This window comes from Eptesicus fuscus, chromosome 1 (assembly GCF_027574615.1).
Source record: "Eptesicus fuscus isolate TK198812 chromosome 1, DD_ASM_mEF_20220401, whole genome shotgun sequence".
NCBI classification, from domain to species: domain Eukaryota; kingdom Metazoa; phylum Chordata; class Mammalia; order Chiroptera; family Vespertilionidae; genus Eptesicus; species Eptesicus fuscus.
Genome location: NC_072473.1, coordinates 128,330,902 through 128,474,116, shown reverse-complemented (window position 1 = coordinate 128,474,116; position 143,215 = coordinate 128,330,902). Strand labels below are relative to the sequence as shown.

The following is a 143,215-nucleotide window of genomic DNA, read 5'->3' as shown; positions in this document are numbered from 1 at the left end:
CCGAGAGCCGACCATGGGCCACGCAGAGCGGCATGTGCACAGGAAACGAGCCATTTCATTTTGCATCTTTAATGTGACACCGATACCAAAAACACGACAGCACGACAACAGCACACAGTGAAAGCAGGAGGGCAAAGAGAGCTTCGTTTTGCATGCCATCTTCGATGGGCAGGCAGAGGCTGCCTAGAGTGCTATGTGAACACGGGGTCTGAGGAGTGAACACGGGGTCTGAGGAGGCACTCTGGCTGGGTGGTTGCTGCAGGTCATCAGCGTTGCCTGTGAACACAGCACACAAAAACGACAAGAGAAGTAGACATGCAGGTGAAACAGGGACGGGTGTACGGGACAAAGCAAGGTTCTGTCTGCACTCCCGTGGTTCCCCCCCCCCCCCGCCCCACGCCAGGCCTCCCGCTGACTCCCCACGGCCCCTCCTCGGCCTGCCCACCCTCGGCGTCTCCTTTCTCGTCCGAAAACCTTACTGGATCCAGGAGAAGAAGTTGGCAGTGGTTCTGGCGGCATTTCTGCTCCGGATGGTGGAGCTGGTGCTAGGGCCATCTATGAGGCTGGCGTTGGCCGCACCAATGTTGCCACTGCTGACGCCAGCTCTCCAAGTGGTTCTCCTGTTGGCACGGTTGCTATTCAGAATGTACTGATGGTATCTGGCCCAGAAAGCAAAGGGGATCCTGGCCCAGGCGTCGCCAAAATCTCCGTCCTCATCCCAGGTCAGGAGCTCCACCTGTACGTCGTCCCAGCTCCACCGTCCAATCAGAGCTTCATCCCCGATGTTCATGCGGGCCCTCATCTGGGCCCTGGCATGCTCCTCGGCCATATCCGCGTCCATGGTCTTGAAGGCGTCATCCACAGCCTCCAGGAAGTGAGCCTTCCAGTCCCGGGGGTCTCGGTTCTGATACTGCGGTGGGTGGAAAAACAGCAGCCATCCTAACCGCGCGCGCGCGACCCCATGCTCACTGAGCGCCTGCTTCCCGCCCGCCCTTCACTCACGCCCCTGGGCACTGTTGGTCATCACGGTGACCACAAAGACCACGGGAGTCGGGCCGCCCGATTCTGGACCGGACCTGGGATTTCGCCCCACCCCTCGCACGTCGTACTACGTCTGCAAACCTGGGCAAGGCGCCTAGGAACCTTCCTGAGCCTCAGTGCCCGCAGTGGACAGACAGACCGCACAAGGAGCCCGTGACCCAGAATCAGACGAGGTGTGGCAAGGGCCGGGCCCCGCGCCTGGCCCCCCAGCAGAGGCTCTCCGTCCGTTACCTGGGCGATGAATCTCAGCACCCTCATCTTGCTGGTCTCGTAGCGGGCCCGCAGGCCCCAGAAGAACTCATACTCGGGTGGGCTGCTATTGGGGACCTTCTTGTATTCCAGGTACCTCAGTGGAGAGGACAATAATCACCTTTTGCCTCCAGCCAGCCAGGCAGGTGGGCTGTTGCCCTAATGGCTCCCAGGTGGCCCCTTCCCAGCCCCGAGGCTGCAGCTCAGAGTCCGTGATTGCCCTGGCCCTCCAACTGGCACCCCACTGCCGAGCTCACTGCCAGGGTTTCTGCCTCCAACACCGATGCCTTCAAAGCCCTGGGCTGTGTGTGGCTCCTGCCCGGCAACCACGGGGAGGTGTGTGGGCGGGGGAGGGGGACACATGTAGGGTGCTTGTGCATAGGGAGGCCACACGTTTTGTGCCCCTTGTCACAGTGACCCCAGTTCCTGTTGGGTGTGTTGTAAACAGAGGAGCCATTTCTTCAGGCACCCTGCTCTGAGCACACCCCGCCACAGCAGCGTGTCGTCCGTGGCTCGGCTGAGCCTTGGGACAGTCCACCACAGAAAAGGACTGTGAGGGGCAGAAACAAACAGTCCAGCAAGAGCAGCGTACTCCGTACGCACTCCGGACCCCGTGTACGCGCGCCCGTGTGCTAGTGCACCTGTGTGAGTGCACACGTGTTTCCCCAGCTCCGACTTCCACTCTGCAGCCCCGGGTTGCTGGGATGGAAAGCAGGGGCTGTCGCCCCACAGCCTGTGAGGGCAGGTGCTGAGCGGTGTGGTGGCTGGAACACACCCCGCACCGTGTCCTCAGGCCACATGTGCCCCCTTTCCCCAAGAACGCCCCGGAATTCTAAACCACCCCCCTCGGGCACTCACATACCCCCACCACACTCGCCCCAGAGACCCCATCCCTCTAGAGTGAATAGCCAGGACGGGGGGGAGTGGCTTCCTCAGCCAGACTCGCACACCAGGAAGGCGCCAGTGTGAGACAGATTAACTCGGTCAGTACTTACTTCTGCCTCACAAAGTCGTTTGTAATGAGCTTCTTCAGATCGCCGAGGAATGGGTGCCTCACCCTGAGGGCAAGGAGAGAGTCCATGACTCGAGCCGGTGGCAGTGCCCGATGTGGGCAGGAGCACTCCCTACCAGGACTGAGAGCTTCCTGGCCCGTGAGGCCTGGGCATGCAGGGGTCTGACGGCCACTTGTCTTGCAGCAATGGCCTACATAGGGGTTTGCAGGAGCCCCGGATTCTGGTGCTTGGTCTTAGATGCCCTCTGGGGGACAGAGGGGGTACATGGAGCAGAGAGGGGGCCCAAGAGTTTAGGACCATTTCGCCATGCACCCTGGTGAGAGACCCTGTGCGCTCTGCCTGGTCGAGGACGCCCACTCCCCTGCACCAGACCATTGGGCTGGTGGGATCCTGGGGCTTCCTGGGCCCAAGGACAACGCTGAGGGGCAGCGAGAGCCCAGGGAGTCCAATCATACCCAGGGCGCAGTCCCATCTTGCGTAGTGCCTCCCAGAGGACAGCTGCCAGGGCAGATGAGGTACAAGAATTTAGAACACGAAGGTGAGACAGGGGGCAGCCCCCCAGCTGCGGGTCCGGCAACTCACCCTCGCTGACACGGTTGCCATTCATGAAGATGACTCCCAGAATCACCAAGAGGAGACTCAGCCTGGGAGTGTCCTTGGTCCTAAAGGCGTAGAAAGAGGGATCCCGTCCAGCAGCCATTGGCCCAAGAGACTACACACCCAGCTCACCCAAGCAGCCTCTCCCAGGTTGCTCCACGACAGGGCAGTTAGTTCCTCCCACTCTGCCCACTGCTTGCTACCTGATCCAGACAACTCATCCCTCCGCTTGAGGCCGCATCGCTCCATCCATCCCATGTGGATGCTAACACCCCCTCCCGGGATCCGGCCAAGGACGGGGCTAGGCAGGGGGAGCAAATGCTTTGCCAGAGGTGTCCAGAGGCTCATCCACACCTTCCCTGCCCTATGCCCAGGGGACCTGCACCGCACAGGAAAACTCCCCCAGGACCAATCGCTCCGCCAAGCCCAGGCCAGGCACTTAGCATGAAGCGGGAAGCTGTGAGAAGCCTGCTTTCTTGGAGCAAGGGGAAGGGGGGCGTGGGTGGAGGGGAAACCTGAATGCAGCAAGGCTTTGCCCAGCTGGCAATCGCTTGGTACCACGCCCTGTGGGTGGGCAGTGTGCTAGGCCCTCTGGCCCTGTCTTTCCAGTTTCTCTGAGAGGAGGGGGAGGCCCACAACCCTCCTGCCCATTCTCACTTTCCCAGGAGGCGAGCTGAAGAATCCCGCGTGCAGGTGAGAATGTACAGATGTTCTTCCTTGTCGATCTCCTTCAGGTGGATCCCGAACTTCTGCACGGGGAGAACACAAGAATGTGAGGTCAGAAACCCATGCCAGGTGTCCTGCAGGCAGTCTCTCCATTCCTAGGCAGGGAACATCTCCTAGGCAGGGAACCCAAAGTCCTGGGGGAGGACGCAGAGACACTGGCCTGTGGGGAGCTCTGGCACTGGCCGAGGCAACGGGACTCACTTCAGGAGACAAGAGAACCCCCCCCCCCCGAGAGCAAGTATGTGGTGGGAGCTCCCAGGTGGAGAAGACAGGCAAGGCTTGCGGAACAAGCAGGACTGACACTGGGCCTCCAAAGGCTACGGGGTGCAAGGCTTCCCTGCCTCTCTTGTCCCACAGAGCTGTCCCCCACCCCCACCCCGCCCACCTTTTCCAGGGTGTATGTTGCCCGCTCAATGATCTCAGGAAAGTGCTCGTCATATTCTCGGATGACGTCCTTCATCATGTCTGCAGGAGGGGAGGGGGAAGGAAAGCATCGGGGCTGAGCAGACGGCCACAGAGCTGCAGCCCCTCGGTCAGCCCTGCTGAGGGGGGCGCGGTCAGGACCCATCGGCCAAGGCCTGATAATTGGGAGCATCTGATGGGGGGTGGGTGGGGCACCGGGGAGGACTGGGAGAGGAGGGAGGGCAGAGCTCAGGGATGGGGCACAGCTGTCCACCTGAGCGCTTGATGGGGATCTTCTTGTAGTCCTTGATCATCAGATATTTCACCAACTTATTTGCCTGGAGAAGGAGAGGTGAAGGCACGGGTGAGCTCAAGGAGCTGGCCAGCAAGGCAGGGGGAGGGGGAGGGGGAGGGGAGGGGGGAAGGGCAGACTCCTTACCCTATCTTGCAGAAGGGCCACGTTGCGGGGTGGCAAGCTCAGTACGTGCCTCGAGGGCACCTGGGGCCTCTGGGCCATCGGGGGCCGAGGGCCCATCTGAGCCCGTGGGGCCATCTGAGCCCGCACTGTCAATGGGGGCTGCGATGCTCTCCAGGTCGGTGGGACCACAGGAGGCTCTCTCTCCTCCTCGCTGCTCTCATACTCATCATCCAGGTGCTTGGACTGTAGCATTGGGGAGAAGAGAGGCCCGGGGCTACCAAGCTTACTGTGCCCAAGCCCCTGGCAGCATCTTCTCCAGGGCAGGTACTTGGATATAAGAGTAGTAGGAACAGCGGGTGACATGTGCAGAGGGCTCACAAGTGCCAGGCACCGAGCCAACCTCTTCTACCTCCAGGCCAGAGGGTAGGGACTACGTGGAGTAAAGACATGCTAGCACACTTGTGTTATAGAAACTCGGACACGTTGAGAGAAGAAGAGGGCAGGGGAAGGCAGGGGAGGGGAGAGCAGGGAAGGGGAGGGGAGGCGATGGGAGGACAGAGCAGGGGAGAGCAGGGGAGGGCAGGGGAGGGGAGGGGAGGCTAGGGAAGGGGATGGGAGGACAGAGCAGGGGAGAGCAGGGGAGGGGACCATTGGGGCTTGGAGAGGGCAGGGAGATCTCACCTTCTTTGTTCTCTTGCCTCCCATCCTGGCCCAGGGCTCATCGCGGTTCTTCTGAGCAGTGGCAGCTGCACCCTCAGGCTCTGGGGCGCTTGTGGCCATCTTGGCCTTGGCAGCAGCTGCTGCCACAACATTCTGAGGCTCCACCCACCGAGTCTTAGCGAGAGCCTTCCCAGACTTGGCGGTCTTGGGCCTGGTGGCTGCCCCCTCCCCAGCCGATGCTGCCTGAGCACTGGGGCCCTCTGGGGCGGGCTCTGGGGCCGGGGCGGGTCTCTTGGGGCGGGGGAAGGCTATGCCACTGACACCTGCCGGCTGGGTGAAATCAAAGCCATCATTCTGACCCAGAAAGGCTTTCTTGGGCTGGGTGGCATCCACCTCACTGGCACATGGAGCCCGAGAGGAAGCAGCCTCGCGGGCCTGGGAGGCCGGCTGGGGCTGCGAGGAGGTTGCTGGCGCCCCCGAGGCAGCCATCTCACTGTTGCCTGGCATCTGGGAGCTGTGCGGGGAAGATGCCGTGGGCTGGGTATCTTCTCTGGAGGCCTGATCTGTGGTCATCGGGCGGCTAGTGACCACCTGATTGTAGAGGGCACGGGCGGCGGCAGCAGCAGCCCGGGCAGCAGCCCGGGCAGCCGTCCGAGCAGCACGGTTGGAGTCACCTCGGCCTGCATTGCCAGACTGGTCCTCCTCCTCGTTGGGAGCTGGTTCTGGATCCGCTCGGAACGCATCCACCAGAGTCCGGGCCAGCATAGGGTGGTCCAGTTCCCAGGGCTCATTCTGCAAGGCCAGAGCGAGGGGTAGGGGAAGGCAGACCACTTTGCACACTTGCGCATCGTGCTTCCCTGTGCTGGCCAGCCTCCTCCAGGCAGCGAGCCAGGCAGCCAGCCAGGTAGCCCCCACCCCCCCCCCCCCCCAGGACCCCCACCCCCACCCCACCCCCTTTCTCCCAGCAGGAAAGGGAAGGTTTCCTTCGGGGTGCTAGGTAGTCCTTCCCCATCAACCCTCCCCTCCACCCACTCCCCTCTGCATACAACCCCCCTCCCAGTCTAGCAGGCTAGCAGGTGGCCAAGAAGGGGCCTCACCGCCAAGACACGAAGGCTTGTTCCCAAGCTCCCAAAGGCTCGGAGGAGATGAATGTCAAAGCTGGTGAAGGTGCCATAGCCTCCGAAAGCACCAAATTCTTCATACTCATTTCCGTCAAACATCTCGTACTCCCTCACTTCCTCAAGACCGTCTTCCATGTCTTCAACGTTGCAGCATTCTGATTCCATGGGGGAGCTTCCCTCAGCCATGCTGGGTCCCAAGAAGAGAGCTCAGCCTGAGAGGGAGGGGGAGGCCTCTTCAGAGGGAGGAGGAGGGACCCAGCGGAGGCGGGGTTTCTCAGGAGGCGGGATTTCTCAGGAGGTGGGATTTCTCAGGAGGTGGGGGGAGGGGGACGGGCAGCCATCATCCCCTTACTGGGCAGAAGGGGTGGGGGTGAAATCTGTTGGGGTCCATTCTGTCAGAGACAGAGCCCTAAGAGAGGGATAGAGGAGGTCCAAGGAGATCTCCTCCTCCCCCCCCCCACCCCTCCCACCCGCCACACACACCCCTCCGCATTAAAAAGGGGAGTTGAGGTCCAGACAGCCTCCCCATCCCGGTGGCTAGATTTGAATGGAGGGGTGGACCAGCGGGCTTTGGTCTGAAGAAAACCCCAAAGGGGATGATGGATGCACTGATAGAAGGAGAAACAAAGGGCCTGAATTTCAGGGCTGGAGCAGGGAGCCAGGATGAAGGGGAAGGCGAAGAGGTGGGAGGGCTCGGATACCTGGGGACCACGGAAAGCTCTGAATCCCAGGGACCCTTTGGCAAGGTCCGGGTGGGAGGGGGAGTGGTGGGAGGGATTCGAGGGATTCTGGTCAGGTCAGGTAGGGCTCCCACGGGAACGCTAGGGGCAGATGGGGGATGGGGGCGGGGGGGGCGGGGGCGGGGAGGGCGGCTAGGACTAGGTGAGGTTCCAATGAGAAGCTGGGGGTCTCCAAATGCAGGATTGCAGCGCCAGGGAAGGGAGTGATCTGGAGTGGCTGGGTGGGGATGGGGCCTGTTTCTAACGCAGCTCAGCCTGAACACAACGGGTCCAATCGTGGGATCCGGTGTCACCGGGGCTCGGATCCCCGGAGCTCGGGTCCGAAGATGGGGAGGATGGGGCTCCTATCTAAACCACGGGTCTAACGTGGTGGTTCTGGTTCGGGTTTTGAGTGCTTGGGTTCTGCTCAGCTCCGGGAGGGGGGGCGGGGGGAGCGTTGCAGGGGGGTGGGGTGCGTTGTCCCGGGAGGAGTGGCGCAGCATGCAGGGGTCCACTCGCCCTCTCCAGGTCCTGTCTCGGGCTGGATCCTTACCTTCCCTGGGGCTCCAATGGCGTCGCTCCTCAGCACCAGGAACCCCGCAGCCGCGCCCTCGCCTGCTGCTGCCAGCACAGCAGCTCCGACCACCCCGCCCCTTTTCTCTGCACACCCCCCGCGGCTGGGCAGCCTGCGCATGCGCCGACCCCTTCAGCCCGCCCGCTCTCCCAACAAAAGCCCTGTCCACCAGGTCCCCAGTGCGCATGCGATTCCGCGGGTGTGCGGGCTGCAGGGCGTGGGGGTGGGGAGGGGGGTGGGGGCGTTTTCTCCTTCCCGCCAGATTCCCCTTTCCACCCCTGCCTCGGGCTGCGGGAGCGCGCGCTCAAACCCACCCAGCCAGCTACCCTCAGTAGCCCCCACCTTTGCAGCTCTGCCCTCCCCCTTTTGACTCAGCTCCCCCAGGGTGGTCTGGAACCCACTGTGCCCTGGTTCCGCAGCGTGACCCCTAGGTCACAAATACAGAGGTCTCTAGCCACAAGGGAAATGTAAATGGCCAGAGCATGCCAGTTCCCTTTGTGTTCCCCTCCACTATCCATCTCTGTGGCCTCCAGGCACACTGGGAACATCTGCTTCCTCCAGCACTCTTTATGCAGCTTGTGCATCACAGCCAGATCTGTGCCTGGGCTTGCCTTCCTCTCAAGGCTGCGCTGGGAGGTGGAAGTCAGCATCCCCATTTTACAGATAAGAAAGCCGAGGCACAGGCACGCTGCAGGAACCGATTACAGGAGGCTCAAGAGCCAGGAAGCAGAAATGCAGAATTTGGGCCCCACGACCCCCTAGTGCTGGCCAGGGGGACCCAGGCGTCCTCCCCCTCTTCGGTTTCTGCCCTAGCTCCACCACCCACCTGCCCTGCCCTGTCAACATCTGTCCCAAACAAGCAAGGTTTGCCTTCCCTGGGACCGAAGCTCCTGCTCTGCACCCGGGAGGACACAGGTAGAGGGCCCCAGCCCCACCCCTGCCCACTCTATGTGGACCCGTCCAGGTGTGGGAATTGCTCGCCGGGGTCCACTCCCCACTCCCACTGTCAGGCCTTTCCCTGCGTGGCACAAACACGCTGCCCCCGAGGCCTTCCTGGTGCCCACTTCAGCGGCCAGGACAATCAGGCACTTGTGTGTCTGAGCCATGGCAAGCCCCGATTCAGAGTAAATGTTTGTCCTGGTTCCTTCCAGGGCTGGGGCCTGGGGCAGCTGGGGTCTTGCAGGGAGAAGCTGCGCTGGGCTTCAGAATTCCAGGGATGGAGTGCCTGGCCAGTCTGTCCCTAGCTGTGTGAGCCCGCTCAGGTCACTGGACATCTCTGAGCCCAGTTTCTTCTCAATATGCAAAGTGGGAAGCACACGGACTGGAGAGACTGCTTTGGAGGCAGGAAATGCTATGTTCTCATCTCAAATGGAAACTGCACGTTTTACACAGACCTTACTCACTTTTATGTGCGGGGTGTGTGTGTGTGTGTGTGTGTGTGTGTGTTTTAATTGATTTCAGAGAGGAAAGGAGAGGGAGAGATAGAAACATCAATGATGAGAGAGAATCATTGATCGGCTGCCTCCTGCACGCCTCCCACTGAGGAGCCCGCAACCCGGGCATGTGCCCTTGACTGGAATCGAACCGAGGACCTTGCAGTCCACCAGGCTGTCGCTCTGTCCTCTGAGCCAAACCAGCCAGGGCTATGTGCGTTTTTTTATATCAGCCTCTCCAGGACTCCTGTGCATGAATAGAAACCATTGCTAGGACCACAGCTTTTACTCTCCAGTGACCAATATCAATTCTGCCTGGCTGAATGGCTTTCCTCTGCTGTTGCATAGCAACCGCCCTTGTCAGCTGCCTGCGTCTCTCCAGCCCTTCCTGGGTAACACGTTTCTGTGGGAGGTGAGCAGACCCTAGATGCGAAAGCCTTGACAAACCGCCATATGTTGATAGAAAATGCTGTGTTCCCGTCTCAAATCTACCTGTGCTTTTTAACAAAAGCCGTAGTGGACTTTCATATTCGTTTTGCTTTCCATTTTATTTTTAATTTTTATTGAAACCTGATCGACATATTACATTATATTAGTTTCAGGTGCACGACACAATGACTCGACATTCGTATACGTATATTGTGAAATGATCATCACAGCAAGTCTAGGGCCCAGCCGGCGTGGCTCAGAGGTGGAGCATGGAGCTATGTACCAGGAGGTCACGGTTCAATTCCCCGTCAGGGCACATGCCCAGGTCAGGGCACATGCCCAGGTCAGGGCACATGCCCAGGTTGTGGGCTCGATCCCCAGAGTGGGCCATGCAGGAGGCAGCCGATCCATGATTCTCTCTCATCACTGACATTTCTAACTCTCTCTCCCTCTCCCTTCTTCTCTGGAATCAATAAAAATATATTTAAAACAACATAACAAAACAAAAACAAACAAACAAAAAAAACCCACAGTAAGTCTAGGTAACATCCATCACCACACATAGTTACAAATTTTTCTCATGTTCCCAACTTTGATCACATTCCCTTTTGTATCCGCCTCTCTGTATGCTATATGTTATGTAACCATATATGCTACTATGCTAATAACTCCAAAATCTATATCCCCAGTTTGACCTTCACCTTTGGGATACAGATCCATATAGTCACTCTCCTACATGACACCTCCACTTGGATGTCTCAAGGGATCCTCATAGAAGTCTGTCTAGAGCCAGTATTACCCACCCCTTCCACACACTCACCCCCCCCCCCCCCCCCCCACCATCCCTCTTGTTTTCAAAACGCCCATCTTCACAATCTCAGTAAATGGCAACATTTTCCACACAACTGCTCACTGCGGGGTATGGAAGGCGACCACCACCACTCCCTCTCTCTCACACACTGCACCCAGACAGGAAACCTCTGCGGCTCTCCAGAGCCAACTCTCTCCCCTCCATCACTCCCAGCACATTGGCCTCCCGGAATTCTCAGCTCTGTGTCCTTCGCTCACATTATCCACTGGGCTCTGTTTGTGTTCAGTCTCCCTGTGCTACAGCCTGTAAACGCTATCCAGGCAAGAAGCTGGGAGAACTGGGCTCACCCATCTGAGGGCTCACCTTGTGTTAGTTTCCCTTCCCTAGGGAATCAGTGTCCAAAAACCATATTTAAGTGATGCCATGACCTAAAGCTTTATGATTTTTTGGGGGGTGGGAGGGCGGGGTTTATAGATATTCAGGTGGGAGAGCCAATTGGCTCCTAGGTAATTCATCAAGTATACTAGTACGTGTGCATCCTGGTTTTAATTGTTTCACTGATTCTTTTGCTTTTCAGATGCTATCAAGTTGTTACATACAGCTAAATCATGATGTGCATACATGACAGTTTTCTATTTTGTGCCCCCAACTAGTTACCCTATCTTCTAAGCAGCAAATCAGAAAATATATATATATATATATATATATATATAACAAATGAAACAAAAAATACGGAATATTTTAGAGGACAAGTGATAAGAATTACAGGACATTTCTCATCAGAAGCAATGCAAGTCAGAAGAAAATGGCATGCCATCTTTAAAACTGTGAAATAATAACTTTCAATTCAGAATTTTATACTCAAGGGATATTTTTTTAAATGAAGCTAAAATTGAAGTTTTTCATACATACCAAATTTGAAATAATTCATCATCCGTTGATACGCACTACAAGAAATGTTAAGGCATAAGAACGTGTTCTGGCATAAGAAAAATAAAAGTAAATGGTAATATGGCCCACCTAAATGAGTAATCAATGCTGTTAATCGCAGATACGAGAATAGATATAAAATACTTGCCTTCTTACGTTTAAATTTTTATGTGTAATTGATGGTGTGAAGCAAAAATTCGTAGCATGCATTATGTAGTTTTAAGTTATGTAAAATTAATTTCCTGGGCAAAATAGCCCACGCAATGGGGAAAATATAAATATACTGTTGTGAGATTCTAAATTTACATATGAAGCTGTATAATATTACCTAAAGGTAGATTGTGCTAAGTTACAGAAGCATCAAATATAAACCCCAATGTACCTATCCAAATAATCATGGCTAATAAGCCTACATGGGAGATAAATGGAACCATGAAATGCTCACTTAACTTAAAATAGGCCTTTAAAAAAGAAAAATATAAGACAAACAGATGAGCAAATAGAAAACAACTATGATGATAGGTTTAATTCTAACCATATTAATAACCATATTAAATACAAATTATCTAAGTGCACCAATTAAAAGGCAGAAATGGACAAACTGGGTTCCTTTTTATTTTAAATATCTTTTGGGTTTTTAGAGCAGTTTTAGGTTCACAGCAAAACTGAGCAGAAAGTACAGAGCAATCGCATATACTACTGCTCCCCCAGAGACATAACTTTCCCCAGTATCAAAACCATGCACCTGACTGGTATACTTGCAATCAATGAGCCTACAGAGACACATCATTATCACTCAGACTCCACAGTTTTCATTAGGGTTCACTGTTGATGTGTATTCTATGCGTTTGGACAAAGATGTAATGACATGAATCCATCATTATAGATCCCTGGGACAGAATAAAGAGCCCAGAAACAAAGGTAGTAAACTATTTGATATGAGACTGAATAATATATTTTTGTGTATGTCCCCTTGAGCAAGAGAAACAAAAGCAGAAATAAACAAATGGGACTTCTTCAAATGCAAAAGCTCCTGTACAGTGAAGGGAACTATCTACAAAACAAAAAGACAACCTATTGAATGGGAGAATATATTAACAAATGATTTATCTGATAAGGTTGTTCATCCCCCAAATATGATAAACCCATACAACTCAATAACAAAAAGTAAGCAATACGATAAGTGGGCAGAAGACATGAAGAGAAATTTCTTGAAAGAAGACATACAGATGCCCAACACCCATATGAAAAGATACTCAACATCATACTCATCAGGATAATGCAAACCAAAGCCACAAGATGCCATCTCACACCAGTCAGAATGGCTATTGGTTATGGGGGTTTGTTGATGGGAAGAAATTAACCAAAGAACATATATGCATAGCCCATGGACACAGACAATAGTGTGGGGAAGGCCTGGCGTGGGGCAAGGGCTAGGTAGAGGGCAGCAAAGGAAGTAAAATGGGGGGCATCTGTAGTACTGTCAACAACAACAAAAGTCAATAAACAAGTGTTGGTGAGGATGTGGAGAAAAGACAACACTTGTATACAGTTGCTGGGACTGAAAATTGGTGCAACCACTATGGAATAATTATGGATATTCCTCTTAAAACTAAAAAGAGATCTACCATACAACCCAGCATCACATGTCATTGAGCAAATTCAAAATAAAACCATGAGATGCCACAACACACCTATTAACATGGCCAAAATCCAGAACCCTGTCAATACCAAATTCTGATGGGGATGTGGAGCAAGAGGAACCCTCCTTTTTGCTGGTGGAAATGCAAAATTGTACAACCACTTCAGAAGACATTTTTGCAGTTTCTTAAAAACTAAACCTACTCTGACTATATGACCCAGCAATTGTGCTCCTTTGTATTTACCCAAATGAGCTGAAAATTTCTGTCTAAACAAAAACCTGCATATGGATGTTTATAACAGCTTACTCATAATTGGCAAAATGTGGAAGCAACCAGCATGCCCTTAATTAGGTGAATCAAGACAATGAAATATTATTCAGCACTAAAAAGATATGAACTATCAAGCAATGAAATGACATGGAGAAACAATAAATGAGTACTCTAACTGAAAGAAGCCAATCTTAAAAGGCTATATTTTGTACGATTCCAACTATATAACATTCCGGAAAAGGCAAAACTATGGAGACTTAAAAAAAAAATCAGTGGTTGCCAGTGGTTAAGAGAGGGAGGTATGAATATGTGGAGCCCAGAGGATTTGGGAAAAGGCTGGTGGAACTATTTTGTAGGACACTATAATGATGGATTCATGTCATTACATATTTGCTCTGTGCTTTCTGCTCAGTTTTGCTGTGAACCTAAAACTGCTCTAAAAACCCAAAAGATATTTAAAATAAAAAGGAACCCAGTTTGTCCATTTCTACCTTTTAATTGGTGCACTTAGATAATTTGTATTTAATATGGTTATTAATATGGTTAGAATTAAACCTATCATCATAGTTGTTTTCTATTTGCTCATCTGTTTGTCTTATATTTTTCTTTTTTAAAGGCCTATTTTAAGTTAAGTGAGCATTTCATGGTTCCATTTATCTCCCATGTAGGCTTATTAGCCATGATTATTTGGATAGGTACATTGGGGTTTATATTTGATGCTTCTGTAACTTAGCACAATCTACCTTTAAGTAATATTATACAGCTTCATATGTAAATTTAGAATCTCACAACAGTATATTTATATTTTCCCCATTGCGTGGGCTATTTTGCCCAGGAAATTAATTTTACATAACTTAAAACTACATAATGCATGCTACGAATTTTTGCTTCACACCATCAATTACACATAAAAATTTAAACGTAAGAAGGCAAGTATTTTATATCTATTCTCGTATCTGCGATTAACAGCATTGATTACTCATTTAGGTGGGCCATATTACCATTTACTTTTATTTTTCTTATGCCAGAACACGTTCTTATGCCTTAACATTTCTTGTAGTGCGTATCAACGGATGATGAATTATTTCAAATTTGGTATGTATGAAAAACTTCAATTTTAGCTTCATTTAAAAAAATATCCCTTGAGTATAAAATTCTGAATTGAAAGTTATTATTTCACAGTTTTAAAGATGGCATGCCATTTTCTTCTGACTTGCATTGCTTCTGATGAGAAATGTCCTGTAATTCTTATCACTTGTCCTCTAAATTATTCCGTATTTTTTGTTTCATTCGTTATATATATATATATTTTCTGATTTGCTGCTTAGAAGATAGGGTAACTAGTTGGGGGCACAAAATAGAAAACTGTCATGTATGCACATCATGATTTAGCTGTATATAACAACTTGATAGCATCTGAAAAGCAAAAGAATCAGTGAAACAATTAAAACCAGGATGCACACGTACTAGTATACTTGATGAATTACCTAGGAGCCAATTGGCTCTCCCACCTGAATATCTATAAACCCCGCCCTCCCACCCCCCAAAAAACCATAAAGCTTTAGGTCATGGCATCACTTAAATATGGCTTTTGGACACTGATTCCCTAGGGAAGGGAAACTAACACAAGGTGAGCCCTCAGATGGGTGAGCCCAGTTCTCCCAGCTTCTTGCCTGGATAGCGTTTACAGGCTGTAGCACAGGGAGACTGAACACAAACAGAGCCCAGTGGATAATGTGAGCGAAGGACACAGAGCTGAGAATTCCGGGAGGCCAATGTGCTGGGAGTGATGGAGGGGAGAGAGTTGGCTCTGGAGAGCCGCAGAGGTTTCCTGTCTGGGTGCAGTGTGTGAGAGAGAGGGAGTGGTGGTGGTCGCCTTCCATACCCCGCAGTGAGCAGTTGTGTGGAAAATGTTGCCATTTACTGAGATTGTGAAGATGGGCGGTTTGAAAACAAGAGGGATGGTGGGGGTGGGGGGGGAGGGCGGTGAGTGTGTGGAAGGGGTGGGTAATACTGGCTCTAGACAGACTTCTATGAGGATCCCTTGAGACATCCAAGTGGAGGTGTCATGTAGGAGAGTGACTATATGGATCTGTATCCCAAAGGTGAAGGTCAAACTGGGGATATAGATTTTGGAGTTATTAGCATAGTAGCATATATGGTTACATAACATATAGCATACAGAGAGGCGGATACAAAAGGGAATGTGATCAAAGTTGGGAACATGAGAAAAATTTGTAACTATGTGTGGTGATGGATGTTACCTAGACTTACTGTGGGTTTTTTTTGTTTGTTTGTTTTTGTTTTGTTATGTTGTTTTAAATATATTTTTATTAATTCCAGAGAAGAAGGGAGAGGGAGAGAGAGTTAGAAACGTCAGTGATGAGAGAGAATCATGGATCGGCTGCCTCCTGCATGGCCCACTCTGGGGATCGAGCCCACAACCTGGGCATGTGCCCTGACCTGGGCATGTGCCCTGACGGGGAATTGAACCGTGACCTCCTGGTACATAGCTCCATGCTCCACCTCTGAGCCACGCCGGCTGGGCCCTAGACTTGCTGTGATGATCATTTCACAATATACGTATACGAATGTCGAGTCATTGTGTCGTGCACCTGAAACTAATATAATGTAATATGTCGATCAGGTTTCAATAAAAATTAAAAATAAAATGGAAAGCAAAACGAATATGAAAGTCCACTACGGCTTTTGTTAAAAAGCACAGGTAGATTTGAGACGGGAACACAGCATTTTCTATCAACATATGGCGGTTTGTCAAGGCTTTCGCATCTAGGGTCTGCTCACCTCCCACAGAAACGTGTTACCCAGGAAGGGCTGGAGAGACGCAGGCAGCTGACAAGGGCGGTTGCTATGCAACAGCAGAGGAAAGCCATTCAGCCAGGCAGAATTGATATTGGTCACTGGAGAGTAAAAGCTGTGGTCCTAGCAATGGTTTCTATTCATGCACAGGAGTCCTGGAGAGGCTGATATAAAAAAACGCACATAGCCCTGGCTGGTTTGGCTCAGAGGACAGAGCGACAGCCTGGTGGACTGCAAGGTCCTCGGTTCGATTCCAGTCAAGGGCACATGCCCGGGTTGCGGGCTCCATCCTCAGTGGGAGGCGTGCAGGAGGCAGCCGATCAATGATTCTCTCTCATCATTGATGTTTCTATCTCTCCCTCTCCTTTCCTCTCTGAAATAAATTAAAACACACACAACACACACACACACACACACACACACACACACACACACACACCCCGCACATAAAAGTGAGTAAGGTCTGTGTAAAACGTGCAGTTTCCATTTGAGATGAGAACATAGCATTTCCTGCCTCCAAAGCAGTCTCTCCAGTCCGTGTGCTTCCCACTTTGCATATTGAGAAGAAACTGGGCTCAGAGATGTCCAGTGACCTGAGCGGGCTCACACAGCTAGGGACAGACTGGCCAGGCACTCCATCCCTGGAATTCTGAAGCCCAGCGCAGCTTCTCCCTGCAAGACCCCAGCTGCCCCAGGCCCCAGCCCTGGAAGGAACCAGGACAAACATTTACTCTGAATCGGGGCTTGCCATGGCTCAGACACACAAGTGCCTGATTGTCCTGGCCGCTGAAGTGGGCACCAGGAAGGCCTCGGGGGCAGCGTGTTTGTGCCACGCAGGGAAAGGCCTGACAGTGGGAGTGGGGAGTGGACCCCGGCGAGCAATTCCCACACCTGGACGGGTCCACATAGAGTGGGCAGGGGTGGGGCTGGGGCCCTCTACCTGCGTCCTCCCGGGTGCAGAGCAGGAGCTTAGGTCCCAGAGAAGGCAAACCTTGCTTGTTTGGGACAGATGTTGACAGGGCAGGGCAGGTGGGTGTTGGAACTAGGGCAGAAACCTAAGAGGGGGAGGATGCCTGGGCCCCCAGGCCAGCACTAGGGGGTCGTGGGGCCCAAATTCTGCATTTCTGCTTCCTGGCTCTTGAGCCTCCTGTAATCGGTTCCTGCAGCGTGCCTGTGCCTCGGCTTTCTTATCTGTAAAATGGGGATGCTGACTTCCACCTCCCAGCGCAGCCTTGAGAGGAAGGCAAGCCCAGGCACAGATCTGGCTGTGATGCACAAGCTGCATAAAGAGTGCTGGAGGAAGCAGATGTTCCCAGTGTGCCTGGAGGCCACAGAGATGGATAGTGGAGGGGAACACAAAGGGAACTGGCATGCTCTGGCCATTTACATTTCCCTTGTGGCTAGAGACCTCTGTATTTGTGACCTAGGGGTCACGCTGCGGAACCAGGGCACAGTGGGTTCCAGACCACCCTGGGGGAGCCCAGGCAAAAGGGGGAGGGCAGAGCTGCAAAGGTGGGGGCTACTGAGGGTAGCTGGCTGGGTGGGTTTGAGCGCGCGCTCCCGCAGCCCGAGGAAGGGGTGGAAAGGGGAATCTGGCGGGAAGGAGAAAACGCCCCCACCCCCCTCCCCACCCCCACGCCCTGCAGCCCGCACACCCGCGGAATCGCATGCGCACTGGGGACCTGGTGGACAGGGCTTTTGTTGGGAGAGCGGGCGGGCTGAAGGGGTCGGCGCATGCGCAGGCTGCCCAGCCGCGGGGGGTGTGCAGAGAAAAGGGGCGGGGTGGTCGGAGCTGCTGTGCTGGCAGCAGCAGGCGAGGGCGCGGCTGCGGGGTTCCTGGTGCTGAGGAGCGACGCCATTGGAGCCCCAGGGAAGGTAAGGATCCAGCCCGAGACAGGACCTGGAGAGGGCGAGTGGACCCCTGCATGCTGCGCCACTCCTCCCGGGACAACGCACCCCACCCCCTCTGCAACGCTCCCCCCGCCCCCCCTCCCGGAGCTGAGCAGAACCCAAGCACTCAAAACCCGAACCAGAACCACCACGTTAGACCCGTGGTTTAGATAGGAGCCCCATCCTCCCCATCTTCGGACCCGAGCTCCGGGGATCCGAGCCCCGGTGACACCGGCTCCCACGATTGGACCCGTTGTGTTCAGGCTGAGCTGCGTTAGAAACAGGCCCCATCCCCACCCAGCCACTCCAGATCACTCCCTTCCCTGGCGCTGCAATCCTGCATTTGGAGACCCCCAGCTTCTCATTGGAACCTCACCTAGTCCTAGCCGCCCTCCCCGCCCCCGCCCCCCCGCCCCCATCCCCCATCTGCCCCTAGCGTTCCCGTGGGAGCCCTACCTGACCTGACCAGAATCCCTCGAATCCCTCCCACCACTCCCCCTCCCACCCGGACCTTGCCAAAGGGTCCCTGGGATTCAGAGCTTTCCGTGGTCCCCAGGTATCCGAGCCCTCCCACCTCTTCGCCTTCCCCTTCATCCTGGCTCCCTGCTCCAGCCCTGAAATTCAGGCCCTTTGTTTCTCCTTCTATCAGTGCATCCATCATCCCCTTTGGGGTTTTCTTCAGACCAAAGCCCGCTGGTCCACCCCTCCATTCAAATCTAGCCACCGGGATGGGGAGGCTGTCTGGACCTCAACTCCCCTTTTTAATGCGGAGGGGTGTGTGTGGCGGGTGGGAGGGGAGGGGGGGAGGAGGAGATCTCCTTGGACCTCCTCTATCCCTCTCTTAGGGCTCTGTCTCTGACAGAATGGACCCCAACAGATTTCACCCCCACCCCTTCTGCCCAGTAAGGGGATGATGGCTGCCCGTCCCCCTCCCCCCACCTCCTGAGAAATCCCACCTCCTGAGAAATCCCGCCTCCTGAGAAACCCCGCCTCCGCTGGGTCCCTCCTCCTCCCTCTGAAGAGGCCTCCCCCTCCCTCTCAGGCTGAGCTCTCTTCTTGGGACCCAGCATGGCTGAGGGAAGCTCCCCCATGGAATCAGAATGCTGCAACGTTGAAGACATGGAAGACGGTCTTGAGGAAGTGAGGGAGTACGAGATGTTTGACGGAAATGAGTATGAAGAATTTGGTGCTTTCGGAGGCTATGGCACCTTCACCAGCTTTGACATTCATCTCCTCCGAGCCTTTGGGAGCTTGGGAACAAGCCTTCGTGTCTTGGCGGTGAGGCCCCTTCTTGGCCACCTGCTAGCCTGCTAGACTGGGAGGGGGGTTGTATGCAGAGGGGAGTGGGTGGAGGGGAGGGTTGATGGGGAAGGACTACCTAGCACCCCGAAGGAAACCTTCCTTCCTGCTGGGAGAAAGGGGGTCGGGGTGGGGGTGGGGGTCTTGGGGGGGTGGGGGGGTGGGGGTGGGGGCTACCTGGCTGGCTGCCTGGCTCGCTGCCTGGAGGAGGCTGGCCAGCACAGGGAAGCACGATGCGCAAGTGTGCAAAGTGGTCTGCCTTCCCCTACCCCTCGCTCTGGCCTTGCAGAATGAGCCCTGGGAACTGGACCACCCTATGCTGGCCCGGACTCTGGTGGATGCGTTCCGAGCGGATCCAGAACCAGCTCCCAACGAGGAGGAGGACCAGTCTGGCAATGCAGGCCGAGGTGACTCCAACCGTGCTGCTCGGACGGCTGCCCGGGCTGCTGCCCGGGCTGCTGCTGCCGCCGCCCGTGCCCTCTACAATCAGGTGGTCACTAGCCGCCCGATGACCACAGATCAGGCCTCCAGAGAAGATACCCAGCCCACGGCATCTTCCCCGCACAGCTCCCAGATGCCAGGCAACAGTGAGATGGCTGCCTCGGGGGCGCCAGCAACCTCCTCGCAGCCCCAGCCGGCCTCCCAGGCCCGCGAGGCTGCTTCCTCTCGGGCTCCATGTGCCAGTGAGGTGGATGCCACCCAGCCCAAGAAAGCCTTTCTGGGTCAGAATGATGGCTTTGATTTCACCCAGCCGGCAGGTGTCAGTGGCATAGCCTTCCCCCGCCCCAAGAGACCCGCCCCGGCCCCAGAGCCCGCCCCAGAGGGCCCCAGTGCTCAGGCAGCATCGGCTGGGGAGGGGGCAGCCACCAGGCCCAAGACCGCCAAGTCTGGGAAGGCTCTCGCTAAGACTCGGTGGGTGGAGCCTCAGAATGTTGTGGCAGCAGCTGCTGCCAAGGCCAAGATGGCCACAAGCGCCCCTGAGCCTGAGGGTGCAGCTGCCACTGCTCAGAAGAACCGCGATGAGCCCTGGGCCAGGATGGGAGGCAAGAGAACAAAGAAGGTGAGATCTCCCTGCCCTCTCCAAGCCCCAATGGTCCCCTCCCCTGCTCTCCCCTGCTCTGTCCTCCCATCGCCTCCCCTCCCCTCCCCTGCCCTCCCCTCCCCTGCCCTCCCCTCCCCTTCCCTGCTCTCCCCTCCCCTGCCTTCCCCTGCCCTCTTCTTCTCTCAACGTGTCAGAGTTTCTATAACACAAGTGTGCTAGCATGTCTTTACTCCACGTAGTCCCTACCCTCCGGCCTGGAGGTAGAAGAGGTTGGCTCGGTGCCTGGCACTTGTGAGCCCTCTGCACATGTCACCCGCTGTTCCTACTACTCTTATATCCAAGTACCTGCCCTGGAGAAGATGTTGCCAGGGGCTTGGGCACAGTAAGCTTGGTAGCCCCGGGCCTCTCTTCTCCCCAATGCTACAGTCCAAGCACCTGGATGATGAGTATGAGAGCAGCGAGGAGGAGAGAGAGCCTCCTGTGGTCCCACCGACCTGGAGAGCATCGCAGCCCCCATTGACAGTGCGGGCTCAGATGGCCCCACGGGCTCAGATGGGCCCTCGGCCCCCGATGGCCCAGAGGCCCCAGGTGCCCTCGAGGCACGTACTGAGCTTGCCACCCCGCAACGTGGCCCTTCTGCAAGATAGGGTAAGGAGTCTGCCCTTCCCCCCTCCCCTCCCCCTCCCCCTGCCTTGCTGGCCAGCTCCTTGAGCTCACCCGTGCCTTCACCTCTCCTTCTCCAGGCAAATAAGTTGGTGAAATATCTGATGATCAAGGACTACAAGAAGATCCCCATCAAGCGCTCAGGTGGACAGCTGTGCCCCATCCCTGAGCTCTGCCCTCCCTCCTCTCCCAGTCCTCCCCGGTGCCCCACCCACCCCCCATCAGATGCTCCCAATTATCAGGTCTTGGCCGATGGGTCCTGACTGCGCCCCCCTCAGCAGGGCTGACCGAGGGGCTGCAGCTCTGTGGCCGTCTGCTCAGCCCCGATGCTTTCCTTCCCCCTCCCCTCCTGCAGACATGATGAAGGACGTCATCCGAGAATATGACGAGCACTTTCCTGAGATCATTGAGCGGGCAACATACACCCTGGAAAAGGTGGGCGGGGTGGGGGGGGGGGACAGCTCTGTGGGACAAGAGAGGCAGGGAAGCCTTGCACCCTGTAGCCTTTGGAGGCCCAGTGTCAGTCCTGCCTGTTCCGCAAGCCTTGCCTGGCTTCTCCACCTGGGAGCTCCCACCACATACTTGCTCTCGGGAGGGGGCGGTCCTCTTGTCTCCTGAAGTGAGTCCCGTTGCCTCGGCCAGTGCCAGAGCTCCCCACAGGCCAGTGTCTCTGCGTCCTCCCCCAGGACTTTGGGTTCCCTGCCTAGGAGATGTTCCCTGCCTAGGAATGGAGAGACCGCCTGCAGGACACCTGGCATGGGTTTCTGACCTCACATTCTTGTGTTCTCCCCGTGCAGAAGTTCGGGATCCACCTGAAGGAGATCGACAAGGAAGAACATCTGTACATTCTCACCTGCACGCGGGATTCTTCAGCTCGCCTCCTGGGAAAGTGAGAATGGGCAGGAGGGTTGTGGCCTTCCCAGGTGGTGCCTCCCCCTCCTCTCAGAGAAACTGGAAAGACAGGGCCAGAGGGCCTAGCACACTGCCCACCCACAGGGCGTGGTACCAAGCGATTGCCAGATGGGCAAAGCCTTGCTGCATTCAGGTTCCCTCCTCCATGCCCCCCTTCCCCTTGGTCCAAGAAAGCAGGCTTCTCACAGCTTCCCGCTTCATGCTAAGTACCTGGCCTGGGCTTGGCGGAGCGATTGGTCCTGGGGGAGTTTTCCTGTGCGGTGCAGGTCCCCTGCGCATAGGGCAGGGAAGGTGTGGATGAGCCTCTGGACACCTCTGGCAAAGCATTTGCTCCCCCTGCCTAGCCCCGTCCTTGGCCGGATCCCGGGAGGGGGTGTTAGCATCCACATGGGATGGATGGAGCGATGCGGCCTCAAGCGGAGGGATGAGTTGTCTGGATCAGGTAGCAAGCTGTGGGCAGAGTGGGAGGAACTAACTGCCCTGTCGTGGAGCAACCTGGGAGAGGCTGCTTGGGTGAGCTGGGTGTGTAGTCTCTTGGGCCAATGGCTGCTGGACAGGATCCCTCTTTCTACGCCTTTAGGACCAAGGACACTCCCAGGCTGAGTCTCCTCTTGGTGATTCTGGGAGTCATCTTCATGAATGGCAACCGTGTCAGCGAGGGTGAGTTGCCGGACCCGCAGCTGGGGGGCTGCCCCCTGTGTCACCTTCGTGTTCTAAATTCTTGTACCTCATCTGCCCTGGCAGCTGTCCTCTGGGAGGCACTACGCAAGATGGGACTGCGCCCTGGGTATGATTGGACTCCCTGGGCTCCCGCTGCCCCTCAGCGTTGTCCTTGGGCCCAGGAAGCCCCAGGATCCCACCAGCCCAATGGTCTGGTGCAGGGGAGTGGGCGTCCTCGACCAGGCAGAGCGCACAGGGTCTCTCACCAGGGTGCATGGCGAAATGGTCCTAAACTCTTGGGCCCCCTCTCTGCTCCATGTACCCCCTCTGTCCCCCAGAGGGCATCTAAGACAGAGCACCAGAATCCGGGGCTCCTGCAAACCCCTATGTAGGCCATTGCTGCAAGACAAGTGGCCGTCAGACCCCTGCATGCCCAGGCCTCACGGGCCAGGAAGCTCTCAGTCCTGGTAGGGAGTGCTCCTGCCCACATCGGGCACTGCCACCGGCTCGAGTCATGGACTCTCTCCTTGCCCTCAGGGTGAGGCACCCATTCCTCGGCGATCTGAAGAAGCTCATTACAAACGACTTTGTGAGGCAGAAGTAAGTACTGACCGAGTTAATCTGTCTCACACTGGCGCCTTCCTGGTGTGCGAGTCTGGCTGAGGAAGCCACTCCCCCCGTCCTGGCTATTCACTCTAGAGGGATGGCGTCTCTGGGGCGAGTGTGGTGGGGGTATGTGAGTGCCCAAGGGGGGTGGTTTAGAATTCCGGGGCGTTCTTGGGGAAAGGGGGCACATGTGGCCTGAGGACACGGTGCGGGGTGTGTTCCAGCCACCACACCGCTCAGCACCTGCCCTCACAGGCTGTGGGGCGACAGCCCCTGCTTTCCATCCCAGCAACCCGGGGCTGCAGAGTGGAAGTCGGAGCTGGGGAAACACGTGTGCACTCACACAGGTGCACTAGCACACGGGCGCGCGTACACGGGGTCCGGAGTGCGTACGGAGTACGCTGCTCTTGCTGGACTGTTTGTTTCTGCCCCTCACAGTCCTTTTCTGTGGTGGACTGTCCCAAGGCTCAGCCGGGCCACGGACGACACGCTGCTGTGGCGGGGTGTGCTCAGAGCAGGGTGCCTGAAGAAATGGCTCCTCTGTTTACAACACACCCAACAGGAACTGGGGTCACTGTGACAAGGGGCACAAAACGTGTGGCCTTCCTATGCACAAGCACCCTACATGTGTCCCCCTCCCCCGCCCACACACCTCCCCGTGGTTGCCGGGCAGGAGCCACACACAGCCCAGGGCTTTGAAGGCATCGGTGTTGGAGGCAGAAACCCTGGCAGTGAGCTCGGGAGTGGGGTGCCAATTGGAGGGCCAGGGCAATCACGGACTCTGAGCTGCAGCCTCGGGGCTGGGAAGGGGCCACCTGGGAGCCATTAGTGCAACAGCCCACCTGCCTGGCTGGCTGGAGGCAAAAGGTGATTATTGTCCTCTCCACTGAGGTACCTGGAATACAAGAAGGTCCCCAATAGCAGCCCACCCGAGTATGAGTTCTTCTGGGGCCTGCGGGCCCGCTACGAGACCAGCAAGATGAGGGTGCTGAGATTCATCGCCCAGGTAACAGACGGATGGAGAGCCTCTGCTGGGGGGCCAGGCGCGGGGCCTGGCCCTTGCCACACCTCGTCTGATTCTGGGTCACGGGCTCCTTGTGCGGTCTGTCTGTCCACTGCGGGCACTGAGGCTCAGGAAGGTTCCTAGGCGCCTTACCCAGGTTTGCAGACGCAGTACGTGCGAGGGGTGGGGCGAAATCCCAGGTCCGGTCCAGAATCGGGCGGCCCGACTCCCGTGGTCTTTGTGGTCACCGTGATGACCAACAGTGCCCAGGGGCGTGAGTGAAGGGCGGGCGGGAAGCAGGCGCTCAGTGAGCATGGGGTCGCGCGCGCGCGGTTAGGATGGCTGCTGTTTTTCCACCCACCGCAGTATCAGAACCGAGACCCCCGGGACTGGAAGGCTCACTTCCTGGAGGCTGTGGATGACGCCTTCAAGACCATGGACGCGGATATGGCCGAGGAGCATGCCAGGGCCCAGATGAGGGCCCGCATGAACATCGGGGATGAAGCTCTGATTGGACGGTGGAGCTGGGACGACGTACAGGTGGAGCTCCTGACCTGGGATGAGGACGGAGATTTTGGCGACGCCTGGGCCAGGATCCCCTTTGCTTTCTGGGCCAGATACCATCAGTACATTCTGAATAGCAACCGTGCCAACAGGAGAACCACTTGGAGAGCTGGCGTCAGCAGTGGCAACATTGGTGCGGCCAACGCCAGCCTCATAGATGGCCCTAGCACCAGCTCCACCATCCGGAGCAGAAATGCCGCCAGAACCACTGCCAACTTCTTCTCCTGGATCCAGTAAGGTTTTCGGACGAGAAAGGAGACGCCGAGGGTGGGCAGGCCGAGGAGGGGCCGTGGGGAGTCAGGCGGGAGGCCTGGCGTGGGGCGGGGGGGGGGGGGGGAACCACGGGAGTGCAGACAGAACCTTGCTTTGTCCCGTACACCCGTCCCTGTTTCACCTGCATGTCTACTTCTCTTGTCGTTTTTGTGTGCTGTGTTCACAGGCAACGCTGATGACCTGCAGCAACCACCCAGCCAGAGTGCCTCCTCAGACCCCGTGTTCACTCCTCAGACCCCGTGTTCACATAGCACTCTAGGCAGCCTCTGCCTGCCCATCGAAGATGGCATGCAAAACGAAGCTCTCTTTGCCCTCCTGCTTTCACTGTGTGCTGTTGTCGTGCTGTCGTGTTTTTGGTATCGGTGTCACATTAAAGATGCAAAATGAAATGGCTCGTTTCCTGTGCACATGCCGCTCTGCGTGGCCCATGGTCGGCTCTCGGGGATGCGGGTGGGGGCGGGCTCCCCTCTGCCTAAGAGGCAAGCAGGGCGCAGGGAGATGCGGAGGAGTCTGTGAGTGCGGAGAACATGAGTTTCCAGAGGCTTTGGTCCACACTTTTTCGGGATCATCTCCCTGGTACAGCGCCAGTTAGTCGCCAAGGGGGGTGGGGGGGGGGGTGCGTGTAGAGCAAGGGAGCAGGGGAAGGGAAGGGGCGAAGGCTATGGGTTGGTGCCACTGTTCCTCTCCCGGAGGGGCAGGGTGCACAGTCACCCAGCAGGACCCACCTCCCGGTCACAGCCTTTGGAGGACTCACCTCTCGGTCCCCACCTCTGGAGGTGCCGGCTCAGAACCCTTCCCTCATCACCCACCCAAGTTCAGGACCTCATCCCTCAGACGCACCCTTCGGGATGACAATCACATAGGCTTCAAGGTGATGTTCTCTCTCTGCCAGCAGGTAGAAGGAGGGCCATTGCTACTGAGGGGAGCTTTAATGAAACAGTTGCCAGCTGCCAGGACAGAGCCCATTGCCTGTGGCCCTTACTTGAGGCTTCTTTGGGGCCCCGGAGCCATTCCATGGGAGCAGGGCTGTGCCAGTGAGGCCAAGGCCAGGCCTAGGTCCTGGTGAATCCAAGGCCTGGGTGATTCCCATGGGGAGGCGTGGCATGGCTGCTTCTGCAGTCCCTCCAGTGGACCACAGTGAGGGCAGAGACACCGAGGGTGGGCAGGGACAGAGACGGAGCTCCCTCAGGTCCACATATTGGCAGGAACAGGACCCCAGGTCAAGTGCAGGGACGGACTAGTGAAAAGGGCCCCTGTCCCCATTGCCTCTTTTCCATGAGAAGAGGGTCTCCTCTTTCTGCCAGGACTGACCTAGCCCCCACTCCAGGATTTCGGGTGGTGGGGGTGAGGGGGCAGTAGAAAATGCCAACATGGGTCCCCTTGCTTAAATATTATTAAGAGTTTCCCCGAGAACATTGAATTTCATGGGGAGCCCTTCTGAGCGCAGGGTCCTATTGCACTGCAGACGTCCCCCCCCCCCCCCCCCAGCTCCGTCCCTCAGGAAACTGGCTCTGTCCGCACCCCTCCCCTAAAGGCAGGCTTCAGGTAGGTTTCTGTGTTGTTGCTCATTGCTGCCATTCCTGCCCCCCTGGCTGCTGGTCCCTGCTTGGCCAAATGGACCCTCTGTGATTCTGTGCCAATAGGAGTCCCCTTCACTTTAGGTTCCCAGGTGCATGGCTGAGGTTTGAGGGTGGGGGTGAAGGATGCCTGGGGTCCCAGCCCTGCTGTGGTGAATGATGCCTGACATTTCTGCACCCTCCACCTGGGAAACGCCCCAGACCCTGTTGTGCACACAGTAGGCTCCTGCCTTTGCACGGATGAATGTGGGGCTCACGACAGCCACAGGTGTGAGCTTGAGCACTGTGTGCAGAGGGCACTTGAGATAAGCCAGCTCATCTGGAAAGGGGGACAAAGCACCTATCAGAGACAGGGTGTTGCGAGGGGGGAGGTCCCCCAGCCTGCAGGTTGACAGCACTCTCCTCTGTCCACAGCCCTTCCTCATGGTCAGCCTCCCCTGGGGCCCACTCCCCCACAGCTACAGGGTAGCCAGCGAGGAAGAGAGCAGAGGGGAGGCAGGAGGGCCCTGGGGAATGCAGTCAGACTGTGGGTCCCCCGGAATGATGGTCAGCCTAGCCCCCTGGAGATGGCCTACCTCCTCACTCACAGGTCTCCAACCCCCTCCCACTTCCCACCCCACCCCTGGCCCCAGTTCTTCCACAGGCTCCCGGCCAGAGGCCCACAGTGCATCTCCTGAAGGGGTTCCTGAGACCCTACTGCACACCAGACCCAGCGATGAGGTGTGTGGGTACCTGGGCAGCCTGCACAGCTTTTCCCCCTCCCAGGTCTGCGCCCTCTGACTCCTCTCACTCTTTGATGGACAAGCATTATTCCCTTGTTTCCAGTTATCGACTATGATGCATAAAGTTCTCTCAATATCCACTTATAATTTCGTGCATGGGCCTAGGTTGTATTTACCAGACAGCCCTGACGTGAGCGGATGATCGGGCCCATTGCACGGATGAGGAATGCGAGAGGCTCTCAGAGCAATGATTAGATGACCCAGGTTACAACCTCCTGCATCCATGGGCAAAGGCAAGGTGCCAGCAGTTTGTTCACCAAGCTGGGAATGAGGCTAGGGGTTGAACTTTTAGGTCGATTTCTCAAGTAAATCCCTATATTGGGTTTGGATTCCCCGGGGTTCCCAAGTCCATAAATCTGCTGGCTCATCCCCTGCAGAGAGTGAGTCTCCTCAAACCCCAGAGGGTTTGGGGAAAGTAATTTGCCCCGCTCCTGGCAGGAGAGGGGGTCCTGTGTGTCTAAATGTTGTTTAACTCTACTTTAGAGCATTCGTGCGACTTGCCCCTAGCACGCAGGGGCACGTGCCACTGCCAATCTCGCAGACAGCTTGAAAGTCTGGCGAGGGGGCACGTTAGTTAAAGATGTTTGCTCTGGGAGGATCCTCACTGCTGGGTTAGGGTTAAGCACTCTTGGGTCAGCTGAGTCATTTGTCTGCCCTCCATCTTCTAATACTTTATTAGTGTGGTCTCCTCAACCATCCTTTTGGTCCCTGTGGGGAGAGGCCTCTAACACAAAGGATCTAGCCAGGAGTGAGGGAGGAGGAAGAGAGGGAAGGAAAAAGAATGAGAACGACCACGTGATAGTTGTCTTAGCACAATACTCTCCAGGTCCCTCCATGCTGTCTCAAAGGATAAGCACTCCTTATTTTTTTTTTACAGCTGCATAGTGCTCCATGGTGTCAATGCACCACAGCTATGTTATCCACTCATCCACTGATGGGCACTTGGGCTGTTTCCAGATCTTGGCTATTGTACATTGTGCTGCTATGAACGTAGGGGTGCTTGTATTCTTTCTGATGGGTGTTTCTGTCCTCTTAGGATATATTCCTAGATGTGGAATCGCTGGGTCAAATGACAGTTCCATGTTTAATTCTTTTGAGGAAACTCCATACTGTTTTCCATAATTGCTGCACCAGTCTGCATTCCCACCAGCACGGTATGGGGGTTCCCTATTCTCCACAACCTGGCCATCACCGGTTGATTTGTTGACGGTGGCCACTCTGACAGATGTGAGGTGGTACCACATTGTCCTTTTAATTTGCATCTCTCTGCTGATCAGTGACTTTGAGAATTTTTTCAGATGCCTCCTGGCATCAGTAGGTCCACGTTGGAGAAGTGTCTATATAGGTCCTTTGCCCAATTTAATTGGATCGTTTGTCTTCCTATTTTTGCGTTTTGTGAATTCCTTACATATTTTGGAAATTAAGCCCTGATCAGGTGATCATTGGCAAATATGTTCTCCCATACATTTTGTTGGTTGTTTCTTCTGCTGTGCAGAAGCTTTTTATTTTGAGGTAGTTCCATTTGTTTCTCTTCCCCTTAGATTCCCTTGCCCTAGGAGATGTATTGGCAAACATATTGCTATGGAAGATGTCTGAGATTTTGCTGCCTGGGGATTCTTATAGGATTTTTTTTTGTTTTAGGACTTACATTCAAATCTTTCATCCATTTTGAGTTTATTCTTGTGTACCGTCTACAATCTTCTGTACTCATGGTGGTCTAGTTTCCTTTTTTTTTTTTTACATCTATCTGTTCAATTTCCCAATCACTCATATGTGGAATCTAACGAACAAAGTAAACTGATGAACAAAATAGATCCAGAGACATAGAATCATGGAACCGACTGAGGAATTGCAGAGGGAAGGTGGGAGTGGGTGCGTGGGGAGAGGTGAACTGGGGCACTTATATGCATATAGGCATAGCCCATGGACACAGACAATATTGTGATGAAGGCCTGGGTGGGGCTGGTGCAGGGTCAATGGGGGAATATAGGCGGAATTCTGTAACCCTTTCAACAATAGAGATAAATGCTGAAAAAGGGAATGAGGAAGACAATGGATGAAGGCCATGATAATGGTGCCCCTGAGAGTCTTGGTAGCAGGAACAAGGGTCCCTGACAGGAGCAGATGACTCCTCACCCCGTTGTGGTCTACTGTTCAGTCAGATGCCAAGGCGTGGGCACCCACTGGGACGCCATGCTCACACCTTGGTCAGTGGAGGACAGAACACCATGGGTGATAGTCGCATCATGCTGCGAACATGGAAGAGGCTGGTTGCCTTCCATGGAAAAGGGAAGACAGTTACCTAAAGAGGCGACAAAAACATGCCGGATGGCAGAAAACCAAATGCCAATGACATCCCCTTCAGTGAGCTCAGTATGGAAATTAGTTCCCTTATTGTACACACTCATGGCTCCTTGTCATTTAATTTCACATCACTTATCGCAATTTGCAATGAAAGAGTGATGTCTGAAATTAATTTTGTGATTGCACGGACCAACGAGGCTGCATGTTCAATATGCATGGCTCATATGAGGACAGTCATAATCGAATGAATTAATTCTCAGCCACTCCATTAATAAACAGGCTAGGGGCTGGGAGGGGGATGAGAGGAAGAACAAAGTAGGAAGGAAAAGAGGGCAGAACGATGGAGGGCCATAATGAAAAAAATAAGGAGGTCCCTCAGGCTTTTGTTAGAGCACGGGTGAACCTGCAGGTTACCGTGCTACGCAAAATAAGCCCATCAGAGAAAGACAATGGCACCTGGCCTCACTACATGAGGAATGTAATGCGCAAAATAAGCTGATGAACAAAATAGAGCCAGGGACATGGATACATGCAATAGTCTGACAGTTGTCAGAGGGGAGGGGCGAGCCCTGGATGGCAGCAGGTGGAGAGCTTAGCCAAAGAACATACATGCATAACCCATAGACACAGACAACAGTGTGGTGATGAGCAGAGGGAGGGGGCAGGGGCTGGGAGGAGGTGGGCAAAGGAGGGTGGGGGAAATTGGGGACATCTGCAATAGTGTCAAAATGAATGAATAAATGAATGAAAACTAAGGAGGGAGCGGAGACATGAGGGACAGGGAAAAACAGAGGGAGGCAAAACTGAGAGACAATGCAGTAGTAGTGAGGGAGGCGGGGAAGGAAAATGGAAAGATGACACAGTGGTGGGATATGTTGACGTGGTCATAGTGCAGCGCGACCCCACAAGAATTCAATGGGCCAAACAGCATGGTGCAGAGAATGAAGCCTGTGTGTGTGTGTGTGTGTGTGTGTGTGTGTGTGTGTGTGTACACACGCACCTTCCTGCTTCGTGTGTAATTATAATCACAAGGATCAACGTACCTGAGGACATTATGCTTTCTTTCAATGGGAGTGTTTTGCGCAAATCTATTCTCCCAGGGGCCTTTATCTCAGAACCACCTCTGCTTTGCTCCCACGCTCTAATGCATCACTTAGCTTCAGTTTCCATGGTAACCAAGGCATCTATTTCCTGTCTTGTCTAGGAGCTAGGGATGAGACACACAGAAAAGGAGAGAAATGTGTGTGCTCTGCCTTCCTCTGAGGCACACAAGCCCGTATTCAGGGACTTGAAAAGCACATTCCACTTAGCTCCCCCTTACCCTGCGCCCACTGCCTGGTGGAGGAGGATAGAAATTGCAGAGCAGCTCAACACAAACCTAGAATTGCTACACCTTTACAACGCACATACATGGTGGGTCGGGAGACTAAGGTTGCTTGTCGCCTAGCCCCCTTCCGACCAACAATTTGTTTTACCTCAAACCATGCCCGGGAATCCAGGATGACTGCTACCAACACACAGCCCCTGTTCTCGCCCGGTGGCCACTATCACGTTCTGGCAGTTTCCAGTTCTCTAGCACAATTTTCTGACACTAACAGTTCCAGCCAGAGAGTAGAAGTGCTGCCCCCAGAAAAGTCCCATGATCCCCTGTTGGGGTGTCACTCAGTGGGGACATTTCTGACCTCTCCCCTTCAGCCTGGGTGACCTCTACCCAGACCATGAGAACAGTTCATTGGTCTCCCACTTCCTGCCCCTCCCCTGTTTACCAGGGTCTGGGGGAGACTCAGGACAGAGGCTCTGCCAGTCTCCTAATTGAAAACCACACCTGCAGGATTAAGAAGACATCTCCTCCCTATAGGCTATGCTAAGTCATCTGCTTCCTCTTTTGCATTCCGCCCACCCCACCCCACTTACCCCCCTTTTGGAGGCCAGACTAGCAAGATGCAGGCAGGACATGAGACCTCCCCGGCTTCGTTTTGTGAGTAAAGGCAGCTGAAACGTTGGGACTGTGTCCCCCATCTACTTTTTCATTCTCATCCCAGTGTCATAAAATTTCTCTTGACGTCACTTCGCCCAGCTTCACTCTCTACCAGCTGCCGACCATTTTCCATGTATTGGAACCTCTCCATCAAAAAACAAGCAAACAAACAAAAAACATAAGCAATCTCATCTCCCCTTCAGCTGAAAAACCCACACTGCACAGAACCTAAAGAGGGCAGGCACATTCTCCTGACCTCAAGGTCTTTTTTAGACAACCAGCCTGTTTTTAGAAAGGGATTTGACGACAGATCCACGGCCAGTAGCCACCTGCCAGCCACTCCTCTGTGTCTCACACCTCTCTCAGGCGATTCCAGATCTGCTTGCATGCTTGCTTCTGTGTGAGTGTCCAGGAGGAGATTCCCTGAGTAAGATCAACAGAAGGAGTAATGTAAGGAAGCTAATGGAGTGTGCCCGGCTCCTCAATCTCCTCAGACACCACTCTTAGACTTTATGGGAGCAGCAGGTTTTCATGACAGGTGAAAGGAAACTGTAGGGAATTATAATACGGCACAAAACTACTAGGAAATGGTGGCTAAATATCAATGCTCCTGGGACCAGGGAAAATCACCCCCCTTCTGCTTCCCACTAAAAATGGTAAGGCCTTTGGGGAGATTCCCATTCTGGGTTGACCCCTCTTCCCAGCTCATCTTCTCAGTCTTGAGGTCTCCCCTTTTCTCTCCTAACCCTGAAAATGAGAAAGTCCTCTCTAGTGATCGGCTTCATCGTAGGCATTTCTTTTTCCTTGACAGTGGGGGTCAATCCATGCCTCCCCCCCCTCTGAACATGCAAACACACACAGACACCATAAGCCATAACCAGTACATTTTCCACATTTTAAGCTGGTCAGTCTAGATGAACCGCCCCTTTGTAGTCTGGCCCTCATGGACTTCAAGCCTCCTTCCCTCATCCTCTGGCCATTGCTGCTTTGCCCATTCCGCAGTCTCAATTCGGCCATCCACGAGGATGTAGGTATCAGCGTGTCTGTAAAGGGACTGTGAAGCGAGGAGCAGGTGGGTCATCAGTTTAACAGAACCAGCATCTCCAGTTGACCTAGTATTTACTCTCACTCTTTAACACCTAACCCTTGCCAATTACCATTCTTTCTCCTGGATCTTCACATTCTCTTGCTCTGGTGGTGATCCCACCAGCAGGCGTCATGCTCCACTACCCTCCCTTTTAAACTAATACCTTCCCTGCCAACCAGTGTTCCATATACCTGCTGCCCTTCACAGCAAAACTTTCATGATAACTTGTCTAAACGGGTTGTCTCCTCTTCTTGACCTCCCCCTCCAATAAGTCCGGCATTCCCTTCTGTCCTCTAAAGGGCCTGTGTTCCTAGTTCTCCTATGACTTGCACGGTGTCAAATCAAAATAGCTTTCCTCTGCCCCTGCTTTAACTTTTTAGCAGCATGGAACATGCTGCCTATTTCCTCTTTCTGACAATCTTCCTGAGTTCCCAAAACCACCCTCGTCTGGTTTTCTGCCGCCCTGTGTGTATTTTATTCTTTGACTCATTTTCTAGGCTCCTCTTCCTTTCAACTTCTCCACAGTTTGACACGTTCTAGGAAATGGCTTTGGTCTCTCTTTTCCTTCTCTTGTGTATCGTCCCTCGTACAAATATTTTAAAAATCAACTTGTATAGAGTACATATGTATAGCTGTGTGTATGCGAATCATGCCTCAACAAAGGGGCCTACTCGTACACCTAGGCCCGGGTGAGGCCACGTGACCCTGGGTCTGGGAGAGGCCAAGCGTCCCTGGGTCCGGGTGAGACCATGTGTCCCTGGATCCGGGTGAGTCCTCGTGCACCTAGGCCCAGGTGAGGCCACGTGCCCCTGGGTCTGGGAGAGGCCAAGCGTCCCTGGGTCCGGGTGAGACCATGTGTCCCTAGATCCGGGTGAGGCCTCATGCACCTAGGCCCGGGTGAGGCCACGTGCCCCTGGGTCTGGGGGAGGCCAAGCGCACCTGGGTCCGGGTGAGACCATGTGTCCCAGGATCCGGGTGAGGCCTCGTGCACCTATATCCAGGTGAGGCCACGTGCCCCTGGGTCTGAGAGAGGCCACGCACCCCTGGGTCCGGGCGAGACCATGTGTCCCTGGATCAGGGTGAGGCCTCGTGCACCTAGCCCCGGATGAGGCCACGTGCCCCTGGGGCTGGGAGAGGCCAAGCGTCCCTGGGTCCGGGTGAGACCATGTGTCCCTGGATCCGGGTGAGTCCTCGTGCACCTAGGCCCGGGTGAGGCCACGTGCCCCTGGGTCTGGGAGAGCCCAAGCGTCCCTGGGTACGGGTGAGACCATGTGTCCATAGATCCGGGTGAGGCCACGTGCCCCTTAGTCCGGGTGAAGCCGTGCCCCTGGGTCCGGCCGAGACCAAACCAGAGGGAGTCGGACCTCCGTTACCACCATTTGTCCACCATCCAGAGCTGAGGGGTCAGTGCTGACATGTACACATAAGGAACTGGTGGACATTGAAATTGGGTCTCAAAAGAACTGTTGGTCCAGAAAGAAACTCACTACAGACTGATCCATCTGCCTGTCAGCATAACTATTATTGCTCGTCTCACATTCAGTTCTCATAAGTATATATCTAGTGACATATGATCTCGCTCATCTAGGGGAAATGATGAACAACATAGACTGAGGAACAAGAACAGAACCAGAAGCAAGGAGGCATCGATCGGATTATCGGGCCTCAGAGGGAGGATAGGGGAGGGTGGGGGGAGGGGGAGAGTTCAACCAAAGGACTTGTGTGCATGCATATGAGCCTATCCAACGGTTAAGTTCAATAGGGGGTTGGGGCATGCATGGGGAGGGGGGGGATGGGAATGGGGGGATGAGGACAAATATGTGACACCTTAATCAATAAAGAAATTAAAAAAAAAAAGGAGCTATTTTCCTGGTAAAGGGACTGGAGTCCTTTTTATGAAAACACATTATCTGTGAGACCAATGCAGCTCGTCATAATACAGAGGTAGAATGTGGGACATATATTTGAAATAAAGAACTAACATGTATAATATAAACTTTAAAAAAAAACACACAAAAAAAAAAAACAAAGGGGCCTACACACACACACACACACACAAATGTGTTTTTCCCTTTGTGACTGGAGAGAACAGCGACACCTGCCTATCTCTGTGTGAATCTGTGTGTTTGGTTAAGAACAACAGAAAATACTGAAGATGACTCGGCCCCAAAAAGTCTTATTGAGCATGTCAGGTGGCACTGATGGTCACTAAGGGAGATGGAGCACCAGGATTGGAATGCAAGCGGGACCTACTTGAGTCTGAGAGTTGGAACCAATTACGAAGGCCCGAGGAATAGCCCAGTTTTGAGATTCTTGTTTGCCACATTGTTAATCTGGCCGGGAGGTTGCTTTTGAGGATGTCTGCCTTGTATCCTTTCCTAGTAGAAGCCCTTGAATTTCTTATTAAATAATATAAAGATAAATCTCTAAGTTTTATACTGCCATATATGCATGCATATATGGATGTAAACCTAGCAAATTGCTATGACCATTTTTAGATGTCATTGAAATTCTTTTTCTTTTTATAAAAACCTTATTGAGATATAATTCATATACTGTAGAAGTCGCCCTTAAAGTACGCCCTTAAGTGCCATGGTTGATAGAGCTTTGCAACTATCCTCATAATGGAATCAAAGAACATTTTATGTATCAAAAAGAAACCCAGTCTATATTAAAGTACTTTTAATCCCCCTCCTTCCTCCATGCCCTAGGAACCTCTCCTTTATTTTCTGTATCTCTGATTTTGCATGTAGTGAATGTTTCATATAAATGGTTTTGACTGCTTCCTTCGCTGAGCAGAATGTTTTCTCGATTAATCATTGTTGTCCATTGTATCAATCCTTGGTTTCTATGGCTGTCAAATAACATTTTATCAGTTGTATATATCATATTCTGCTTATCCATTCATCAGTTGATGGGCATTGGGATTGTTTTCCCTTTTAGGCTATTGTGAGTGAGGTGTTATGCTCACCGTTGTACATATTTTGATTCACATATGCTTTCAGTTTGTTGTACTAGATATCTGGGAGTGGAAGTGTTGAGTGGTAAAGTAACCCTATGTTCAACTCTTTGGGGAACTTCCAAACTCTCTTTCAAGTTACCCTACCGTCTTACATTTCCATCAGAGATGTAGAAAGATTCCAGCTTCTTCACATCCTTGCCAACAGGTGCTACTGTCCATGGCCTGGTGTTTTAGCCAACTTAGTTATTGGGTGTGACGTGGCATTTCCATGTCGTTTTGATTTGCATTTTCCTAATGACCTAAGAACTTGAACAACTTTTCTTGTGCTTCTGGGCCATTTGTATATCTTCTTTTGAGAATTGTTTATTAAAACTCTTTGCCCATTTTCATTGGGATATTTGTCTCTTCATTACTCAGCAGTGTGTGTATTTTAATCTTAACACAAGGATTTGCTTATTGATTGTGGAGATAGGGGAAGGGAGAGAGGGAGGGGGGAGAGAGAGAGAGAGAGAGAGCGAGAGCGAGAGAAAGAGAGAGAGAGAGAGAGAGAGAGAGAGAGAGAGAGAGAGAGAGAGAGAGCCCTCGATTTGAGAGGAAACATGGATCAATTGTCTTCCATAAGTGCCCTATTGGGGATTGAACCTGCAACCTAGGTATGTGCCCTGACCAGGAATCAAACTCACAACCTTTTGGAATACAGGGACCATGCTCAACCAACTGAGCCACTCGGCCAGAGCAAGCCAGCTGGGTGTTTAAATATATCTGTAGATCAATTTCTGAAATTTCACAATTTTAACAATATAAAGAATTTCAGCCAATAAATAAGTGATGCCACTCCATTTATCTAGGTCTTCTTTCATTTCCTTCAACAACGTTTTGTAGTTTTTGGTATACAAGTTTCCCACTTCTTTTGCTAACATTAGTCCTAAATATTTTATTACCATGGATGCTAATATAAATAAAAGCTATTTTCTTAATTTCTTTTTAGATACTTCACTGCTAGTGTATAGAAATGCAATTGTAATGCTATGTTGATCTTATATCTTGCAACCTTGCTAAACTGGACCATAACTTCTGTTAGTGTTTTCTTTTTTGGCTTTCTTCGTCATTTCTAGACCCAAGATTATATAAACTGTTAAAGTGATAGTTTTATTCCTTTCTAGTTTGGAGGTGTTTAACTGTCTTGCCTAAATGCATTAGCTAGAAGCTCCAGTACAATGTTGAATAGAATTGGTGGGAGCAGACATTGCTGTCTTTTTTTCTCATCTCAGGGCAAGAGTGGCCGGTCTTCCATACTTAAGACTTATGGAAGGAGTTTGTGGTAGATTTCTCTTATGGAGTTGAGAATGTCCCATTCTTTTCCTGTTTTCTTCATTATTTTTATCAGGGAATGGTTGTGGATTTGTCAAATGCTTTTTCTGGGTATACTGAAATTACAATGTTTTCCTTTTATTCTAGCAATATGGTATGTTACATAGACTGATCTTGGTGTGTTGAGTGAAACTTACATTCCTGGAATGAGTCTCACATGCTTTTTGTGTAAATCCTTTTGAGTGTGTTGCTGGATTCAGTATGAGTGTAATTTGTAGGAGACTTTTGTGCTGATACTCATAAGGAATATTGGTCTTCGTTTTGTTAGTTCTAGTGCTACTTTGTGTGATTTTGACATGAGGTTAAATCCAGGCTTATGAAAGTGGTTGAGAAGTGTCCCTCCTTTTTTTATTTCTTTGGAGGATCTTGTGACGCTTTGATGTCAGTTCTTTGAGTGTCTGATATAACTCACCAGTTATCCCTCTGCTCCGAGGCCTTCCCTTGGGAGAATGTACTGGCTAGTAATTCAAGCTCTTTACGTCTTACGACTCTATGCAGATTTTCTGTTTCTCCTTGACATAGTCTGAGTAGTTTCTGTCTTTCTGGGGATTTGTCCACTTTATCTAGGTTATCTATTCTGTTGGAGTGTTCTTGTTCATATTATTCCTCCTTATATTTTTACGAGGCATTCCCAAGGAAGTCAGAAGCCCTTGGTCAGTTTTGTAAGGCTTTGGTGGAGTTTATTATTTCTCAAAGCTGTGGAAATAAGATTGCTGGAGGAAAGAACAGAATTTGCAGATTCAGGAGCAATTATCTGGCAAATACTTTCTGAGAAGTTGATGTTCTCCAAATACTGTGCAAGTCTCTGGGACTATAGAGGAAATTACCATGGCCTCTACCGGGGTCACTGGTGAATCCATGTACCCTGCACTGGAAAGGAAAACCAGTTCTCATAGCTTTAAAATGACATGACTCATGGGGATGCTTGGGAATAGGCCATCTTGTCACCCAGTCAGTTCCCCACAGGAGAAGTCAATATCTTGGCCTAGTCACCATTATTCCCAGCCTTGTAGGTCTAGCGATAGATTTTGTTCATCTATCCAGAAGGCATTGGACTACAGAGGGCTCACTCACATTGATAAAATCTACCCAAATTACACCCAGATGGCACGTAAAATGGTCAGTGGTACATCTGGGTCGAGGCTTGATAATTTTGCAATTATTTAATCATTTTTAAACAAATCATATATTTTGCTTCACTTCAATTGTTTTTTCTGGTCACTGTCCATTTTTGATAAGCGGCGAGGGCTTTGCAATATGGTAGTGTTGATCAAGTTTTATTTTAAAATATACCTCTTGAGGCCCACTGCATGGGAGAACATATTTGCAAATGGCATCACTGATAAAGGTTTAATCTCCAACATCTACAGGCAGCTTATACAACTTAATAAAAGGAAGATAAATGATCCAATAAAAAAATGGGCAACGGACCTAAATAGAATCTTTTCAAAAGAAGACAGAAGGAAGGCCAAGAGACACATGAAAACATGCTCAACGTCACTAATTATCCGAGAGATGCAAATCAAAACAACAAAGGGGTACCATCTCACACCTGTCAGAATGGCTATCATCAACAAATCAACAAACGACAAGTGTTGGCGAGAATGCAGAGAAAAAGGAACCCTCGTGCACTGCTGGTGGGAATACAGACTGGTGCAGCCACTGTGGAGAACAGTATGGAGTTTCCTCAAAAAACTGAAAATGGAACTCCCATTTGACCCAGTAATCCCACTCCTAGGAATATATCCTAAGAAACTGGAAACACCAATAAGAAAGGATATATGCATCCCTATGTTCATAGCAGCACAATTTACAATAGCTAAGATCTGGAAACAGCCTAGGTGCCCATCAACAGATGACTGGATCAGAAAACTATGGTACATCTACACAATGGAATATTATGCTGCCATAAAAAAGAAGGAATTCTTACCATTTGCAGCAACCTGGATGGAATTGGAGAACATTATGTTAAGTGAAATAAGCCAGTCAATGAAAGAAAAATACCACATGATCTCACTCATTTATGGATAATAAAGAACATTGTAAACTAGAACAAAAAGATAGATACAGAGGCAGTAAAGCATCATACAGTCTGTCAAATTACAGCAAGAAGGTTAGGGAGAGGTGGGGAAGATAAGAGATCAATCAAAGGACTTGTATGCATGCATATAAGCATAACCAATGGATGCAAAACTCTGGGGTGTGAGGGCATATATGGGAGTGGGGGGGGGCAATGGTAAGATATGTACACATATAATACCTTAATAAAAAATTGGAAAAAATATACCTGTTGATGTAGAGTGATTTAATTCAAAGGAAAATATTAGGGCTTATATGTGAAATAATGAGATAAATAAATTCAAGTTTTTAGGAAGGATATAGCACATGCACGTGAAATATTTGTGTCGCTTGGTGGCATTTAGTATTGCAATAATATTTACTGTGATCAACTATGGCAAAAAGAGTAAAGCCGGGAAACAGATTACTGAAGTCTAGGAAACAGGGGCACGGTCACTGAGAGTCAGAGTACTGGAGACAGACCTGGGTCCAAATCCTAGGTTACCCACTTTCTGCCCATGGGACCTTAAGAGAATTGCTTTTGGGTTTTCAACTATAGGTGTTTCCTCTGTGAAACTCTAGCAACAAAATGAACCAGCTGGTTGGGACAAATAAGGAGAGTGTCTATAAAAAGCGCTTACCAAAATCCCTGGCCCATAGTAAGTGATCAATAAATGTTAGTTATGATCATCGTTATTGTTTACGTTAAGAGTGGCCATCACTTCTCTGATCAGTGCTTCTTCCTTCATTATACAGTAGCCGAGGTTTCAGGACAACCCTTGTATAGACAGGTTGCTATTCAGGTGAGATGGGAGAAGGTCACAGGGTGGTGAGTCTGATCTAGCCCTGCCTTGATTCCCTTCCATTTCTTGTAAGGCCTGTTGAAGGAGGACATGAGCCTTATCAATTTCTTTTGAGAGATTGTGGTGTGCATAGTACACTCTCCATAGTGTCCCCCTGAAAGGACAAAACTCTGCAAGAGATGTTGGATTTAGATACTTCATAAAAGCCCTTGACTTTTTAAGACTCATTAGTATGGCATTGTAGGTACTGTCGAGTCACAGTGTGCTGTGAGGCAGAGCATATTTTGCTGGGAATTAAGGTGATGTGTGTCAAGATGAATGAATTGGATGTACTCTCTGTTTTTTTCTGACACTTCAGCTGGCCAGCTGGTGTCGCCCCACCTGTCCTCTCTGCGTTGGGGGGCTGTTTCCACATAACAAAGACCCAGAAAATAGGGATTCTAAGTCCACACATGGAGGGATGCATGGCCCACACTGCCAGCCTGTGCCAAGCCTTGGCAACCATTTGAGGCCAATCTTCCTCATGCCAGAAAACCTAAAAGTCCCCTCATCAGGCAAGAGTCTGAATTCACCGTCTACATTCTAGGCTCACTGGGACAAAATGTGGAAGCTGACAGACAACACAGTGGGAGGAGTTGGGTCCAAAAACCACAGGTCCATGTAATCTGTCTCTCTCTCAATCTCTCTGTCTATCAATCAATCTATCTATCTATCCATCTATCATCAATCTGTCTCTCTCTTCCCTCTCTATCATTGCATTAAAAACTAAACATCTCATGTAAACTATATTTTAGTCTATTATCACTTCATTTAATACCCTGCAAAATTAAAAGCCTGTTGTTAAAACTTCTAACTGTTAAAAATAGTAACAGATGGTTCGGCATTAAAAAATGAATGCTAATACCAGTGTAATGGGGGGAAATGCTCGGGGTTCAAATCCTGGCTCCACATGTAACTCTGTAACCTTGAGCAAGTTAGTACACAAACCTCATAGATTCTCAGGAATTAGTGGCGATGGTTGTGTTGGTGCAGGTGGGGGAGAGGGGAGATTTGGCCTGTTTTTCTTTGATTTTTCTGCTAATTTCAACAGTTTCCACGTCTTGAGGTTAGTCTGTATTCAGTGCTATTTTTGTTGATTCTGGTTCGCTGTTTTCTGCTTCTTCGTGGTTCTAGAAATTTTTATGCGTCATGCAGAACTTTGTGAATGGTACATTGCTTGAAGTTTGGACTGTGTCGTAGACCATAAATGTTGTGCTATGTCTTTCCGGCAGCTAGTTAGGTTGCTATTGGGTCCTTTTGGGCCTGTCAGGCTTGCTTTCATTCTTTGTCAGGGTGGGTATGAATCAGTTTTGAAGGTTGTTCTAGGCCAGAGTATTTGGTTCCTAATGCTTGACCTCTCTGTCACATGAACTGAATGCTCACAATGTTTAACAAGGTCTCTGCACTCAGCCCCACAGCAGCTGCTCAGACATAGGCTTCTTGGAGTCTTGCCCTCAGGCTAGCAAAGGATCAGCTCCTTCCTCTCCATATAAGACCTGTACATTTCAAGAGCTTCAGCAGCTGCAAAACCCAATCTCCCCCACTTGTTCAGGCGCCTGTTCTTAATGTGTGCTCCACCTCCTTGTGCCACCATCTGGTACATGCCCCCAGGCAGCAAGTGGTGGCAAACATTGGATTCATTCATCTCGTGAACTTCCTCGTCTCAAGGATCACAACTCTGCACTCCCCGTAGTCCCACCAGGCCAGTCTCCTAACGAATTGTGTAGTTTTCCAGTTCTTTACCCTGTCAATGCATGCCAGAGACCAGCTACTTTGTGATAGACCAGGTGGTATCAATACTTTCCCAAATCTCAGTCGCCATTCTATTGAGAGGCAGGAATTGAATGTCCAGCTGCACCTGAACCTCTTCTTCTTGCTTTGTGCAGAACACTGATTGATTCAGAAGCAAGGCTAGATCTAAAGATTCTGTGTCATCCCCTCCCAGGACAAGATGATGTGATCTCTGGTGTGGGGGAAGCAATCTTTGAGGTCATAGAGTGGGATTGTGTTTAAGGGAGGGCCCTCAATGGGGCTTCGTTGTCATATAGGCAATCTTATAAGGTAAGAGTCAGTGGCACCACCTCTCTTTTCAGCTTTTCTCCGGGCAGGGGATGGCTGGCTGACTCGCTGAATTTATAGTGAAAATGCAGAGGTGTGCGAGGACATAAGGAAGGACAAGTCTGTTACTATTGGAAAATGTTGCTCTGCTGAAGTTAGACATTTCCCTGTGTAGCTTGTCTAATCCAAAATCTGGAACCAAGCACTTACCCTCCCCCTGAACAGTGATGGCCTAATGAGTATTGACCTCAAGAGGCCTACTTAACGTTGATAAGAATCTGGGTTGCACCAAAATCCACTGACCTTGGCAAGTGGCAAAGTTGGGCTGTTCCTCTAGAATTACATGGGCTGGAGGTTGAGGAGGCTATATAGAAGTTCCAGCGATCAGCTGATGGCCAACCTGGATTACACAGGCTACAGAACTGTAACAATCTCGCTTGTTTGACTTGGGGCTCGGATTCTTCATCTTGACTTCGTAAACAGCTTTAAAAATACCTCAATTCTCTCTTCTTCCAAAAGAGTGCACAAAGACAACTAAGACAGCAGCATTGTTTGGGGAATGCTGCAAAAAATATGCCCGTTCTAGGAGCTGAGAAAGTATTGTAGATCATCCAGGAGGCAGGGGGCATGGAGAGGAAAGGGATGGGGAAACGGACTCGACCTTTACCCGTGTCACACATTGTTCTACAGGGACCTGCCATCATCTGCCTGATGAAATCTCTGTACCTTGACGAAATCTTTGTACCCCAACACCTTTCCCAGGCGACTGAGGAGTCCCCAAGCAAACATGAAAGATTGAAAAGGCAACATCAATCTCACAGGACCAGGGGGAATTCTCATTAGAACTGAAGAAGCAGACCAGGGACCTTCAGCTTGGGAAGTTCTCTATAAGTTCCCCACTGACTGGGATGTATCCAGTTTCCCCAACGTGGAGCACTTAGAGGCCAGACATAAAGTTTCTGAAATCAGGAAAGTAGGAAAAAGCCTGGTGCTCAGCCCAGGCCCTGCCCTGAGCCACACCTCTGCATCAAAGGGCTTTCTTTCCTTTCTGACTCCAGGATAGGGGCATTGCCTCTCACAGGCGCCAGGACCAACAATCACAGAACACTGACAAACAGAGACAGGCCATTGCCAAACTGTACTGGCTGCAAGGATGCCAGAGTAGTGTCCCTAAAGTTAAGACCCAGCCCAGGACCTTTGAAGTAGTGACTTAGAAAAGGACAGAGTTCTTTGGTGCTCCGGGTGCCTGCTAAAGACGGGGAGGGAACTTCAGGGGACTGAGGTAAGAGATGGGCCTGCTCAGGTAGTTTGGTATGAGCACAGAAATTCTTTCAACATCACATGCCAAAGAGTGTTTACTTTATCCTGCAGGTGATGGCGGAAAGAATTTTTAGCGGGGTGTGTGTTTAGAAAACTCCTAATGCCAGCACTGTGGGAAACAGTATGGAGTGGCCCAGGCCTCCTCCATCCTGTAATGGGCAGCATGAACTGTTGCATTTGTCATTGATAAAAAGTTTCTCTTGGGAATTCTTTGAATATTTCACAAAGAAGCACCCATTGTCCTTTCTGGGACACTGGAATGCTATCTAATCCTCTCTTAGCAAAATGCTCATCCTGGTGTTTAGATTTGGTACATTAAATTAAATCTACCAAATAATGATGTTATATACAGGAGTCATGAAAACAGTATTCTCCTCTGGCACATAAATATTGTCAACTATGACTATTACACATCAAGGTTAATTTTTAAAAGGTGCGATATGTTGTTAATGTTTCTCAGGGTATGTTGGGTTACAATTCTCTGTGAGAGAATGCTTCAACGCAGGTGGGTATGGAGTCTCTTAGCCGAGAGTATTAGTATTCGGATGAACTCTATGCAAAACTGTTTCCTGTGCTGAAACCACTTAACCACATCTATCTGAGCTCTGCCATGATTGTTTCCGTTCCCCTTTCCTGAGCATGTATGAAGCAGCAGTTTGTGCATGACGATTTCCCTAGGACTCGTTTTGAGTGATGGCACCATGTGATGTGGTAGTGATCTCAGCAGTGGATTTATTTGGAGACACGGGGGAATGCAACTTTATCAGAGTCTGTGGGAACAGAGGTTGTTTTCCAACAGTGGAGCAAAAGCTGTGGAGCAGGCACTTTAGGGTGGATTATAGAGCCTATAGAATAGCCCCCACCTGCTCCTGTGGAGGCATATTTGGAAACTGACCGCTAAGGAGAAAGTTATGCTATTTAATTCTGCATGTCGTGACAATTGACATGGGCCTGTGAGTGTGAGTGTCTGTATAAAGGAAATCACATATCTTGGTCACCGGGAGTGATCCTGTAGGATTCCTGGGCTCCCTGTAAGGAAGGAGAACATTTTAAGTATACAGCTTAGTGATAGTGAAAGGTATTTCTAAAAGGACAGTGTAATATACTTAGTCTATTTCAAGGAAAATTGTAGAATGTGAGAGAAATGATTAATTATCTCTGGGTGTAGTGAAGGAAAAGAAGTAGTTAGATATGTGGGAATAGCTACTGAAGATGACCTAAAATGTCTAATTTTCTGGGAGAGATACCAGAATCCCGTGAGTCAACCATGGGATGTGTTGCCAGTTTGGGCAGCCTTAATGTCAAGGTTAATATTCTGAGAGAGAAGGTGAGGCATGCATGAGGACAACCTGCTTACTGTGAAACCAGTTTAAGAAGGCCAACACTGGCTTCAGGGTACCTGATGTTGGTGCATGAGCCCCTGATGGAAAAAAACAGGTGTGGGGGAACCACCGAAATTCAGGGGACTCCAATAGCAAGTGCTCCTATGAACAAACATGTAGCTTAGTCTTGCATGAGTTGAGTCCACCAATATGCCCACAAACACCAACTGGTGACCTCTGGATGAGACCATGGCTATTCCAGAGGGCATGCCTACGTGAATGGATACATGTGACATTTCAAGGCGGGTTAGGGCATTTGGATATGTGTGCTCGCCATCTGAGGCAGAGTGAGGAACATGTGAGGGTGTGGAGTTCCTGGTGAGAATCTGTCTGTGTGGGACTAGTATTTATTTAGAGGGTACAGCACTGCCCTTCTCCTACCATACATGGATGCTCTGCCCTCCCTGACCCCGGGCCTTCCCTAAAAAAGACACACACACACAAGGACATGGAATTTCATTCACTGGGACAGTTCCCAGTACCCCTCAGTGTACAGCTTTTCGGATGCGCTGGGTTGAAGTCCAGGCCTTGGCTCAAGCATGAAGCAGGATCTCTTTGACTCTAATTCTGCCTCTTACCATAGCTGACTCCCGATGTGCAAAAGAGACAGAACCCCAACTCTCCAGTGAGAAGAACGGAAGGGAGAGCAATGTAGCAGCGCCTGCCCTACGGCCTCTGCAGCTAGGCATGGGCTCGGCTTGCCGCTTAGTATCCTATCAGGGAGAAGAGCATGGACATGTCCTATATGCGTGGGTGTCACCCCGCAGTGCATGGTGGTAGTGCTCACAGTGCTCCGGACACTTTCCTATCTCACCCGTCTTTCTTCTGAGCGAGGAGTGAGAAAGGGGCTTGATTTATTAATGTTTGCTTTTGCTGTGCAGAACCTTTTTAGGTTTGTGTAGGCATATTTATTTACTTTTACTTTCTCTGGTTCAGGGATCAAGTTCACAGAAACCCCTCTGGTGCCAATGACCAGAAGTTGATATTTTTTTGTTTGTTTTTAAAATATATGTATTTTGTAATGTTGACAGTATTGACCATAAGGTTAATGCCTATGCTTTCGCCAATGTGCTTTAGTGTTTCAGTTCTTATATTAAAATCTTCAATCCAATTTGACTTTATTTTAGTGTATGGTGTCTGATTTCATTCCAGGTTTATTGTTTTGCATGTGGCTTTATAGGTGTCCCCACACTATTTTCTGAAGAGACTTTGCTTTCTCCATTGTATTTTATTGTTTAAAGTATTACAAATAGTATCTTTTTAGCACTTTCTTTGAAAATTACTTGCTGCTATATGTTTGGGATTATCTCTGGGCTCTCATTTCTGTTCCATTGGTCCGTGTGTCTATTTTTCAGCCAATATTATACTGTTACTATTTTTTAAATGAACTTATTGTGGTGATATTAATATCGTATAGAGTTTACAGGTACACAGTTCTACGTCATCTACATATTATATTGTGTGTTTACCACCCCAGGTCAAGTCTCCTTCCATCACCATTTATCCCCCCTTTACCCTCTTCTACTTCTGCCACTCCCCCTTCCTTCTGGCAGTCACCATACTGTTGTCTGTGCCCTGGAGTCTTTATTTCCTTTGCTTAATTAATCCTTTCACCCTTCTCACCCAGCCCCTAATCACCTCCCCTCTAACAGTGGGCTACATCTTTTCATTTCTTGGCATCTTCTTCAGTTTCTTTCAGTAATGTGTTGTCATTTTCAGTGTTTCACAATCTATGATTACACATGAACACAAACACACACACACACACACACACACACACACACACACACACACACATCCCAAAACCCATGCAGTCAAGAGATCCCTCCTCACTCTTGGCCTGCCAGGTTCAATACTGGGCCAGCCCCTTTCACAACATCGCCCTTCCTACCAGTCGTCAGGTGGTTTCTGCCCTTCCTTGTTATAAGTCTTCTCCTTAGCTGGACCTCACTTTGTAATTCTGGGTGAATGTTCCTCAATTTAATTTTATTTCCAGTCTGGCCCTGGGAGGAGGTGCAAGAAAGATCTGCCTATGCCACCACCATCTTCCAATCCCTCTCAATATTAGTTTCAACATACAGTATGGTGGTTAGACAATCATGTACTCTACCGAGTGGTCAACCCTCCCCCCCATTTTTCAAGTAACCACCTAGCACCATATATATTCATCAGTATACTAGTGTTCCCGTTGCAGGAAAAATCCTGCAATAGGGTTTCCTGCTGCACTCTACTCCGCCCCACCTGCTCACCTCCCTTCTCCCCCACCCCGCCTTCTCCGCCAACCCGCCTGCTTTTCTCCTTTCTCCACCAGGCCGCCTGCTTTTCTCCCTTCTCCCCCGGCCCCGCCTGGGCTCCTCCCTTCTCCCCTGGCCCCACCTCCTCTCCTCCCTTCTCCTCCTCCCGGCTTGCTTGCTTCTCCGCAGCTTTGCTACCTTCTGCAGCTCTTGGCTTCTTTCTACGTTGTCTTGATATGCAAATTAGCCGCCATCTTGGTTGGGGTAATTTGCATATTCGTCCTGATTGGTTGGTGGGCATGGCTTGGCTGTTTGGCGTGGCTTGGGCGTAGCGAAGGTTCGGTCAATTTGCATATTTGTCTATTATTAGGTAGGATTATTGACTATATCCCCTATGCTATAATTCACATATCTGTGACTATTCTTCACTTTTTTCACCCAGCCCCTCAACCCTCCTCCCGTATGTCAATTGTGAGTCTGTTCTCTGTGTCTATAAGTCTGTTTCTATTTTGTTCACTTGCTTTTTTTGTTCATTAGTTTTCATATATAAGTGAAATTATTATGGCATTTGTCTTTCTCTGTCTGACTTATTTCACTCAGCATGAATACCTTCTAGGTCCACTTTAACTTCCAAATTTTTCTATACTAAGGTTGACTGATTTATATAATGAAAGAATACATTTTATCATATATAAAATCCAGAGCAACCCAGGGAAAGACTATAACAAAACCATTCAAGAAGCAGAAATACAAGATGCTGAGGAACCTAGGCAGGTCCACAGGAGAAAGGCCAATTTGAAAAGCAAAAAAGATTTTTGTTCCTGGGCAGTAAATTTTAACAAGGGACCTCACCAAGGAAGCATATCCAGTTCAGCCTAGCTCACAAGGATGCAAAAAAGAATCCACATTTTTTTCTGAGAGGAAAAAAGGCTCCAGTCCATTTTTTCTGGCATGAAGGAGGAGCAGAAACATGGGTAAACACTGCCATCTAACGGCAAGGGAGACAAAGTGCCACCAATCCATCTAGGAAAATCCATCTTTTCTGCTGGTTTTCTGCACAGCACTCTGTCAATATTGACTGAGGAAACCAAGTGATGATGTCAGAGAATGCAAGAGCACCTGCCAAAATGGAGCTGATGAACAGCTGCTCCGCAGCTTAGCAAGTCCCGCCCTGGGAACCATAACAACAGGGGCAGAAGTACTGGCACAGGGAAAGGATACTCCAGGGACAGAGGTGAGGTTTGAGGGGGAGGGGTGTCTGCCCTACCATTGGTGGATTCTGGGCCTGCAGGTGGGAGCTGGGTGATGTGCCAGTCTCCCTGCAGGTGTTCCCATTAGTTTACCCTCAGGAACCTGGTGGAAACTGCAGGCAAGGTGATCAGACCTAATGTCCTGCTCCTCTTGCATAACTGCCCTAGTCACCCCTCCACTCCAAGTGTTGGACCTGTACCAATGCTCTAGTCATCTGTCCTCCAGCCACCTCCAGCCTCTAACATGTTGGTCTTCTGGCATATTCACTGTCCTCCCCTCAGACTTCACCCCTAGGATCTCTCCAGGGCAACTTCAGGGCCTAGGACTCTGACATGGTCAATCGAAAGCCTCTCTGTCTTTAGATTCTCTCCTCCTACTCACCTAAGTATCCCCTGCCCACAGTCATGCTATGGGACTCAGTAAACCTCATGCTCCTCTATTATAGTCTTTTCTAACATTTCACAGTCTCATCATCCCCAACATAATGCCTGCGTTGTCCAGCTCCCTCCCTCTAATGTCTCTGGTTAGACAACATTCAACTTCTTAGGGGCCTCTAGTCCATTGGTTTGAGAGGGACAAAAACCCCACAGCTTTCCTGACCTTCCACCAGGTCCCTCCTTACCCAATTTACCCAGCTCTTTTGCTCCTTTCTCCATCCTCTCTACTGTCCTGCAGTGTATCAATAAAGAACAAAAGATCTGTATCCTCCAAGCCTGTATCTTCTCTCTTTTACTGACAATAGCCTTCCGTAAGACCCATACCTACTCTTCCCATGATATTCATCTTCAATTCATTGAGAAGAAAAGGGATCACATAAGAACTCTAACAATTTCCCAGTAACACTGGATGTGTAGTTGTTTTTGTTTTCTTAGCTGCTCCCCTGAAGGAAGTGAATTAAGGTCAAGTCCTTCATGTGGATTCCATGCCCATTTCCCAAGGAGCAGGGCTTTTCAATGATCAGTCCTGAGTCTGGATCATTCTATTATAATGCAAATATGTGCATATTTCTCACACCTTATACAAAATAAAATAAAATATGAGGCCATCCTCTATCTAATATACTTTCAAGATATTGCCACATTTCCCTGATGCTCCAAACAGCAAATCTGTCTCCCTTGTTCTATAACCATTCTTTTACTAACCAAATCAATTAAGCTTCTACCAGCCAGAGCTCCCCAGCAAATAAACCTGATTTTGTCAAAACACCAGTGAACTTCATATTGCCTACTCCTATGATCACCTTCACATCCTCAACTTACTCTATCTTTCAGATACCTTTGGAATATTTGATAGTTCTCTACTTTTTTAAAACTGTTCTTCCTTCCTACCCTTCTCTCCCACTTCCCTTCCTTTCCTCTATTTTGTATTTTTTGATATTTTACAATATACTCTCCAGGTGCTATTCCTTCAACCACAATAGCTACTCCATTCCTTCTAAGTATTCATTGCTTACTCCTCCATTTCCACATGAAGTTTAGCAGGACCCCTTCTAATCTACATTCTCTCCTGGTTTGTTTAATTTGTTTTGCCATCATAGAGCATATATATACTGAGTGGCCAGATAATTATGATCTCTGAATACATAATAATCTGGCCACTCAGTATCTATCTATCTATCTATCTATCTATCTATCTATATCTATCTATCATCTATCTATATCTATATCTATCTCCTATCTAATAAAAGAGTGATATGCAAATTGAACATCACTCCAACACACAAGATGGCTGCCCCATGTGGTCAAAGATGGTTGCCCCCATGGGGACACAAGATGGACTGCAGGGGAGGGCTGTTGTGGGCGATCAGGCCAGATGGGGAGGGCAGATGTAGGGGACCAGGCCTGTAGGGGAGGGCAGTTAAGGGTGACTGGGCCGGCAGAGGAGGGCAGTTGGGGGGAACCAGGCCAGCAGGGGAGGGTAGTTGGTGGGGGAGGCCTGGCCTGCAGGGGAGAATAATTAGGGGTGACCAGGTCGGCAGGGAAGGGCAGTTTGGGATGACCAGGTCTGCAGGGGAGGGCAGTTGGGGGCAACCAGGCCTGCAGGGCAGGGAAGTTGGGGGGACCAGGCCTGCAGGGGAGGGCAGTTGGAAGGGACCAGGCCTGCAGGGTAGGGCAGTTGGGAGTGACCAGGCCAACAGGGTAAGGCAGTTAGGGGTGACCAGGCCTGCAGGGGAGGGCAGTTGGGAAGGACCAGGCCTGAAGGGGAGGGCAGTTGGGGGTGACCAGGCCAGCAGGGGAGAGCACTTGGGGGGAACCAGGCCTGCAGGGAAGGGCAGTTGGGGGTGACCAGGCCTGCAGGGGAGGACAGTTAGGGGCAATCAGACCTGCAGGGGAGGGCAGTGGGGGGGACCAGGCCTGCAGTGGAGGGCAGTTGGGGGCGACCAGGCCAGCATGGTAGGGCAGTTAGGGGTGACCAGGCCTGCAAGGGAGGACAATTAGGGGCAATGAGGCCTGCAGGTGAGGGCAGTTGGGGGTGACTGGGCCTGAAGGGGAGGACAGTTAGGGGCGACCAGGCCTGTAGGGGAAGGCAGTTGGGGTGACCAGGCCAGCTGGGGAGGGCAGTTAGGGGCAATCGGGCCAAAAGGGAAGCAGTTAGGCTTTAATCAAGGTGGTTGGGAGCCAGCAGTCCTGGATTGTGAGAGGAATGTCCTACTGCCCGTTTAGGCCCAATCATACTGGGATCGGGCCTAAACGGGCAGTTGGACATCCCTCGAGGGGTCCCAGATTGGAGAGGGTTCAGGCTGGGCTGAGGGAGGGACATGCCCCCATGCACAAATTTTGTGCACCGAGCCTCTATTATACACACACACACACACACACACACACACACACACACACACACTCTAGAGGCCCGGTGCATGAATTTGTGCATGGGTGGGGTCTGGCCAGCCTGGCCACGGGGAGGGGACATGGGCGGTTGGCCAGCCTGCTGCTGGGCGAACTACTGATTGAGGGGACAATTTGCATATTAGCCTTTTATTATATAGGATATACACTGAGTTGCCAGATTATTATGCATTCAGAGATCATAATAATTTGGCCACTCAGTGTATAATGTGACCTCCCACGTTCATATCTCAGATGTTAACCTTATGCTTGAGATCGATTTGTCTGTCTTTGTTTGAAAGGTAAGAAGACATCATAGACTTAACATGTCCCAAGCATACCTCTTATCTATTGTATTTTTTTTTTTATTCTGCAACACAACTGTATCTAGAGTTGATCCTCTTAATACACCTGGTATCCATCATCTTCTTTGCCTAACTACTGCTACTATTTTAACATCCAAACATTCTTATCGTCTCTTGCCTTCACTGCAATAACTTGGCCTACTTCTGTTCCTTGAACATGCCAAGCTTATTCACTCATTAACACATTGGTAATCCCAATTCTCTTTGCCTGGAAGAGTCAACCCACAGAACTTTACATGATTGCTTCCTTCTCAACTCTGGGGTTTCTGTTCCACTATTGCCTCCTTAGAGAGGCTCTTCCTGATCACTCTGTGTAAAGTCATCTGTTCCTGGCCTAGGACTTGGATTATTTTTTTTCTAATTCTTACCACACCAACTTATTTATTTATTGGTTGGTTGGTATTCTTTCACCCTCCACCCCAGCTAAGTGCTAAATTACCAGCTTCTATAAGAGTAGCAAACACTGCCCTAGCCTGTTTGGCTCAGTGGACAGAGTGTCAGCCAGTGGAATGAAGGGTCATGGGTTTGATTCCGGTCAAGGGCACATGCCCGGGTTGCAGGCTCAATCTCCAGTAGGGTGTGTGCAGGAGGCAGCAGATCAATGATTCTCTCTCATTATTGATGTTTGTATCTCTCCCTCTCTCTTCCTCTCTGAAATCAATAAAAATCTTAAAAATTAAAAATAAAAATAAAAAAAGGTAGCAAGCACCTTAAGACAAGTTCCATTAACATTGCTGAATGCTGAATAAAGGTCATTTGAGACCTGTTGTTGCTTCCTGCATGTTGGTGAGGGAGCCACTCAGGAGTGTTACTGGAGAATCTCCCTTTAAATCTATAGCTAATTTGCAATGCATGACTGCCCCACAATAACTTCTGGAAGTTTCTAATTGTGTATATTAAAACAACAAGTAATACCTTGCCCTATCTTGCTAAATCATTAAACAATTTTATCGCTAAATCATTACACTATTTTATTGCTAAATTATTAAATTATTTTATTGCTATTTTAAATGGTATACCCATGATAAATGAGAGGGAGAAAGAGGAAGATGTTAGCCAATCATAAAGTCACCTAGGGTAGACAGTAGTGCCATCATGACTTCATCGACGAAGCTCTCTTGCTTCATAGCACCAGGCATATTCCTTAAATTTCTATGTGCCTCAGTTTCCCCATCTACACATAGGACATTCAGGATATGTAGCCTTAGGGTGACTGAGACTCTTCATTCTCAGAACTATACAGCACTTGGAAGCTCTCAAGATGAGTTTGATAGCATCATTGTATTTCTTGTTAGCAGCTGTCAGCTGGAGAACTTAGGAGCCCAAGAATAAAAACTGTAGGATGCCAGAGGACTCACACTTCTCATGATAGGACCAACACTCATAAACTACGTAGGATGCAGATGCCTTATTTTGGACTGAGCCAGGAATCTGTATTCATGTTTAGGAGGAAGGCCACTGAAGGCTTTTTTCCCCAGAAAGGGAAGTTTTCAAGCAAACATTTTCATTTCACTGATTTTATAATTAAGACCGTTTCACTCAATCCTTAATATATAAAAACCCAGGGTCCATAACGACCAAAGACTTCACAGACTGGAAGTAAGTCCTGCAGTCAGTGCTGGGTTGCTGTGGCGACCCAGCACTGACTGCCACTGCTGCAAGCACAGCCACCCAGCACTGACTGCCTATGGGGCTGCGTATCAGGCCCAGAGAGAGGCCTAGAGAGAGAAGCAGGGTCTGATCCATAGCCTCCATGGCAGCTGTTGATCAGCCCTTGCCTCTCTCTTTCTCTCCAGGCCTCCATGGGGGGCTGCTGATCAACACCACCTTCCTGATCAGGCCCAGAGATAGGCCCAAAGACGCTGATTGGCATGGAAACCAACCAATCAGAACCAAATCTGGGTGAACTGTGAGGAGCCAATGGCTGCCTAGGAGGTGGACCTTTTGATGTTGACTGGCATAGAAACCGACCAAGCAGAACATAATCAGGATGAACTGCGAATGCAGAACCTAAGGTGGGGACTAAGGAGGGGTTTTAAGGGCAACAGCTGTTTAGTGTAAGGTGTAAGAAAGTGGTTCAATTTTTTAATGACTGGTTTGGCAGTATAGTGCATATGGCTGGCTATCAGTCCAGATATAGGGATTATGTATTTTTTGTCTGCCAGGAGCCTCTCCTCCTGATGAAAAAGGCTCCCCCCGCCCCATTTAAGCAATCCTATCCTATATAATCTAGCTATACTAATAAAAGGGTAATGTGCTAATTAGACCTGCTTTACCAGCCATCTTCCAGACGTCCGACTTCCTCCCAGACAAAGCCATGGTGGTGGGGGCCAAGGCAGAGAGGGCAGTTGGGGGCAAGATCAGGCAGGCAGGCAGATAGGTTAGGAACAATTAGGCAGATAGGCAGAGGAAGTTAGGGGCGATCAGGCAGGCAGGCAGGTGAGTGGTTAGGAGCCAGTGGTCCCAGATTACAAGAGGGGTGTCTGACTGCACAGGAGGGGGGTGTCCCTCAGCCTAGACTGCACCCTCTCCAATCTGAGACCCCCTGGGGGATGTCCAACTGCTGGTTTGGGCCCAATCAATTGGACATCCCTCTTACAATCCGGAACTGCTCGCTCCTTACCGCTCACCTGGCTGATTGCCTGATTGCCCTTAACCACTTCTGCTTGGCAGCCTGATAGCCCCCTAATTATTCCCCTGCCGACCAGATTGACGCCAAACTGCTCCCCTGCCCACCTGATCACCCTCAACTGCCCTCCCCTGATGGCCCAATTGCCCCAACTTCCCTCCCCTGCAGCTCAATTGCCCCTAACTACCCTCCCCTGCTGGCGTGTTTGCCCACAACTAACCTTCCCTGCCAACCTGATAGCCCCCAACTGCCCTCCCCTGCAGGACTGGTCGCCCCCAACTGCCATACCCTGCCGGCCTGTTTGCCCCCAACAGGTGACCTGATCGCCCCAACTGCCCTCCCTTACTGGACAGGTCACCACCAACTGTCCTCCCCTGCAGGCCTGTTCCCTCCTAACTGCTCTCCCCTACTGGCCTGGTAACCCCAACTGACCTCCCCTGCCAGCCTGTTGACCACAACTGCTCTCCCCTGAAGGCCTTTTTGCCCCCAACTGCCCTCCTCTGCTAGCCCAAACGCCCCCACACTGCCCTCCCTACTGGCCTGGTCACTCCCAAATACCCTTCCCTGCTGGCCCGGTAGTCCACAACTGCCCTCCCCTGCTGAAATGGACACCACTAACTGCCCTCCCCTGCTGACCTGGTTGTCCCTAACTGCCATCCCTTGCAGGCCTGGTCCCTCCCAACTGCACTCACCTGCAGGCCTGATGGCCACCAAATGCCCTTGCCTGCCTGTCTGATCACACCCAACTCCCCTCCACTGCTAGCCTAGTTGACCCCAACTGCTCTCCGCTGCTGGCCTGGACACTGCGAACCGCCCTGGCCTGCTGGCCTGATTGCCCCCAACTGCTCTCCCCTGCTGGGCTGGTCACCCCCAATTGACCTCCACTGCCAACCTGGTCACCCGCAACTGCCCACCACTGCTGGCCTGGTCACCCCTAAATGCCCTCCTGTGCAGGCCTGGACCCTCCCAACTGCCCTCACCAACAAGCCTGGTTGCCCCAAACTGCCCTCCCCTGCCTGCCAGGTCACACCCACCTGCCTTTCCCTGCTGGCCTGGTCGCCCTCAACTGCCCTCCCTTGTTGACCTGGTCACCCCCAACTGCCCTCCCCTGCTGGGCTGGTCACCTCCATTTGCCCCCTGCTGCCAGCCGGTTGCTCCCAACTGCCCTCCCCTGCTGAACAGGTTGTCCCCAAATTCCCTCCCCTGCAGGCCTGGTTCCTCCGAACTGCCCTGCCCTGCAGGCCTGATCTCACCCCCAATCCCCTCCCCTGCCTGCCTGGTCACACCCAACTGCCCTCCTCTGCTGGCCTGGTCACCAGCAACTGCCCTCCCCTGCCAACCTGGTGCTGGGCTGGTCACCCCCATTTGCCCTCCTTTGCTGGCCTGGTTGTCCCCACTACCCTCCCCTGCAGTCCTGATAGCCCCAAATGCCCTCCCATGTCGGCCTGGTTACTCCCAACTGCCCTCCCATGCCAGCCTGTTAGCCCCCAACTGCCCTCCCCTGTCGGACCGATTGCCCCAAACGGCTCTCCCCTGCTGACCTGGTCCTGCCAATGGCCCTTTTTTGCCAGCCTGTCACCCTCAACTGCCCTCTCCTGCAGGCCTGATTGCCCCCAACTGCCCTCCTCTGACTGCCTGGTCTCACCCAACTGCCCTCCCCTGCTGGGCTTATCACCCCCAATTGCCCTCCCCTGTCAGCCTTGTCGCCCCCAACTGCCCTCCCCTACAGGCCTGTTTTCCCCCAACTGCCCTCTCTTGCCAGCCCAATCGCCCCTAACTGCCCTCCCTTGCTGGCCTGGTCACCCCCCAATTGCCCTTCCCTTGCTGGCCTGATCGCCACCAACTGCCGTCCCTTACTGACCTGGTCACCCCCAACTGCCCTCCCTGCCAGCCTGATTGCCCACAACTGCCCTCTCCTGCTGGGATAGTCACCTCCATTTGCCCACCCTCCTGCCGGCCCGGTTGTCCCCACCTAACCTCCCCTGCCAACCTGGCTGCCCCCAACTGCCCACCCATGTTGGCCTAGTCACGCCTAACTGCTCTACACTGCAGGCCTGGTCCATCCCAACTGACCTCTCCTGGAGGCCTGATGTCGCCCCCAACTGCCCTCCCTGCCTGCCTGGTCACACACAACTGCCCTCCCCTGCAGGCCTTGTCACCGCCAACTGCCCTCCCTGGTTGGCCTGGTTGCCCCCAACTGCCCTCCCCTGCTGGCCTGATCTCACCTCAACTGCCCTCCCATGCTGGGCTGGTCACCTCCAATTGCCCTTCCCCGGCCAGCCTGGTCTCTCCCAACAGCCCTCCCTTGCTGACCTCATCACCCCCAACTGCCCTCCCCTGCAGGCCCGATAGCCCCCAACTGCCCTACCCACTTGGCCTGGTTGCCCCCAACTGCCCTCCCTTGTTTGCCTGATAGCCCCCAACTGCCATCCCCTGCAGGCCTGGTTGCCCCCAACTGCCCTCCCCTGCCAGACTGTTAGCCCCCAACTGCCCTCCCCTACCAGACTGATTGCCCCCAAATTCCCTCCCCTGTCGGCTCAGTTGCCCCCAACGGCCCTCCCTTGATGGGCTGGTCAGCCCCAGTTGCCCTCCCATGCCGGCCTGGTGGCCCCAACTGCCCCTCCTGCCAACCTGATCACCTGCAACTGCCTTCCCCTACTGACCTGGTCGCCCCAACTGCCCTCTCCTGCTGGGCTGGTCACCTCCATTTGCCCTCCCTGCCACTTGCCCTCCCCTGCTGACCTGTTAGCCCCCAACTTTCCACCCATGTCAGCCTAGTCACTCCTAACTGCCCTCCCCTGCTGGCCTGGTCACACCTAACTGCCCTCCCCTGCAGGCTTCATCACTGCCAACTGCCCTCCCCGGTTGGCCTGGTTGCCCCCAACTGCCCTCCCCTGCTGGCCTGATCTCGCCCCCAACTGCCCTCCCCTGCCTGCCTGGTCACACCCAACTGCCCTCCCCTGCAGGCCTGGTCACACCCAACTGCCCTTCCCTGCAGGCCTGATCTCTCCCCCAACTGCCCTCCCCTGCTGGGCTGGTCACCCCCATTTGTCCTCCCCTGCCAGCCTGGTTTCCCCCACCTGCCCTGCCCTGCCGACATGATCGCCCCCAACTGCCCTCCCCTGCCAGCTCGATCCCCCAAACTGCCTTCCCCTGCTGGGCTGGTCACTCCTATTTGCCCTCCATGCTGGCCTGGGGCCCCCCAAATGTCCTCCCCTGCTGACTTGGTCACCCCGAACTGCCCACCCCTGCTGACCTGGTCACCTCTAACTCCCCTCCCCTGCCCGCCTGGTTGCCCCCAACAGCTCTCTCCTACCAGCCCAATTGCCCCCAACTACCCTCCCCTGCTGGGCTGGTCACCCCCAATTGCCCTCCCCTGCTGGCCTGGTTGCCCCCAACTGCCCTCCCCTGCCTAACAGGTTGCCCCTAACTGCCCTCGCCTGCTGTCCTGATCACCCCCAACTGTCTTTCCCGCTGGGCTACTCACCCCTATTTGCCCTCCCATGCTGGCCTGGTAGCCTCTAACTGATCTTCTCTACATGACTGGTTCCTCTCAAATGCCCTCCCATGCCTACCTGGTCGCCCCCAACAGTCCTCCCCTATCTGCTCTATTGCCCCCAACTGCACACCCCTGCTGGCCTGGTCATCCCCAATTGCCCTCTTCTGCTGGCCTGGTCACCTCCAATAGTTCTCCCCTACTGGGCTGGTCACACTCAATTGCCCACGGCTGCCGACCAGGTTGCCCCCAACAGCTCTCCCCTACCAGCCGATTGCCCTCCCCTCCAGGCTGGTCACCGCCAATTGCCCTCCCCTGCCGACCTGGTTGCCCCCAGCTGCCCACCCCCGCCAAAAAGGTTGCCCCCAAAAGCCCTCCACTGTTGGCCTGGTCACCCCTAACTGCCCTCCCCTGCTGACCTTGTTGCCCCAAACTGCCCTCCCCTGCCAACCTGGTCACCTCAAACACCCCTCCCCTGCACAACTGGTCGCTCCCAACTGCCCTCCCCTGCAGGCCTGGTCACCCCCAACAGTCCTCACCTACCTGGTTGGTCACCCCCAATTGCCCTCCCCTGCATGACTGGTCGCTCCCAACTGCCCTGCCCTGCAGGCCTGGTCACCCCCAACAGTCCTCACCTACCTGGTTGGTCACCCCCAATTGCCCTCCCCTGCTGGCCTGGTTGCCCCCAACACCTCTCCCCTACCAGCCCGATTGCACCCAACTGGCCTCCCCTGCTGGGCTGGTCACCCCCAATTGCCCTTTCCTTCAGGACTGGTTGCCCCCAACAGCCCTCCCCTGCTGAACAGGTTACCCACAACTGCCCTCCCCTGCAGGCCTGGTCCTTCCCAACTGCCCTCCCTGCAGGCCTGATCACGCCCCCCAACTGCCCTCTCATGCTTGCCTGGTCACACCCAACTGCCCTCCTCTGCTGGCCTGGTTGCCCCCAACTTCCCTCCCTGCCGAACTGGTCACACCCAACTGCCCTCACCTGCTGGCCTGGTTGCCCCCACCAGCCCTCTCCTGCAGACCAGGTTACAACCAACAACCCTCTCCTGCTGGCCTGGTTGCCCCCAATTGCCCTCCCCTGTTGACCTGGTCGCCCCCAAATGCCTCCGCTACTGGCCTGGTAGCCCCTATATGCTCTCCCTGCTGGGCTGGTCCCCACAATTGCCCTCCCCTACCAGTCTGCTCTCTCCCATCTGCCCTCCCTGCTGGGCTGGTCACCCCCAATTTCCCTACTCTGCCCTCCTGGTCACCCCCAACTACTCTCCCCTGCCAACCTGGTCACCAGCAACTGCCCTCCCCTGCCAGCCTGGTCACCCACAAGTGCCCTCCCCTACAGACCAGGTCACACCCACTGCCCTCACCTGCTGGCCTGGTTGCCCCCACCAGCCCTCTCCTGCCGACCAGGTTACACCCAACAACCCTCTCCTGCTGGCCTGGTTGCCCCCAATTGCCCTCCCCTGTTGACCTGGTCGCCCCCAAATGCCTCCGCTACTGGCCTGGTAGCCCCTATATGCTCTCCCTGCTGGGCTGGTCCCCACAATTGCCCTCCCCTACCAGTCTGCTCTCTCCCATCTGCCCTCCCTGCTGGGCTGGTCACCCCCAATTTCCCTACTCTGCCCTCCTGGTCACCCCCAACTACTCTCCCCTGCCAACCTGGTCACCAGCAACTGCCCTCCCCTGCCAGCCTGGTCACCCACAAGTGCCCTCCCCTACAGACCAGGTCACACCCACTGCCCTCACCTGCTGGACTGGTCACCCCCAACATCCTCCCCTGTCCCTAACTACCCTCCCAGTTGGGCTGGTCACCCCCAATAGCCCTCCCCTGCTGGGCTGGTCATCCCCATTTGTCCTCCCCTGCCAGCCTGGTTGTCCACACCTGCCATCCTCTGCCAACCAGGTTGACCCCAACTGCCCTCCACTGCAGGATTGGTCCCTCCCAACGGCCCTCCACTGCAGGCCTGATCTCGCCCCAAACTGCCCTCCCCTGCCTGGCTGGTCACACCCAATTGCCCTCCCCTGCAGGCCTCGTCACCCCCAACTGCCCTTCCCTGCTGGCCTGATAGCCCCCAACTGCCCTACCCACCTGTCCTGTTTGCCCCCAACTGCCCTCCCCTGCCAGCCTGTTAGCACCTAACTGCCCTTCACTGCTGACCCGAATGCCCACAATTTCCCTCCCCTGCTGGTCCAATTGCCCCCAACTGCCCTCCCCTGCTGGGCTATTCACCCCCATTTGCCCTCCCCTGCCAGCCTGGTATCCCCCAACTGCTCTCCACTGCCAACCTGGTATCCCCCAACTGCCCTCCACTGCTGGCCTGATTGCCCCCAACTGTCCTCCCCTGCTGGGCTGGTCACCACCATTTGCCCTCCCCTGCCAGCTTGGTTGCCCCAACTGCCCTCCCCTGCCGATCTGGTCATCCCCAACTGCCCTCCCTTGCTGGGCTGGTCACCCCCAATTACTATTCCCCTGCCAGCCTGGTCGTTCCCAACTGCCCTCTCCTGCAGGCCTGTTTACCCCAAACTGCCCTTCCTCTACCAGCCCGATTACCCCCAACTGCCCTCCCCTGCTGGCCTGCTTAACCCCAACTGCCCTCCCCTGCTTGCCTGTTTGTCCCCAAATGCCCTCCCCTTCTGGCCTGATCTCCCCCATCTGCCTTCCCCTGCAGGCATGGTCGCCCCCAACTGCCCTTTCCTGCAGGCTTGTTTGCCCCAACCTGCCCTCCCCTGCTGGGCTGGTCACCCCCATTGACCTTTCCTGCTGGCCTGGTCACTCCCAATGGCCCTCCCTTGCTGAACTGGTCACCCTCAACTGCCCTCCCCTCTCAGCACGATCGCCCCCAACTGCCCTCCCCTGCAGGTCTGGTCGCCTCTACTGCCCTACCCAGCTGTCCTGTTTGCCCCCAAATGCCCTCCCCTGCAGGCCTGGTTGCTCACAACTGCCCACCCCTGCCAGTTTGTTACCCCCCCAACTTCCCTCCCCTGCCGGCCCAATCGCCCCCAAATGCCATCCCCTACTGGCCTGGTCATCCCTAACTGCCCTCCCCTGTTGGCCTGGTCACCCCCAACTGCCTTTCTCTACCAGCTTGTTAACCCCCAACTGCTCTCCCCTTCTGGGCCGATTGCCCCCAACTGCCCTACCCTGCTCCCCTGGTCACTCCCAACTGCCCTTCCTTGCCAGCCTGTCACCCACAACTGCCCTTACCTGAAGGCCTGGTCGCCACAAACTGCCCTCTCCTCCAGGCCTGTTTGCCCCCATTGCTCTCCCCTGCCAGCCCAATCACCCCCAACTGCCCTCCCCTGCTGGCCTGGTTGCCCCAAACTGCCCTCCCCTGCTGACCTGGTCACTCCCACTGCCCTCCCCTGTAGGTCTGGTCACACCTAACTGCCCTCCCCTGCAGGCCTGTTCCCTCCCAACTGCCCTCCCATTCTGGCCTGATCTCACCCCCAACTACCCTCCCCTGCCAGCCCGATTGCCCCAACTGTCTTCACCCGCTGGGCTGGTCACCTCCAATTACCCTCCCCTGTTGGCCTTGTGGCCCCCAACTGCCCTCTCCTGCCAGTCTGATTGTCCCCAACTGCCCTCCCTTGCTGGGCTATTCACCCCCAACTGCCCTCCACTGCTGGGCTGTTCACACACAACTGCCCTCCTCTGCTGGCCTGGTAACCCCCAACGGCCCCCCCCTGTTGGCCTGCTTGCCCCCAAATTGCCTCATTTGCTGGCCTGATTGCACCCCCAACTTCCCAACCTTGCTGACTTGATGGCCCCCAACTGCCCTCCCCTGTAGGCCTGGTTGCCTGCAAGTGCCTTTCCCTGCCTGTCTGATTGCCCTCAATTACCCTCCCCTGCCAGCCTGTTAGCCCCTTACTGCACTCTCCTTACAGCCCAATTGCCAGCAATTTCCCTCCCCTGTCGACCCGATCGCCCCCAACTGCTCTCCCCTGCTGACCTGGTGTTCCAGAAATGCCCTCCCCTGCCAGCCCTAATGCCCCCAACTTCCCTTCCCTGCCTGCCTGGTCACACCCAACTGCCTCCCCTGCAGGCCTCTTCACCCCTAACTGCCCTCCCCAGCAGGCCTGGTCCCTCCCAACTGCCCTCCCCTGCCGGCCTGTCACCCCCAACTGCCCTCACCTGCTGGTTTGAATGCCCCCAGCTGTCCTCCCCTGCTGGGCTGATCACCCCTAACTGCCCTCCCCTGCCAGCCTGGTTGCCCCCAACTACCCTCCCCTGCCGACCTGGCCGCCTCTCCACTGCAGGACTGGTCCCTCCCAACTGCCCTCCCCTGCCAGCCTGGTTGCCCCCAACTGCCCTCCCCTGCTGGCCCGATCGCCCCCACCTGCCCTCATCTGCTGGGCTGTTCCCCCCATTTGCCCTCCCCTGCCGGCCTGATAGCCCCCAACTGCCCTCCCCTGCTGGCCTGATCACCCCAAACTGCCTTCTCCTGCCAGCCTGTTAACCCCCAACTGCTCTCCCCTTCCAGGCCAATTGCCCCCAACTGCCCTACCGTGCTCCCCTGGTCACTCCCAACTGCTCTTCCTTGCCAGCCTGTCACCCACAACTGCCCTCACCTGAAGGCCTGGTTGCCCCAAACTGCCCTCTCCTCCAGGCCTGTTTGCCCCCATTGCCCTCCCCTGCTGGCCCGATCGCCCCCAACTGCACTCTCTTGCAGGCCTGTTTGCCCCCAGCTGCCCTATCCTGCCTGCCTGGTCTCACCCAATTGCCCTCTCCTGCTGGCCTGGTCACCCCCAATTACCCTTCCCCTGACAGCCTGGTCAGCCCCAACTGCCCTCCATTGTAAACCTGGTCCCCTCCCCCCCAACTGCCCTCCCCTGCCGGCCTGATCACCCCCAACTGCCCTCATCTGCTGGGCTGTTCACCCCCATTTGCCCTCCCCTACCAGCCTGGTCACCCACAACTTCCCTCACCTGCCAGCCTGCTAACCCCCAACTGCTCTCCCCTTCTAGGCCGATTGCCCCCAACTGCTCTACCCTGCTGGCTTGGTAACTCCCAACTGCCCTTCCTTGGCACCCTGTCATCCATATCGGCCCTCACCTGAAGGCCTGATTGCCCCCAACTGCCCTCCCCTGCTGACCTGGTCTCCTATAACTCCCCTCCCCTGCAGGACTGGTTGCTCCCAACAGTCCTTCCCTGCCAGCCTGGCCACCCCTAACAGCTCTCCCCTACCAGCCCAATAGCCCATAACTGCCCTCCCCTGCTGGCCTGGTCACACCCAATTGCCCTACTTTGCTGGCCTGATTGCCTCAACTGCCCTGTCCTGCCGAACAGGTTGCCCACAACTGCCCTCCCCTGTCGGCCTGGTCACCCCTAACTGTCCTCCCCTACAGACCTGGTTCCTCCCAACTGCCCTCCCCTGCCGGCCTGGTCACACCCAATTGCCCTCTCCTGCCACCCTGTCGTGCCCATCTATCCTCCCCTGCAGGCCTCAGCACCCCCAACTGCCCTCCCCTGCTGGCCTGGCCACACCCAACTGCTCTGCCCTGCTGGCTTGGTAGCCCCCAACTGCCCTACCCTGCTGGCCTGGTAGCCCCCAACTGCTCTACCCTGCTGGCCTGGTCGCCCCTTACTGCCCTCCCAGTTGGGTTGGTCACCCCCAAAAGCTCTCCCCTACCAGCCCGATTGCCCCCACCTGCCCTCCCCAGCTGGGCTGGTCACCTCCAATTGCCCTCCCCTGCCGGCCTGGTTGACCCCAACTGCCCTCCCCTGCCAAACAGATTGCCCACAACTGCCCTCCCCTGTCAGCCTGGTTGCCCCCAACTGCCAACCCCTATAGGACTGGTCAAGCCCAACCGCCCTCCCCCACCGGCCCAATTACCCCGAACTGTCCTCCCCTGCTGGGCTTGTCACCCCAAATTGCCCTCCCCTGCCAGCCTGAAAGCCCCCAACTGCCCTCCCCTGCAGACCTGGTGACCCCCAACTTCCCTCAGCTGCCAACCTGGTCGCCCCTAACTGCTCTCCCCTGCAGGCCTGGTACCTCCCAACTGCTCTCCTCTATAGGCCTGGATGCCCCAACTCTTCTACCCTGCTTGGCTGGTCACCCCCAATTGCCATCCCCTGCCAGCTTGGTCGCTGCCAACTGCCCTCCCCTGCCGACCTGGATGCCCCAACTCTTCTACCCTGCTTGGCTGGTCACCCCCAATTGCCATCCCCTGCCAGCTTGGTCACACACAACTGCCTACCCTACTGGCCTGCTTGCCCCCAACTGCCTCCCCTGCCGGCCTGTTTCCCCCATACTGCCCTCCCTGCTGGGGTGGTCTCACCCAATTGCCCTCCCCTGCCAGCCTTCTCAACCCCAACTGCCCTCCTCTGCAGGCCTGTTTGCCCCCAACTGCCCTCTCCTGCTGGCCCGATTGCCCTCAACTGTCCTCCCATTCTGGGCTGGTCACCCCCAATTACCATTTCCCTGCCAGCCTGGTAGCCCCCAACTGCCCTCCCCTGCCAGCCTGATTGCCCCCACCTGCCCTCATCTTCTGGGCTGTTCACCCCCCATGTGTCCTCCCCTGGCAGCCTGATCACCCCCAACTGCCTTCCCCTGCCAACCTGTTAACCCCCAACTGCTCTCCCCTTCCAGGCCAATTGCCCCCAACTGCCCTCCCCTGCTCCCCTGATCACCCCCAACTGCCCTTCCTTGCCAGCCTGTCATCCGCAACTGCCCTCACCTGAAGGCCTGATTGCCCCAACTGCCCTCTCCTCCAGGCCTGTTTGCCCCCATTTTCCTCCCCTGCCAGCCCAATCACCCCTAACTGTCCTCTCCTGCCAGCCTGATTGTCCCCAACTGCCCTCCCTTGCTGGGCTATTCACCCCCAACTGCCTTCCACTGCCAGCCTGTTCACACACAACTGCCCTCCCCTGCTGGCCTGGTTGCCCCCAACTGACCTCACCTGCTGGCCTGACTTTACCCGCAACTGCCCAACTTTGCTGACCTGATGGCCCCCAACTGCCCTCCCATGCCAGCCTTATTCCCCCAACTGCCCTCCCCTGAAGGCCTGGTTGCCCCCAAGTGCCTTTCCCTACCTTTTCAATCACCCTCAATTGCCCTCCCCTGATGACCTGGTTGCCCGTAAGTGCCCTCCCCAGCAGGCCTGGTCCCTTCCAACTGCCCTCCCCTGCCAGCCTGTCGCCCCCAACTGCCCTTGCCTACTGGTTTGAATGCCCCCAGCTGTCTTCCCCTGCTGGGCTGGTCACCCCCAATTGCCCCCCCCCGCCAGCCTGGTGGCCCCCCACTGCCCTCGCCTGCTGACCTGAATGCTCCCAACTACCCTCCCCTGCTGACCTGGCCACCTCTAACTGCCCTCCACTGCAGGACTGGTCCCTCCCAACTGCCCTCCCCTGCCAACCTGCTCACCCCTAACTGCCCTCCCTAGCAGGCCTGTTCCCTCCCAACTGCCATCCCCTGCCAGCCTGTTGCCCCCAACTGTCCTCCCCTGCTTGCCCTATTGCCCCAACTGTTCACCACTGCTGGGTTCATTGCCCCCAACTGCCCTACCCTGCTGGCCTGCTAGCCCCCAACTGCCTCGCCTGCCAACCTGTTTCCTTCCAACTGCCCTCCCTGCTGGGCTGGTCACACCCAATTGCCCTTCCCTGCTGGCCTGGTCGCCCCCAACTGCCCTTCCTACTGAGCTGGGTGCCCCCACCTGTCCTACCCTGCCGACCTTGTCACCCCCAACTAACCTCTCCTGCAGGCCTGTTTGCCCCCAGTTGTCCTCTCCTGCATGCCTGGTCTCACCCAACTGCCCTCCCCTGCTGGGCTGGTCACCCCCAATTACCCTTCCCCTACCAGCCTGATAGCCCCAAACTGCCCTCCCCTGCCGGCCTGATCGTCCCCCCCCCCTGCCCTCATCTGCTGGGCTGTTCACCTCCATTTGCCCTCCCCTGCCGGCCTGGTCACCCCCAACTGCCCTCCCCTGCCAGCATGTTGACCCCTAACCGTTCTCCCTTTCTGGGCCAATTGCCCCCAACTGCTCTACCCTGCTGGCCTGGTCACTCCCAACTGCCCTTCTTTGGCACCCTGTCACCTGCAACTTCCCTCACCTGAAGGCCTGATCACCCCCAACTGCCCTCTCCTGCAGGCATGTTTGCCCTCAAATACCCTACCCTGCCAGCCCAATCGCCCCCAACTGCCTTCTCCTGCCAACCTGGTTGCTCCCAACTGCCCTCCACTGGAGGCCTTATCTTGCCCCCAAATGCCCTCCCCTGCCTGCCTGGTCACACCCAACTGCCTTTCCCTGCAGGCCTGGTCACCCCCTACTGTCCTCCCCTGCTGGCCTAATCGCTCCTAACTGCCCTTGCCTGCCAGACTGTTTGCCCCCAATTGCCCTACCCTGCTGGCTTGGTCGCCCCCAACTGCCCTTCCCTACTGGCCTGATCTTGCCCCCAACTGCCCTCCTCTGCCGGCCTGGTCACCCCAACTGTCCTTCCCTACTGGCTTTGTCACCTCTAACTGTCCTCCCCTGCCAGCCTGGACACCCTTACCTGCCCTCCCCTGCAGGCCTGGTCCTCCCTAACTGCTCTCCCCTGTAGCTCTCTTGCCCCCACCTGCCCTCCTTGTTGTCCACAACTGCCCTCCCCTGACAGCTATCTTGTGGCGGCCATCTTGTGATGATGTGAGGGCAGCCATCTTTTGGTGGCCATTTTGTGGTGGCCATCTTGTGATATAGGATTATATTATATAGGCTTTTAGTATATAGGATTTTAAATTGTGGTAAAATACACATAACAGAAAATTTATCATCCTAACCATTTAAATTTTTTAAAATTGATTTTAGAGAGAGGAAGGGGTGAAAGAGAGAAAGCATCAATATGATAGAAAAACACCCATCGGCTGCCTCCCACATGCACCCTAACTTGGCATTGAACTTGCAACTCCGGTATATATGTCCTTACCAGGAATCAAACCCATACAGGATGACAGGACAACCAGCTGAGCCACACCACCCAGGCCACATCTTAACCATTTTTAAGTGTATAGTTCAGTCGTTAAGTACATTCATATTGTTGCGCAACCAATCTCTACAACCGCTTTCATTCTACAAAACTAAAAATCTGTATCAAATGACTCCTCATTCCCTCTAACTCTTTCCCCCAGCCCTTACCCACCACCATTGTACTTTGTCTCTAGGAATTTGTAAAATTATACAATTTTTCTATTATTTATACCCAATCTGAATCTTATTTTTTAAATATTGTAGTCTTATTTTGGTATTTATTTTGTGTGTGTGTGTGTTTTTTTTTCAATTGAATGTATTGGGGTGACATTGTTTCCCAAAACCATATAGATTTCAAGTGTACAACTCAACAAAACATCATGTGTACACTGCATCGTGTTCCCACCACCCCAAGCAGTCTCTTTCCTTCCTAATTCCCTTCCCCCCACTTTGCCCACCTCCACCTAGCCTCTAACCCCCTTTTCCCTCTGGCTATTACCACACTGTTTTCTCTGTCTCTGTGTTATATATATATATGTTTTCTGGGTAATCCCTTCACCTTCTTTTATCCAGTTCCCTTTCCCCTCTGACAGCTGTCAGTCTGTTCCATGTATCCATGCCTCTGTTTCTATTTTGTTAGTCAGTTTCTTTTGTTCATTAGATTCCACATATAAGTGAGATCAAATGGTATTTGTCTTTCTATGATTGGCTTGTTTCACCTGTCATAATAATCTCCAAGTAATTTTAGTTAGTTGGGTGTTTGGGGGATTTTGCCAAGTGATGCTTTTGATTTAAATAAAAATATCAAGTCACTGTTAAGGTGGAATACAGAGAAATAAAAACTCTGAAGATAATACTTAATGACTGAGTTCTGAGAATATTTATTGATTGAGTCAACATTCAGTGATATCTTGTAGGATTTCAGCAGTATCCTATAGAATGGATTTTCAAAGATCAGGGTCCTTGCCCTGGAGGTTCTCATAGTTTCATGGGGGAGTTAGATAAATTTGTTCAATTTACATTGATTTATTAAGATCATACTATGTACCAGACAATGTACTTTCTAGATATTTGAGATACAGTAGTACCCAAAACAGACAAATATCTCTCCCCCACCCCCACATGCACCCTTGCTGCTGCGCCATGGCAACGCAGCCTTGTAATTGTGATGTAGGTGCATGATGTCACTATGTCCTGCAGGATTTATAACTGTGAAGGGCCAGGGTGACTTTCATTCACCACCATCACCTCGGCCTACCAACATCTTCACCACCAAGCTATCCAGAGAATCTCTTAATTCATTTAAATACTCTTTAAGGTGGTAAGCAAAGTTTATTATTTTCTTCTATGTAGCACTACATATTTCCTTTTGGATTTTCTCAGTATTTTATTTTAAGATTTGTCAGTATATTTCAACTGATTCTCTTATTTTTCTGGGTACATAATATTGATACACAAAAATCATGTCTTTTCAATCAACCAGTGACTCAGTGTTTATTTCACATAGATTTCAATATAAGATTTTTATTATTACAGATTTTTTCCCTTACTGTTCTTCTTTCCTACATGTCCACTGTTCAATACTTGCTTTTAAACTTACTGCATTTTAAAGCTAGATTAATCAATTTAACACTAAAACAATTTAACAAAACATGCTGGGCAAAAAATTGTATTTAAATTATATTTTTAATGTATTAAACTATACATACATATAAGCATACTCACACATAGAGGGTCAGTTGATATATAAAACCTAAGAAATAACATATGAATCTTTACTTTTCAGTTACATAGTAGGTATTATATTATATAAAATATTTTATTTTGCTTGAATAGCATTTTGATTTATTTTATTGATATTTTTTAGTTATAAAGTTGGAATATTTAAGTAATATAACTCCAAAGATACAAAAAACGCTATTTCTAATTACTTTTATATGAACCAAATTAGATCTTTTTTTCTTCATTCAGAGTGTTCTTGAGCCTTCATCATATTCCATCCAGCAAAACTTCATAATTTCTCTTCTTGATACTTCACCTCTGTTTGTTGAACAGGAAACTGGCCAGGTATTCATATCTGCCTATGAGCTCCATTCCATTATTGAGTTTCAGCTATAATTGAGTTTTTCTCAGAACTGTGAATATTTTCCTGGAAACGTGTGAGAGAAAGTTCACAGGTAAAGATGCTAAACCAGTGTTTTGCCTGTTATTGGCTTTATTAACTTTGGTCCAATTACTTTTCTTTGCTGATCCTCAGTTTCCTCCTCAGTTAAATGGGCCTAATAATTCTTATTATAGTTTTACATGTGCAACATATGATGATTGACAATACTAATCATTGTTTTTACTCTTGATTGTTCTTTAGTAGAAGAAACAGATCAGACTGCAGTGAAAACACTCATAATTATATGGTAAGATATCTATTTCTATTTTTAATATTTACAATTGAACACGGAGGGAGTGGGAATTTGAAGTACTTATAAAGTAAACCTGAGGCTTGATAAGGTAGAGGAAGGTACAAAGGCATCCAGCTCCTGATTTCTACCTTCATGCTGAGGGTGGATGGTCTGACTAATAAGGATGACCTCCTACTCTGGGAGAGAGAAACACACCTACTTAATCAAGAAAAACATCCAGGGTACATGAACACAGACAATGGGTCAGTGAGGGCCTGGGCTGGGGGCCGGAGGTGGAATAGAGGGGGTCAATGGGAGGGGGAAAAGGGGGGACATATTCTTTCAATAATAAAGAATTATGTAAAAACAAAACAAAACATCCAGGGCTTGGGTCAGGCAATTAGGTGGATAATGGTGACCACATTCAAGTAATTTCCTTCCTCTGTGTTCAGCAGTTTGCATTGTACTCTCATTGACTTATCTCCAATCAGCATCACTCAACCAGGAAAATGGTGATAATGAAGGCTGCCATTCACTGAGTACCTACTCTGCCCTAGGCACATGTCATTCATTCCAGATACAAAGGCCTATGGATGGCAATCTTTGTGCCAGGCTGTGTAGTAGGAACTGAGGATATACCAGTGAACTAAGCAATATAAAATGTCTGCCCATATTCTACTGTGAGGGGATAAAAATAATCAATGAATATAATAAAATTATTCAGTGCAGTAGAAGTTAATATGTTCTATTAGAAAAGTAGTGAAGGAAAGGAGGATTAACAGTGCTGGTTGGCTGTTATGGAATTTTAAAGGGGGTTTTCAGGATCAGCCTCATTACAAAGATGAAATCTGCCTGACTGGCATGACTCAGTGGTTAAGCATCAGCCTATGCACCAGGAGGTCACTGTTCAATCCCCAGTCAAGGCACATACCCAGGTTGCAGGCTTGATCCCCAATGGGGGGTGTGCAGGAGACAACCAATCAATGATTCTCTCTCATCATTGATGTTTCTATCTCTTTCTTCCTTTCCCTTCCTCTCTGAAATCAATAAAAAATTCTTTTAAAGGGTAAGCCCTAGCCAGTTTGGCTCAGTGGATAGAGCGTCGGCCTGCAGATCCAAGGGTCCCAGGTTTGATTCTGTTCAAGGGCACATACCTTGGTTTTAGGCTCCTCCCCTGCCTGGGCCCTGGTCAGGGCCCATGCAGGAAACAACTAATTGATGTGTTTCTCTCACATCAAAATTTCTCTGTGTCTTTCCCTCTCTCTTCTACTCTCCCTAAAAATAAATGGGGATATATTCTCAGTTGCGGAGGAGGAGGAGGAGGAGGAGGAGGAGGAGGAGGAGGAGGAGGAGGAAGAGAAGAAGAAGAAGAAGAAGAAGAAGAAGAAGAAGAAGAAGAAGAAGAAGAAGAAGAAGAGGAGGAGGAGGAGGAGGAGGAAGGGGAGGAGGAAGAGGAAGGGGGAGGGGGAAGGGGGAGGGAGAAGGAGGAGAAGGAGGAGGAGGAGGAGAAGGAAGAGAAGAAGAAGGAGAAGAAGGAGGAGAAGGAGAAGGAGGAGGAGAAGGAGGAGGAGAAGGAGGAGAAGGAGAAGGAGAGAGGAGAAGGAGGAGGAGGAGGAGGAGGAGGAGGATTAAGAGAAGGAGGAGGAGGAGAAGGAGAAGAAGGAGGAGGAGGAAAAGGAGAGGAGGAAGAGGAAGAGGAGGAGAAGAAGAAGGAGAAGAAGAAGAAGGAGAAGGAGGAGAAGAGAAGGTGACATCTCAGAAGATACTTGAGATGGTAAGGAATCAGGCACTGAGATATCTAGAGGAGCAATACTACAGGCATTGAGAACAGCCTTGCACACTCCTAAAGAGGGGTATGTGTACTATAAATCCCAAGAACACTAAGCTGGGCACTGGTGTTACAACTCAAATCACACTCTAGTGGGTTTCAGAAAGACAGACAATTGTAAAATTACAGCAAACTTGGAAGCACTAAAGGGAATGAAGGGGGCATTTTTTGTCAGCTTTGGCAGATGAGCTTGACCAAGGAAGTGCCACAAATCTCATAATTGGAGGCACAGGAAAAGTAAGCAGTATGGAAACAAGAGTTTTCTAGACAGAGGCAGCAGTGTGACAGCCTTTAGGAATACATCATAGGAATCTGCCAGCAGGGAATGTCATAGTCTGAAGGCACCAGCTGCTGCATTTGAAATCCATCTTCACATTTTTTACTAGACCACACTTTCCACAGCCTACTCTCAGCCCGTGACTGAATGTGGCAGAGGTAGTAAGGATGGACTGTTCCTGAGAGGCTGATTTGTTTCTGTTCCATCTTCCCTTTGTTCCCCTTTTTGCTTTTTCCTGCCTTATGTGTGTGTGGGTGTAGTTTCATTTCATCCCCTTTGTAGGCTTATGAGCAATCACTTTTGTATTCTTATTTTAGTGTTTGATCTTGAACTTACCACACATATCTTTATTGCTTATCTCATATTTATCAGTATACTGTGATAAGATGAAACTATTTTTATTTAACTTATTTATGCTGTGATAACATTACAGTAATATACCATTTTCTCCTCCCAACCTTCGCATGTTTTTTTTATACATTTTATTTTAAACTAGTGGACCTGTGCATGAAATTCGTGCATGGGAGGGGGGTTCCTGCAACTCAACCTGCACCCTCTCCAATCAGGGAACCCTTGGGGGATCCCCCACAGGGATAAGGCCTAAACTGGCAGTCAGACATCCCTCTCGCAATATGGGACTGCTGGCTCCTAACTGCTCACCTACCTGCCTGCCTGATCACCCCTAACTGCCTCTGCCTGCTTGCCTGATTGCCCCCAACCCCTCTGCCTGCCTGCCTGATCACCCCTAACCTCCCTGCCTGCCTGCCTTATTGCCCCTAACTGCCCTCCCCTGCCGGCCTGATCTTGCCCCCAACTGCCTTCCCCTGCCGGCCTGATCTTGCCCCCAAGTGCCCTCCACTGTAGGCCTGATCTCACCTCCAACTGCCCTCCCCTGCTGTCCTGGTCGCCCCCAACTACCCTCCTTGCCGGCTTGATCTTGCCCCCAACATCCCTCCCTTGCCAGCCTGATCTCACCCCTAACTGCTCTCCCCTGCTAGCCTGATCACCCCTAACTGCCTGTGCCTGCATGAGATCACCCCTAACTGCCCTCCCCTGCTGGCCTGATCTATCCCCCTACTGCTCTCCCCTGCCATCCTGATCTCGCCCCCAATTGCCCTCCCCTGCTGGCCTGATTGCCCCTAACTGCCTCTGCCTCAGCCCCCACCAGCATGGCTTTGTAAGGAACGAAGTTGGACATCTGGAAGATGGCCTGTTGACTTGGCCTAATTAGCATATTTACCCTTTTATTAGTATAGATAGATTATATAGGATAGGAATTGCTTAAATGGGGGGGGGCTTTTTCAGCAGGAGGAGATACTCTTGGCAGACAAAAATACATAATCCCTATATCTGGACTGATAGCCAGCCATATGCACTATACTGCCAAACCAGTCATTAAAAAATTGAACCGCTTTCTTACACCTTATACTAAACAGCTGTTGCCCTTAAAACCCCTTCTCAGCCCCCACCTTAGAGTCTGACTTCACAGTTCACCCAGATTAGGTTCTGATTGGTCGTTTTCTGTACCAGTTGGCATCAGAACCTCTGCCTCAGAGGCAGCCATTGGCTCCTTGCAGTTCACTCATATTTGGTCCTGATTGGTTGGTTTCTATGCCAGTCAGCATCAAAAGCTCCACCTCTTAGGCAGCCATTGGCTCCTTACAGTTCACCCAGATTTGGTTCTGATTGGTCAGTTCCTATGCCAGTCAGCGTCTCCGGGCCTATCTCCAGGCCAGATCAGAAAGGCAGGGTGGTAGGGGCCCATTGTGGGCACCCCAGGCTGCTGGCAAGCAGGCTGAACTGCTGATCTCCGAGAGAGAATGGCATGGCTGCTGGCAAGCAGGCTGAACTGCATATGAATGGCCAGGCCATTCATATGCAAAAGCCTCTAAGCACAGCTTGGGTGGGGCGGGGTCTCAGGGAATCAACAGGGTGGAGCAAACAGTTATGGCTGATCCTCAGCCCTGCCCTAAGAGACCCCCGGGTCTCAGTGTCCCATGGTAATTGCTGCAAGCACCTCTAAGAGAAAGCCGCCCTCGAGTTACGCCTAAAGCCAGACAGTCCAGTTTCTCCCCGTATGAGTCTGGGTCCCCAGAGTCTCGCCCAGAACTGGAGTTCAGAGCAGTCGGGAGCTTTTGTCTCCCTCCCGATTGAAAAAGACAACAGCGTACTCAGTTGCCAGTCCTTTCCACATGCACGCACGCCCATACCTCGGCACTTTACTTCCGCAGCTCCTCTGAGTCTCAGTGTGCTTTTCTCTTTCCTTCTAGTTGTAGAATTTCCACTCAGCCAGCCTTCTTGTGGTTCTGGATGATGTCCGTTTAGTCCTTTAGTTGTAGTTTTGAAGTGGTTGTGTGAGGCTGCAATTTCAGGTGTTTACCTATGCTGCCATCTTGGTTTCTCCCAAGATACAATCTTAAGATAGCAGAAAACATGACTAAATTGGTTTACCTTTTGATGGAAAATGATCTCATAAAACAAAATGTTGGCTTATGACGAAGTTGGCACCGTAGGTAAATGCTGGTACTCACCACCTCCCACAATCACATCAAAATTGCAACTAAAATACAGAACAACCATCATTCAGAACCACCTGAAATCTGGCTAAATGGAAGTCCTATAACTAGAGAAGTAAAGAGAAGCACATTGAGACCATTAGGAGGGAGTGGAGGTGTTGAATGGGCTGGTCTGACAGGCACATGTAGCATCTTTTTAATAGGGAGGGATATCTCCAAGGCCTCCCAAGAGAAGCAGGAGGTCCCAGCCCCACACCATACCCCCAGCCTAGGGTTCCAGAGCTGGGAAGAGAAGTCTCTTAAAGGTCCTATGCATGAACTTACAAGGTCCTGCTTCCTCTGACCTCCAGTGCTGGGTGGTGGCTTTGGGGGAATCCAGGAACATACGGGGAGTAAATAGACTGTCTGGAATGAGGACAGGAACTTGGGGGCAGCTTTCTCCAAGACAGGGGTACTCACAGGGGTCCTTGTTCCTATGCTGGGACCTCCCCCATCGCAGAGCTGACTGGCAGCCATATCTGAGTTCCCACCAGTATGGCCCACGCTGTTTGCTCTGCCCTGGAGATCCTGCCCCATCCAATTTTCAGCCCCACCCAAGGTGTTTGCAGCTGCTTTTCCATAAGAATGGCCTATCCTGGCTCAGGCTTCAGATTTTTCTAAAATCTCTTAAAAAGCAGCAGCTGGAGTCAGCATGCCCCAAACCTATCAATAAAAGGCCCAAGACCTGGCACCAGCTGGACCTCACCTAGGAATTTCCCAGCCCAATACAAGTAGGAGCCATCTTCAGATCTTTAAGAAGAGGAAGAAGAAGAAAAAGATCAAATATATGAACAATAACATGGCAATAAATACCTATCTATCAACAATTGAATCAAAAAATAAAAATAAATGAACATGAAATCTAATGTACAAAATAAACTAATGAATAAAATGGATCAGAGGCATGGAAACATGGAACAGACTGACAAATCTCAGAGGGACGGGGGGGTGAAAGGGGCAGGAAGAAATTAACCAAATATCTTATATGCATATATGCATTACCTATGGACACAGATATTAGGGTGGTGAAAGCCTGGGGTGAGATGGGAACCAGGTGGAGGGGGCAATGAGGAGAAAAAAAAGGGGTACATCTGTAATACTCTCAACAACAAATTTTTTTTAAAAAAAAAAAAAGCTTATGAGGCCCTAGCCGGATTTTTCTCAATGGATAAAACATCATCCCACACACTGAAGGGTCCCGGGTTTGACTGTGATCAAGGACACATACCCCAGTTGCAGGCTTGATCCTCGGCCCTGGTTGGGGCTCATGTGGCAGGCAACCAATTGATATGTCTCTCTCACATTGATGTTTCTCTCTGTGTCTCTCCCTGACCCTTTCACTCTCTCTAAAAATCAATGGAAAAATATCCTCTGGTGAGGATTTTAAAAAATGCTTATGAGGTGCCCGCCTGTGTTTCTCAGTAGTTGAACATTGACCTATGAACCAGGAGGTCACAATTTGATTCCCCATCAGGGCACATGCCTGGGTTGAGGGCTTCACCCAAAGTAGGGGACATGCAGGAGGCAACTGATCAACTGATTCTCTCTCATGATTGATGTTTCTATCTCTCTCTCCCTCTCCCTTCCTCACTGAAATAAATAAAAATATATTTTAAATTAAAAAAATAAACTGTTTATGGGTAGAGTGGTTCCAGGCAAGATTAATTTTGAAGGTCAATGATGCCATAAAGTAACACTGAATGGGATCCTTCTAAGCCTGGTTCTCCTTGTGGTACCAAAATTGTAGCCACAGTTCTAGGCACCATATCCAGATACAACTTTCAATGGAAAACAAGGGTCTGACCCTTGCTGTGTGTATCCTATTCTGAACAAGGAAGCTTCCACCAAAAGCGCCAAGGTATCAGACTGCATTTCCACTTAGCTCTTTCTGAACCTGAATAAAATGTTGAGATACTTGTGGATTTTATAATGTTCCATTTAGTGAAAATATCAAATTTATGAATAGCACTCTTCCATTCAGATTTGACCTTTGTTGAGTGAACAGGATTTGGATGTATGGTTTCACATTTGATAGTTTCCCCATCCTTACATCTGATATTTGGATATTCGTTCCAAATAACCAAATATTGGCTTCTCGAATTCAAGGGAGGAAAAGACCCACACAATCTCTTCCCTCAAGGAGCTCCTAGTCTGATAGAAGACATTCAATAAAAACAAGCACTGACAAGGAACTCTAACAGTGCTTTCTATCAGACAGAGAGAAATTGTATGGGCTTGTCTGCACATAGCAAGAAATAACTAATTTTAGAGGGACAGAGAGTCTCCTAGAGAAAAAATAAGTGTAACCTGAGAGCTGAAGGTAAGTAGTGATCACCCAAATGAAGCATCCCTGACAGAACATATGAGGTTGTGGACAACAGCATTTATGAGGTTGTGGAAATCAGAGAGAGCACAGGCCATCTGACTAACAGAAAGAGGTTCAGATTGGCAGGAAAATACAGTGTGGGTTGCTAATTCAAGATACTGCCTGTAGCCCTAACTAGTGTGGCTCAGTTGATTGTAGAATCGTTCCATACCCTGAAAGGTCATGGGTTTGATTCCCTGTCAGGTCACATACTAGGTTGCAGGTTTGATGCCCGGTTGGGGTGGGTACAGTACACAACCGATCCGTCTGTCTCTCTCTTCCCTCCCCCCTCTCTCTCCCTCTCTCTCTCTTCCCCTTTCTCAAAAAATAAATTAATATGTCCTCAGGTGAGGATAAAAAATGTTTTAAATGATATTGCCTGTAATATGGTGAGCCTTCTTGAATATTTTTGTAGACACAAGTCTGTAACAATTCCTCAGACCTTTTAGGTACCATATTTTATTTAGATACTAGTGCCCCAGTGCACGGATTCATGCACACTGAAAGGAAATTAATTAGAAGGTGGCCGGCGGGGCAGGACTGGGCAAGACGGGCTGAACACGCCCTGAAGCCAACCTCCCGTGGTCCCTCCCTAGCTTCCCTGGGGGCAGCACTGTGGCTCAAAGGGCATCTGCAGATTGAGCAGAGTCCCTCCAGCAGGTGGGGTCCCTCAGCCTGGCCTGCAGGGATCAGCTCTCCAACATCCCCCGGGGGGTCCTGGATTGTGAGAGGGCAGTTCTCAGGTGATGCACCTTAGAATTGGGCTCCCTCCTCTCTGGTTCCGGGGTGCATCACCTGAGAACCACTACTGCCAAGTCACCAGAACTCGGCATCTCCTGCATTGAGCGTCTGTCCCCTGGTAGTCAGTGCATGTCATAGCTACTGGCTGGTCTGATGGTTGGATGGTCAGTTAGCCTTTTATATATATAAATTGTATCTACTTCTAGAATCAGCCGTTTCTCCCTAGAGCCCTGGTTCCATGTATTAAAGAATGACATAAAGAAACCAAGACCTGGATGCTAGGTGTGCTTGCAAAGAAAACTCTTTAAGAAATAGGATACTAATTGGAAAACTGTGTATTTTTGGCTTCCATGTCTGCAGGAGGGGAGCAGAGCCTGGGAAAAGGAGGTCACTGTAATATGACTTTCACAGTATGTTTAATCATTAACATGTTTCACTACCATTGCTATCATTTCCATTGGTAGCATAAAGATATTTTTTCTGCTTAAAAAATAAACTGTTTTGTGACTCTCCTTGTTCTTTCTTCTCCTTCCACCATTTTTTTTTTTTTTTTGCAGTTTGACAACATTTGGCTGTAGCCTTTTTCTCACTAAATTCCAAGTAATTTGAGAACCACGAGCTTCAATTTCTTGTACAGCCCTGAGATTCAAGAGTAGCTTCAAACAGAGACTACACCTCCATGGATCCATCACAGAGAATTACCAGAACTTTTGATTCAGATTCATCACTGAACTCACTGGAAGAAATATCCCAGGAAGTTGCATCAACCTCTCAACCATCATTCTCTGAAGCAAAAACCCTGGATCACATTAACTTCAACACCAGTCCTGATAGCAACTACCGCATCTCTAAACCAGATGGACTATTCCAACAGCAATATGGAGATGAGATGACTGAACAAGAAGGGCAGGGGGAAAGGTCAGCATTTTCTAACTGGAAAAAGGCCTACACAGAGAATATGAGACAGAAAGCTCTCCCTTACACAACACCTTACCAGGTTCAAAGAAAAGGAAAAATATCTTCCTTTGGTAGATATCAGAAAAAATGTCAATGTCATTACTGCCAGACCCAAAAGGAGGCTCTTTCTGGTAACACTGAAGGGCAAGATCCACCTTCTTGGAAAGCATTAGTAGAGGGATTTACCAACTTGAATTTCAAGTCTGATACCAATCAGGCCTGCGCTCCACCAAATGAGCAGCCACCAGACTTGGAAAAAGAGAAGAGCCACAAAGAGGGGGAGAAGAAAAGCAAAAGAATTCCTCCAAGGAACCGAAAATAATTGAAATAAACCAAAATTCTCATCCCCCTGTGATGAGATCAGAATGATTCAGAGATGTGTGATTATTGATTTTTAGCCAATCCCTTGGGTAGAATATTGGGGGACCAAACAAATAGAAATGGTCAGCAGGAGCAGCAAGACCCAGTTTCTCCTCTCTCTCTCTCTCTCTCTCTCTCTCTCTCTCTCTCTCTCTCTCTCTCACACACACACACACACACACACACACACACACACACACAATCCTATTAGCAAGCAACAGCATTCTTCCAGTGATTTTAGGGCCACCCTGTTTCTTTCTGAGAGTATCTGCCCTGTAGCTAGAAAGATGGATAAACACTGGTTCTTAACTTCCTATTATTTAATTTTCACAATGCAAAATGTTTTTTTCCCTTCTTGGATCACTTCCCCCTTTTTCTGTTGCCAATGGGTATTACGGGCCCATGTAGTATGAAAGTTTGCTGGTTGCAAAGTGCTTTTGTTCTGTTTTATTGCTGATTACAACAAAACACACTATGTCTGATAAAATGCATGTGTATTTTAGAATTCTGAAGTTAAGAATGAGATGAGTTTCCCTTTTAAGAGTTTCAATCAAAAGAATGTGTTGCAAAGGGATGTGTGAATGGAACTTGTGGGTTCACATCAAACTTCTTGTAGAAAACATGCTTATTATGAGGTAAGTATAAGAAGATATGTTATGCTCCTTTACAATTGAGTATTAATATCCCCCGAAACAAAACTCTAATATATTGTGTCAATAGTCCACACCAAATACCTATGTATACATAAAAAAATAATATCTTTCAAAGTCAGATATTTCATTCAATATTGCCTGGCTTATATTTTGTCAAGGGGCACTACACCTGTAGATTTAGAATAAGGGTGTAGAAAATAGGTGTGTTTTTCTTTACTACATCTGTATTACTCTTTGGGTACCATAGTCAGGAGGGCATGTGGAGCCATCATACAATTGGATGGACCAATTCTTCCATGTAGGTAGTAATGGGAAACAGAATATCCAGCCCGTGATGTGAGCATCTACCTGATGTGTAGCTACCACTGGTTTGGTACTCTATGATATATTTTTTGCTCTCTGGTGCCCCTTCTGTGTTTAGTACAACCAGCAAGACCATGTCAGCTATAGGGATGAAGAGAATCGGGATGACATTTATACTTCTCCCAGAATATGGCAGAGATTAAATATATATTTGGCTTTACATGATATTAAATTGCTTTCCTGTAGAATTTTCCCATCACAGATCATAGCATTCTGCTAATGAAAAGTAGGGTTATCTCTGGAACAAAATGCTTTCTTATGCAGTCTTCATTAGTGTGACACAGCAAAAACAAACAAACAAAAAATCACATGACATTTTCATTCATGGAAATTACTTCAGGACATATAAATTAACATGGACTGGATTGCAGCCTTGTGATTTCCTCAGAGAATATGGGAGTTAAAGTAATCTTGTGTGTTCTATAACACAATTCAAGGGGACAATGTAAAAAAAATTTTATACATTAGGAGTTTCAACTAATTTGATCATATAAATTGGGGTGCATTTTTTTTACAGAAATATAATAGTTAAATTGATTATATGCTTCTTATGACTCTGGCTCTTCTAAGTATTTATAGGTTATATATGGTATATTTAGATATACAACTCTTATGAAACTGATCAAAAACCAAAGCAAGTGTTTTTGGTGTGGAAATTGACATACTTCTACTAAAATGCATATGTAAAAGCAAAGACTAGGAAACCCAGTCTTGAAGAACAAAGTTGGTTATATTAGACTGTTATCAAGCATTACTATAAGTCTATAGCAATTCAGATAGTTTTGTATCAGCATAAGAATAGATAAATATATATGCTTAGCCCATGAACACAGACAATAGTGTGGTGAAGTCTTGAGAGGGGTAAATGCAGAGAGGAGGGGATCAATGGGAAAAAATAACAAAACAAAACAAAAAAAAAACCAAAGGGGACATCTGTAATACTTTCAGCAATAAAGATAAAAATTTTAAAAAGAATAGTCAAATAGAGCAGTGCAACAGACTAGAAAGTCCAGAATTTGAATGGATCACCAAATTAAATATGAAAAACAAATCAATAACATTTCTAGAAGAAAAAAATAGGAATACATCTTCAAGACTTTGGGTATTCAATGATATTTTTAACAGAATACAAAAAGCATGACCTATAAACTTAATCTTTGATTAATTGTACACACTTAAAATTAAGAATTTTATTTCTCAAAATTCACCTTTGAGAAAGTAAAATAAAAACACAAAATAGTTGTGTACAGGATATATAAAGAATTCTTATGTATTTTTTAGAAAGATAGGTGAATCTTATCTTTATAAAGTCACAAAAATCTATGGAATGAATGAACAGAATATCTTAAGGATCTCTAGTGATGCCACTTTTTATTATTGGTTATTGATTTTTTTCATTTTTAATTGATTCTTCTTGTTGAAAATATATCAAGTCTATTTTTTAAAATATATTTTATTGATTTTTTTACAGAGAGGAAGAGAGAGGGACAGAGAGTTAGAAACATCGATGAGAGAGAAACATCGATCAGCTGCCTCTTGCACACCCCCCACTGGGAATGTGCCCGCAACCAAGGTACATGCCCTTGACCAGAATCGAACCTGGGACCCTTCAGTCCGCAGGCCGACACTTTATCCACTGAGCCAAACCGGTTTCGGCTCAAGTCTATTTTTTAACAGGATAAAAATGAAAGTTTTAATACATGCACATGGGGAATTCACAAAAGCATGAAAATTCAAAAGACAGTGAAGCAACATTGGGTATATGAGATACTTTTGGACAAAGAAAAATGAGGGAATGGAGTATTAGATTTCAGAAGGAGAATGGTAGTCGAGGAAAAATGATCATACATGGCAAATCTTATATTTTAAGGAATCAACTATTGCCTTTATGGTGATTCTGTATTATTCACTTGTTTTTTATTTGTTTTTAATTTCTGCTCTCATATTTGCTACTTCTTTTGAGTTCAATTTGCCATTCTTTTTTTATCAGTTCTGAGATGAGGCTGTCATCACTGACATCCACACTTTGCTGTCTAATACAGAGTATCCCTCAAAAATGTGTATACACTTGAACAGCTAATAGATAAATTTTGAAAATGAAGTGTATTTTAATAAACACTGCCTTTATAAGTATACATTTTGGGGCAATATATATAGATATATATTGAAGACTATGAATTACCCTTAAGCATTGCACCAACTAAATCCAAAACAGTTTGTGGCTCATCTTCAGTAATGTATATTTAAAATATTTCTAATTTTAAGTATCATTTTTCTTGCACTCATAGGTTACTTAATAGTCTATTTCTTAATTTCCCAATACTCAGAGATTTAAAAAAAAAAAATTCTACCTTAACGTCCCTGTTGTCAGATAAGTGTTTTATTTCCTTTGAAATCTCTGTACAAATATGCTTGGTTTCAGGTGTTCTATGGGATAATCAATAACTCTCACTCAACTGTAAAAAATACATTTTTATTTTAAATAAAACCTACGAGCCGAAACCGGTTTGGCTCAGTGGATAGAGCGTCGGCCTGCGGACTCAAGGGTCCCAGGTTCGATTCCGGTCAGGGGCATGTACCTTGGTTGCGGGCACATCCCCATTAGGGGGTATGCAGGAGGCAGCTGATCGATGTTTCTCTCTCATCGATGTTTCTGACTCTCTATCCCTCTCTCTTCCTCTCTGTAAAAAATCAATAAAATATTTTTAAATAATAATAATAAAAAAACCTAGGAATAAATTTAATCAATAATGTAAAATACCAGTGCTCAGGAAATTATAAGACTTTGAGGAAATAAATTGTAGATGATACAAATAAGTAGAAGCATATATCATGTTCACAGATAGGAAGAATTAACATCATTAAAATTTCCATACTATCCAAAGCAATCTATAGATTCAACGCAATTCTTAACAGGATATCATGGTGTATTTCACAGAACTAGAACTAATAATCCAACAATTTTTCTGGAACCACAAAAGACCCCAAATAGCCACAGCAGTTTTGATAAAGAAGAACATAGCAGACTACTTGATATTAAATTATACTATAAGGCCACAGCAATGAAGACTGCATGGCACTGGCATAAAAACAGACACATAGATCAATGGAACAGAACAGAGCCCAGAAATAAACCCACACCTTTATGGTCAATTGACAAAGGAGATAAAAATATACAATAGGCCCTAACTGGTTTGGCTCAGTGGATAGAGCGTCGCCCTGCGGACTGAAAGGTCCCAGGTTCGATTCCAGTCAAGGGCATGTACCTTGGTAGCGGGCACATCCCCAGTGGGGGGTGTGCAGGAGGCAGCTGATCGATGTTTCTCTCCCATCGATGTTTCTAACTCTCTATCCCTCTCCCTTCCTCTCTGTAAAAAATCAATAAAATATATTTAAAAAATATATACAATAGGATAAAGATAGTCTATTAATCTTATCTTTATGAAGTCACAAAATTGGACAGATACATGGACAAAAATGAAACTAGACTGATACCAAACTCAAGTTTGGCTGCCCGCCGCTTTGAAAGCCAACAAATGAGAGACAAATGCTGATGTAGGGAAAGACAGTTTATTTAAGAACCAGCAGCCTAAGAAGATGGTGGTCTCCCATCCTAAAGAGCATCTTAACATTTCAGTGCAGGCAGGGGTTTTTATTAAGAGGGAGACGGAAAGCAAAACAAGGAAATTGGGAGGGGAAGGGGTTTGAAAGTTTACTACGGGTAAGTCAGCAAAGTCTATTCCGATGATTACCTCAAAATTGGTCAAGCAGAGGTCTGGTTTTTATGGTTGAAAGTCAGCAAGTCTCCTGAACCCAGAATGTCCAGCTACTGCATCAGCTCCTTTGGAACTTAGTTCCTGAAACTCTTTCACAAATATGCTGTTTATCTACAGGTTGCATATTAGGTAACAATTCATCTTTTACAAAAGCACTATAACAGAAAAAATATTTAAAAAATAGAGGGGTGTGTTACAAGATCACCTTCTTACACCATACACAAGAATAAACAACATGGGTTAAACACTTAAATGTAAGACTTGAAACCATAAAAATCTGAGAAGACAACATAGGCAGGAAAATCTTGTACATTTCTCATAGCGATAGTTTTACTGATGCACTTCCATGGGCAAGGAAAAAATAAAAAATAAACAAATGGGACTACATCAAACTAAAAATCCTTTGCACAGCAAAGGAAGGAAACCATGAACAAAATGAAAAGATAACCCTTCAATGGGAGAAATATTCACCAATGACACACCTGATAAAGAGGTAATATACAAAGTTTATAAAGAACTCATATAACTCAACACCATAAAAACAAACAATTCAGGTTAAAAATGGGCAAATGAATCTAATGAACAAAATAAACAAACAAGCACAATTGGAAACTGGACTCATAGACACATAAAGCACACTGAGAGCTGTCAGAGGGGAGGTTGGGGGGTTGGGTGGAAAAGGTGAAGGGATTAAACAAATGATCCTGTTGAGGTCCAGGCACAGACAACAACAGTATGGTGATTAAAAGAGGGCAAGGGGGGTGGGGGAGGTAGGAGAGGGTAAAGGGGGAATAAATTGTGATGGAAAGAGACTTGACTTTGAATGGTGACCACACAATACAATATATAGGTGATGAGTTATAAAATTGTACACTTCAAACCTTAATAATTTTATTTACCAATGTCATCCCATTAAGTTCAGTAAAAATTTTTTAAAATGTGAAAAGGACCTGAAGAGACACTTCTCCAAAGAGGACATACAGATGGCCAATAGACATATTAAAAGATGTTCAATGTCACTAATCATCAGAGAAATGCACATTAAACCACAATGAGCCAGGCCAGTGTTTCTGAGTGGTTGATCATTGACCCATGCACCAAGAGGTCCTTGGTTCAATTACCAGTCAGGGCACATGCCTGAATTGCAGGCTCGATCCCCAGTAGAGGCCATACAGGAGGCAGTAGATTGATGTTGATGTTTCGTTCTCATCGATGTTTATCTCTCTCCCTCTCCCTTCCTCTTTCTCTAAAACAAATAAAAGCATAATTAAAAAGAAAACCACAATGAGATATTACCTTACACATGTCAGAATGGTTATCAACAGTAAATGTTGGTGAGGATGTGGATAAAAGGGAACCCTTGTGCATTGTTGGTGGGAATGCAGACTGGTGCAGCCACTGTGGAAAGCAGTGTGGAGGTTCCTCAAAAAATTCAAAATGGAACTGCCTTATGATCCAGCAATTTCACTTCTAGGAATATATCCAAAGAATCCTGAAACACTAATGCAAAATAATATATGCATCCCTATACTCATTTAAGTATTATTTTCAACTAGTGGCCTGGTGCATGAAATTTGTGCACATTAAAAAGGGATTAATTAGAGGAAATATTTTAATATTGCTATTTGCCCTTTCTCTATAACAGAAGTGTCAGAGATGAAAGAAAATTAGTAAAATGTATATGAGAATCTTCCTCCTGTCAGAGTCTGGGGCATGCCGCAGAACCCAGAGTCAAGTCCCTGCCCACCCACAGGACCTCAAAAACATTCAAGACCCAGACCCAGCTGGACCCACCCCCATTGGGTGAGATCCAGACCCAGCCAGCCCTACCCTTGCCAAGTCCCACCAGGTCGGGGGCACAGCCTCAGGGCCCCCGTCAAGCCCCACAGGGTGGGGGGCGCAGCCTCAGGTCCCCCAGCACACACTTGGTGGGGGGCGCAGCCTCAGGTGTCCCAACACACTCTCAGGTCCACCAGCCTGGTGCCAGGGTGGGGGGCACGGACTGAAGTCCCTTGGCCCAGCGCCAGGCCAGAGGGCATTGCCTGAGGTCACCTGTCAAGTCCTGCCAGGTGGGGGGGGCGCAGCCTGAGGTCCCCTGGCCCAGCATCAGGGCAGGGGACAGAGCCTGAGATCCCCTGGCCCAGCGCCAGGGCAGGGGGCACGGCCTGAGGTCCCCCAGCCTGGGCCAGGGCAGGGGGCATGTCTTGATACAGGGGGCCTCCCCGTATCATACCATTGTGGACTTCCATGGGTGAGGGCTGGGCTGCCTCTCTGGGGAACCCTCATAACATGACCTATGTCACCTTCCTAGGCCTTTAACTTCTTTCTTCACACAATTCTCTTCAAAGTTGTCTCGTGGATGGCCTCTCCGATGTTTCCCCTGTCAAGCCCCACCAGGCTGGGAGCACAGCCTGACGTCTCCTGGCCTGGCATCAGGGCAGGGGACGCAGCCTGCGGTCCCCTGTCAAGCCCCACCGGGTGGGGGCGCAGCCTCAGTTCCCCTCTCCTGGCCAAGCGCCACCCAGCCTCAGGTCCCTGCTGATTGCTCATTAAGGCTCCTTATGGGAACTGGGCCTCTGCTGTGAATGCAGCCATCTTGTGTTATGGAAACCCCTGCCTCCACTGTGGGCGCAGCCATCTTGTGTTACTGAAACCCCATCTCTGCTGTGGGTGCCGCCATCTTTGTGATGGTGTGATGGTCAATTTGCATATCCCCTCTTTATTAGATAGGATAGCCAAGATTTGGAAGCAACCCAAGATCCCATTAGTAAGTGAGTGGATAAAAAAAACTGTGGTACATTTACACAATGGAATACTATTTAGCTGTAAAAAGAAGGAAATCTTACCTTTTGCAATAGCAGGGATGGACCTGGAGAATATTATGTTAAGTAAAATAATCCAGTCAGAGAAAGACAAATACCATATGATTCCCTTATATGTGGAATCTAATGAACAAAATAAATTAACAAACAAAATAGAAAAAGACTAATAGTTACAGAGAATGAGAAGACTAACCCCTATTTTGTAAAACTACTGTTTAAAATTCTGATTTAGCCGAAACTGGTTTGGCTCAGTGGATAGAGCGTTGGTCTGCGGACTGAAGGGTCCCCAGTTTGATTCCGGTCAAGGGCATGTACATTGGTTGCGGGCACATTCCTGGTAGGGGGTGTGCAGGAGGCAGCTATGTTTCTCTCTCATAGATGTTTCTAGCTCTCTTTCCCTCTCCCTTCCTCTCTGTAAGAAAAAAAAAATCAATAAAATATATTTTTAAAATTCTGATTTATTATAGAATTGTACACTTAAAACCTGCATAATTTTATTAACCAATATCACCACAATAGATTCAATAAAAAAAATTTAAAAAGGGAAACCCAGTGGATGAAATACATAGGAGTTAGTGCAACAATATATCCTAAATTTATTTACAAAGTACTGCCTTCTGATTAGGGCCCACTTCTTCTCCTTGCCTTACATATACTGCTAACCACACCAAAATGATAAGCTATGTAAAAGTAATAGAATGGAAACATGAACACGGAGTATTATTTACATTAACAAGAGTTATATTCCACTAGCTTCATCAGCTTAATTTTATTAATGCAGGAATCTCTTGCCTAAGAAGATAAAAGTTGCAAATAACTTTATTGTTAACTTCAGAACTACCTGAAAGACCTATAAACTCATGCATAAAAAGTGCCAAATGACATTTTAAACCCTATGATTCTTTGTACCATTTGTGGTAAAAATTTTTGCCTTGCTGTGTCACCCAAACTTAAATCAAGATATCACCGTTCTTACCTAATGCTAATTATACCCTGCCCCCACATTGAAAGAGCTCCTTTACACCATAGTTCAAAATGTGAATAAATAGCTCTCCTTTCCTGCCACCTCAGAGACTCTACTAAGCCTCTGTTGGGGTAGTGCGTTTCCTGACAGTGTTAGGCATTAAGGACAGCTTTGCTTATCAGATTGTTCAGTTAATACTAGGGAAGTATAATATGAGCATAGTCACCCTTGTTGCACACCACGGGATAGTGGGCTGAGTCTAGATGCTACAACCATTATTTAAGGGTATTTCTGAGCAATGCATTGACTCAATGACCACAGGTATATTAAGAGGGGTCAGTTACCAATCCAGAGACTTAATTGTGCAGCAAGAAAAGCAAAAAATGAAGAAAACGGGTGAGTATGGATAATCTATGGAAGTAAATGATGTCCATGTATGCATGATGTAAAACCAAGAAGCAGAGAAGGAAGGGATTAATCAGAGCATGGGTAAAAATAGGTATTAAAACACTATAAATTTCTGTCACATCCATCTTTTTCAGAAACATTCTCTACCTGGGCTGTCTGTCCAAAAAACTTTCTGAAATCATAAGAAAGCAAGGGTGAAAGTTAAACACACACACACACACACACACACACAAACACACACACACAAAAAAAACCACACACACACAAAAAAAACCCAGCATTCATCAAGCAACTTTTCTCATTCTAAGGCAACTTGGTCTTGGCAACAGTGATGGCAAAATCACAAGCATGCCCATTGTGGGTTTTTGCCCATTGCCGCGCATGCGCACTTCAGCCCATGTGCCTTGCATCAGCCCTTATCCTTTGCTGCACATGCGCCTTGCTGTCTGAGTTTTGGGAGGAGAGCTGGGCGAGAAGCGGCTGTGTTCCTTCCATCTCCATTCTTTTCCGCTACTTGAGACTCAACTGGTAGGTCCAGGACTTTAACTATGGGAGACTGAGAGGAGAAGGCCTGCGGGTTTCGGTGGGGGCAGGGCTGCGGGTCCTGTGGCCTCCTAGGGGGAAGGTCCTCGAGGTCAGCGCCTTTGTCCTCTCGGGCATCATGGCCGCCATGGTCCTTGAAGTCCTAGTGTGACCTGGACTAGGAGGGTGCGGGGCCGACCAGGGCAGGGGTCCGATAAAGGGTTTGGGGGACATTGTTTCGGGTGTCTGGGTCCCGGAGGCACCTGGAACGGCCCACAGAACACAGAATCCACAGTCCTCCTTGGGGCCCTGGGAAGGGGGGGGGGGCGGGCCGGCAAAGGAAGGGCCTAGAAACGGGAATGCTGAGGGCCTGCCCCGCCGAGGCCCTGGAACTGCGTCCCCTCCCTCCCGAGGTGTGTAGCGCCCCAAGCAGAGTCCCGAGGGAGAAACGGGCCCCGCCCTCGGTATGGCGTCTGGTCACCTGTGCCTCCTGGTAACGCCAAGCAGCACAGGCACATGGAGAGCCCGGAGCCTTCCCCTGCGATCCGGCTGAGCTTACCTGACGGGAAATGGGCCTAATCACTGGAGCGGGGCCACAGCGGTGGGCACTCAAGTGTGGTTTCAAGCAGTATTTTCCCCAATGTCTTCCTCAACGGGAAGGCAGCTGTGACAGCAGACGTCGTCTCTTCTGTGCTCTTACTTTTAAAGTACTTTCAAAACTGAAAAAAGAAACAATTTAGCCATGAAAGTGGTATAGCTATACTTTTTTTTGCATTTTAATTTCTTTATTGATTAAGGTATTACATATTTGTCCTCATTCCCCCATTACCTTTGTAGAGAGCAGCCCAGGTGTCAGCAGGAGCGGGTCTAGATATGTAAATCCAGTAATGCTGGGGCCTAGTTAAGAAAGCAAATAAGCTCCTTTGATCCTAAGTTTTGGTGTTACTTCCTGGATTTTTGGGATATAAGATAAACCTGCTGGGTGGCTCAGGGTCCTCGTCATGCTGCCTCTCCATGAGAGAGGAAAGATGGCGTCCCACCCAGCCCCAGCTTCATGAATCTATTTTTGCGTCTTGTTTTCTTTATTTCTATTATTTCTCAATCCCTGGCCGCCTCCACTTAGAACCGGTTCGTTCATCTCTCTTTCTGCGCGGGACGCGGAAAAGGGAGATCTCCGCCATGTTTGGCCCCCTCCGCATCAGGCCCCCGCAACCTTCCCAACCCCCCCCCCCCACTCATGCCCTCACCCCTGTGTTGTCTGTGTCCACTGGTTAGCCTTATATGCATACATACAAGTCCTTTGGTTGATCTCTCCCCCTTACCCCCACCCTCCCTTACCTTCCCTCTGAGGTTTGACAATCTGATCTATGCTTCCCTGTCTCTGGATCTGTTTTTGTTCATCAGTTTATGTTGTTCATTATTTCCCATAGATGAGTGAGATCATGTGATATTTATCTTTCGCTGACTGACTCATTTCACTTAGCATAATGCTCTCCAGTTCCATCTACGTTGTTGCAAATGTTAGGAATTCCTTCTTTTTTACAGCAGCATAGGCTGCACCAGTCTGCATTCTCACCAGCAGTGCAAGAGGGTTCCTTTTTCTCTGCATCCTCACCAACACTTGTCGTTTGTTGATTTGTTGATGACAGCCATTCTGACAGGTGTGAGATGGTACCGCATTGCCGTCTTGATTTGCATCTCTCAGATAATTAGTGACTTTGATAAGGTGACCAGACGTCCAGCTTTTGGCGGGACATTCCCGATTTTTAACAATTTGTCCCATCCCGCGGCGTTTTAAAAAAGTCCCGATTTTTGGAAAGAATGTACGACAAGCTAGGGAACGGCGGGAGAACGGGAAGGGAATATAAGGTGTTCGGCGGCCATATGGCTATTTAGCCAGGATATGAGTTTTATGTTATTTTTGTTAATTTTCTCATGTTAAACTTTAATAATAACAAATAATTGTTGAGAACTGATTATCGAGAACTGATTATCAAAGTTCGCATTGTTGATCAGTTGTTAGAATTCGACCACCATTGTTTGGACTTAATGAATAATGGCATTTTTTGGGATTGGCAACGATGAAAACATTTTGTAACTGTCTCTCAGACGATACACATCGTACTGCGTGCTAGTAAGCTAGTTAAACAAGTGATGTCATTACAAATCAGCTATTCAGATAATTTAGGTAAGTAATTTATTTATTTATTTCATAAATACATAAATTTTCTTGAATTTAGCAGACAGTACTCGTATTATTTATATTTTATAGTGGCGGCAAAAAGTCTAGCGCTGGCCTTGAAAGTGACACTTACGACTTATGTTACGGCAAATTCATGACCTTTTAAACAACGACAACAATCTACTAAAAAAAATTCACTCAAATGAGAAATATGCCAAAGAATAAAATAATACTATACATAATTTTTTACTTATATTTGTCAATTGTACATGTGTTGAAATTTTAAAAAAATATGTTACAATACTGTTTTTGCGTTCTATGAAAATTTTTGTTGCTCCATATAGACCAAATTTTTAATCAAGAACTCCCCCCCCTCCCCCCAGTCAATGGTGTCCCGCTTTACCAATGTTAAAATCTGGTCACCTTTGACTTTGAGCATGTTTTCATATGTTTCTTGGTCTTCTGTCTTCTTTCAAAAAGTCTCTATTTAGGTCCGTTGCCCATTTTTTGATTGGATTGTGTATCTTCCTTTTGTTAAGTTGTATGAGTTCCCTGTAAATGGAGATTAAACCCTTATCGGTGATAACATTGGCAAATATGTTCTCCCATGCAGTGGGCTTTCTTGTTGTTTTGTTGATGGTTTCCTTTGCTGTTCAAAAGCTTTTTATTTTGATATAGTCGCATTTGTTTACTTTCTCTTTAGTTTCCATTGTCCTAGGAGCTGTATCAGTGAAGAAGTTCCTTCAGTATATGTCTGAGATTGTGCTGCCTGTGGATTCCTCTAGTATTTTTATAGTTTCCTGTATTATGTTTAAGTCCTTTATCCATTTTGAGTTTATTTTTGTGTATGGTGTAAGTTGGTGGTCTACTTTCATTTTTTTTTTCATGTATCTCTCCAATTTTCCCAACACCATTTATTGAAGAGACCTTCTTGACTCCATTGTATGGTGATGCCTCCTTTGTCAAATATTAATTGGGCATAGTGGTTTGGGTCGATTTCTGGGTTCCCTATTCTATTTCATTTATCTATATGTCTGTTCTTGTGCCAGTACCAGGCTGTTTTGAGAACAGAGGCTTTGTAATACAGCTTGATATCTGGTATTGAGACCCCACCTACTTTGTTCTTTCTCAGGATTGGTGCAGCTATTCGGGGTCTTTTTTTATTCCAGATGAATTTTTGGAGAGTTCGTTCTGGGTCTGTGAAATATGCCGTTGGTATTTTAATGGGGAGTGCATTGAATCTATAGATTGCTTTGGGTAGTATGGACATTTTGATGGTATAGTTATACTTTTAAGTACATTTTCCAAATCAAAATGTTCTACTTTCAGTGTGAAATATGAGTCAGCATGTAACATCAAGATCCTTATGGAAAATAATACTAGGAGAAGATGAAGAGTCTCCGCAGCCAGTTGAACCCATGGCTGTGAGTCCTCCAGTATTTGATGTTGTCTATTACCAGAAATTTATTTTTCTGAAAGTTTTGTTTAAAGAATATAAAGTGGGAAAAGCTTCCGTTCTGGTAAGGAGATGGAAGTATTGATACAGGAGGATTCATTAGGAAGGAGGCTTCCATTCTGCAGTTGCCACTGGAAATATCCCCTATGACTCCTTTCTCCTGCTTTTTAACATAGACTGCCCACATGGATTTCAGCAGAATTTGAAAGAGCTTCCAAAACTCTTCTGGGCAGCTCCTCTTGGAGGAGGCAAGCCGAGAGAAGAAAAACATCATTAATAAATATATCATGCGCTGGCCGATGTTGCTCATTGTATAAAGCAGGCGTCTTCAAACTACGGCCCGCGGGCCACATGCGGGTGTTTTTGCCGTTTTGTTTTTTTTACTTCAAAATAAGATGTGCAGTGTGCATAGGAATTTGTTCCTAGTTTTTTTAAAACTGTAGTCTGGCTCTCCGATGGTCTGAGGGACAGTGAACTGGCCCCCTGTTTAAAAAGTTTGAGGACCCCTGGTATAAAGCATTGGCTCATGCAGAAGTATCAGAGGTTCGATTCCAGGCCAAGGGCACATACCTGGGTTGCAGTTTCCATAGTCAGGGCACATGCAGGAGGCAAACTATCGATGTGACTCGCTCACATATATGATTCCTGTCTGTTCCTCGGATTAACAACAACAAAAATAAATATATCATGTTTATAAATGTCTTTATTCTTATCCTATCTAATAATAGAGTAATATGCAAATTGACCATACTTCCGTGACAAAATGGCGGCCCCCATAGCCACAAGATGGTGGCACCCAGTCCCCTCAGCTCTGCTGCTGGAGTGTCCGGCCTGTCCGCAGGAGCAGCGAGGCTGATCCGCCTCCAGAGGTGTTTTTGATCTGGAGGAGTTTTTGATCTGCCCCCTGACACGGCAGTCAGAGCCTGGACAGCAGGGCATGGAGGCTTCCTTAGCATGGCAGCGAGGAAGCCCCAGGCCCTGCAAACAGAGCCAGGACAGAAGGGCATGGAGGCTTCCGCAGCAGCAGGGTAGCCCCAGGCCCAGCAAACAGAGCCCAGTCAGCAGGGCTTGGAGGCTTCTGCGGCAGCAGGGAAGCCCCAGGCCCAGCAAACAGAGCCTGGACAGCTGGGCATGGAGGCTTCCTTAGCGCGGTGGCGATGGGAACACCCCCAGGCCTGGCAGTCAGAGCCCAGACAGCAGGGCACGGAGGCTTCATTTGCAGGGTGATGGCGGGGAAGCCGCAGGCCTGGAAGACAGAGCCCAGACAGCAGGGCATGGAGGCTTCGTTTGCAGGGTGATGGCGGGGGAAGCCCCAGGCCTGGCAGACAGAGCCCAGACAGCAGGGCATGGAGGCTTCTGTGGCAACAGGAAAGCCCCAGGCCTGGCAGACAGAGCCCAGACAGCAGGGCATGGAGGCTTCTGCAGCAGTGGGGAAGCCCCAGGCCCAGCAAACAGAGTTCAGACAGCAGGGCATGGGGGCTTCCTTAGCAAGGTGGTGGCGGGAAAACCCCCAGGCCCCACAGACAGAGCCAGGACAACAGGGCATTGGGGCTTCCTTAGTGTGTCGGTGTCCTCAAAGCCCCCAGGCCTGGCAGACAGAGCACACTGCAAGGCATTGGGGCTTCCTTCGCATGGCGCATGGCGGAGGCAGGCAGAGAGCGGAGAGCAGGGCATGGAGGCTTCATCTCCAGGGCTGCAGTGAAACCTCCAGGCCCACAGAGAGCAGAGAACCACAGGGAGTGGGCCTAAGCCATCAGTAGGACATCCCCTGAGAGCTCCTGGATTATAGAGGGTGCAGGTTGGGCTGAGGGACCCCAGTGCACGAATTTCGTGCATCGGGCCTCTAGTTCATTATATATATGTATTACTTATATTTATATCATTGGCATGTATTAACAACAAAACCTTTCATTTTCACACACACACACACACACACACACACACACACACACACACACAACCTAGAACCAGCAGCCCAGTGATGAACAACCTCAAAAAGAGGAGCCACCCACTGAGAGTCAGGATGTTACACCTGATGAAGAGAAAGCAGATGCAGGAGCACCTGAGGTTCAAGGGGAAGGGGAAGGGAAGAAGACTGCCTGTGGGGGGCAGGGGTCTCTCTGTCTATCATGTATTGTGCATACCATAGCTGTTGGAAAGTAAGTATAAAAAAGCAACGCAAACATGTCCTAGAAGTTGACTGAAAATGTGAAGATTGTATCATTCACAGCTGCTCGCACTCCTTCACTATGAACTTTCCCTTTTTCTTCAAGGTTTGTGTAGTGTTCTTGAAAGTACAATCCTTGCTAAACCAGAGCAAACTGTATAGTTTTTTAACTACAAAAATGTGCATTGGTTTTCTATTTTAATTGGTTCTTCTTAGAACATTTTGAGTGGCCTTCTCAGTTATTGCTTCACAAGTGTAAGCAATGTTTATCAGCATGGGCAGAGGACCAAGTCAGCCCATCATAGAACACCTGAAACCAAGCCTATTTGTATAAAATGGTAGCCCCATTTTATAACTGAGAAAACTGAGGCTGGGAACTTGACTCACTGAGACATAAGTTATACTTTATTCCAAGGTTTGTGGTCTTGCTACCACCTATGTTTGTGTCTGAAATAATCAATGGTATTGTATAAAATGCTAAATACTCAAGCGTGTCTGAACTGTAAGGTAGCTCAGTACTGACCCAGGAAGAGATGCAGTTCAGTGGAGCAGGTTAGAGCCTCAGAAAGGAGTGCACTGGAATATGGCCACTCTTTCCTTTGATTGAGAATACTGGCATACAGGTCATTATATGTGTGTGATTTTTAAGTGACTTTAAGAGATGTTTCCTAACTTATCAAGATTAGGAAAATGAGAAGTATCTTCTAATTTTTATGAAACAGAAATTACTTCTTTTAACTATGTTCAACAAACACTGGTAGTTAATTATTTACATAATTCAGGCTACAGATTATTTTAGCTATTCAACGTTAAGAGTTTTCCATGACAGCCCTAACCGGTTTGGCTCAGTGGATAGAGCGTTGGCCTGCGGACTGAAGGCTCCCAGTCCGCAGGCCAAGGGCATGTACCTTGGTTGCGGGCACATCCCCAGTGGGGGGTGTGCAGGAGGCAGCTGATCGATGTTTCTCTCTCATCGATGTTTCTAACTCTCTATCCCTCTCCCTTTCTCTCTGTAAAAAAAATCAATAAAATATATATATTTTTAAAAAGTTTTCCAAGACAAACCTGACAATAAAGTCCATCAATTTATTACCATCCTACTTCCTGTATTCTCATTGTAAGATGGAAATTTTGCTGTTTATCACTAAAAATTTGATGTTACTTTTGCTACTTTCTACTGAATGACACTCATGTATGCAAAGTTACATATAGGGCCTTTGCACCTAAATATAACTAATTATTTTAACATAATAAGTTTCTGGTTGTTCCAAGATTTGTCCTAGAATCATAAATGCAGGCACTCCTTCAGAAAATTTTCTTTTTCTTTTTGTTGTGTGTGTGTGTTTTATTATTATTATTATTATTATTATTATTATTATTATTATTATTATTTAGATAGGAAGGGAGAGGGAAAGAGAGATAGAAACATCAATGATGAGAGAGAATCATCAATTGACTGCCTCCTGAACTACCTGAGTGCACAGCCATGTGCCCTTGACCGAAATCCAACCTGGGACCACTCAGTTTGCAGGCCGACAAACTACCCACTGAACAAACCAGCCAGGTCTTATTTTTGTTTTTAATTTTTTTGTTTTATTTTCAATTATACTATATTAGAGGCCCGTTGCAGGAAGATTCCTGCAAGAACAGGGCTTCCAGCGGGCTTCCCTCCTGCCACCGCCACCTCTCCCACCACCCTGTGCTTTCCCTGCCGCCTCTGCCCCCCACCCCCACCCCACGCTTTTCCTCCCGCCACTGCTGCCCCCCACCCTCTGTACTTTCCCTCCCACAGCCACCGCCCCCCTGCACTTTCTCTCCCACCACCACTGCCCCATGCTTTCCCTTCTGCTGCCACCCCGCACTTTTCTGCCACCTGCTGCTGCCGCAGCCCACCGCCCGCCCTGCCTGCACTTTCCCTCCTGCAGCCGTCTTGCTTTCTGCTTTCCCTCCCTCTTCCTTCTATGCTGTCTTCAGTCTTCACTACTCCCTCCCTCAGCATATGCAAATTAACCGCCATCTTTTATGGGTTAATTTGCATACTCGCTCTGATTGGCTGTTGGGCATAGCGAAGGTACAGTCAATTAGCATTTTTCTCTTTTATTAGTGTAGATAATTCAATATTACTTCATGTTAATTTCAGGCATACAGCATAAGGTTGGGCAACAAACTGGCACCATACATAGTTATAACAATGTGATTGGCTATATTACCTATATTGGACTTTATATCACCATGACTATTTAAAAACTGCCAATTTGTACTTCTTAACCTCTTCACCTTTTTTACATAGTCCACCAATCTCTCTCCCATTTGGCATCCATCAGTCTGTTCTCTGTATCTACGAGTCTGTCTCTATTTTGTTTGTTCATATATATAGTATACTTTAGATACCACATATTAGTGAAATCATGATATTTTTCTTAATCTGAATTACTTACTTCACTTAGTATAATGCCATCTAGGTTCATCCATGCTACCGCAGATGGCAATATTTCATTCTTTTGTATGGCCCAGTAATATTCCATTGTATATAGTACTAGTGGCCTGGTGCACAAAATTCATGCACATTAAAGGGGGTTTAATTAGAGGAAATAATGTACTATTGCTATTTGCCCTTTCTCTATAATAGAAGTATCAGAGATGAAAGAGAATTAGTAAAATGTATATGAAAATCTTCCTCCTGTCAGAGTCTGGGGCACGCCGCAGGACCCAGAGTCAAGTCCCTGCCCACCTGCAGCACCTCAAAATCGCATGAGATACAGACCCAGCTGGCCCCACCCCCATTGGGCGAGATCCAGACCCAGCCAGCCCTACCCTTGCCAAGCCCCACTGGGTGGGAGGCACGGCCTCAGTTCCCATGGCCTGGTGTCAGGCAGGGGGTGCAGCCTCAGGTCCCCATCAAGCCCCGCTGGGTGAGGGGCACAGCCTCAGGGGCCCCGTCAGGCCCCACAGGGTGGAGATGCAGCCTCAGGTCCCCTGTCAAGCCCTGCCAGGAGGGGGAACAGTCTCAGGTCCCCCAGCCTGGCACTGGGCAGGGGGGGCACAGCCTCAGGTCCTCCAGTGTACCCTTAGGTCCCTGGCCCGGCACCAAGGTGGGGGCACGGCCTGAGGTCCCTCGGCCCAGCACCAGGGCAGGGGGTGCAGCCTGAGGTCCCCCGTCAAGCCCTGCAAGGTGGGGAGCACAGGCTCAGGGTCCCTGTAAAGCCCTGCTGGGTCGGGGGATAGGCACAGCCTGAGGTCCCCTGGCCCAGCACCAGGGCAGGGGGCGCACCTTGAGGTCCCCTGTCAAGCCCTGCCAGGCGGGGGGCATGGCCTGAGGTTCCCTGTCAAGCCCTGCCAGGTGGGGGTGTGGCCTCAGGACCCCCAGCCTGGCACCCTAATGAGGGCACAGCCTCAGGTCCCCCATCTAGCCCGGCCTGGTTTGGGGCACAGCCTCAGGACCCCGTCAAGCCCTGCCTGGTGGGGGGCGCAGCCTCAGGTCCCCTGTCAAACCCCGCCAGGTGGGGAGCATGGCCTCAGGGACCCTGGCCCGGTGCCAGGGCAGGTGGTGTGGCCTGAGGTCCCCTGTCAAGCCCTGCTGGGCAGGGGCTGCAGCCTCAGGTCCCCCACCCCAGCGCCAGGAGAGGGGCGCAGCCTAAGGTCCCCCATCGAGCCCCACTGGGTCAGGGGTGCAGCCTCAGGGCCCCGTCAATCACTGCCTGGTGGGGGGCACAGCCTCAGGTCCCCCATCAAGCCCTGCTGAGCAGGGGCGCAGCCCCAGGTCCCCCAGTCCGGGGCAGGGGGCGCAGCTTGAGGTCCCCTGTCAAGCCCCACCAGGCAGGGGGTGCAGGCTCAGGTCCCCTGCCCCAGGCCAGTGCCACGCAGCCTCAGGTCCCTGCTGATTACTCCTTAAGGCTCCTTATGGGAACTCAGCCTCTGCTGTAGTTATAGTCATCTTATGTTACGGAAACCCCGCCTCTGCTGTAGGCACAGCAATCTTGTGTTACAGAAACCCCACCTCCACTGTGGGCACTGCCATCTTTGTGATGGTGTGACAGGCAATTTGCATATTCCCTCTTTATTAGATAGGATGTATATATGTACCAATACTTTCTTTTTTTCAATTTTTTTATTAAGGTATTATATGTGTACATATCTTACCATTGCCACCCCCCACCCCACTCCCATATATGCCCTCACCCCCCAGAGTTTTGCATCCATTGGTTATGCTTATATGCATGCATACAAGTCCTTTGATTGATCTCTTATCTCCCCCACCTCTCCCTAACTTTCCCCCTGTAATTTGACAGTCTGTTTGATGCTTTACTGTCTCTGTATCTATCTTTTTGTTCAAGTTTATAATGTTTTTTATTACCCATAAATGAGTGAGATCATGTGGTATTTTTCTTTCATTGACTGGCTTATTTCACTTAACATAATGTTCTCCAATTCCACCCAGGTTGCTGCAAATGATGAGAATTCCTTCTTTTTATGGCAGCATAGTATTCCATTGTGTAGATGTACCACAGTTTTCCGATCCAGTCATCTGCTGACGGGCACCTAGGCTGTTTCCAAATCTTAGCTATGGTGAATTGTGCTGCTATGAACATAGGGGTGCATATATCCTTTCTGATTGGTGTTTCTAGTTTCTTCGGATATATTCCCAGGAGTGGGATTACTGGGTCAAATGGGAGTTCCATTTTCAGTTTTTTGAGGAAGCTCCATACTGTTCTCCACAGTGGCTGCACCAGTCTGCATTCCCACCAGCAGTGCACGAGGGTTCCTTTTTCTCCGCATCCTCGCCAACACTTGTTGTTTGTTGATTTGTTGATGATAGCCATTCTGACAGGTGTGAGATGGTACCGCATTGCTGTGTTTTTTTTTTTGTTTTTTGGGTTTTTTTTAATATTTTTATTGAGGTATTATATGTGTACATATCTTACTATTACCCCCCCACCCCACACCCACACATGCCCTCCCCCCCCCAGAGTTTTGCGTCCATTGTTTATGCTTATATGCATGCATACAAGTCCTTCGTTTGATTTCATAACTCCCCCACCTTTCCCAAACTTTCCCCCTGTAATTTGACAGTCTGTTTGATGCTTTACTGTCTCTGTATCTATCTTTTTGTTCACCACTTTATAATGTTCTTTACTATCCCTAAATGAGTGAGATCATGTGGTATTTTTCTTTCATTGACTGGCTTATTTCACTTAGCATAATGTTCTCCAATTCCACCCAGGTTGCTGCAAATGATGAGAATTCCTTCTTTTTTATGGCAGCATAGTATTCCATTGTGTAGATGTACCACAGTTTTCCGATCCAGTCATCTGCTGACGGGCACCTAGGCTGTTTCCAAATCTTAGCTATTGTAAGTTGTGCTGCTATGAACATAGTGGTGCATAAATCCTTTCTGATTGGTGTTTCTAGTTTCTTCGGATATATTCCCAGGAGTGGGATTACTGGGTCAAATGGGAGTTCCATTTTCAGTTTTTTGAGGAAGCTCCATACTGTTCTCCACAGTGGCTGCACCAGTCTGCATTCCCACCAGCAGTGCACGAGGGTTCCTTTTTCTCCGCATCCTCGCCAACACTTGTTGTTTGTTGATTTGTTGATGATAGCCATTCTGACAGGTGTGAGATGGTACCTCATTGTTGTTTTGATTTGCATCTCTCGGATGATAAGTGACTTTGAACATGTTTTCATGTGTCTCTTGGCCTTCCTTCTGTCTTCTTTTGAAAATATTCTGTTTAGGTCTGTTGCCCATTTTTTTATTGGATCATTTATCTTCCTCTTATTAAGTTGCATAAGCTGCCTGTAGATGTTGGAGATTAAACCTTTATCAGTGATAGCATTTGCAAATATGTTTTCCCATGCAGTGGGCTTTCTTGTTGTTTTGTTGATGGTTTCTTTTGCTGTAAAAAAGCTTTTTATTTTGATGTAGTCCCATTTGTTAATTTTCTCTTTAGCTTCCATTGCCCTAGGGGCAGTGTCAGTGAAGAAGTTCTTGGTGCATATGTCTGAGATTTTGTTGCCTGTGGATTCCTCTAGTATTTTTATGGTTTCCCGTCTTATGTTTAAGTCCTGTATCCATTTTGAGTTTATTTTTGTGTATGGTGTAAGTTGGTGATCTAGTTTCATTTTTTTGCATGTATCTGTCCAGTTTTCCCAACACCATTTATTGAAGAGACTGTCTTGACTCCATTGTATGTTCTTGCCTCCTTTGTCAAATATTAATTGAGCATAGTGGTTTGGGTCGATATCTGGGTTCTCTATTCTGTTCCATTGATCTATATGTCTGTTCTTGTGCCAGTACCAGGCTGTTTTGAGAACAGTGGCTTTGTAATACAGCTTGAAATCTGGTATTGAGATCCCACCTACTTTATTCTTCTTTCTGAGGATTGCTGAGGCTAGTCGGGGTCTTTTTTTATTCCAGATGAATTTTTGGAGAGTTCTTTCTAGGTCTGTGAAATATGCTGTTGGTATTTTGATGGGGAGTGCATTGAATCTGTAGATTGCTTTGGGTAGTATGGACATTTTAATGATGTTGATTCTACCAATCCAGGAACATGGTATGTTCTTCCATCTGTTTACGTCTTCCTCTATCTCTTTTTTCAGTGTCCTGTAGTTTTCTGCGTATAGGTCTTTTACTTCCTTAGTTAAGTTTATTCCTAGGTATCTTAATTTTTTTGGTGCGATGGTAAATGGGATTGCCTTTTTAGTCTCTCTGTCTGTAAGTTCACTATTGGTGTATAGAAAGGCCATAGATTTCTTGGCGTTAATTTTGTATCCTACTACATTGCCGAATTCATTTATTAAGTCTATTAGTTTTTTGACGGAGTCTTTCGGATTTTTTATGTACAATATCATGTCGTCTGCAAATAAAGACAGCTTTACTTGTTCTTTTCCAATTTGGATGCCTTTTATTTCTTCTTCTTGTCTAATTGCAATGGCTAATACTTCCAGTACTATGTCAAACAGTAGTGGAGAGAGTTGGCATCCCTGTCTTGTTCCTGTTCTTAGGGGAAATGTTTTTAGTTTTTGTCCATTGAGTATGATGTTTGCTGTGGGTTTATCATATATAGCTTTTATTATGTTGAGGTATGAGCCTTCTATTCCCACCTTGTTGAGAGTTTTTATCAAGAAAGGGTGTTGGATTTTGTCAAATGCTTTTTCTGCATCAATTGATATGACTATGTGATTTTTATCTCTCAATTTGTTTATGTGATGTATCACGTTTATTGATTTGCAGATATTGTACCATCCTTGCATTCCTGGGATAAATCCTACTTGGTCATGGTGTGTGATCTTTCTGATGTACTGCTGGAGCCGATTTGCTAGAATTTTGTTGAGGATTTTGGGATCTGTGTTCATGAGGGATATTGGTCTGTAATTATCTTTCATTGTGTTGTCTTTATCTGGTTTTGGTATTAGGGTGATGCTGGCTTCATAGAAGGAGCCTGGAAGTGTTCCTTCTTCTTGAATTTTTTGGAATAGTCTGAGGAGGATAGGTTTTAGTTCTTCCTTGAGTGTTTGGTAAAACTCTCCTGTGAAGCCATCAGGCCCTGGGCTTTTGTTTGCCGGAAGCTTTTTGATGACTGCTTCAATTTCGTCCATAGTTATTGGCCTATTGAGCTCTTTAGATTCTTCTTGATTGATTTTTGGAAGGTTATATTTTTCTAGGAATATGTCCATTTCCTCCAGGTTGTCCAGTTTGTTGGATTAGAGTTGTTCGTAGTATTTTGTAACAATCCTTTGTATCTCAGCGGGGTCTGTTGTTATTTCACCTCTTTCATTTCTGATTTTGTTTATTTGGGTCCTCTCTCTTTGCTTCTTGGTGAGCCTGGCTAGAGGTCCATCAATCTTGTTTATCCTTTCAAAGAACCAGCTCTTGGTTTTGTTGATCTTTTGTATTGTTTCTTTGGTCTCTATGTCATTTATCTCCGCTCTGATCTTTTTTATTTCCTTCCTTCTGGTTACACTGGGCTTTTCTTGCTGCTCTTTTTCTAGCTCTTTGAGTTGTAGGGTTAAGTAATTTATTACCATTGTTTCTTGTTTTTTGCAATAGGCTTGTAGGGCTATGAACTTCCCTCTCAAGACTGCTTTCGCTGTGTCCCATAGATTTTGGATTGTTGTGTTTTCATTGTCATTTGTTGCCATGATGTTTTTTATTTCTTCCTTGATCTCTCTGGTGACCCTGTCATGGTTTAATAGCATGCTGTTTAGTCTTCATGTGTTTGATTTCTTTGGATTGTATTTATTGTAGTTGATTTCCAGTTTTATGCCACTGTGATCTGAGAAGACGCTTGATATAATTTCTATCTTCTTGAATTTGAAGAGACTTTGCCTGTAACCCAGCATATGGTCTATATTTGAAAATGACCCATGTGCTTTTGAGAAGAATGTATATTCTGTGGCTTTGGGGTGAAATGTTCTAAAGATGTCAATTAATTCCATCTGGTCTAGTGATTCATTTAGGATTGATGTTTCTTTGCTGATTTTTTGTTTAGAGGATTTGTCCAGTGGTGATAGTGGGGTATTAAAGTCTCCTGCTATGATTGTATTGCTATTAATCTCTCCCTTGAAATCCTCCAGGAGTTTTTTTATGTATTTGGGTGCTCCTATATTGGGAGCGTATATGTTTACCAGAATTATTTCTTCTTGTTGGATTTCTCCCTTTAGTATTATGAAGTGGCCTTCTTTATCTCTTGTTATGGCATTTACCTTGAGGTCTATTTTGTCAGATATAAGTATTGCTACCCCAGCTTGTTGTGTTTCTGTTGAGTAATCATTTGACAATCTGATGGGTGTTCCTTTGTAGGTAACTCTCTGTCTCTCTCTAGCCACCTTTAAGATTCTCTCTTTATCATTTATATTTGCCATTGAAATTATGACATGTCTTGGTGTGGGTCTTTTGGGGTTGATCCTGCTTGGGACTCTCTGTACTTGCGTAACTTTTATCTTTCCCATATCCAGGAAGTTTTCTGTCATTATTTCTTCAAATAGATTTTCTAATCCCTGCTGCTCTTCTTGTCCTTCTGGCAGCCCTATTATACGCATGTTACTTCGTTTCATGTTGTCCCGAAGCTCCCTTAGGCCTTCCTCCTGCTTTTTATTTTTTTTCTCCAATTGCTGTTCAGATTGAGCTTGTTTCTGTACCTGATCTTCTAACTCACTAATTCGGTCCTCTGCTTCTTGTAGTCTACTGTTGAAACTTTCCATGGTGTTTTTGATTGTAGCTATATCACTTTTCATTTCTTCCTGATTCTTGCATAAGTTGTTGATTTTCTCATCCATCCGATGTATAAATTCCACGACCATTACTCTAAACTCCTTTTTGGTCATGTTGCAAGCTTCAGTTTCACTGATTTCCTTTCTTGGCGACTCCACATTTTCTTTCCTCTGTGAGTTATTTCGTTTCCCCATTCTGGCTATCACCAGAAAGCTCAAGCTTCCGTTTGCGTGGACCTGGGCTGTGTGCTGTGGGGACTTCGCTCCACCCGAGTTTCACTGAAGTGCTCTGACACTAGGACGTGTGGCTGCCTTTGGTTGGTGGGAACCAGACTTGCCCAGGGTCAGTGTCCCCAGTGTTCCGTGTGGTCTCGTGTGCACACTTAGAATCAGGGGCCCTGTCTGCACCACACGGTTGGTATGTGCCGAAAATGAGATCCTTAGCATGTGCCAGGAGTCAGAGTTTCTCTGCACCAAGACTAGAGTGTCAGAGTCTCTGTTGCCTTGTGCGGTTTCTTGTTGAGAATCAGGGTCCCTGTGTGTGCATGCACCAACAATTGGGGTCGCTGGCTCTTAGTGTGAATGCGCTGTGAGTTAGGGATCCCAGGCAGCTGTATCCGGCGTGCCAAATTCCCTGAAGTGGAGCTGCGTCCTGTGTGTGCTCTCTCTACTGAGCCAAACTGGCTAGGGCGCACACTCTTAATTTCCTGAAGGTGAGCTGGCTCCGTGCACTCTACCGGAGTCCCGGAAGGGGGGCGGAGTCTGTCCTGCGCGCCAAATTCCCCAAAGGGGAAGCCCCTCTGTGCAAGCACTAAGATTCCCGGAAGGGGGAGCTGTGACCCGCAAGCCAAATTCCCCCAAATTCTCCGAAGGGGAGCCCTCTGTGCACACTGACAGATTTCCCCAACAGGGAGCTGCTTCTGTCCTGCGTGTGCCAAATTCCCTGAGGGGGAGCGAGTCCCTGCGCAAAGCTCTGAGGCTTGGGCGAGGGGCGGATCTATCAGTTACTATGGCACTGTCTGCGCACCTGTGGGGAGGGGGATAGGCTCTTTGACTCACGGAATTCTGCTGGGAAGTCTGGATTCTTGTTGTTTGTTGGTCTGAAGCTGTGATAGCAGTTCTCTGTCCCCAGTGGCTGCAGGGTCCTGGTTTGTGTCAGAAGCCAGGATCCGAGTCTCAGGCAGCTCTGTTTCTCAAGATGGCGTCCGCACCAGCCGCGGAGATGTGTTAGCTTTGTGCGCAGGGCTCCGCTGGCTAGGACTGCCCAGTTAGGCAGCCCCTTGGAAGACGTGCAGAATCTAACTGACCCTAGCTCATACACACACACACACACACATCTGCACTCTCCTCTATGGGTTCCTCACTCACACTCTCTCTCTCCCTACCTTCCTGCCAGTCGCCATCTTTTTTTCTCAAACTCTCATTCATTCTTTACCTGTGTGTGTGTGTGTGTGTGTTGTCTTTATGTTTGTTTTTCCGTATTACTGTAAGGCATTATATAAATAAGCTTCACATTTTGGTATAAAAAATGATGTTACTGACTTAAAATCCGTGTGATTGTAAAAGTGATTATACAAATTGAAACACATAGAGTGTGAGAAAAGCATTATTTATAATTACACTAGGACCACAGATGGAATTGGGGATACAAGGTTACCCTGTTTACACACTTGCATAAAAGGGTTAAATGAGCCCAAGAAACATTTTTGCTTTTCATTCACCATAAGGAAGAAGCAAAGGCAGTACAGGAATTTCTGTTTACTTCACATAGACAGGAATAAATGTGAAAATTCTGTTTTAGCTACCTTATTTTCAGAATCGAAGCATTTCTTGTAAATGTTTTTTGTTTCTTAGGGGTTTTCTGTTGGATGGTGTTCAGATTTTTCAAAAAGTTTATACATTTTTTGCTTACTATTTAAAACCACCTTTTAATAGGTTCATTTCATTTCATTTCCTGTGCTCTGAACTGGAACAGTCTTTTTGTTTCTGAGTACCAATAGAAAAAGTGGTGTGATTAATCAATATTGGTAAAATGTGTGCATGGAAGTCTGTCTTATAAAATCTAAACTTTGTCCTTTGTGTACCTTTAATGTCATCTAAATGTGATGAGACTAAGGAATGTTCCCACCAGTTCTGTTTCCTTGCAGGAGAAGGGAAACCAACCATTTAAAGGAAGATGATCCGAAGACACACAGATTATTCTTAAGTTGGATACTACAATGTTAAAGTTCTCTCAATAAAGTTTTGCAGCATTATCCAAGGAATCTTGCGAATCTTTTGTGGTGTTTCCAAAACCTTGGTAGTATTAAAAATTATATCATTTTCTGATATTTTACACTACAATTTAGCTTTCTTATGCTGATATATTTGTACATTGGTGTTCTCTACAATAACCTTGTTATATATGACTAGAGGCCTGGTGCATGAAATTCATGCACTCATGGGTGGGTCACTCAGCATGGCCTGCACCCTCAGGTAGTCTGGTAGCCCTTAGGGGATGTCCAACTGAGCTGGCAGTGGGACAACTTTACTGCTGCCATGGAGTTGGTAGAGGCTCCTGCCACCAACTATGCACTCACCAGCTGTGAGCCCAGATTCTGGGTGAGTGGCATTCCCTCTGTGGGAATGCACTGACCACCAGGGAGCAGCTCCTACTTTGAGAGTCTTCCCCCTGGTGATCAGTGGGCATCATAGTGACTGGTCGTTCTGCCGTTTGGTTGATTTCCATATTATCCTTTTATTATAGAGGATTATTGTTTCCAAATGGTTATTTCTAGATAGATTCTAAGTTTCACTATGCACAACCCAATCGTTTCTAAATGGTAACAAATTTTTTTCTGTAGCTTTATAAATTATGCTATATTAGCTGATTTTGCTCATTGGTTAGAGTGTCAGCACTCAGACTTATAGATCTTGGAATCAATTATCTGTCAAGAGTACTTACCAGATTGCAAGTTCTATCCACTACCCCAGTCTGGTCATATGTGCAAGTTAGTCAACCAATGTGTGTATCTCACATGGCTATTTTTCTACCTCTCTCCCTCTTTATCTTTATCTTTCCCTCCCTCCCTAACTCTCTTGCTCCCTCCTCCCTTATCCCCCATTCACATGTGCTAAAAAAAAAAAATGGAAAGAATATCCCCAGGTGAGTATTTTCTTAAAATATGCCTTTGTTTCCTTCTCTCATTTTACAACAACACATTGAGCCATGCAGTACAATGTTACTAGAATTGGGATTACTTTACCAAACTTTTCTTATTTTGATAGGAAATGGGAAATTTTTAACATTTCACCATGTACACAGTGGAGTGAAGGAGATCCCATTCCACACTCAGTCTGCTAAGAATTTTAATTTTGAATATATGTTGACCTCTATTCAGAAACTTGTGTACTTGTTGAACTGATCATAGGATTGTTCCTTCCATTAATCTGTTAATATGGTGAGTTACATAGATAAGTTCCTAGGGTTAATCAAATCTTGTATTGCTTCGAGGGAAGTGCGCTTGGTCATGATATTTTATTCTTGTGAGTAATCTCTTGATACTTTGTTTAGGTTGTTAATGAATGACCACACGAGCGACATTAGCCCATATTTTATTTGATGTACACTAGCTTCCTGAAAGGAATTGGTAGGTAAAAACTCTTCTTCTGTTCCATGAAACAGTCCTCCACAAGGCTAAGAGAAATGCAGCAATAAGCTTTCTCATGATCATCTCTATCTGGGCAGCATCTCAGATTTTTAGTATCAGAGCCTACTTACAAGGGAGAGACAGAAGGGGACGGTTCAGGTGCCCATCACATCCACCTTTGCAGAATGCACATCTTCCCTGCAGAATACCTCTCTAATGATGCAGTCATTCAGAAAGCTACCTGCTCTAGGTTCTATGCTGATCTCAAACTTATACACCCAGTAAAGTAAAATCATGGCTCTATGGTCTATATAATTTCAGTCTCTCCTCCATGGTCATGAATGACTTGACCACATCCTCACTTATGTACTTATACCAATAACTCCATTCAGATTTTTTATCATGGAAATAATCAATCACATTTATAGAATACATCCTATCCATTCCTACTTCTCTAAACTGGGTTCTATACATGTATCACCTCATTTAATCCTCACAATTAAGGTGGAACGAGATGTACATGAAACGTCATTGAATCCCATTCGAAGCAGATTTGGGGTTTCAAGTTCTAAGTAAGAAATCCTTCTTGTTTCTCAATGTAAACGCTTCTAAAAGTGTATACAGGAAAAGGGCTGTTGTCCATGAAGACTAGTGATAGGCTGTAAGTGATCTTTGCCTAGCAAGTTGTTGGTCTAATCAATGGGATTTAGAGTACAGGGTGCAGTACTGCTGCACAGCAAGTGACAGAGAACTGAGCCTAAATCCCAGCACCGTTATCTGAGGGTATTGCTAAGCCATACACTGACCGAATGACCACAGGTATATTCAGAGAAACGGTGACCGTCTGGAGATGTATGCACGGTAACACAAGCAAACAAGTTAAGAAAACAGGGGTGAATGTATTTAATTTATGGAAGTGAGCAATTACCTTGTATGCATGACACAAATCCCAGACTCAGAGAAGGCAGCGATTCGTCAAAGTATACGTGTAAACATGGTATTAAAATACGTTTCTGTCACGGCCAAGTTTTTGAAACATATTCTCCATGAATGTTCCACTTAGCGTGTCTGTCCACAAAGTATCTGAAAGCATAAGAATGATTGGGAGTAGGGAAAAACCACACTTGGGGCCGTTTTCTTGACCAGGGCTGCCCTAGAGATTTCAATGCTCTGTGGCCTTGGCAGGAAAACCTCCACTCCTTCTCAGGAGCCAATCAGCCCATAGGCTCGTACCTGCGCATGCCCATAGCTGCGCGCGCGCATTTCAGAGCATGCCCACTGCTGCGCATGTGCCTTTCACCCACGTCGGATGCTGCGCATGCGCTTTGCTGACCAATTCCCTGAGGAGAACTGCGCAACAGGCGGCCGTGTTCCTTCCATTTTGATTCCTTCTCGCTGGTTGACATCCAACTGGTAGGTTCACAGAGCAGCCCTCCGGGACTTTAATTAACTATGGGAGACTGAGAGGACCTCCTAGGGGGAAGGTCCTCGAGGTCAGCGCCTTTGTCCTCTCGGGCATCATGGCCGCCATGGCCCTTGAAGTCCTAGTGTGACCTGGACTAGGAGGGTGCGGGGCCGACCAGGGCAGGGGTCCGATAAAGGGTTTGGGGGACATTGTTTCGGGTGTCTGGGTCCCGGAGGCACCTGGAACGGCCCACAAAACACAGAATCCACAGTCCTCTTTGGGACCCTCGGAAACGGGGTGCGGGGCTGGCGGCAAAGGAAGGGCCTAGAAACGGGAATGCTGAGGGCCTGCCCCGCCGAGGCCCTGGAACTGCGTCCCCTCCCTCCCGAGGTGTGTAGCGCCCCAAGCAGAGTCCCGAGGGAGAAACGGGCCCCGCCCTCGGTATGGCGTCTGGTCACCTGTGCCTCCTGGTAACGCCAAGCAGCACAGGCACATGGAGAGCCCGGAGCCTTCCCCTGCGATCCGGCGGAGCTTACCTGACGGGAAATGGGCCTAATCACTGGAGCGGGGCCACAGCGGTGGGCACTCAAGTGTGGTTTCAAGCAGTATTTTCCCCAATGTCTTCCTCAAGGGGAAGGCAGCTGTGACAGCAGACGTCGTCCCTTCTCGCCTGCTTGAGGTGGTGGCAGTCAGCAGGGCCATGACCTCAGTGGCTTTAAGCCCCTGTATTTGCGATCACCGGAAAGCCTGTGCTCTTACTTTTAAAGTACTTTCAAAGTTAAAAAAAGAAAAGAATCATTTTGCCATGGAAGTGATATAGTTACCCCCTTCAGTACATTTTCCTCATCAAATTGTTCTACTTCCAGGGTGAAATATGAGTCGGAATGTGCCATCCAGAGCCGATTGGAGTACTATCCTAGTTGAAGATGAAGAGTCTGACCAGCCGATTGGACCTGTGGTTGTGAGTGCTTTGATATTTTAACTGTCTATTACCAGAAAGGTATTTTCCTGTACGTTTTGTTGAATGCCTCTAGGTACAGTGTTAAAAGCTTCCGAGCTGATAAGGGAGTAGCATTGGCCCAGGAGGGTTCCTGAGGAAGGAAACCTTGATCCAGGAGGTTTGCACTCTGGAATTGCCAGTGCAAATACCCACTAGGTCTCCTTTCTCATGCTTATTAACACAGACTGCCCATATCCATCCCAGGAGAGATTAAAAGAGCTTCAGATTTAGAAGTCCTTGTGGGCAGCTGCTATCAAAGGAACCAGGCAGAGGGAAGAGAAACAATATTAAGAATAAATAGATCATATCTAAAATGCCTTTATTCTTATTTGTGATTATACCTGTGTGTATAGTATGCATATTTTTATGATTGTCATGCATTAACAACAAAACCTTCCATTAACGCACACACACCCCTAGGACCAGCAGCCCAGTGATGAAAAACCTAAACAAGAGGAGGCACCCCCTGAGAATCTGGATGTTACACCTGAGGAAGAGGAAGCAGATGCAGGAGCACCTGAGCTTCCAGGTGAAGGGGAAGGGAAGAAAACTGCCTGTGGAGGGCAGTGGGTCTCTCTGACTATCATATTGCGCGTACCATAGCTGTTGGAAAGTCAGTGTAAAAAAAATACACAGGCCGCTGGTGTGTTCACTGGCTGAGCATCAACCTCTGAACCAGGAGGTCATGATTGAATTCCCAGTCAGGGTATAAGCCCACTTTGCAGGCCCCATCCTCATTGTGGGGCATTCAGGAAGTAGCGGATCAGTGATTCTCCCTCATTATTGTTTCTGTGTCTCTCCTTTCCAGTTGGATGTCAGTTAAAATACATCTGTAGATATAAAAACCTAAGTGACCTTTACAATGGAATGACCGGAACAACTGGTCATTGAGACGTGAACTGACCACCAAGGGGCAGACGCCCCAATCGCCAAAGGGGCCTACCAGCCAACTTCCTGGTCCCTACCACCAGCTGGCAGGTCCCGCTCAACCAATGACAGCCATGCCCTGGGCTGGGACAGGAAACTAGGAGTGGGTGTTGGCAGACACAGATGGCGAGGGAAGGGGGGAGGGAACCACATGGTAGCCGCATGCAGGCAGCGGGGAAGGAAGAGGTGGAGAGGCAGAGAACCTCATTGGCCCTAATCCCAAGCCAGGCCTTCAGACCCCACCCATTCACATATTCGTGCACCAAGCATCTAGTTTAATTTTAAAATGCAATGTAAAAATTTCCTGGAAATCCTATACTGCTTGTCTTTACCTCAATTATTTCCTTCTCTTAGTGTTAGCCCATCCACCTAGGTCTGTCCATTCTGCCACAAATGGCAATATTTCATTCTTTGGTATGGTCTCATAATATTCCAGTGTGTATGTGTGTGTGTACCACCATTTTTTATCCACTTGTCTATTGATGGGCACTTGGTTTGCTTCCATATCTTGTATAACGCTCTAATGAACACAGGCAAGCATCTATTCTTTCTGATGACTGTTTTGGAATTCTTCGCATATCGGTTTAGAATTTATAATCACCGGATCATAATGCAGTTCATTTTAAATTTTTTGAGGACCCTCCACCCGGTTTTCCTGAGTGACTGCATCGATCTGCATTGGGCCAACAGTGCACGTGGGTTCCCGTTTCTCCACATCCTCATCACAAGATACTGTTTGTGGGTTTAAGTTCATTGAAGTTTCCATGCGCATTTCTCTGATAACTAGTGACATTGAGCATCTTATCATATTTCTCTTGGCCACTTGTAAGCCCTAAGAGTCTATTCAGGTCCTCTGACCAGGTTTTAATTAGATTTTTTGTTTGTTTTGGTTTTGGTATTGACTTACGAGACCTCTTTTTTTAAAATATATTTTATTGATTTTTTACAGACAGGAAGGGAGAGGGATCGAGAATTAGAAACATCAAAGAGAGAGAAACATTGATCAGCTGCCTGCTGCACACACCTCCTATGGGTGATGTGTCCAAAACCAAGGTAAATGCCCTTGACCAGAATCGGACCTGGGACCCTTCAGTCCACAGGCCGACGCACCATCCACTGAGCCAAACCGGTTAGGGGTGTATGTCTTCTTTTCAATTTTTGGATATTGACACCTTATTGTATGTACAATTAGAGAATATCTTCACCCATTGAGTAGGTTGCCTTTCCATTTTTTTATCCCATTCTTTGCTTTTCAAACCCCTTTTAATGTCTGATCTATCTCCTTGAGAACATAGGTCATAAAAAATATTGCTGAGAGAAATGTAAGAGATTTTATTGCCTGTGTTTTCTTCTAGGAGGTTCATGGTTTTCAGTCCTACATTTACATCTTTAGCCCATTTTGTGTTTATTCTTGTGTGTATGGTGTAAGAAGTTGGTCTAGTTTATTTTTGTACATGTTATCTGTCCTATTTTGCCAACTCCATTTACTGAGTAGACTTCCTTTATATAATGCATGTTTTTGGCTCCTTTTTAAAATATTAATAGACCATAGAGACATGGGTTTGGTTCTGGGATCTCTGTTCTATCCCATTGATCTATATTTTCTGTGCTTTAATTTCCTTCTATAAGGGAAATGCTTTTGGTTTCTTCCAGGTGAGTATATTACCTTTGGATTTCTCACATATAGCCTTTATTATGATAAATTATGTTTTCTTTATTCCCGATTTGCTAACAGTTTCTATCATAAGTAGGTACTGGATTTTACCAAAAAAAAATGTGTTTTTTGCTGTATCTCTTGACTTGTTCACATAATCTTTCGCCTTCATTTTGTTTTTGTTGAGTATCACATTAATTGATTTGTGGGTATTGTACTGAACTTGCATCCCAGGAGTAAATGCCTCTTCATCAGGGAATATGATTTTTTTATTTATTGAGCAGTTTTGTTTGCCTGTATTTGGTTGAGGATTTTTGCATCTATGTTCATCAGAGATATTTGCCTATAATTTTCTTTCTTGTAGTGTCTTTATTTGGTTTTGGAATTAGGATTATGCTGGCCTCATGAAATGAGCTTGGGAGATTTCTCCCCTCCTCAATTTTTTTAACAATAGTCCTAGTAGGATAGGTGTCTGTGTTTCTCTGAATGTTTGGAAAAATTCACCTGTGAAATCATCTGGTCAGAGACTCATTTTTTGGAAGTTTTGTTGTTGTTGTCGTTGTTGTTGTTTTTGTTTTTTGTTGATTTTTTACACAGGTGATTTCATTAGTTGTAATAGGGCTGTTCGTATTTTCTGTTTCTTATTAATTCAATTTGGAAGGTTATATGTTTCTAAGAATTCATCCATTTCTTCCAGATTGCCCCACTTGTTGGCATATGCTTAATCCTAAAATTTTCTTATATTCCTCTGTATTTCTGTGGTGTCTGTTGATAATTCTCCTTCATTTCTTATTTCATTTATTTGAGTCCTCTCTGTTTTTTTAATGAGACTGGTTAAAGGATTATCAATCTCTATCTTTTCAAAGAACCGGCTCCGGGTTCTATTTACTTTTTGTTATTACAAATTTTAATGTTGACAATATTACTGGCATACAACTTCCCCCGCTTTGGCCGACCTCCTCCAATTTCCACATGTGCCTCCCTCGGCCTTCAAAAACATATTGACCATGTCCATCGGGTATGCATATATGATCTTTAGCTAATCCCTTTTTCTTTTGTATTTACTTTTTAAATTCTACTGTGTTTATTTTCACTCTGGACATTCTGATTTCCTTCATATGACTTTGCACTTACTCTGTGCTTTTTCTAGTTGCTTTAGGTCTGAAATTAGGTGATTTGCTTGAAATTAGATCATTATATTTTAATTGTAATAAAAATACTATCCTGGTGAGACCATGTGTCCCAAGATCCGGGTGAGGCCTCGTGCACCTAGGCCCGGGTGAGCCCAAGTGGCCCTGGGTCTGGGAGAGGCCAAGCGTCCCTGGGTCCGGGTGAGACCATGCGTCCCTGGATCCGGGTGAGGCCTCGTGCACCTAGGCCCGGGTGAGCCCAAGTGGCCCTGGGTCTGGGAGAGGCCAAGCATCCCTGGGTCCGGGTGAGACCATGTGTCCCTGGATCGGGTGAGGCCTCGTGCACCTAGGCCCGGGTGAGCCCAAGTGGCCCTGGGTTTGGGAGAGGCCAAGCGTCCCTGGGTCCGGGTGAGACCATGTGTCCCAGGATCCGGGTGAGGCCTCGTGCACCTAGGCCCGGGTGAGCCCAAGTGGCCCTGGGTCTGGGAGAGGCCAAGCGTCCCTGGGTCCGGGTGAGACCATGTGTCCCTGGATCCGGGTGAGGCCTCGTGCACCTAGGCCCGGGTGAGGCCACGTGCCCCTGGGTCTGGGAGAGGCCAAGCGTCCCTGGGTCCGGGTGAGACCATGCGTCCCTGGATCCGGATGAGGCCTCGTGCACCTAGGCCCGGGTGAGCCCAAGTGGCCCTGGGTCTGGGAGAGGCCAAGCGTCCCTGGGTCCGGGTGAGACCATGTGTCCCTGGATCCGGATGAGGCCTCGTGCACCTAGGCCCGGGTGAGGCCACGTGCCCCTGGGTCTGGGAGAGGCAAAGCGTCCCTGGGTCCGGGTGAGACCATGTGTCCCTGGATCCGGGTGAGGCCTCGTGCACCTAGGCCCGGGTGAGCCCAAGTGGCCCTGGGTCTGGGAGTGGCCAAACGTTCCTGGGTCCGGGTGAGACCATGTGTCCCTGGATCCGGGTGAGGCCTCGTGCACCTAGGCCCGGGTGAGGCCACGTGCCCCTGGGTCTGGGAGAGGCCAAGCATCCCTGGGTCCGGGTGACACCATGCGTCCCTGGATCCGGATGAGGCCTAGTGCACCTAGGCCCGGGTGAGCCCAAGTGGCCCTGGGTCTGGGAGAGGCCAAGCGTCCCTGCGTCCGGGAGAGACCATGTGTCCCTGGATCCAGGTGAGGCCTTGTGCAAATAAGCTCGGGTGAGGCCACGTGCCCCTGGGTCTGGGAGAGGCCAAGCGTCCCTGGGTACGGGTGAAGCCAGATCCTGGGTCCGGGTGAGGCCGTGCGCCCCTGGATCCATCCGGGTGAGGCTGGGTCCCAGGCCCGGGTGAGACCACGCGCCCCTTGGGTATGGGTGAGGCCACGTGCCCCTTAGTCCGGGTGACGCCGTGCCCCTGGGTTCGGCCGAGACCAAACCAGAGGGAGTCGGACCTCCATTACCACCATTTGTCCACCATCCAGAGCTGAGGGATCAGTGCTGACATGTACACATAAGGAACTACTGGACATCGAAATTGGGTCTCAAAAGAACTGGTGGTCCAGGGGGAAGCTCGCTACAGATTGATTCATTTGCCTGTCAGCATAACTATTATTGCTCGTCTCACATTCAGTTCTTATTAGTATATATCTAGTGACATATGATCTCGCTCATCTAGGGGAAATGATGAACAACATAGACTGAGGAATAAGAACAGAACCAGAAGCAAGGAGGCATCGATCGGACTATCGGGCCTCAGAGGGAGGATAGGGGAGGGTAGGGGGAGGGTGGGGGGAGGGGGAGAGTTCAACCAAAGGACCTGTATGCATGCATATAAGCCTATCCAACGGTTAAGTTCAACAGGGGATTGGGGCATGCGTGGGGAGAGGGGTGGGATGGGAATGGGGGGATGAGGAAAAATATGTGACACCTTAATCAATAAAGAAATTTTTAAAAAAAAATAAATAAATAAATAAATAAAAATACTATCCATGGTGTACACCTCAGATTTCATTGATAGCTGATGCTCTCTACTCGTATTAATACACTATGGTCATATATGGGGAATGTGCATGTCTTTAGGTTGATCTTCAGATCGTCATTTAGAACAAGTTTCATACTACACAAAAACCAGGATGTAAAGGTCATCTTTCTATCACGTAGTATTACACTAGATTACAGACTTTTTTTTTTTTTCATGTAACTCAAGAAATGAATGTTACCTTTTCCTAATTTATTTTTCATGTTTACTGCTGAAATTGATAACTTTCTTTTTAAGGGACTGACCTGGAAGCTGATACCCAAGAAATGGTGATACTAATGACTAAGGGTGAACGTGGAGATAATCCTGACGTCATTGGGCAACCTTACGCAAATCCAGAGCCCATTGGAATGCTGGAAGCAGGTATATTAGTAATTAAGAATGCAATTTATGTGTTTTCTGATTTTCACAATATTATACCTTTAATAACCAAAAATAACAAACGTAATATTACATGCGTAGACTCACATATAATGATATTTTGAACATTCCTTCAGACCCAAAAATAAATGACTGCCTGACTTAGAGATAATCAGATAGAGACACACACCGGTTTGCAGGCAAATTGAATTATAAAATATGAAAACATTTTCTTACTTCTGAGTACAAGTACTTGAAACCACAGCTAATAAATCTTGGATTCTCTCATGATTTCTGCAGATAAAGCATTTGAAATAATTATCAGCTGTATGAAATATACAGACACACTGAAGTAGATTGTCCTACCAGCTTTAATATAATTTGTAAAATTTTGGGAGAGTTCTTAATTTCAAAACTGATATATGCTCTTACATAATGAATTCAAATACAACATATTAATTTTCAATGATCATCCTTGGATACTCTAGTTGTATTGGAAAGAATACAAAGGTACTTTAATTTTATGACTTGGTTGTCATAAATTATCTTCTTGAGTCACATTGAAACACCTGACCTGAAATCCCATAACTACTAAAATAATGAGTAATCACTCCACTGATGTTTCTTTTTCTATGTGTAGACGTGGATACCTGTTCTTAGATTCTGTCAAATTTTGAATTCTTCTGGCTCAAAAAAACAATTGCATTTTAGTCCTTTCCCCAATGAAGCATCAAGTGATTGAATTATGAAGTACCAAGAAATAGTCCCGTTTTCATTTTCTCTGATCAGGTACCGAGGGTGCAGGCGATCATCAATGCTCAGGGCAGGTGTGAAGAAAACAGCTATGCTAAACATGCTCACTGTCACCACTGTCAAATTTAATGAGTCCATGTTCCTTGTAGAAATATAGGTACTATGAGATCATGTTTTGTAGTCATATCAAATATGGCATATTTACCACTGAAATTGATAAACCTTTTAAGGGCCTGTCCTGGAAGCTGATCTCCAGGAAATGACTCAGCCAAAGACTGATGGTGAGGATGGAGACGAGCTTGAAGTAAAGGGCGAGATGTTACTAAATCTAGAGCACATTTACATGCCAGAAGCAGATATGTTATTTATTAAGACTGCAATTACAGAGACAATAAAGCATCAAACAGACTGTCAAATTACAGCAGGAAGGTTAGGGAGAGGTGGGGGAGATAACAGATCAACTGAAGGACTTGTATGCATGCATATAAGCATAACCAATGGACACAACAACGCTGGGGGGCGAGGGCATGTATGGGAGTGGGGTTGGGGTGGGCAATGGTAAGATATGTACGCATATAATACCTTAATAAAAAAATGTGCTACAGATGACAATAAATAAATAAATAAACATAAGGGGAAAGGAACAAAGCAACTAAACTGAGGAGAAAAGATATAGTAAGTAATATGAGTATAAACCTTAAGGAAAATGAGAACTAATGCAATTAATAAATGAAAAGGATGGCTCTTAGGAGAGATACGTAAGAAGAGATTCCATTAGTTACATAATCTTGAGGAAAATGAAAAAAGCCTAAGTGTACCCAATAAGGAACATGAACAGCAAACCAACAGATACTGAGTATTTTATTAAATTGAAAATAAAGATATTCTTGAACACTAAATTAATATTTTCAAAGAATGGATGGGATGGTTCGTAGACCAGGAAAACATCTTTTATCTAATATAATCCAGTAGCACCTGAACATCTAAAAATAGAGTATACCGTGGGAAAATTTCAGAAATTACTTCAGATTGTCCATCCTAAGCTCTTGTAATTAATGACATGATAATATATACATGAAACTTGATGAGAACATATCTTAAGCATTCTCAGCACAAAAAAATAGAAGTTAACTAGGCAAGTTGAGGGATGGGTTAATGACATACATTTACCTTAGTAATCATACCACAATGCATAATACAGCAAATCACCATGTTTTACTCTTTCAATATATACAATATTTTTTAACTATTCCTCTAGAAAGTATTTAGAAAGCAATGAATTTTAGAAACCAAAGTTTTTTTTACTTGTCTAGGTATCTTTCTCATTCTCTCATTCTTCCTTCCCCTCTGCTTCCTCCTCCCTCCATTCATTCTTTAAGTGTGTGTGTGTGTGTGTGTCGGTGTGTGTGTGTGTATGTGTGTGTGTGTGTGTGTGTCTGTGTGTCTGTGTGTGTGTGTGTGTGCTTGCGTGTGTGTGTATTGTCTTTATGGTTGTTTTTCTGTATTACTGTAAGGCATTATATAAATAAGCTTCACATTGTGGTATGAAAAATGATACTACTGACGTAAAATTCGTGTGATTGTAAAAGTGATTATACAAATTGAAACTCATACAGTGTGAGAAAAGCATTATTTATACTTACACAAGATCTACAGATGGAATTGGGGATACGTGGCTACCCTATTTAAACAATTGCATAAAAGGGCTAAATGAGTCCAGAAAAACATTTTTGCTTTTTCTGCACCATAAGGAAGTAGCAAAGGCAGTACAGGCCTTTCTGTTTACTTCACATAGGCAGGAATAAATGTGAAAATTCTGTTTTAGCTACCTTGTTGTCAGAATCGAAGCATTTCTTGTAAATGTTTTTTGTTTCTTAGGGGTTTTCTGTTGGATGGTGTTCAGATTTTTCAAAAAGTTTATACATTTCTTGCTTAGTACTTAAAACCACCTTTTAATATGTTCATTTCATTTCCTGTATTCTGAACTGGAACAGTCTTTTTTAGTTTCTGAGTACCAATAGAAAGAGTGGTGTGATTAATCAATATTGGTAAAATATGTGCATGGATGTCTGTCTTATAAATTCTAAACTTTGTCCTTTGTATACCTTTAATGTCATCTAAATGTAATGAGAATAAGGAATGTTCCCACCAGTTCTGTTTCCTTGCAGGAGAAGGGAAACCACCCGTTTAAGGGAAGATGATCTGAAGACACACAGATTATTCTTTTTTTTTGTTGTTGTTCACACAGATTATTCTTAAGTTGGATACTATAGTGTTAAATAAAGTTCTCTCAATAAAGTTTTGCAGCATTTTCCAAGGAATCTTGCAAATCTTTCGTGAAGCATATTCCTAAACACTTGATGCTATTGAAAATTATGTCATTTTCTGACGTTTCATACTACAATTGAGCTTTCTCATGCAGATATATTTGTACATTGGTATTGTCTCCAGCAACCTTGTTATATATGACTAGAGGCCCCGTGCACAAAATTCATGAACTCGGGGGTGGGTCCGTCAGCATGGCCTGCGCCCTCTCGCAGTCCAGTAGCCCGTGGGTGATGTCCAACTGAGCTGGCAGTTGGACAACCTTTCCGCTGCCATGGAGGAGGGAGAGGCTCCCGCCACCACCTCTGCACTCGCCAGCTGTGAGCCCTAGTTCTGGGTGAGTGGCATTCCCCCTGTGGTAGTGCACTGACCACCAGGAGAAACTTCTACGTTGAGTGTCTTCCCTTGGTGGTCAGTGAGCATCATAGTAACCGGTCGTTCTGCCGTTTCATTCATTTGCATATTAGCCTTTTATTATAGAGGATTATTGTTCCCAAATGGCTATTTCTAGATAGATTCTAAGTTTCACTATGCACAACCCAATCATTTCTGAATGCTAACAAATTTTTTTCTGTTTTTGAAAATTACGCTATATTGGCCGGTTCGCTCATTGGTTAGATTGTCATCCCTCAGGCTTACCGGACTTGGAATCAATTCCCCGTCAAGAGTACTTACCAGATTGCAGGTGCTATCCCCTGCCCCAGTCTGGTCATATGTGGGAGGCAGTCAATCACTGTGTCTATCTCACATGGTTATCTCTCTCTCTCTCTCTCTCTCTCTCTCTCTCTCTCTCTCTCTCTCTGTCTCTCTTTTACTTTTTCCCTCCCTCTGTCCCACCCTCCGCCCTTATCCCCCTTCCACTCTCTAAAAAAGCAATGGAAAGAATATGCTCAGGTGAGAATTTTTTTTAAATATGCCTTTGTTTCCTTCTCTCGTTTTACAACAACACATTGAGACACGCAGTACAATGTTAATAGAATTGGGATTAGTTTTCCAAACTCCTTATTCCTGATAGGTGATGGGAAATTTTTAACATTTCACCATGTTCACAGTGGAGTGAAGGAGGTTCCATTCCAATCCCGCTCTGCTAAGAATTTTAATTTGGAATATATGTTGACCTCTATTCAGAAACTTGTGTAGTTGTTGAACTGATCATAGGATTGTTCCTTCCATTAATCTGTTAATATGGTGAGTTACATGGATATGTTCCTAGTGTTAATGACATCTTGTATTGCTTCGATGGATGGGCGCTTGGTCATGATATTTTATTCTTGTGAGTAATCTCTTGATACTTTGTTTAGGTTGTTAATGAATGACCACACGAGCGACATTAGCCCATATTTAATTTGATGTACACTAGCTTCCTGAAAGGAATTGGTAGGTAAAAACTCTTCCTCTGTTCCATGCAACAGTTCTCCACAAGGCTAGGAGAAATGCAGCAATAGGCTTTCTCATGATCATCTCTATCTGGGCAGCATCTCAGATTTTTAGTATCAGAGCCTACTTACAAGGGAGAGACAGAAGGGGATGGTTCAGGTGCCCATCACATCCACCTTTGTAGAATGCACATCTTCCGTGCAAAATACCTCCTTATGATGCAGTGATTCCGAAAGCTACAAGCTCTAGGTTCTATGCTGATCTCAAACTTATACACCCAGTAAAGTAAAATCGTGGCTCTATAGTCTAGATAATTTCGGTCTCTCCTCCATGGTCATGAATGACTTGACCACATCCTCACATATGTACTTATACAAATAGCTCCATTTATTAAGATTTTTCATAAGGGGAATAATCAGTCACATATATAGAATATATACTATCCATTCCTACTTCTCTAAGCTGGATTCCATACATGTATCACCTCATTTAATCCTCACAATGATGGTGGAACGAGATGTACATGAAACGTCATTGAATCCCATTCGAAGCAGATTTGGGGTTTCAAGTTCTAAGTAAGAAATCCTTCTTGTTTCTCAATGTAAACGCTTCTCAAAGTGTATACAGGAAAAGGGATGTTGTACGTGATGACTAGTGATAGGCTGTAAGTGATCTTTGCCTAGCAAGTTGTTGGTCTAATCAATGGGATTTAGAGTACAGGATGCAGTACTGCTGCACAGCAAGTGACAGAGAACTGAGCCTAAATCCCAGCACCGTTATCTGAGGGTATTGCTAAGCCATACACTGACCGAATGACCACAGTTATATTCAGAGAAACGGTGACCGTCTGGAGATGTATGCACGGTAACACAAGCAAACAAGTTAAGAAAACAGGGGTGAATGTATTTAATTTATGGAAGTGAGCAAATACCTTGTATGCATGACACAAATCCCAGACTCAGAGAAGGCAGCGATTCGTCAAAGTATACGTGTAAACATGGTATTAAAATACGTTTCTGTCACGGCCAAGTTTTTGAAACATATTCTCCATGAATGTTCCACTTAGCGTGTCTGTCCACAAAGTATCTGAAAGCATAAGAATGATTGGGAGTAGGGAAAAACCACACTTGGGGCCGTTTTCTTGACCAGGGCTGCCCTAGAGATTTCAATGCTCTGTGGCCTTGGCAGGAAAACCTCCACTCCTCCTCAGGAGCCAATCAGCCCATAGGCTCATACCTGCGCATGCCCATAGCTGCGCGCGCGCGCATTTCAGAGCATGCCCACTGCTGCGCATGTGCCTTTCACCCACGTCGGATGCTGCGCATGCGCTTTGCTGACCAATTCCCTGAGGAGAACTGCGCAACAGGCGGCCGTGTTCCTTCCATTTTGATTCGTTCTCGCTGGTTGACATCCAACTGGTAGGTTCACAGAGCAGCCCTCCGGGACATTAATGAACTATGGGAGACTGAGAGGAGAAGGCCCGCGGGTTTCGGTGGGGGCAGGGCTGCGGGTCCTGTGGCCTCCTAGGGGGAAGGTCCTCGAGGTCAGTGCCTTTGTCCTCTCGGGCATCATGGCCGCCATGGCCCTTGAAGTCCTAGTGTGACCTGGACTAGGAGGGTGCGGGGCCGACCAGGGCAGGGGTCCGATAAAGGGTTTGGGGGACATTGTTTCGGGTGTCTGGGTCCGGGAGGCACCTGGAACGGCCCACAGAACACAGAATCCACAGTCCTCCTTGGGGCCCTGGGAAGGGGGGGCGGGGCGGGCGGCAAAGGAAGGGCCTAGAAACGGGAATGCTGAGGGCCTGCCCCGCCGAGGCCCTGGAACTGCGTCCCCTCCCTCCCGAGGTGTGAGCGCCCCAAGCAGAGTCCCGAGGGAGAAACGGGCCCCGCCCTCGGTATGGCGTCTGGTCACCTGTGCCTCCTGGTAACGCCAAGCAGCACAGGCACATGGAGAGCCCGGAGCCTTCCCCTGCGATCCGGCTGAGCTTACCTGACGGGAAATGGGCCTAATCACTGGAGCGGGGCCACAGCGGTGGTCACTCAAGTGTGGTTTCAAGCAGTATTTTCCCCAATGTCTTCCTCAACGGGGAAGGCAGCTGTGACAGCAGACGTCGTCCCTTCTCGCCTGCTTGAGGTGGTGGCAGTCAGCAGGGCCATGACCTCAGTGGCTTTAAGCCCCTGTATTTGCGATCACCGGAAAGCCTGTGCTCTTACTTTTAAAGTACTTTTAAAGTTAAAAAAAGAAAAGAATCATTTTGCCATGGAAGTGATATAGTTACCCCCTTCAGTACATTTTCCTCATCAAATTGTTCTACTTCCAGGGTGAAATATGAGTCGGAATGTGCCATCCAGAGCCGATTGGAGTACTATCCTAGTTGAAGATAAAGAGTCTGACCAGCCGGTTGGACCTGTGGTTGTGAGTGCTTTGATATTTGAACTGTCTATTACCAGAAAGGTATTTTCCTGTAAGTTTTGTTGAATGCCTCTAGGTACAGTGTTAAAAGTTTCCGAGCTGATAAGGGAGTAGCATTGGCCCAGGAGTGTTCCTTAGGAAGGAAACCTTGATCCAGGAGGTTTGCACTCTGGAATTGCCAGTGCAAATACCCACTAGGTCTCCTTTCTCATGCTTATTAACACAGACTGCCCATATCCATCCCAGGAGAGATGAAAAGAGCTTCAGATTTAGAAGTCCTTGTGGGCAGCTGCTATCAAAGGAACCAGGCAGAGGGAAGAGAAACAATATTAAGAATAAATAGATCATATCTAAAATGCCTTTATTCTTATTTGTGATTATACCTGTGTGTATAGTATGTATATTTTTATGATTGTCATGCATTAACAACAAAACCTTCCATTAACGCACACACACCCCTAGGACCAGCAGCCCAGTGATGAAAAACCTAAACAAGAGGAGTCACCCCCTGAGAATCTGGATGTTACACCTGAGGAAGAGGAAGCAGATGCAGGAGCACCTGAGCTTCCAGGTGAAGGGGAAGGGAAGAAAACTGCCTGTGGAGGGCAGTGGGTCTCTCTGATTATCATATTGTGCATACCATAGCTGTTGGAAAGTCAGTGTAAAAAAAATACACAGGCCGCTGGTGTGTTCACTGGCTGAGCATCAACCTATGAACCAGGAGGTCATGATTGAATTCCCAGTCAGGGTATAAGCCCACTTTGCAGGCCCCATCCTCATTGTGGGACATTCAGGAAGTACCGGATCAGTGATTCTCCCTCATTATTGTTTCTGTGTCTCTCCTTTCCAGTTAGATGTCAGTTAAAATACATCTGTAGATATCAAAACCTAAGTGACCTTTACAATGGAATGACCGGAACAACTGGTCATTGAGACGTGAACTGACCACCAAGGGGCAGACGCCCCAATCGCCAAAGGGGCCTACCAGCCAACTTCCTGGTCCCTACCACCAGCTGGCAGGTCCCGCTCAACCAATGACAGCCATGCCCTGGGCTGGGACAGGAAACTAGGAGTGGGTGTTGGCAGACACAGATGGCGAGGGAAGGGGGGAGGGAACCACATGGTGGCCGCATGCAGGCAGCGGGGAAGGAAGAGGTGGAGAGGCAGAGAACCTGATTGGCCCTGATCCCAAGCCAGGCCTTCAGACCCCACCCATTCACATATTCGTGCACCAAGCATCTAGTTTAATTTTAAAATGCAATGTAAAAATTTGCTGGAAATCCTATACTGCTTTTCTTTACCTCAATTATTTCCTTCTATTAGTGTTAGCCTATCCACCTAGGTCTGTCCATTCTGCCACAAATGGCAATATTTCATTCTTTGGTATGGTCTCATAATATTCCAGTGTGTATGTGTGTGTGTACCACCATTTTTTATCCACTTGTCTATTGATGGGCACTTGGTTTGCTTCCATATCTAGTATAACGCTCTAATGAACACAGGCAAGCATCTATTCTTTCTGATGACTATTTTGGAATTCTTCGCATATCGGTTTAGAATTTATAGTCACCGGATCATAATGCAGTTCATTTTAAATTTTTTGAGGACCCTCCACCCCGTTTTCCTGAGTGACTGCATCGATCTGCATTGGGCCAACAGTGCACGTGGGTTCCCGTTTCTCCACATCCTCATCACAAGATACTGTTTGTGGGTTTAAGTTCATTGAAGTTTCCATGCGCATTTCTCTGATAACTAGTGACATTGAGCATCTTATCATATTTCTATTGGCCACTTGTAAGCCCTAAGAGTCTATTCAGGTCCTCTGACCAGTTTTTAATTAGATTTTTTGTTTGTTTTGGTTTTGGTATTGACTTACGAGACCTCTTTTTTTAAAATATATTTTATTGATTTTTTACAGACAGGAAGGGAGAGGGATAGAGAATTAGAAACATCAAAGAGAGAGAAACATTGATCAGCTGCCTGCTGCACACACCTCCTATGGGTGATGTGTCCAAAACCAAGGTAAATGCCCTTGACCAGAATCGAACCTGGGACCCTTCAGTCCACAGGCCGACGCACCATCCACTGAGCCAAACCGGTTAGGGGTGTATGTCTTCTTTTTAATTTTTGGATATTGACACCTTATTGTATGTACAATTAGAGAATATCTTCACCCATTCAGTAGGTTGCCTTTCCATTTTTTTATCCCATTCTTTGCTTTTCAAACCCCTTTTAATGTCTGATCTATCTCCTTGAGAACATAGGTCATAAAAAATATTGCTGAGAGAAATGTAAGAGATTTTATTGCCTGTGTTTTCTTCTAGGAGGTTCATGGTTTTCAGTCCTACATTGAAATCTTTAGCCCATTTTGTGTTTATTCTTGTGTGTATGGTGTAAGAAGTTGGTCTAGTTTATTTTTGTACATGTTATCTGTCCTATTTTGCCAACTCCATTTACTGAGTAGACTTCCTTTATATAATGCATGTTTTTGGCTCCTTTTTAAAATATTAATAGACCATAGAGACATGGGTTTGGTTCTGGGATCTCTGTTCTATCCCATTGATCTATATTTTCTGTGCTTTAATTTCCTTCTATAAGGGAAATGCTTTTGGTTTCTTCCAGGTGAGTATATTACCTTTGGATTTTTCACATATAGCCTTTATTATGATAAATTATGTTTTCTTTATTCCCGATTTGCTAACAGTTTCTATCATAAGTAGGTACTGGATTTTACCAAAAAAAAATGTGTTTTTTGCTGTATCTCTTGACTTGTTCACATAATCTTTCGCCTTCATTTTGTTTTTGTTGAGTATCACATTAATTGATTTGTGGGTATTGTACTGAACTTGCATCCCAGGAGTAAATGCCTCTTCATCAGGGAATATGATTTTTTTATTTATTGAGCAGTTTTGTTTGCCTGTATTTGGTTGAGGATTTTTGCATCTATGTTCATCAGAGATATTTGCCTATAATTTTCTTTCTTGTAGTGTCTTTATTTGGTTTTGGAATTAGGATTATGCTGGCCTCATGAAATGAGCTTGGGAGATTTCTCCCCTCCTCAATTTTTTTAACAATAGTCCTAGTAGGATAGGTGTCTGTGTTTCTCTGAATGTTTGGAAAAATTCACCTGTGAAATCATCTGGTCAGAGACTCATTTTTTGGAAGTTTTGTTGTTGTTGTCGTTGTTGTTGTTTTTGTTTTTTGTTGATTTTTTACACAGGTGATTTCATTAGTTGTAATAGGGCTGTTCGTATTTTCTGTTTCTTATTAATTCAATTTGGAAGGTTATATGTTTCTAAGAATTCATCCATTTCTTCCAGATTGCCCCACTTGTTGGCATATGCTTAATCCTAAAATTTTCTTATATTCCTCTGTATTTCTGTGGTGTCTGTTGATAATTCTCCTTCATTTCTTATTTCATTTATTTGAGTCCTCTCTGTTTTTTTAATGAGACTGGTTAAAGGATTATCAATCTCTATCTTTTCAAAGAACCGGCTCCGGGTTCTATTTACTTTTTGTTATTACAAATTTTAATGTTGACAATATTACTGGCATACAACTTCCCCCGCTTTGGCCGACCTCCTCCAATTTCCACATGTGCCTCCCTCGGCCTTCAAAAACATATTGACCATGTCCATCGGGTATGCATATATGATCTTTAGCTAATCCCTTTTTCTTTTGTATTTACTTTTTAAATTCTACTGTGTTTATTTTCACTCTGGACATTCTGATTTCCTTCATATGACTTTGCACTTACTCTGTGCTTTTTCTAGTTGCTTTAGGTCTGAAATTAGGTGATTTGCTTGAAATTAGATCATTATATTTTAATTGTAATAAAAATACTATCCTGGTGAGACCATGTGTCCCAAGATCCGGGTGAGGCCTCGTGCACCTAGGCCCGGGTGAGCCCAAGTGGCCCTGGGTCTGGGAGAGGCCAAGCGTCCCTGGGTCCGGGTGAGACCCTGTGTCCCTGGATCCGGGTGAGGCCTCGTGCACCTAGGCCCGGGTGAGCCCAAGTGGCCCTGGGTCTGGGAGAGGCCAAGCGTCCCTGGGTCCGGGTGAGACCATGTGTCCCTGGATTGGGTGAGGCCTCGTGCACCTAGGCCCGGGTGAGCCCAAGTGGCCCTGGGTCTGGGAGAGGCCAAGCGTCCCTGGGTCCGGGTGAGACCATGTGTCCCAGGATCTGGGTGAGGCCTCGTGCACCTAGGCCCGGGTGAGCCCAAGTGGCCCTGGGTCTGGGAGAGGCCAAGCGTCCCTGGGTCCGGGTGAGACCATGTGTCCCTGGATCCGGGTGAGGCCTCGTGCACCTAGGCCCGGGTGAGGCCACGTGCCCCTGGGTCTGGGAGAGGCCAAGCGTCCCTGGGTCCGGGTGAGACCATGCGTCCCTGGATCCGGATGAGGCCTCGTGCACCTAGGCCCGGGTGAGCCCAAGTGGCCCTGGGTCTGGGAGAGGCCAAGCGTCCCTGGGTCCGGGTGAGACCATGTGTCCCTGGATCCGGATGAGGCCTCGTGCACCTAGGCCCGGGTGAGGCCACGTGCCCCTGGGTCTGGGAGAGGCTAAGCGTCCCTGGGTCCGGGTGAGACCATGTGTCCCTGGATCCGGGTGAGGCCTCGTGCACCTAGGCCCGGGTGAGCCCAAGTGGCCCTGGGTCTGGGAGTGGCCAAGCGTCCCTGGGTACGGGTGAAGCCAGATCCTGGGTCCGGGTGAGGCCGTGCGCCCCTGGATCCATCCGGGTGAGGCTGGGTCCCAGGCCCGGGTGAGACCACGCGCCCCTTGGGTATGGGTGAGGCCACGTGCCCCTTAGTCCGGGTGACGCCGTGCCCCTGGGTTCGGCCGAGACCAAACCAGAGGGAGTCGGACCTCCATTACCACCATTTGTCCACCATCCAGAGCTGAGGGATCAGTGCTGACATGTACACATAAGGAACTACTGGACATCGAAATTGGGTCTCAAAAGAACTGGTGGTCCAGGGGGAAGCTCGCTACAGATTGATTCATTTGCCTGTCAGCATAACTATTATTGCTCGTCTCACATTCAGTTCTTATTAGTATATATCTAGTGACATATGATCTCGCTCATCTAGGGGAAATGATGAACAACATAGACTGAGGAATAAGAACAGAACCAGAAGCAAGGAGGCATCGATCGGACTATCGGGCCTCAGAGGGAGGATAGGGGAGGGTAGGGGGAGGGTGGGGGGAGGGGGAGAGTTCAACCAAAGGACCTGTATGCATGCATATAAGCCTATCCAACGGTTAAGTTCAACAGGGGATTGGGGCATGCGTGGGGAGAGGGGTGGGATGGGAATGGGGGGATGAGGAAAAATATGTGACACCTTAATCAATAAAGAAATTTTTAAAAAAAAATAAATAAATAAATAAATAAAAATACTATCCATGGTGTACACCTCAGATTTCATTGATAGCTGATGCTCTCTACTCGTATTAATACACTATGGTCATATATGGGGAATGTACATGTCTTTAGGTTGATCTTCAGATCGTCATTTAGAACAAGTTTCATACTACACAAAAACCAGGATGTAAAGGTCATCTTTCTATCACGTAGTATTACACTAGATTACAGACTTTTTTTTTTCATGTAACTCAAGAAATGAATGTTACCTTTTCCTAATTTATTTTTCATGTTTACTGCTGAAATTGATAACTTTCTTTTTAAGGGACTGACCTGGAAGCTGATACCCAAGAAATGGTGATACTAATGACTAAGGGTGAACGTGGAGATAATCCTGAAGTCATTGGGCAACCTTATGCAAATCCAGAGCCCATTGGAATGCTGGAAGCAGGTATATTAGTAATTAAGAATGCAATTTATGTGTTTTCTGATTTTCACAACATTATACCTTTAATAACCGAAAATAACAAACGTAATATTACATGCGTAGACTCACATATAATGATATTTTGAACATTCCTTCAGACCCAAAAATAAATGACTGCCTGACTTAGAGATAATCAGATAGAGACACACACTGGTTTGCAGGCAAATTGAATTATAAAATATGAAAACATTTTCTTACTTCTGAGTACAAGTACTTGAAACCACAGCTAATAAATCTTGGATTCTCTCATGATTTCTGCAGATAAAGCATTTGAAATAATTATCAGCTGTATGAAATATACAGACACACTGAAGTAGATTGTCCTACCAGCTTTAATATAATTTGTAAAATTTTGGGAGAGTTCTTAATTTCAAAACTGATATATGCTCTTACATAATGAATTCAAATACAATATATTAATTTTCAATGATCATCCTTGGATACTCTAGTTGTATTGGAAAGAATACAAAGCTACTTTAATTTTATGACTTGGTTGTCATAAATTATCTTCTTGAGTCACATTGAAACACCTGACCTGAAATCCCATAACTACTAAAATAATGAGTAATCACTCCACTGATGTTTCTTTTTCTATGTGTAGACGTGGATACCTGTTCTTAGATTCTGTCAAATTTTGAATTCTTCTGGCTCAAAAAAACAATTGCATTTTAGTCCTTTCCCCAATGAAGCATCAAGTGATTGAATTATGAAGTACCAAGAAATAGTCCCGTTTTCATTTTCTCTGATCAGGTACCGAGGGTGCAAGCGATCATCAATGCTCAGGGCAGGTGTGAAGAAAACAGCTATGCTAAACATGCTCACTGTCACCACTGTCAAATTTAATGAGTCCATGTTCCTTGTAGAAATATAGGTACTATGAGATCATGTTTTGTAGTCATATCAAATATGGCATATTTACCACTGAAATTGATAAACCTTTTAAGGGCCTGTCCTGGAAGCTGATCTCCAGGAAATGACTCAGCCAAAGACTGATGGTGAGGATGGAGACGAGCTTGAAGTAAAGGGCGAGATGTTACTAAATCTAGAGCACATTTACATGCCAGAAGCAGATATGTTATTTATTAAGACTGCAATTACAGAGACAATAAAGCATCAAACAGACTGTCAAATTACAGCAGGAAGGTTAGGGAGAGGTGGGGGAGATAACAGATCAACTGAAGGACTTGTATGCATGCATATAAGCATAACCAATGGACACAAAAACGCTGGGGGGCGAGGGCATGTATGGGAGTGGGGTTGGGGTGGGCAATGGTAAGATATGTACGCATATAATACCTTAATAAAAAAATGTGCTACAGATGACAATAAATAAATAAATAAACATAAGGAGAAAGGAACAAAGCAACTAAACTGAGGAGAAAAGATATAGTAAGTAATATGAGTATAAACCTTAAGGAAAATGAGAACTAATGCAATTAATAAATGAAAAGGATGGCTCTTAGGAGAGATACGTAAGAAGAGATACCATTAGTTACATAATCTTGAGGAAAATGAAAAAAAGCCTAAGTGTACCCAATAAGGAACATGAACAGCAAACCAACAGATACTGAGTATTTTATTAAATTGAAAATAAAGATATTCTTGAACACTAAATTAATATTTTCAAAGAATGGATGGGATGGTTCGTAGACCAGGAAAACATCTTTTATCTAATATAATCCAGTAGCACCTGAACATCTAAAAATAGAATATACCATGGGAAAATTTCAGAAATTACTTCAGATTGTCCATCCTAAGCTCTTTTAATTAATGACATGATAATATATACATGAAACTTGATGAGAACATATCTTAAGCATTCTCAGCACAAAAAATAGAAGTTAACTAGGCAAGTTGAGGGATGGGTTAATGACATACATTTACCTTAGTAATCATACCACAATGCATAATATAGCAAATCACCATGTTTTACTCTTTCAATATATACAATATTTTTTATCTATTCCTCTAGAAAGTATTTAGAAAGCAATGAATTTTAGAAACCAAAGTTTTTTTTACTTGTCTAGGTATCTTTCTCATTCTCTCATTCTTCCTTCCCCTCTGCTTCCTCCTCCCTCCATTCATTCATTCTTTAAGTGTGTGTGTCTGTGTGTGTGTCGGTGTGTGTGTGTGTGTGTGTGTGTGTGTGTGTGTGTCTGTGTGTCTGTGTGTCTGTGTGTGTGTGTGTGTGCTTGCGTGTGTGTGTATTGTCTTTATGGTTGTTTTTCTGTATTACTGTAAGGCATTATATAAATAAGCTTCACATTGTGGTATGAAAAATGATACTACTGACGTAAAATTCGTGTGATTGTAAAAGTGATTATACAAATTGAAACTCATACAGTGTGAGAAAAGCATTATTTATACTTACACAAGATCTACAGATGGAATTGGGGATACGTGGCTACCCTATTTAAACAATTGCATAAAAGGGCTAAATGAGTCCAGAAAAACATTTTTGCTTTTTCTGCACCATAAGGAAGTAGCAAAGGCAGTACAGGCCTTTCTGTTTACTTCACATAGGCAGGAATAAATGTGAAAATTCTGTTTTAGCTACCTTGTTGTCAGAATCGAAGCATTTCTTGTAAATGTTTTTTGTTTCTTAGGGGTTTTCTGTTGGATGGTGTTCAGATTTTTCAAAAAGTTTATACATTTCTTGCTTAGTACTTAAAACCACCTTTTAATATGTTCATTTCATTTCCTGTATTCTGAACTGGAACAGTCTTTTTTAGTTTCTGAGTACCAATAGAAAGAGTGGTGTGATTAATCAATATTGGTAAAATATGTGCATGGATGTCTGTCTTATAAATTCTAAACTTTGTCCTTTGTATACCTTTAATGTCATCTAAATGTAATGAGAATAAGGAATGTTCCCACCAGTTCTGTTTCCTTGCAGGAGAAGGGAAACCACCCGTTTAAGGGAAGATGATCTGAAGACACACAGATTATTCTTTTTTTTTGTTGTTGTTCACACAGATTATTCTTAAGTTGGATACTATAGTGTTAAATAAAGTTCTCTCAATAAAGTTTTGCAGCATTTTCCAAGGAATCTTGCAAATCTTTCGTGAAGCATATTCCTAAACACTTGATGCTATTGAAAATTATGTCATTTTCTGACGTTTCATACTACAATTGAGCTTTCTCATGCAGATATACTTGTACATTGGTATTGTCTCCAGCAACTTTGTTATATATGACTAGAGGCCCCGTGCACAAAATTCATGAACTCGGGGGTGGGTCCCTCAGCATGGCCTGCGCCCTCTCGCAGTCCAGTAGCCCTTGGGTGATGTCCAACTGAGCTGGCAGTTGGACAACCTTTCCGCTGCCATGGAGGAGGGAGAGGCTCCCGCCACCACCTCTGCACTCGCCAGCTGTGAGCCCTAGTTCTGGGTGAGTGGCATTCCCCCTGTGGGAGTGCACTGACCACCAGGAGAAACTTCTACGTTGAGTGTCTTCCCTTGGTGGTCAGTGAGCATCATAGTAACCGGTCGTTCTGCCGTTTCATTCATTTGCATATTAGCCTTTTATTATAGAGGATTATTGTTCCCAAATGGCTATTTCTAGATAGATTCTAAGTTTCACTATGCACAACCCAATCATTTCTGAATGCTAACAAATTTTTTTTCTGTGTTTTTGAAAATTACGCTATATTGGCTGGTTCGCTCATTGGTTAGATTGTCATCCCTCAGGCTTACCGGACTTGGAATCAATTCCCCGTCAAGAGTACTTACCAGATTGCAGGTGCTATCCCCTGCCCCAGTCTGGTCATATGTGAGAGGCAGTCAATCACTGTGTCTATCTCACATGGTTATTTCTCTCTCTCTCTCTCTCTCTCTCTCTCTCTCTCTCTCTCTCTCTCTCTCTCTTTTCTCTCTCTCTCTTTTACTTTTTCCCTCCCTCTATCCCACCCTCCGCCCTTATCCCCCTTCCACTCTCTAAAAAAGCAATGGAAAGAATATGCTCAGGTGAGAATTTTTTTTAAATATGCCTTTGTTTCCTTCTCTCGTTTTACAACAACACATTGAGACACGCAGTACAATGTTAATAGAATTGGGATTAGTTTTCCAAACTCCTTATTCCTGATAGGTGATGGGAAATTTTTAACATTTCACCATGTTCACAGTGGAGTGAAGGAGGTTCCATTCCAATCCCGCTCTGCTAAGAATTTTAATTTGGAATATATGTTGACCTCTATTCAGAAACTTGTGTAGTTGTTGAACTGATCATAGGATTGTTCCTTCCATTAATCTGTTAATATGGTGAGTTACATGGATATGTTCCTAGTGTTAATGACATCTTGTATTGCTTCGATGGATGGGCGCTTGGTCATGATATTTTATTCTTGTGAGTAATCTCTTGATACTTTGTTTAGGTTGTTAATGAATGACCACACGAGCGACATTAGCCCATATTTAATTTGATGTACACTAGCTTCCTGAAAGGAATTGGTAGGTAAAAACTCTTCTTCTGTTCCATGCAACAGTTCTCCACAAGGCTAGGAGAAATGCAGCAATAGGCTTTCTCATGATCATCTCTATCTGGGCAGCATCTCAGATTTTTAGTATCAGAGCCTACTTACAAGGGAGAGACAGAAGGGGATGGTTCAGGTGCCCATCACATCCACCTTTGTAGAATGCACATCTTCCGTGCAAAATACCTCCTTATGATGCAGTGATTCCGAAAGCTACAAGCTCTAGGTTCTATGCTGATCTCAAACTTATACACCCAGTAAAGTAAAATCGTGGCTCTATAGTCTAGATAATTTCGGTCTCTCCTCCATGGTCATGAATGACTTGACCACATCCTCACATATGTACTTATACAAATAGCTCCATTTATTAAGATTTTTCATAAGGGGAATAATCAGTCACATATATAGAATATATACTATCCATTCCTACTTCTCTAAGCTGGATTCCATACATGTATCACCTCATTTAATCCTCACAATGATGGTGGAACGAGATGTACATGAAACGTCATTGAATCCCATTCGAAGCAGATTTGGGGTTTCAAGTTCTAAGTAAGAAATCCTTCTTGTTTCTCAATGTAAACGCTTCTCAAAGTGTATACAGGAAAAGGGATGTTGTACGTGATGACTAGTGATAGGCTGTAAGTGATCTTTGCCTAGCAAGTTGTTGGTCTAATCAATGGGATTTAGAGTACAGGATGCAGTACTGCTGCACAGCAAGTGACAGAGAACTGAGCCTAAATCCCAGCACCGTTATCTGAGGGTATTGCTAAGCCATACACTGACCGAATGACCACAGTTATATTCAGAGAAACGGTGACCGTCTGGAGATGTATGCACGGTAACACAAGCAAACAAGTTAAGAAAACAGGGGTGAATGTATTTAATTTATGGAAGTGAGCAAATACCTTGTATGCATGACACAAATCCCAGACTCAGAGAAGGCAGCGATTCGTCAAAGTATACGTGTAAACATGGTATTAAAATACGTTTCTGTCACGGCCAAGTTTTTGAAACATATTCTCCATGAATGTTCCACTTAGCGTGTCTGTCCACAAAGTATCTGAAAGCATAAGAATGATTGGGAGTAGGGAAAAACCACACTTGGGGCCGTTTTCTTGACCAGGGCTGCCCTAGAGATTTCAATGCTCTGTGGCCTTGGCAGGAAAACCTCCACTCCTCCTCAGGAGCCAATCAGCCCATAGGCTCATACCTGCGCATGCCCATAGCTGCGCGCGCGCATTTCAGAGCATGCCCACTGCTGCGCATGTGCCTTTCACCCACGTTGGATGCTGCGCATGCGCTTTGCTGACCAATTCCCTGAGGAGAACTGCGCAACAGGCGGCCGTGTTCCTTCCATTTTGATTCGTTCTCGCTGGTTGACATCCAACTGGTAGGTTCACAGAGCAGCCCTCCGGGACTTTAATGAACTATGGGAGACTGAGAGGAGAAGGCCCGCGGGTTTCGGTGGGGGCAGGGCTGCGGGTCCTGTGGCCTCCTAGGGGGAAGGTCCTCGAGGTCAGCGCCTTTGTCCTCTCGGGCATCATGGCCGCCATGGCCCTTGAAGTCCTGGCGTGACCTGGACTAGGAGGGTGCGGGGCCGACCAGGGCAGGGGTCCGATAAAGGGTTTGGGGGACATTATTTCGGGTGTCTGGGTCCCGGAGGCACCTGGAACGGCCCACAGAACACAGAATCCACAGTCCTCCTTGGGGCCCTGGGAAGGGGGGGCGGGGCGGGCGGCAAAGGAAGGGCCTAGAAACGGGAATGCTGAGGGCCTGCCCCGCCGAGGCCCTGGAACTGCGTCCCCTCCCTCCCAAGGTGTGTAGCGCCCCAAGCAGAGTCCCGAGGGAGAAACGGGCCCCGCCCTCGGTATGGCGTCTGGTCACCTGTGCCTCCTGGTAACGCCAAGCAGCACAGGCACATGGAGAGCCCGGAGCCTTCCCCTGCGATCCGGCGGAGCTTACCTGAAAGGGAAGTGGGCCTAATCACTGGAGCGGGGCCACAGCGGTGGTCACTCAAGTGTGGTTTCAAGCAGTATTTTCCCCAATGTCTTCCTCAACGGGAAGGCAGCTGTGACAGCAGACGTCGTCCCTTCTCGCCTGCTTGAGGTGGTGGCAGTCAGCAGGGCCATGACCTCAGTGGCTTTAAGCCCCTGTATTGGGGATCACCGCAAAGCCTGTGCTCTTACTTTTAAAGTACTTTCAAAGTTAAAAAAAGAAAAGAATCATTTTGCCATGGAAGTGATATAGTTACCCCCTTAAGTACATTTTCCTCATCAAATTGTTCTACTTCCAGGGTGAAATATGAGTCGGAATGTGCCATCCAGAGCCGATTGGAGTACTATCCTAGTTGAAGATAAAGAGTCTGACCAGCCGGTTGGACCTGTGGTTGTGAGTGCTTTGATATTTGAACTGTCTATTACCAGAAAGGTATTTTCCTGTAAGTTTTGTTGAATGCCTCTAGGTACAGTGTTAAAAGTTTCCGAGCTGATAAGGGAGTAGCATTGGCCCAGGAGTGTTCCTTAGGAAGGAAACCTTGATCCAGGAGGTTTGCACTCTGGAATTGCCAGTGCAAATACCCACTAGGTCTCCTTTCTCATGCTTATTAACACAGACTGCCCATATCCATCCCAGGAGAGATGAAAAGAGCTTCAGATTTAGAAGTCCTTGTGGGCAGCTGCTATCAAAGGAACCAGGCAGAGGGAAGAGAAACAATATTAAGAATAAATAGATCATATCTAAAATGCCTTTATTCTTATTTGTGATTATACCTGTGTGTATAGTATGTATATTTTTATGATTGTCATGCATTAACAACAAAACCTTCCATTAACGCACACACACCCCTAGGACCAGCAGCCCAGTGATGAAAAACCTAAACAAGAGGAGTCACCCCCTGAGAATCTGGATGTTACACCTGAGGAAGAGGAAGCAGATGCAGGAGCACCTGAGCTTCCAGGTGAAGGGGAAGGGAAGAAAACTGCCTGTGGAGGGCAGTGGGTCTCTCTGATTATCATATTGTGCATACCATAGCTGTTGGAAAGTCAGTGTAAAAAAAATACACAGGCCGCTGGTGTGTTCACTGGCTGAGCATCAACCTATGAACCAGGAGGTCATGATTGAATTCCCAGTCAGGGTATAAGCCCACTTTGCAGGCCCCATCCTCATTGTGGGACATTCAGGAAGTACCGGATCAGTGATTCTCCCTCATTATTGTTTCTGTGTCTCTCCTTTCCAGTTAGATGTCAGTTAAAATACATCTGTAGATATAAAAACCTAAGTGACCTTTACAATGGAATGACCGGAACAACTGGTCATTGAGACGTGAACTGACCACCAAGGGGCAGACGCCCCAATCGCCAAAGGGGCCTACCAGCCAACTTCCTGGTCCCTACCACCAGCTGGCAGGTCCCGCTCAACCAATGACAGCCATGCCCTGGGCTGGGACAGGAAACTAGGAGTGGGTGTTGGCAGACACAGATGGCGAGGGAAGGGGGGAGGGAACCACATGGTGGCCGCATGCAGGCAGCGGGGAAGGAAGAGGTGGAGAGGCAGAGAACCTGATTGGCCCTGATCCCAAGCCAGGCCTTCAGACCCCACCCATTCACATATTCGTGCACCAAGCATCTAGTTTAATTTTAAAATGCAATGTAAAAATTTGCTGGAAATCCTATACTGCTTTTCTTTACCTCAATTATTTCCTTCTATTAGTGTTAGCCTATCCACCTAGGTCTGTCCATTCTGCCACAAATGGCAATATTTCATTCTTTGGTATGGTCTCATAATATTCCAGTGTGTATGTGTGTGTGTACCACCATTTTTTATCCACTTGTCTATTGATGGGCACTTGGTTTGCTTCCATATCTTGTATAACGCTCTAATGAACACAGGCAAGCATCTATTCTTTCTGATGACTGTTTTGGAATTCTTCGAATATCGGTTTAGAATTTATAATCACCGGATCATAATGCAGTTCATTTTAAATTTTTTGAGGACCCTCCACCCGGTTTTCCTGAGTGACTGCATCGATCTGCATTGGGCCAACAGTGCACGTGGGTTCCCGTTTCTCCACATCCTCATCACAAGATACTGTTTGTGGGTTTAAGTTCATTGAAGTTTCCATGCGCATTTCTCTGATAACTAGTGACATTGAGCATCTTATCATATTTCTCTTGGCCACTTGTAAGCCCTAAGAGTCTATTCAGGTCCTCTGACCAGTTTTTAATTAGATTTTTTGTTTGTTTTGGATTTGGTATTGACTTACGAGACCTCTTTTTTTAAAATATATTTTATTGATTTTTTACAGACAGGAAGGGAGAGGGATAGAGAATTAGAAACATCAAAGAGAGAGAAACATTGATCAGCTGCCTGCTGCACACACCTCCTCTGGGTGATGTGTCCAAAACCAAGGTAAATGCCCTTGACCAGAATCGAACCTGGGACCCTTCAGTCCACAGGCCGACGCACCATCCACTGAGCCAAACCGGTTAGGGGTGTATGTCTTCTTTTTAATTTTTGGATATTGACACCTTATTGTATGTACAATTAGAGAATATCTTCACCCATTGAGTAGGTTGCCTTTCCATTTTTTTATCCCATTCTTAGCTTTTCAAACCCCTTTTAATGTCTGATCTATCTCCTTGAGAACATAGGTCATAAAAAATATTGCTGAGAGAAATGTAAGAGATTTGATTGCCTGTGTTTTCTTCTAGGAGGTTCATGGTTTTCAGTCCTACATTGAAATCTTTAGCCCATTTTGTGTTTATTCTTGTGTGTATGGTGTAAGAAGTTGGTCTAGTTTATGTTTGTACATGTTATCTGTCCTATTTTGCCAACTCCATTTACTGAGTAGACTTCCTTTATATAATGCATGTTTTTGGCTCCTTTTTAAAATATTAATAGACCATAGAGACATGGGTTTGGTTCTGGGATCTCTGTTCTATCCCATTGATCTATATTTTCTGTGCTTTAATTTCCTTCTATAAGGGAAATGCTTTTGGTTTCTTCCAGGTGAGTATATTACCTTTGGATTTCTCACATATAGCCTTTATTATGATAAATTATGTTTTCTTTATTCCCGATTTGCTAACAGTTTCTATCATAAGTAGGTACTGGATTTTACCAAAAAAAAATGTGTTTTTTGCTGTATCTCTTGACTTGTTCACATAATCTTTCGCCTTCATTTTGTTTTTGTTGAGTATCACATTAATTGATTTGTGGGTATTGTACTGAACTTGCATCCCAGGAGTAAATGCCTCTTCATCAGGGAATATGATTTTTTTATTTATTGAGCAGTTTTGTTTGCCTGTATTTGGTTGAGGATTTTTGCATCTATGTTCATCAGAGATATTTGCCTATAATTTTCTTTCTTGTAGTGTCTTTATTTGGTTTTGGAATTAGGATTATGCTGGCCTCATGAAATGAGCTTGGGAGATTTCTCCCCTCCTCAATTTTTTTAACAATAGTCCTAGTAGGATAGGTGTCTGTGTTTCTCTGAATGTTTGGAAAAATTCACCTGTGAAATCATCTGGTCAGAGACTCATTTTTTGGAAGTTTTGTTGTTGTTGTCGTTGTTGTTGTTTTTGTTTTTTGTTGATTTTTTACACAGGTGATTTCATTAGTTGTAATAGGGCTCTTCGTATTTTCTGTTTCTTATTAATTCAATTTGGAAGGTTATATGTTCCTAAGAATTCATCCATTTCTTCCAGATTGCCGCACTTGTTGGCATATGCTTAATCCTAAAATTTTCTTATATTCCTCTGTATTTCTGTGGTGTCTGTTGATAATTCTCATTCATTTCTTATTTCATTTATTTGAGTCCTCTCTGTTTTTTTTAATGAGACTGGTTAAAGGATTATCAATCTCTATCTTTTCAAAGAACCGGCTCCGGGTTCTATTTACTTTTTGTTATTACAAATTTTAATGTTGACAATATTACTGGCATACAACTTCCCCCGCTTTGGCCGACCTCCTCCAATTTCCACATGTGCCTCCCTCGGCCTTCAAAAACATATTGACCATGTCCATCGGGTATGCATATATGATCTTTAGCTAATCCCTTTTTCTTTTGTATTTACTTTTTAAATTCTACTGTGTTTATTTTCACTCTGGACATTCTGATTTCCTTCATATGAGTTTGCACTTACTCTGTGCTTTTTCTAGTTGCTTTAGGTCTGAAATTAGGTGATTTGCTTGAAATTAGATCATTATATTTTAATTGTAATAAAAATACTATCCATGGTGTACACCTCAGATTTCATTGATAGCTGATGCTCTCTACTCGTATTAATACACTATGGTCATATATGGGGAATGTGCATGTCTTTAGGTTGATCTTCAGATCGTCATTTAGAACAAGTTTCATACTACACAAAAACCAGGATGTAAAGGTCATCTTTCTATCACGTAGTATTACACTAGATTACAGGCTTTTTTTTTTTTTTCATGTAACTCAAGAAATGAATGTTACCTTTTCCTAATTTATTTTTCATGTTTACTGCTGAAATTGATAACTTTCTTTTTAAGGGACTGACCTGGAAGCTGATACCCAAGAAATGGTGATACTAATGACTAAGGGTGAACGTGGAGATAATCCTGAAGTCATTGGGCAACCTTATGCAAATCCAGAGCCCATTGGAATGCTGGAAGCAGGTATATTAGTAATTAAGAATGCAATTTATGTGTTTTCTGATTTTCACAATATTATACCTTTAATAACCGAGAATAACAAACGTAATATTACATGCGTAGACTCACATATAATGATATTTTGAACATTCCTTCAGACCCAAAAATAAATGACTGCCTGACTTAGAGATAATCAGATAGAGACACACACCGGTTTGCAGGCAAATTGAATTATAAAATATGAAAACATTTTCTTACTTCTGAGTACAAGTACTTGAAACCACAGCTAATAAATCTTGGATTCTCTCATGATTTCTGCAGATAAAGCATTTGAAATAATTATCAGCTGTATGAAATATACAGACACACTGAAGTAGATTGTCCTACCAGCTTTAATATAATTTGTAAAATTTTGGGAGAGTTCTTAATTTCATATGCCCTTACATAATGAATTCAAATACAATATATTAATTTTCAATGATCATCCTTGGATACTCTAGTTGTATTGGAAAGAATACAAAGCTACTTTAATTTTATGACTTGGTTGTCAGAAATTATCTTCTTGAGTCACATTGAAACACCTGACCTGAAATCCCATAACTACTAAAATAATGAGTAATCACTCCACAGATGTTTCTTTTTCTATGTGTAGACATGGATACCTGTTCTTAGATTCTGTCAAATTTTGACTTCTTCTGGCTCAAAAAAACAATTGCATTTTAGTCCTTTCCCCAATGAAGCATCAAGTGATTGAATTACGAAGTACCAAGAAATAGTCCCGTTTTCATTTTCTCTGATCAGGTACCGAGGGTGCAGGCGATCATCAATGCTCAGGGCAGGTGTGAAGAAAACACCTATGCTAAACATGCTCACTGTCACCACTGTCAAATTTAATGAGTCCATGTTCCTTGTAGAAATATAGGTACTATGAGATCATGTTTTGTAGTCATATCAAATATGGCATATTTACCACTGAAATTGATAAACCTTTTAAGGGCCTGTCCTGGAAGCTGATCTCCAGGAAATGACTCAGCCAAAGACTGACGGTGAGGATGGAGACGAGCTTGAAGTAAAGGGCGAGATGTTACTAAATCTAGAGCACATTTATATGCCAGAAGCAGATATGTTATTTATTAAGACTGCAATTACAGAGACAATAAAGCATCAAACAGACTGTCAAATTACAGCAGGAAGGTTAGGGAGAGGTGGGGGAGATAACAGATCAACTGAAGGACTTGTATGCATGCATATAAGCATAACCAATGGACACAAAAACGCTGGGGGGCGTGGGCATGTATGGGTGTGGGGTTGGGGTGGGCAATGGTAAGATATGTACGCATATAATACCTTAATAAAAAAATGTGCTACAGATGACAATAAATAAATAAATAAACATAAGGGGAAAGGAACAAAGCAACTAAACTGAGGAGAAAAGATATAGTAAGTAATATGAGTATAAACCTTAAGGAAAATGAGAACTAATGCAATTAATAAATGAAAAGGATGGCTCTTAGGAGAGAGACGTAAGAAGAGATTCCATTAGTTACATAATCTTGAGGAAAATGAAAAAAAGCCTAAGTGTACCCAATAAGGAACATGAACAGCAAACCAACAGATACTGAGTATTTTATTAAATTGAAAATAAAGATATTCTTGAACACTAAATTAATATTTTCAAAGAATGGATGGGATGGTTCGTAGACCAGGAAAACATCTTTTATCTAATATAATCCAGTAGCACCTGAACATCTAAAAATAGAATATACCATGGGAAAATTTCAGAAATTACTTCAGATTGTCCATCCTAAGCTCTTTTAATTAATGACATGTTAATATATACATGAAACTTGATGAGAACATATCTTAAGCATTCTCAGCACAAAAAATAGAAGTTAACTAGGCAAGTTGAGGGATGGGTTAATGACATACATTTACCTTGGTAATCATACCACAATGCATAATATAGCAAATCACCATGTTTTACTCTTTCAATATATACAATATTTTTTAACTATTCCTCTAGAAAGTATTTAGAAAGCAATGAATATTAGAAACCAAAGGTTTTTTTACTTGTCTAGGTATCTTTCTCATTCTCTCATTCTTCCTTCCCCTCTGCTTCCTCCTCCCTCCATTCATTCATTCTTTAAGTGTGTGTGTCTGTGTGTGTGTGTCGGTGTGTGTGTGTGTGTGTGTGTGTGTGTGTGTGTGTGTGTCTGTGTGTGTGTGTGTGTGCTTGCGTGTGTGTGTATTGTCTTTATGGTTGTTTTTCTGTATTACTGTAAGGCATTATATAAATAAGCTTCACATTGTGGTATGAAAAATGATACTACTGACGTAAAATTCGTGTGATTGTAAAAGTGATTATACAAATTGAAACTCATACAGTGTGAGAAAAGCATTATTTATACTTACACAAGATCTACAGATGGAATTGGGGATACGTGGCTACCCTATTTAAACAATTGCATAAAAGGGCTAAATGAGTCCAGAAAAACATTTTTGCTTTTTCTGCACCATAAGGAAGTAGCAAAGGCAGTACAAGCCTTTCTGTTTACTTCACATAGGCAGGAATAAATGTGAAAATTCTGTTTTAGCTACCTTATTGTCAGAATCGAAGCATTTCTTGTAAATGTTTTTTGTTTCTTAGGGGTTTTCTGTTGGATGGTGTTCAGATTTTTCAAAAAGTTTATACATTTCTTGCTTAGTACTTAAAACCACCTTTTAATATGTTCATTTCATTTCCTGTATTCTGAACTGGAACAGTCTTTTTTAGTTTCTGAGTACCAATAGAAAGAGTGCTGTGATTAATCAATATTGGTAAAATATGTGCATGGACGTCTGTCTTATAAATTCTAAACTTTGTCCTTTGTGTACCTTTAATGTCATCTAAATGTAATGAGAATAAGGAATGTTCCCACCAGTTCTGTTTCCTTGCAGGAGAAGGGAAACCACCCGTTTAAGGGAAGATGATCTGAAGACACACAGATTATTCTTTTTTTTTTTTTCACACAGATTGTTCTTAAGTTGGATACTATAGTGTTAAATAAAGTTCTCTCAATAAAGTTTTGCAGCATTTTCCAAGGAATCTTGCAAATCTTTCGTGAAGCATATTCCTAAACACTTGATGCTATTGTAAATTATGTCATTTTCTGACGTTTCATACTACAATTGAGCTTTCTCATGCAGATATATTTGTACATTGGTATTGTCTCCAGCAACCTTGTTATATATGACTAGAGGCCCCGTGCACAAAATTCATGAACTCGGGGGTGGGTCCCTCAGCATGGCCTGCGCCCTCTCGCAGTCCAGTAGCCCTTGGGTGATGTCCAACTGAGCTGGCAGTTGGACAACCTTTCCGCTGCCATGGAGGAGGGAGAGGCTCCCGCCACCACCTCTGCACTCGCCAGCTGTGAGCCCTAGTTCTGGGTGAGTGGCATTCCCCCTGTGGGAGTGCACTGACCACCAGGAGAAACTTCTACGTTGAGTGTCTTCCCTTGGTGGTCAGTGAGCATCATAGTAACCGGTCGTTCTGCCGTTTCATTCATTTGCATATTAGCCTTTTATTATAGAGGATTATTGTTCCCAAATGGCTATTTCTAGATAGATTCTAAGTTTCACTATGCACAACCCAATCATTTCTGAATGCTAACAAATTTTTTTCTGTGTTTTTGAAAATTACGCTACATTGGCCGGTTCGCTCATTGGTTAGATTGTCATCCCTCAGGCTTACCGGACTTGGAATCAATTCCCCGTCAAGAGTACTTACCAGATTGCAGGTGCTATCCCCTGTCCCCAGTCTGGTCATATGTGGGAGGCAGTCAATCACTGTGTCTATCTCACATGGTTATTTCTCTCTCTCTCTCTCTCTCTCTCTCTCTCTCTCTCTCTCTCTCTCTCTCTCTCTGTCTCTCTTTTACTTTTTCCCTCCCTCTGTCCCACCCTCCGCCCTTATCCCCCTTCCACTCTCTAAAAAAGCAATGGAAAGAATATGCTCAGGTGAGAATTTTTTTAAAATATGCCTTAGTTTCCTTCTCTCGTTTTACAACAACACATTGAGACACGCAGTACAATGTTAATAGAATTGGGATTAGTTTTCCAAACTCCTTATTCCTGATAGGTGATGGGAAATTTTTAACATTTCACCATGTTCACAGTGGAGTGAAGGAGGTTCCATTCCAATCCCGGTCTGCTAAGAATTTTAATTTGGAATATATGTTGACCTCTATTCAGAAACTTGTGTAGTTGTTGAACTGATCATAGGATTGTTCCTTCCATTAATCTGTTAATATGGTGAGTTACATGGATATGTTCCTAGTGTTAATGACATCTTGTATTGCTTCGATGGATGGGCGCTTGGTCATGATATTTTATTCTTGTGAGTAATCTCTTGATACTTTGTTTAGGTTGTTAATGAATGACCACACGAGCGACATTAGCCCATATTTAATTTGATGTACACTAGCTTCCTGAAAGGAATTGGTAGGTAAAAACTCTTCTTCTGTTCCATGCAACAGTTCTCCACAAGGCTAAGAGAAATGCAGCAATAGAATTTCTCATGATCATCTCTATCTGGGCAGCATCTCAGATTTTTAGTATCAGAGCCTACTTACAAGGGAGAGACAGAAGGGGATGGTTCAGGTGCCCATCACATCCACCTTTGTAGAATGCACATCTTCCGTGCAAAATACCTCCTTATGATGCAGTAATTCCGAAAGCTACAAGCTCTAGGTTCTATGCTGATCTCAAACTTATACACCCAGTAAAGTAAAATCGAGGCTCTATAGTCTAGATAATTTCGGTCTCTCCTCCATGGTCATGAATGACTTGACCACATCCTCACATATGTACTTATACAAATAGCTCCATTTATTAAGATTTTTCAAAAGGGGAATAATCAGTCACATATATAGAATATATACTATCCATTCCTACTTCTCTAAGCTGGATTCCATACATGTATCACCTCATTTAATCCTCACAATTAAGGTGGAACGAGATGTACATGAAACGTCATTGAATCCCATTCGAAGCAGATTTGGGGTTTCAAGTTCTAAGTAAGA

At 47.4% G+C, this 143,215-nt stretch overlaps 3 protein-coding genes, 1 long non-coding RNA gene and 2 other non-coding genes across 9 annotated transcripts; 4 read left to right on the top strand and 2 right to left on the bottom strand.

The window, feature by feature from the left end:
- Positions 1-59: 59 nt before the first annotated feature.
- Positions 60-7,583, bottom strand: LOC129148595 (melanoma-associated antigen D4-like). Of its 2 annotated transcripts, XR_008555591.1 has the most exons (14): positions 7,500-7,583; positions 6,204-6,439; positions 5,128-5,898; positions 4,468-4,689; positions 4,303-4,366; positions 4,012-4,091; positions 3,558-3,649; positions 2,886-2,965; positions 2,759-2,801; positions 2,286-2,348; positions 1,273-1,387; positions 737-910; positions 480-620; positions 60-276 (listed from the first exon to the last, which is right to left on the bottom strand). XR_008555591.1 is itself a non-coding variant. In XM_054713984.1 (13 exons), the coding sequence occupies exons 2-13, from the start codon at positions 6,411-6,413 to the stop codon at positions 267-269; spliced, it is 2,181 nt and encodes a 726-aa protein (XP_054569959.1). In that variant the 5' UTR covers positions 6,414-6,439; positions 7,500-7,583; the 3' UTR covers positions 60-266. The 2 variants fall into 2 exon arrangements, 1 of the variants encoding a protein (XP_054569959.1); XM_054713984.1 differs by having other exon boundaries at positions 480-910.
- LOC129150378 (small nucleolar RNA SNORA11) lies at positions 1,650-1,778 on the bottom strand. The gene has a single exon (XR_008557125.1). It is a non-coding gene; the product is annotated as a small nucleolar RNA SNORA11 (small nucleolar RNA).
- Positions 7,584-17,647: 10,064 nt separating the features above from the next.
- LOC129148594 (melanoma-associated antigen D4-like) lies at positions 17,648-25,151 on the top strand. 2 transcript variants are annotated; one of them, XR_008555589.1, is made up of 14 exons: positions 17,648-17,731; positions 18,789-19,024; positions 19,335-20,105; positions 20,514-20,735; positions 20,831-20,894; positions 21,106-21,185; positions 21,548-21,639; positions 22,243-22,322; positions 22,407-22,449; positions 22,860-22,922; positions 23,820-23,934; positions 24,298-24,471; positions 24,588-24,728; positions 24,935-25,151. XR_008555589.1 is itself a non-coding variant. In XM_054713970.1 (13 exons), exons 2-13 carry the CDS (start codon positions 18,815-18,817, stop codon positions 24,942-24,944), a joined length of 2,181 nt encoding a protein of 726 aa, XP_054569945.1. In that variant the 5' UTR covers positions 17,648-17,731; positions 18,789-18,814; the 3' UTR covers positions 24,945-25,151. The 2 variants fall into 2 exon arrangements, 1 of the variants encoding a protein (XP_054569945.1); XM_054713970.1 differs by having other exon boundaries at positions 24,298-24,728.
- On the top strand, positions 23,429-23,557 carry LOC129150376 (small nucleolar RNA SNORA11). Its single transcript, XR_008557121.1, has one exon. It is a non-coding gene; the product is annotated as a small nucleolar RNA SNORA11 (small nucleolar RNA).
- A 42,323-nt stretch (positions 25,152-67,474) lies between the features above and the next one.
- Positions 67,475-77,721, top strand: LOC114229736 (uncharacterized). 2 transcript variants are annotated; one of them, XR_003615675.2, is made up of 4 exons: positions 67,475-67,550; positions 68,288-68,409; positions 68,598-68,643; positions 76,952-77,721. It is a non-coding gene; the product is annotated as an uncharacterized LOC114229736 (long non-coding RNA). The 2 variants fall into 2 exon arrangements; XR_003615674.2 differs by having other exon boundaries at positions 67,475-67,553.
- A 13,098-nt stretch (positions 77,722-90,819) lies between these two features.
- On the top strand, positions 90,820-120,404 carry LOC129149994 (P antigen family member 3-like). Its single transcript, XM_054719996.1, has 4 exons — positions 90,820-90,825; positions 92,832-92,924; positions 115,356-115,417; positions 120,329-120,404. Exons 1-4 carry the CDS (start codon positions 90,820-90,822, stop codon positions 120,402-120,404), a joined length of 237 nt encoding a protein of 78 aa, XP_054575971.1.
- The last annotated feature ends 22,811 nt before the right edge of the window (positions 120,405-143,215 follow it).

Coding starts and splice junctions, on each gene's coding strand:
- LOC129148595 (XM_054713984.1), bottom strand. CDS start 6,413: ATGGCTGAGGGAAGCTCCCCCATGGAATCAGAATGCTGCAACGTTGAA. Junction 2,349..2,758: donor AAGATGGGACTGCGCCCTGG/GTATGATTGGAC, acceptor CCTTGCCCTCAG/GGTGAGGCACCCATTCCTCG. Junction 1,388..2,285: donor AACGACTTTGTGAGGCAGAA/GTAAGTACTGAC, acceptor CTCTCCACTGAG/GTACCTGGAATACAAGAAGG.
- LOC129149994 (XM_054719996.1), top strand. Junction 92,925..115,355: donor CAGATGCAGGAGCACCTGAG/GTTCAAGGGGAA, acceptor GCTGATCTCCAG/GAAATGACTCAGCCAAAGAC. Junction 115,418..120,328: donor CTTGAAGTAAAGGGCGAGAT/GTTACTAAATCT, acceptor GTGGCCTCCTAG/GGGGAAGGTCCTCGAGGTCA.
- LOC129148594 (XM_054713970.1), top strand. CDS start 18,815: ATGGCTGAGGGAAGCTCCCCCATGGAATCAGAATGCTGCAACGTTGAA. Junction 20,736..20,830: donor TGGCCCTTCTGCAAGATAGG/GTAAGGAGTCTG, acceptor CTCCTTCTCCAG/GCAAATAAGTTGGTGAAATA. Junction 22,323..22,406: donor TGGCAACCGTGTCAGCGAGG/GTGAGTTGCCGG, acceptor CTGCCCTGGCAG/CTGTCCTCTGGGAGGCACTA.